The 144,179-nt window shown below is 38.8% G+C and overlaps 4 protein-coding genes and 1 pseudogene across 5 annotated transcripts in view; 3 read left to right on the plus strand and 2 right to left on the minus strand.

The window, feature by feature from the left end:
* Positions 1-5,950, plus strand: part of LOC114370240 (polyamine oxidase 1-like) — an 8,991-nt gene extending 3,041 nt beyond the window's left edge. The window contains exons 6-10 of the mRNA XM_028327536.1: positions 1,032-1,175; positions 3,399-3,548; positions 4,708-4,962; positions 5,093-5,174; positions 5,266-5,950. Of these exons, the coding sequence (XP_028183337.1) occupies positions 1,032-1,175; positions 3,399-3,548; positions 4,708-4,962; positions 5,093-5,174; positions 5,266-5,456 (822 nt within the window). The 3' untranslated portion in view covers positions 5,457-5,950. The remainder of the gene's footprint in view (positions 1-1,031; positions 1,176-3,398; positions 3,549-4,707; positions 4,963-5,092; positions 5,175-5,265) is intronic.
* A 2,920-nt stretch (positions 5,951-8,870) lies between these two features.
* Positions 8,871-18,212, plus strand: LOC114371414 (annotated as a pseudogene).
* A 4,092-nt stretch (positions 18,213-22,304) lies between these two features.
* Positions 22,305-63,632, plus strand: LOC114370961 (alpha-N-acetylglucosaminidase). Of its 2 annotated transcripts, none has more exons than XR_003657973.1 (19): positions 22,305-22,619; positions 23,376-23,449; positions 23,776-23,987; positions 24,603-24,724; positions 25,823-25,908; positions 26,552-26,646; positions 27,105-27,186; positions 32,516-32,622; positions 33,822-33,852; positions 33,990-34,107; positions 35,503-35,553; positions 43,657-43,766; positions 43,859-43,961; positions 45,614-45,712; positions 46,979-47,089; positions 48,370-48,611; positions 49,417-49,665; positions 62,966-63,044; positions 63,130-63,270. XR_003657973.1 is itself a non-coding variant. In XM_028328360.1 (19 exons), the coding sequence occupies exons 1-19, from the start codon at positions 22,410-22,412 to the stop codon at positions 63,381-63,383; spliced, it is 2,424 nt and encodes an 807-aa protein (XP_028184161.1). In that variant the 5' UTR covers positions 22,305-22,409; the 3' UTR covers positions 63,384-63,632. The 2 variants fall into 2 exon arrangements, 1 of the variants encoding a protein (XP_028184161.1); XM_028328360.1 differs by having other exon boundaries at positions 49,417-49,654; positions 63,130-63,632.
* On the minus strand, positions 57,584-58,243 carry LOC114370962. Its single transcript, XM_028328362.1, has 2 exons — positions 57,869-58,243; positions 57,584-57,776 (listed from the first exon to the last, which is right to left on the minus strand). Exons 1-2 carry the CDS (start codon positions 58,221-58,223, stop codon positions 57,637-57,639), a joined length of 495 nt encoding a protein of 164 aa, XP_028184163.1. The 5' UTR covers positions 58,224-58,243; the 3' UTR covers positions 57,584-57,636.
* Positions 63,633-67,322: 3,690 nt separating the features above from the next.
* On the minus strand, positions 67,323-101,418 carry LOC114371415 (protein MAIN-LIKE 1-like). Its single transcript, XM_028328870.1, has 3 exons — positions 100,861-101,418; positions 67,759-67,923; positions 67,323-67,655 (listed from the first exon to the last, which is right to left on the minus strand). Exons 1-3 carry the CDS (start codon positions 101,416-101,418, stop codon positions 67,323-67,325), a joined length of 1,056 nt encoding a protein of 351 aa, XP_028184671.1.
* Between the last annotated feature and the right edge of the window lie 42,761 nt (positions 101,419-144,179).

Below are 144,179 nucleotides of genomic sequence, written 5' to 3' on the forward strand. Positions count from 1 at the left end.
AAAAAAATCATACTAAATTGAAGAGACTAAAATTTGCATTTAAACTAAGAAAAAAAATATAAATCATTGCAGAAGTTCTGTTCTGTAACATCTTTCACGTATGTATCGTTCAGTTAGGGTATGAACACTCGATGGACAAGCACACGGGTTGTTCTACAAGTGAAAATTTTCAAGTCATCATTTGAGTGTTCGAATTGACACTAAGCAGGTCGGTCTCGGGTGTATTTGACCATTGTTGCATATTTTCAAATTGTTACCATACATCAATATATGTCGAAACCTTTTGATAGCTCCACTAACCGGCAAAGTTTGACCCACAAATAATGGCACCTTATATATCAATCCCTTGTACACATCTCATAAATCAGTTGGCCCGGAGTTCCAATTTCTGCTTCCAGTCACACTATTTGAATTAGCCCAATCGCAATAACATGAGGTGATGTGTTATTTCATACTAGTAAACAATAGTAACACAAAGGAGTCTCGTCGATAGGCATTTATTAGGCAATACCTCAATTGCTCAAAATAAAAAACTATTCACTCCGTTTTATATATAGAATCTTTTTTAAAAAAAATTAATACCTTATAACTTAACTCATCAAGAATAATAATTTAGTTAATAACAATAAATTTATCTTAAATTTATAATTTTTTTAAAAAGTATCATCATTATTAATATTTTTATCTTATAATTATTTATCAATACATTATTCTTTTATTTTAACGAAAAATATTTCTAATTTAAAAATAATTAATATAACAAATATTATAAATTAATTCTTATAAAAAAATTATTTTAAACTTTAATGTTATAAATATCATATAAAACTCCAATTACTCATCATCAGCAAATGGGGTTCGTGCTCCAAGTCTGCCTAGATTCCTTTGTAATAAATATTCCTTTAATTCGAGGCGTTACTGCTCAGATTCTCATGGGATTTTATTGCTTTAGACTTCAATTTTACTTTTTAACTGCGTATGATTTATATTATTATTTTTTTTTTTTTTTTTTTTTGCGTGGATTTGTGCAGGTCGTCCGGGAATTGCAATATTCAAAAAGTGGTGTTACGGTGAAAACGGAGGATGGTTTCGTTTACGAAGCCAATTACGTGATTCTGTCTGTTAGCATTGGAGTTCTCCAAAGTGACCTACTCGCCTTCAATCCAACCTTACCCGTACGTCTTCTATTTTTTTCCTCAACTCTCTATAGCATAACATATAAAAGGATTGGATTTGTTAACCAATTTCCTTGGTTAAGAATATTTTTTTAAAAAAATATTTATTATGAAGGTCATATGAAAAAATAAAAAATGTCATAGGTATTAGATAACATAATTTTATATATCTTAATAAAAAATTCTTTTTAATTATATTTTTAAAATATTAACATTCGCCAAAAGAATTTGGTTGTGCTTAAAACAGTGATTAAAGAATAGAAGAGATTTTTTTATTGAAATTATGTAAGAACACATTAAAAACTGGGGTCTCGCTGATCCGGTCTAAGGACATAAGATTGGTTAAAGAATTAAAAGAAAAATATTTATTTTTAAAATTATTGGAGGACACAAAAAGTCATAATCAATATAATTTTATGCATCTTAGTAAAATTATTTTTCTTTTTTTTTAACAGGTGGAAAAAAAAACACTTATTTAACATTTGTCTTAAAAATGATAGGTCATATTTTGATGCGTTCTAATAAATAAAAAAGTCCCTTTTACTTTTGTAGCACTTCAAAGAAAAGATATTTTATTGAAATGGGTAAATTTATATTTTTCTATATTTTTAAATGCATCATCATATCATATGATTTTTATTAAAATCTTTTTTTATTTCTTAATTAATGTCGTCTCTACTTTTTTTTTTCTTAACTAGTGTGCTAGGAATACTTAGTATTTATGAATATAAAATGAAGTGGAACTTACTAATTGGTCCTAAAATATGTGGACATCTCCTGCTTCTCTTTCTAAGTGCATTATTTTGAGAATCAAGGCCATTATTAAATGCACATCATATCATATGATTTTCATTAATTAAAATCTTTTTTTTAAATTTCTTAATTAATGTCTTCTCTACTTTTTTTTCTTAACTTATGTGCTGGGAATACTTAGTATTTGTGAATATAAAATGATGTGGAACTTACTAGTTGGTCCTAAAATATGTGGACATCTCGTGCTTCTCTTTCTAAGTGCATTATTTTGAGAATCAAGGCTATTATATTGCATAATAACGCATTTACTGTACTTGCTACCATCATGGTGGAAATGGAATCTTTAGGGTGTGGTTCTGTCTATACGGATCCCTACGGTAGTAGTTTCCCTTCTGTTCATTGGTTGGGAATGTAAAGAAATATAGAGATAGCTAGGTTTCGTATTAAATTGAGCTCTCTGGTTGATGACGCCAGAAGAAGTTTTTCGAGGTGTCTTCATATGTAGAAATCAGGGATCGCATGATCCACGGTATCAATGATCCACAGTCTCATCGTTGGTAATCCATCAACCCTCTTGGTTAGGTTAACACATGGAAAGAGGACGCCAACTTACATATTTAGTTTTGTGAGTTCCAATAGCAGCCTCGTGTTGTCTTTAGAAAGATGCTACTAGCGCTACTTATCTTACAATGGTTGATAATTGATGCTACTAGCACTACTTATCTTACAATGGTTGATAAATGATTGCATTCAAGTTAAATATAAAAACTTTAAGGAATTATAAGGTTATCTCGATGTTAAAAAGAGAAGAGAGGCTGTAAGTTTAAATTCTTTATTAACAAAAATTAACAATTAACAATAGTTAATTAGCATGAATAAATGTGAGTATGCGGAACACTTAGCTGTAACCTGAACAGAGCTTTACTTTTTAAAATGGAAAGGAAAGGTTTAAAGTTAACAGAGTGGGGTAGGGGACACCATAGAAAACGTTGGTGGATTTTTACTTTGTTGCATATTCATATGAATTTTAGAAACCTATTCTAATGCACTGTGTAATAAAAAATTGTAGTCTAACTTAAACCTTTCTAGTTAAGAGCAACCTGTGTGTTATAGCTAGGCCAACTCATGGTTTATATGGCCGATTCTGTATTAAATAATCTTTTACGGCTTCAACTCAAGACGAAATTGTGAAAACATATGTATATAGCCATCATATTAATGTCATATATGATGTCTGAAGGACTTCAATATTTAGTAAATGTAAATAGAAATTCTGAAGAGATATGCATGTGAACACTTAATGTATTTGATCAAACTGTGAACATCAAATTAATAATTATTAAGGGATACTATCGTTGAGGTACTTTGCCTTTTCCGTATACTACTAGTACTCAATGATGTTTTGATTAGTTAATAAATTTTGTCTTGTTGAACAAAATCTTCTCTGATTCATATAAAATAATGAAACAGAGATGGAAATTGGATGCCATCGAGAAATGTGATGTGATGGTGTACACTAAAATCTTTCTCAAGTTTCCGTATAAGTTCTGGCCGAGTGGACCCGATAAGGAATTCTTCATCTATGCTCACGAGCGGAGAGGCTACTACACATTTTGGCAGGTCTGTTATTTTTTTATTAAGCTGCTTCTTTTGCTTTCTGTTTCTGTTTTGTTTCTATTCATCTTAACAACTCAAGTTCTGTGGGAAATTATTTATTATCTGCAGTCAATTTATTTCCAATGAACGTACTAGTCACTTACCTAACCTTAGGGACCAACCCGATTGAGCATACGTATCTTGCTTTTAGATGATTTAAAGTATAAACCAAAGATAATGGTTGGCATTCTGAGGATTTAAATAATACCTTGTTATAATTTTTGTGTTGTGCATGTGGGTCACATGGTTCATCTTAATCTCTAGCTATCAATTAACTTGTGGTTTATCTTGATTTACAATAAAATAGCTTAAATTATGTCTTTTGTTTTTACCCCCTTCCTGTGGTTAAACACTACTCTGGTCAAACATTAAATATTTGTAAAATAACAATCCCTGTAAAATGTACTAGAATCCTAATGCGGATCCCATTAGTAATCTCCAGATTTGAGTCAATTATCGGCTGAACTTCATAATGGATTTATTTAAAACTAGCTTTCAATATCATCTATTATTCTTGTCGTAATTCAACATACTAGACTTAATTGATAATAACGAATCTTTTGTTTGATATGGAAAAATAGCTTTGCTATTATCCCTCCCCTCCCCTGATTTACGCAAGGTGGATTAGGTGTATAAATACTTTTGCTTCAATTATTTCCATTTGTCTTATTATGATCATATTAATTGTAGCAATGGTTTTTCTTTGTTACGGTTAATTAATATTAAATGGTTCATTATCTTTCTACGATGTTGGTATTCCCTTGGAGTCATTTGTTTGAGTTTGGTAATGGGAACTACTGTCTACACTAGCTATGATTGGTTTCTTATTCATATAGAATATTAGGTAACATAACATATGTCAAACTATAGAAGAGTATTCTACGATGGAGGATTAAAAATCTAATTCCTTGGACTATTGAATTTTTGTACAGGATATTAGTTCTATTCTTGTCAATACTAAAAACCTATGCAACGATGCATTGATTTTGGATCTGAACTTGTATGATAAGTGAAAATGATTGAAATCCAAATCTTTATTCAGAATCAGAAAAGTTGTCTAGTTTCTTGGGTCATTCATCAAAATCTTTTTAGTTTATCTACTGATTTGTTGATTTGTTGACAGCACATGGAGAACGCGTATCCTGGGTCCAATATGTTAGTGGTGACATTGACTAATGAGGAATCGAAACGTGTGGAAGCTCAAGCTGATGAAGAGACCTTGAGAGAAGCTATGGCAGTGCTCAGGGATATGTTTGGACCCAACATCCCCAATGCCATTGATATACTTGTTCCTCGCTGGTGGAATAACAGATTTCAGCGTGGCAGCTACAGCAACTACCCCATTATTTCCAATCATAAACTTTTTCATAATATTAAGGTTGGTTTATTTACGCATTTTATAATTGTGTGACAGTTTCCTTTTTAATCTGTTCTGTTCTTAAATATATCAATCCATGCTACATTTTGTCTCTTATGCTATTCGTCTCTCTTGATATGATATACTGCAGGCCCCTGTAGGTCGCATTTTTTTCACTGGAGAGCACACTAGTGAAAGATTTAATGGCTACGTACACGGTGGATACCTGGCAGGTGAGGCACTAATATTTCAAGTTTGTATTGCTAATGGTTGATAATAGCAATAATAACTTGAAGACCTGACACGGGCTGCTTTAACTAACAGGTATTGACACCAGCAAAGCGTTACTAGAAGAAATGAGGAAGGAAAAAGAGAGTCAAACTCTGTTGTTAGAGCCATTGCTAGCATCATTAACAATGTCGAAACCAGAAACAGTCTCCAATATCCACAAGTGCGATATTCCTACACAATTATATCTCAGTGGCAAGCTTGGGGTACCAGAGGCCATATTATGACGACTATATGGGACTGTACCTTCTAGTCTAGATGATGCATATATAATACTTATGCTGAAGTGGGGGGCCTGCCTCATCCTTAACTCTCATTCAAGTCCTTGGCGCTGCCATTGCCCATTGGTGATGGAAATTAACAAGTCACTGAAGTAAGATGTGGTGAGGGGAAGAAGTGTTGGAACACTGCGATGTCTCCTCACTTTAGTCCCTTTCACTGGTAATTAATGAAGCTTAATTATAACTACTAGGTTTTAATTTTTGAAGAGAATTAATTAATTGGGATACACTTACGATTACTTTGTTCTTTATAGTCAGAAGCAAGATTACATTTTATGGATAATGGCTGATATGTATGTGGATCCTAAATTTTTTACTGGTCAACGATATCCATTTAAATTTTCTTGCAATGAACTCGATTTCCCAGGCTGAAAATATTTGTGTATACTTGAAAAAAAAAAAAGGAAATTACAAAAATGAGAAAGACATAATCCTCTTAAGGTGTAATGCCTTTCATTTGGCACCGAATTTTTCTTTTTAAATTTAAGATGAGGAAGTTTGATAGGTTTTAAGGTAAAGAGAAGATTAAATGTCTCAATTTTATAAGAAAGGAAAGATGATATAGAAGAAATCTGTGTGGTACGCATTCATGTTGACCTGCATTGAGGGTGGTTAGTAGTTGTGGAGGATTCAAGAGTTTGAACTGTTTTTGAGGACGTTGTCGTTTTTTCTAGCGGGAATTTCGTTGTTTTTGTTGTGGTTGGCGTCAATGGAGATGGAGATTGCAGGGGAATAACTGTTTGTGACGAAGAAAGGGGGTTGGATTTAGAACCGGTTAGACCGTCGAAGTCGCCTTCTACCTCATCGAGTCATAGTGTCAATGGGTGGGCAAATAAGAAAGTGTGGTGGTATAAAATCAGGGTAAATTTGAAAATAGCCCAAATTTTAAAATGTTAAATTATATAATAAAATACTCAAATTGATAGACAAATGTCAAGTTTTTATTTATTCGAAGTATTATTTGCCTTTTGAATTCGGACTCTTTAGCGTTACTCAGCAAGTCTTGTTTTTTATCCCAAAAAGTTGAGTTCATGTTATTTATATTTTGTTTGGCAAAGGAGAAATATAAGAGAAAAAGTGAGAAATAAATTTGAGTGTGTTTAATAAAAGAGAATAATAAAAGGTGTAGGCTTTGTTAGTTTTTTTTATTTTTTTTTATTTTTTTTTATCATTTTTATTCATTTACTAAACTTTTCCATCATTAGAATTTCAAAGCTTAAATAATACATTTTCTCAAATATACAATTATTTATACCCATTACTGGTGGTATATGCATCAAAGGTCAAAGTATTAAATAAAGATATTTTAATCAAAATATAACAATGTTTTAGTTTCATCAAATGTTTCTTAATTTATATATAATAACCTTAAACATAAAAAATATGAAAAGAAAGTAGTATTTTTTTTAAAATCAAATACGGTTATTTTATTCCTTTATTCACTTAATTTAATTCACTTCCCTATTTTCATCCACCTTATTTTTTTCTATTTCTTTTCTTCAATCCAAACGAACTTTTAAATTCATTTGGGGTGATTGTGAGTTTTTATTTTTTATTTTTAATTGTAATTTCTACTAAAATGAGATTGAAGTGATTTTAATTTAGCTTTCAAAACACTTTTACATTTATTTTTTTAAAAGAAAGAAAGATTTATGAATTTTGGTTTCTAGTTTTAAAAAAATTCACACTTGCTATATTGATTATGACTTTCTCGTTGTCATCATCGTCATCATTATCATTGTCTTTGTCTTTATTATTATTATTGTCATCATTATTGGCATTGTGGCTACTACCTTAATTGCCATCATCACAATTATCATCATTGTCATCGTCAGAGTTACTATTAATGTCTTTGATTGTTGTCATTTGTAACTCTTACCATTGTGCACAAAACCCAAAAATAGGAAAATGAATAAAATTTATAACTAGCAAAACTTCTTACCACGTGAAATTTGTTGGATTGCTTTAATGCTTATGAAATTACGATTGAAAAACCATAACCCTGATGCTCCACTAAAAAACAATAAAATTTAGCTCAACAAGAATATAACTATGCACCTGATGTTTTATAATGGTAATGCTCTCACTAACTTCTAAATAGGGGTGGGAATAGGTTAGGCCGGCCTACAAGGGTCTACAACCTGGCCTACATAAAATCTGGTCTGGACTGGCCTATTTAATAAAAAAGATTATGCTCGGACTTTTTTAAAAACTTATTAAATTAAATAGATCAGGCTTAGGATTATTAAAAAGTCTTATAGGCATGATAGGTCGGTCTATATATATGTATATATACTTATATTATTTTTTGGGTACCAATATATATTATATATGTGTCCTTGCATTGAACAGAACACACAGTATAATTAATAATATTTTTTTTGAAACTAGCAGACTTTGATTACACACGGTATAATCAAGTAAGATTTTAATTACAATTTAAGTGGTGTGAGTCACGTGCTGATTGCCATTTCATTATTTTTACTAGTTTTAAGAGATTCAGTTCATTCCCTTTATATTCCTCATTATTTTTATGGGCTTATTTTCCTATTCCTTTTAATGTTTCCTTTTCCTATCACGTTTCTCTCTGTTGAAGTAAAATAGAGAACACAATTAACAAAAATTGCAGAGCAAACAAAAATCGTATCATTTTCACTTCAAGCTTTGATAGAGGTAAAACTTCAAAACCTTGCCATTTTTTTCTTTCATCTTTTTGTTCCTTTAACAAGTTTCATTATGAGTCTTGATTTAGGCATGTTCAAGTTGGTTTTGTTACTTGGTGATATATGATTTCTATCAATACTTTTTTGCATGTCATTATAACTATTATATTTAGATAGCTTTTTCATTAGAGGCAATGTAGTTTTGGGACATCAATTTTAATGGTTCCTCTTGTTGTTGTCCTATGTTGTGTCATGTTTTAATTCATATTTTTACTATGTTTAGCATATGTCTTTTCCCTTGGAAATTAGTGCACCAATAGCATCCACTCATACAAATGATAATGAGGTGAATGTAAGTTCCTGCAGATTCAAGTCAAGTAGAAGCTAACAATCAAGAAAATGAACATGAAGAACCAGTTGTTGGGAGAAAGAGGAAAAAAACTTTAGTTGTTTGGAATGATTTTGATGAAATGGAAATCTCCCCTGGGTGAAGAAAGCTGTTTGCAGATACTGCAAAAGTAAATTTGCTACTGGTGGAACTGGGTCAAGTACTACCCATTTGAAAAGACATTCCAAAAGTTGCATTCAAAAGAAGGCTAAAACAACTGCTGAAAGTAGACAACCCACCATTCCATTCTAGCCTTCAAATTCAAATAACCCTTTTATGATTCCCAGTGTTAGATACTCTAACGAAAAGATGAGGGAAATAATTGCAACTGCTATCATGGTTCATGAATATCCTTTTAGTGTTGATGAAGATTCTATTTGGATGTGGGCCTTCCAATATGCAAACCCTGATTTTCATAAGGTTACTCATAAAACTGCAGGAAATGATTGTTTGGCACTGTTTGAGATGGAGAAGAAAACATTGAAGAAATTGTTAGAAAGTGTGAGCAAGATCGGTTTAACTACATATATGTGGAAATCTAGCCATCAAGTAGTTGAGTATATGGTTATTACTGGACATTTCATTGACGCGGGATGGAATCTTCAAAAAAGAGTTTTAAGTTTTGTGAAAGTGCCTGCTCCAAGGCGTGGTATTGATGTTGTTGATGCTATTTTTAAGTGTTTGAAAACTTGGGGGATTGAAAATAAAGTTTTTTCAATATCTGTCAATAATGCTTCTTACAATGACTCATGCATAAGATGTCTCAAAGAGAATATATCTCTAAGTTGTAAGTTATTCCTTGGTGGCTCTTTGTTTCATGTTAGATGTTGTGCTCACATATTGAATTTGTTAGTGCAAGATGACCTTAGTACAATTAAGGATATCATTTTCAATATTCGTGAAAGTGTCAAATATATTAACCACAACGATGCAAGACTAAAGGCATTTTGTGATGTTGTTGAGCAAAAACACTTGAAAGAAAGGAAACTTGTTATTGATTGTCCAACAAGATGGAATTCAACCTTTAATATGTTGTCAACTGCTTTGAAATTTAAGACTGCATTTGCTTCTTACAAAGAAAGAGAGCCTCACTATAATTATGCACCTTACAACTGCTTTGAAATAATGCTTCTTACAATGACTCATGCATAAGATGTCTCAAAGAGAATATATCTCTAAGTTGTAAGTTATTCCTTGGTGGCTCTTTGTTTCATGTTAGATGTTGTGCTCACATATTGAATTTGTTAGTGCAAGATGACCTTAGTACAATTAAGGATATCATTTTCAATATTCGTGAAAGTGTCAAATATATTAACCACAACGATGCAAGACTAAAGGCATTTTGTGATGTTGTTGAGCAAAAACACTTGAAAGAAAGGAAACTTGTTATTGATTGTCCAACAAGATGGAATTCAACCTTTAATATGTTGTCAACTGCTTTGAAATTTAAGACTGCATTTGCTTCTTACAAAGAAAGAGAGCCTCACTATAATTATGCACCTTTACTTGAGGAGTGGAATCAAGTTGAGAAAGTTTGTAAGCTGCTGGAAGTTTTTAATCTTGCTACTCATGTCATCTCAGGTACAATAACAAATATTTTTTTTTTATTTTATTAGATCACTTTGGTATCCCTAAAAGTCTTTAATATAACTATTATTTAAACGTAGGTAGTGAGTATCCGACTGCAAATTTGTATTTCGCAGAAGTTTGGAAGGTTAAAAAAATACTTGACAAGGAGATTGAAGATGAAGATCTCTTCATGAGAGAAATGATAGGTCCAATGAAGAAAAAGTTTGACAAATATTGGGGGGAACGTAATATGTTGATGGCTATCGCAAGTGTTTTGGATCCTAGCAAATTTCATATGGTGAGTACATGTTTTCCCTTGATATATTCTAAAGAAGATGTTGATGAGAATATAAAGAAGGTGAAAAGTTCATTTGAAGAATTGTATGATGAGTATGTAGGTCTATGTTTACAAGAGTCTACGTCTAGTGTTGTTAATTTAGATGATAATATTTCATCATCCTCCCAATTGAATACTTCAGTTGTCACTGGTTTTGACGATATGAGCATGCTACGTGAAAAGGAAGTTGTTTCTCCTATAAAATCAGAATTGCAAGATTATCTTGATGAAGGTATTTATGTTCCTAACACTAATTCCTTTAGTGCTTTGGACTGGTGGAGGAACAATAACATGAAATATAAGATGTTGTCTAAGATGGCTGCTGATATACTAGCTATTTCAATTTCAACTGTGGCATCGGAATCCACATTTAGTGCTGGAGGTAGAGTAATTGATGAATTTCGCTCTAAATTAAACGAAGAATCTGTTGAAGCTCTAATTTGTGATGGAGATTGGTTTCGTCAGAAATATAATGTGAAGAAAAAATCAAAGGTTAATATTACTTATTATAATTTTTATAAGTAATATTTAATCATTTTTTAACAACTTGTTCATTTATTTATGTAGTGTTTTTCAGTTTAGTAACTAACATATATGTATTTTTCTTCTTATTTTGAAGGCTAAAAAAGAAGAGATACAAATCACACTGAAGTTTTGATTGTCTGTCTTGTCTGGTTAGAAAGCTTGCATGCTGCATTGAAATTCTTATGGTGATTATGTATGATTTGGAGGAGCTAATGATGAAATGACGTTACTATTAATTTTATTGGTAGATATTTTATGTACCAGTTCTGTTCAAATGGAATGGAGATGTAGGCCAAGTATGAGGTTCTCTTTTGTTTTGGATTATTTTATATCATCTGGTAATTTCAGTTTATATTATTAATATATTTGTAGGATTACCAACTAAATTAACGTTAGATTAAAAATTAAGCCAAATTATATATTAAGGCCTTGTTTAGCCTATTATAGAAGGTGTATTATTTTTTTTTGGTAAAAACAACTATCAAAGAAATATTAAAGGTTTAATGTGAAGAAGTCTTTTAAAAAGGCTATCAAGCCAGACTAGGTTTTTAAAAAGGCCAAGCCGAGCCAAAATAAAAGTCTTTGATAGGCTATAGGTCAGGCTCTAAAAAATTCATTGTAGGCTAAGCTTAGGCCTTTTAAAGCCTGGCCTATTGCCACCCCTACTTCTGAAGAACTATCTTTTAAAAAATAAAAAATATATATCTTTTATATCCTTCAACCCTAAAAATAGAGATTGTCAATGAACTTCCATTCATGATATTAATCAAGTATTCAAGAAGCATAATTGTAAGATTGACAAAATGGACTTGGCTAGATAGGTTGGCTCGGGCGGCCTGCAAGTAGGGTCAGACTGGGCTCAAAAGAAATCAACTTGAATAGAAACAAGCATTTTTTGCTCAGCTTATTTAGCCCAACGAGCCAAATGGACTTGGACCAGACTAGCCCGATTTGTAATATATAATAAATATTAAATAAAATATAATATCTTAATACAATTTATAGTTTCAAATTACAATTTATACTTTTTTAAAGACAAAACATAGTCATTAAACATAAGATAAGTGTACACAAGAAGTGACAACTCCAAAACAACATTATTAATTTGAGTATTCATTAAACATAATTTAAATGGCTTTATCAATACTTGTTAGGCAGAACAAATGCATAATAAATATTTTTTTGCCATCGTTTAGCATGATTTGTTAATTTAGATAGCATTTTTTGCTTGATTTTGCTTTCGCAAATGCAGAATCGGATATTTGATAAATTTACTCCATCTTTCATCATATGTCTCAATATGATGTACAATTAATAAAACAAGTAAAAAAACAATTTCTCTTTAGCTTGACATCCTAATTCTGACATGCATAACATTTTCGATATCATATTTCTTATCGATGGCGCCAAAGCATAGGTATAATAATGGTCCATTTAACAAAGTATGATCAAAGTATGATCCATTTAACCAGGTGTCAACATTGATAATTTTAGTCAACAAGTCAAGTTATGTCTTGGTTCGAGTGGAATAGCATTCCTTTTGTGCATGTCCATGGACTTTTGTAATTTTAATTTTGCATGTATTGTGATATATTAAAACAAGAAGTCAGTGAAAATTTTATAACTCGGTCAAGATTAACAACAACTATCAAGAACATAGATAACCATGAGCATGCAAATCATCATGATACGGCACAAGCCAGGATAAAGAATAAAGATATCAGGCAGCACAAAGTTAATGATCAGGCTCAGAATATTGATTGTAAGCAATTCAAAATATTATGTTCCAAATTACAGTTAATAATTTTAATTAGTTTGTTGATTTAGTAATACAATATCCATAATTTTTTTCACACAAGGACAAGCAAACTATAAGGTACATTCAATATTATGTGAATCCATTCCACATTAAATAAATTCCACTGAACTTAGATTCAATTCACTTTTTTAGTCAATATTCGTGATTCATCAGAGGATGAGAGTTCTGAATCAACACAAGGTACCAATTAAAATAGACTTTATCAAATTAATTTTCAACATTATAATGCTATAATCTAATCTAAATGCAATTTTCATGGGCTGTGTTTCAGTTTCTTCACCTGAGAACCAAAATTATATGTCCTCAGCTAATGAGCCCGCAATTAATAGAGAAGGTAACGATTAATATTGATAAACACTATGTTATTAGCTCACTGTCGAATATCTTTCACTCTACAAAACTACTTTTGTTTATCGTGTTTCAATTTACATGTTTTCCTAAAACATTTTCAATGACCAACTTCACTTTGCCATATATCATTAAATTATTTCAGGATATTCTGATCTTGGTGATCAACTCATGCAGTGTAGTCACTGTAATGCAAATATGTGGTATGATGAAAGAGTCTCAAAAGATAAAAGAACTACAGATCCAAGATTTAGTTTATGTTGTGGAAATGGCAAGGTTGAACTTCCATTGTTACAGAATCCACCTAAATATCTCTACCAACTTTTGTATGATCATGGTACATCTGATAGTAAAAATTACCAACAGAACATAAGGACATATAACATGATGTTTGCCTTTACTTCTGCTGGTATTAAGTTTGACAAATCAATTAATCATTCAAGAGGACCTCCTACAATAAGAATTCAAGGTCAACCATGTCATAGAATAGGTAGTATGTTACCGATGCCTGGGAAAGAACCAAAATTTGCACAATTGTATATCTTTGACACAGAAAATGAAGTGCAGAATAGGATTAATGCAATAAGGTAGTTAGTATTTCATTATTATTATTATAAATGCACAACATTGATCAACAATCTTACATTTAAACAGGATTCAATTGTTTATTCTGCATTACTAATCTTCCAACCATCGTATATATAATTGTTTATTTTGGTCAGCAGTTCACATAATCAAATTCAAGAACACATTGTTTCACAACTTAGTGAGATGCTAGATGAATACAACGTGCATGCAAAAACTTTCAGGATGGCCAGAGATAGATTACAAGATGTTCAAGTGAATAATATCAAGTTGAAATTGATTGCTAATCGTGATAAAGATGGTCGTACATATAATGTACCAACTGTTCCTGAAGTTGCAGCACTAATAGTAGGCGATTTTGATGCAAATTCAAAAAGAGATATTATTATTGAAACTCAGCATGGACAACTACAAAGGATCCATGAATTACATTCTAGCTATCTAGCTCTACAATACCCTCTCTTATTTCCTTACGGAGAAGATGGATATAGACCTGATATTCTACATAGCAGTCGATCAGATGGTAAGAAAAGGAAAAGAAATCGTCTTACAATGAGGGAGCGGTTTTCTTATAGGCTAAAAATGCAGATCAAATGAATCTATGACTTTGTTGAATTCTAGGAGACTATTCCAACAATTTGTTGTTGATGGCTATACTATGGTTGAGTCAAAAAGGCTTTCTTACATCAGAAACAACAAAAAAAAACTTCGAGATGACAAGTTTTGTAGCTTACAACAGTCATTGGATGATGGAAGTAGGAGAGGCCTAAATAAAGGTAAAAGAATCATTTTGCCTTCAACTTTTGTTGGCAGTCCGCGCTATATGAATCAACTTTATTTTGATGGTATGGCCATATGTAGCCATGTGGGCTTCCCAAATATGTTTATTACTTTAACATGCAATCCAAACTGGCCTGAAATCCATAGATTGCTGAATCCGTTGAATCTGAAAGCAGCAGATAGGCCAGACATAATCTCCAGAGTCTTCAAACTAAAGTATGAACAAATGCTTATGGACCTGACAAAGAATCACATGCTAGGCAAAGTTATGGAATGTAAGTTGATTCTAAGTTTGTTGAATTTATATTATGTGTGACATTGTTATTTTACACTGCCAATATTAATCACACAATCATATCTAATAACTTTAATTATTTTCTATTAACAGACTTACTAATAAATTGCAGATATGTATACAATAGAATTTCAAAAACGAGGCCTACCTCATGTCCATTTGTTGCTTTTTTTACATCCTGATAACAAATACCCATCCTCAGATGAAATTGATCAAATTATATCATCAGAGATACCTTCACAGCAAGATGATCCAGAACTGTATTCATTAGTAAAAAACCATATGGTTCATGGTCCATGTGGAAGTCTGAATCCTCGATCTCCATGCATGAAAAAAGGCAAGTGTAGTTGTTTCTATCCTAAATGTTCCAACCACATACTGTTTTAGATGCTGATGGTTTTCCAGTCTATCGTAGAAGAAACAACGGTAATGCAATTGAGAAAAATGGTGTTATAGTTGATAACAAGTATATTGTACCTTACAATCCAAGATTGCTCAGAAAATACCAAGCGCATATCAATATTGAATGGTGTAACCAAAGCACTTCTATCAAATATTTATTTAAGTACATCAACAAGGGATATGATAGGGTGAATGCTATTTTGATTGATGAAGATAACGATCAAACTGAGAATGGTGGCACCCATAATGATGAGATCAAAGAATATCTAGATTGCATGTATTGTTAAAACTTGATCTCTAATTTATCTGATCATCATTGTTATAACAACTAATTTTATCTTCCTAACAAATACATATGTCCCTGTGAATCTACTTGGAGAATCTTTGGATTTCCAATACATGGCAGAAAACTTGTTGTTGAAAGATTACACTTCCATCTTCCAGGCCAACATATTGTTCTCTATAAAGACCATGATGATATTGATGATGTATTGTCTAAGCCAAGTATCTCTGATTCAAAGTTTATTTCATGGATGAACACCAACCAAAATTCTGTTGAAGGGAGAAATCTTACTTATGCAGAATCTGTTTCTAAGTTTGTATACAATCAGAAGAAAAGATGTTGGCACCTTAGGAAGAAAGGCTATACCATTGGCAGATTACTATGGGTTCCACCAATTACAAGGGAATTATTTTTTTTGAGAATGATGCTTACCGTTTGTAAAGGACCTACCTCATTTGAGGATTTAAGAACAATTGATAATGTTCAGTATTCTACATATAAAGAAGCATGTTTTGCTATGGGATTTTTACAAGATGATAAAGAATTTATTGAGGAAATCAAAGAAGCAAAAGATTGGGGTTCAGCACATTATATAAGAAAGTTATTTGTGTTGTTACTTTTAACTGCAACAATGAGCAAACCTGAACAAGTTTGGGACCAAACTTGGCATTGGATGGCTGATGACATTGTCTATAATTATAAAAAATCATCAACAAGTCCAGGTTTATGCTAATTTCCCATCAGACAAATCAATATTGATACGACACATAATTTGACTTTTTTCTCTTTTGTGTATTAGCATTGCAGCTTGATGATAGAACTCTTCAAAATTTGGTCTTGCTTGAAATTGAACAACTGTTGCAAGCAAATCAAAGATCGCTAAGAGACTATCCTTCAATGCCATATCCAGAGGATGCGAATTGTCCAGCTTATCTAGACAATAGCCTTATATTAGCTGAACTGAACTACAACAATGAAGAACTTAGATCAGAGTTTGAACATCTATTTTCTCACATGACAGGTACATTAAGTACAGAGCAATTTACCCCTCTGAAAATTATTATGTGCATTTCCTTCTTAGCTTTTCTCATCTATAAATTAGTATTTTAACTTCATTCATTTATCTTTAAATCTAACACCACATATGGATGATTTCATATGAACAAGCTTCAATTTACAACCAGATTGTTGAAGCTGTTAATAAAGATGAAGGTGGTATGTTTTTTCTCTATGGATATGGAGGTACAAGAAAAACATACATTTGGAAAACACTTGCAAGTTCACTGAGAGCTGACAATAAAATTGTAATAATGGTGGCCTCTAGCGGCATAGCTTCTCTGCTATTGCCTGGAGGTAGAACTGCACATTCAAAATTTAAAATTCCAGTTCCAGTTTTTGAAGACTCAACTTTCAATATCCATCAAGGAACTCAATTAGCTGAGCTATTAAATCAGACAAGTCTAATCATTTGGGATGAAGCACCCATGGCTCACAAATTCTGTTTTGAGGCACTTGATCATAGTCTTAGAGATATCATCAAACACAACTCAAAGGACAATACAATCTTTGGAGGTAAAGTCATGGTCTTTGGTGGAGATTTCCGGCAGATCCTGCCAGTCATTCCAAGAGGCAGCCACTCTGATATTGTTAACGCAACAATTAATTCATCTTATCTATGGGATCACTGTCAGATCTTGAGACTGACAAAAAACATGCGTTTACAAAACAACATGCAAGCAACAGATCAAGAAGAAACTGCAGCTTTTGCACAGTGGATTATAGATGTTGGTGATGGTATTATTGGAGATGAAAATGATGATTATGCTACTATCGAAATTCCACAGGAACTATTAATCACAAAATATAATGATCCTATTCATAGTATAATTAGCTCTACATTTCCGGATCTATCTCATCATCACAATGATCCTGAATACTTCCAAACCAGAGCAATATTAGCTTCCACAAATGAAACAGTGCAACAAGTTAATGATTATATGCTTACAATGATACTGGGTAATCATATAGTAAATTATCTTATTTTGTTTTTCATCTTTTAATCAATTTTCCTGGATTTAACATTTTTGGTTGATGAATTTGCTTTTTTATGTCTAAAATATTGATAGGTGAACAAATGGAATATCTAAGCTCTGATTCAGTTGACAAATCCGAAACCATTGAAAGTTGTCATTTCGGCTCACTGACAACTGAATTTCTGAATTCATTGACAACATCTGGCTTACCCAATCACTGTCTCAAACTCAAGATTGGAACACCAATAATGCTATTAAGGAACTTAGACCAAACTCAAGGGTTGTGTAACGATACTAGGTTAATTATCACAAGACTAGCAAAGCATGTTATTGCAGCTGACATAATTTCTGGGACAAATATCGGAGATCATGTTTATATCCTACGAATGTCTATGTCGCCTTCACAGTCACCATGGCCTTTTAAGCTATTGAGGAGACAATTTCCGATAATGCTTTCTTATGCTATGACAATTAATAAATTCCAAGGACAATCACTATCTTCAGTTGGACTTTACTTGCCAAAACCAATTTTTTCACATGGCCAACTATATGTTGCATTATCAAGAGTTAAGTCAAAGAAAGGACTTCGAATTTTAATACATGATCAGGACAAAAAAAATGACTTCAACCACGAATGTGGTTTTCAAAGAGGTCTTTACAAATATTAGAAGGTAAATCCAATTTATTTCCGATTACAAATTTAATTCTAACCATAACTGAATTTGCTTCTTACTCATATGATCTCTGATATACAGTTAAAACATCATCAAATGAGCCAATCTATAATTCATTAATTTTAACAAACCCGTCTTCCTTTGTGGAGTGCATTTTCTTATTTGCTGCATTTTAAATTTTCATCCTTTTTCATGAACTCCAAATTAACCATTTCTTTCATGAATTGCACGAAAGAAAATAAAATGCTTATCTCAATTTAAATGCTACCATTCAGAAAATGAATTATATATGTTACTCTGCCTGTTTTCCTAACTTGATACACTTATTATTATTCTTTTAGTAGAACCATTTATCTTTTCTTAGATAATCAATTGGCCTTGCAAAATATTATCTATGCCAAATCATTATCGACTTCAGCATTAGACAGGTCATTCATCTAATGATGCAAATTGTATTTATAACAATACAAAAAGTTAACTTACTCTTTGTTATATTCAGCAATAAAAATACCTTTTCACCTGCCTCCACCACCACAGTCTTTCATACTTATCATTCTGCCAATTCATGTCCAATCTTTCAACCCAACATTCAATGCTCCACGGTTCCCAAACCACTTAACTTGCTGTCACTTACACCCCCCCGAAAAGCAATGACCCTTCCATCACCCACTACTTTACATTATCAGACCACGGCTCATTTCTCTGCCACCTTCATTTCAACTCTAATGAAATTTTTCTCTCAAAGCGACTACCACCATGTCTACCGCTTCAAGCAAGGTAAGCCTAAACCCAAACCTGACTGCATGTTCATTCATTTCCTGATTTTTCTCTTGCATTTGGTTACATTTTTCATCCATATCCCGAACCAAAATTCAACATCTTGCCATCTATGTTTTCTTGAGTTTTTGAATTCCAATTTAGGACAGACATATTGAACAATCCTGCTTTTGAATCCATCATTGTCTCACTCAACTTTCTTTCCTGTGGCAAAGCCCTAATTCAATTTTCCCTGCTTCTGCTTCATTTATTTGTGCCCATTGTGTTAGGTTTCTTGCATACTACGTTATCATCTATCTTACTCTTTAGATATTAGTAACATTTAAATGTTATTTTTGTCCCTCACACTTTTTGCATTCATGTTGTGCTTTTATCGCAATCCATGTTGAAATTGGACATTTTGTTGATACTAATTCAAAAACCTGTTCCACTCATTCTGATGTTCTATTATTAAATACATAGTCAGAAATTTATATATTAATTTACTTTTGTTCATTGGTAACGAATCCAGAAAATTATTCAATAATTTTGAATGATGCTACTATATTGTCATTGCCAATGAACCCTAGGTAGCATGTCATCTAGAATAACATTTAATTCATGCATGTAGGAAAAAACAACCTATGCATATCCTGTGTGATTATACCCTATCCAAAACAAAACATATACAATATTAAGTTAAATCTTTTTAAATGTCTATTAAATTTCGTAGCATTCTATTACCATTATTTCGAACTATTGTATTAAGATTCTAATTAGTTCAGTTATCTGCACCATCTATTACATTGTTTTTATGATGCTGACTCTGCCCTTTCAAACTTTCTTGCTTTTGGTCCTTCATTACCATTATGAAGTGTATTTTCTTATTTGTTCGATCATATTATCTCTGATATACATCATCTATTATATTCTCTTTATAATCCTGATTCTGCTCTTTCAAAGTTTGTTGATTTAGGCCTTTAATTCGAATCATGAAATGCATTTTCTTATCTGTTCGATCATATGATATTTGTATTTGCTTTTACTGCATTTTCTGATCTCTGCAATGTTTTGTATTCCTTATTTTCATGCTTTGCATCTAGTTTCCTGCGTCTTATATTATATGCATCTTCTCTTATCTTATTTTAATTATCCTAAATTAGAACTATTAAATCCAATTACTACCACATTGCAACAAAACAACAATTTAGACCTGCAGACAATTGAATTAGTCAATATGCATGTTTTTTAAATGCTAAGCCCATTTTTTTCCTCATTGAACTGCAGTTGAGATTGCCTGCTATCAGACAACCATTGATATTGCAGTTTAAAGCTACCTTCCATTGTGACAAGGTTAAATCAAAGCCTTCCTTTCCATATTTTATCCTTTGTCCTTTTGATATTGTTTTCCTTTTTTAAACACTTTTTCCCCATTGCAGGACGCCATAGAAATACCAGGCTTTTATCAGCGCCAATGGCTATCAAATTATCCTGAAATTGTTGAATTTAAGTATGATGGGGAAACCTACGAAATTCTAGTCAGACAACAGAAAGACAAACTTTACTTTGCTGATGGCCTAACAAGATTCAGGACAGAATTGCAGATTTATGAATCTGTCACGATAAATTTCCTGGCCTGCGACCACCCTGCAAAATTTGACCTCCACTTCACTCCACCATTAGACCAGCAGAAATGCAAAAGGTGCCGTCCAACAAGAAAACACATCTGGACATATGAAATCACCCAATCAATGCTAGGCGCACCATATCCACTGGTAAAATATTCATATCCATATATATCTTCCATACAAATATTAATTTCAATGCCTAACTCCTTTTTTTTCCCCTGCAGCAACTTCCAACCTCTGTCACACAATGCCTAATCCACTGTGGTGATCATATGACAATTCTCAGAAGATTCGGACCTCCACTGCAATGGAATGTAGTTGTGCTCGACAAAGGCATCGGTGACAAGTATGTCACTCTCCCTTGGTACAAATTCCTTCAAGAAGGTGATTTTAGCCATTGAGACAAACTCTCATTCTATTACAGGCGTGCTGAGAAGATCTGGGAGGTTGTCATCAGGCGTGCAATTGATTGGGATGATAGTGATATAGATTAGGAAAATCTATGGTGTCATTTTGCAAAACAATGTTTGTTTATGTTTATTTCAGACATCTTTATATTTATCTTCAAACAATTTGAGATTACAACAATTTAATATGAATGTTGCTTCTTTTATCTTTTTATAATGTCTTTTTTATTATTTTTCCATCGAAAATCATTTAGACAAAAGACCCGTGCATGCGCACGGGTTACCGACTAGTTACATATACATGTAACAACATAAATTAAAAGATGCTGGAATATATAACCTAACAGTGTTATTCTTAATTCGAGGGAGGAAGACGGATTCAATTGGATAAAATTTAAAGATAAAGAGATCCAATTACATACTCAAAAATCTAAGGAACTTAATTGAATATTTTTAATAAATTGAGGGATCAAATTTGATATTAAAGGATAGTTATTTTAGATGTGTAGGGGATTGTTTATTTTGGCAAACAATCATCGACCTTATGGCTTTGCCTTGGAGTTTGTATATATGTTTTCTTTCTTTACTTGGGCACTCCTTGTGCTTATCTATTTTAATAAATTTCAGCTTATCTAAAAAAAAAGATGCGTTTGTTTTGTTTTGAAAGGAAATGCTGAGGCTGTTTCAAGTTTAATTGGGATGGCAAGTGATTTTATGGCAGCATGAGTTTTATTCCAAAACCATTTTAAGAATTCAATATGTTATTTTTTTAAATGCGATAAAATATAAATAGGTGACGAGTCTTGGAATAAATCCAGATATAAATGCACATTCAATTAATAAGAAGATGCTAATATATGAATGGCTAAAAGAAATACTACACAGTATAGGACATGATATTAGAATCAATTAGCAAAGAAAAGATTTAAAGATTTTGTATTGATTTTCTTCTTCTATATTCAAACCTTATCATTTATCTTGCTATTTTTTTCTTCATTGAATGTTTTCTAAAATTTATTGAATGTTTTAAAATATTATAAATCTATAAACTCATTTGAAATTTTATGAATTTATATTTTTTTATAAATTTAATTAAAATCAAAACTACACAAGTTTTAGTCGTAAAAGTTTTTTAAGAAAATTCTTAAATGTCATAACATTATGTAAAGTTTTTTAAAATTTTCAGAATAATTTTTTATGTCAAAATTATTTTTAAAAATTCTAATCCAATAAATCCATTTTCTTACATTAACTTTTTGTTTGTACATGAGTATGCGTGTCGATAATACCGGTAGCCACAGTCAACGCAGTAGCAATTAGGTGTCGAAACAAAATACCACTGATAAAAACCCATGGCATCGTAGCCAACAATACTTTTTCATTTCTCTTTGTGGGAAGAAGATAACAATGTTGAAGTTGGGAATTGTGTTTCTAATATTGATTCTAACGCCTTTACTGCCGGCGGCACTGTCTAAGTATGAAGCCATAGAGCCTTTGCTGCAGCGCTTGGACTCCAAAAGGGCACCTCCATCCGTGCAAGAAGCCGCCGCCATTGGTCTTCTCAAAAGGCTGCTTCCTATCCATTTCTCCAGTTTTCAGTTCAAAATAGTTTCCAAGGTCTTTCTCCTTTTTTTTTTACTATAATGCATGATGTAAAAAGAAGGGTTTTTTTTTTTTTTTGATTTTTTTGTTGTTACGAGTCATGTATTAAAACTTTTGTAGACTTCTTATCATCAGTTTAGTCATGAGGTCACACAATTATAACCAGAGTAATGTTGAAAAGATCAATTTCTACATCATTATTAATGGTAAGAATTCAAAACAAAAATTTTAATACAATAAAAACTTAAAACAACAAAAGAATTTATTAGAAACTCAAAATAAAATTCGGTCTATGATGAACCTTGAACATATTTAAACTTTGTTTTATATTATTAGAATAGAAGTGACCGTTCTGAAAAGGAAATTTGTATAATCTTTTCCTATTCCAAATTGAAATGATACTTGTTTCTTATTAATGACAAAGATAGTTTTAAAAAAAATTATAAATTTAAGATAAATTTATTACTATAAACTAAATTAATCACTTTCTTTAAGATCAATTGGGTAATTTTAGGAATGAAGTGAGTATTTCTCAATAGAACAATAAAGAAAATCGGAAAACAGTTTGTTTCCTCTAACAGGCATTTTGTATTACTTATAGACTAAATTGCATATCATAAGTTCACAACCCATTAGATCATGTGACAGTCACTTTACATGCTAATTCTGTTGGAAGCATCAATGACGATACTGTTCAAAGTCGTTAGCATCTGCATCTGCTCTCATTTTTTTTAGGATTGAATGCAAAAATACGATTTTTACTATTTTCAGGATGTCTGTGGCGGAGACAGTTGTTTTCTAATAAACAATCACAACAAGTCAAGCCAGAATGAGCCTGAGATTATGTATGTCAGAAATTTATGCTGAAAATTATGATTAATGCTGTTTATTATTCCTTCTGAGTTCCAACTTTTCCTTAAATTTCTGAGATGATTGGATTTCTTTTATTTACAAGTTACTACTAGATTTGATCCGGCTTCTGCTTTTCGTATATTTAAATTTGATTTTCATGCATACAATGCTAATGAGCTTCTTGGTTTGTTCTGTATATCATGTGGTGAAAATTCTAGCATTGAAATCTTCTGCTCATGGATATGAACACTTGATTTGTTTGCTTTCGTCCTTTAATATTAATTTGATTCTGACACTGTCATGTATATATATTTGTCAGCATTAGAGGAACCACGGCTGTTGAGATTGCATCTGGCCTCCATTGGTATCTTAAGTATTGGTGTGGTGCTCATGTCTCATGGGATAAGACAGGTGGCATTCAGACAACTTCAATCCCTGAGCCAGGGTCACTACCCAGTTTAAAAGATGAGGGTCTGAAGATTAAACGCCCTGTTCCATGGAATTATTACCAAAATGTTGTTACCTCTAGTTGTGAGTATCAAAATCAACTTTCCATGCAACAAGACATTTCTCTCTCATTTTTCCATACTGCATCACTGACTGAGAATTTGAACTAATGTAGCTGACAAGCACCAATGCTTAAAACTTTGTTCTAATAAAGAATGATAATCTTGGGAGTCAATTGTTCCAAAGGAGTTGAACTAATCACTGTTTGTAAATGGAAAATTTTCAACTAAATAAGTCCTAGGCTTGATTTGGAAGGGGAAATAACCTACTTGCGAAACACAAAATTCAGTGCATTCTCAAGGTCAGATAGGTAGCCTAAACATATTTCTGCTATAGAGAAGATCATAGACTTACTATATCCCAAAAACTGCTGTGCAAGATCATCCTGTTGAGATTTATAAAAAACAGAAGCACGTTTCAAGGTATTGCTAACTGCCCTTAGGCATACATAATCATCCTCTTGCTAAATGTAATACTATTAAGTTGGGTGAGTTGGTCTTCCCATGTTTAGCTTACAAATCCATTCATGTCGAGGAATTATTGGATTTTCAATTAACATGATTTCCTCACAAGGGGAAGGGGGGAGGTGCCATTACAAGCAAATATCATAAGCTAAATATTCTTCTTGGTTATTTGCAGATTCATATGTTTGGTGGAACTGGGAAAGGTGGGAAAAAGAGTTAGACTGGATGGCACTTCAGGGGGTGAATCTTCCCTTGGCATTTACTGGGCAGGAAGCAATTTGGCAAAAGGTTTTTAAGGTGAAGTGCTATTCACATGCTTGTGTATGTCTGGATAAAGCTTGGTTTAAGAAAAATGAATTCTCTAGTTTGAGGATATTAATCGAGCCAAAGATTTGTTCCTAGAATCTATGAAGACCAAAATATTTTTTAGAGTGCTATATAAAGCTTTTTTCCCTATCAGATTTTTTAAACAGCTACATGTTATGATGATATTAGAAGTTCAGTATTTTATTTATGCTGTTATTAGTGATACTATTCAAAATGCGAGTTTTTTCACAATTCTTTTACTCTTTGTTTCTTTCTTTCCCAACCTCTTGGTCTAACTTTTTCTGTGTCAAATATAGTTTGTAGCTTGTTTTCATTTGGAATTTGTTATGTGATTGACTATGCTACATGCGCTTATGCTTAGATGGATTATAGAGCACAAGTATTTCTTTGGTATGTCCTTTAGCATATGTTGTTGATTATGATAACTGGACCAGAAATTGCTGAATAGTGCGGTGTTATCATTGAAATTGTGCACCTGATATAAGTACCAGAGATAAGTTTGTACAGAGAATTGTAGAGACTCTTTTCCTTGCTTCCTCTAAACTGAACATAAAAGAATATACTGATATCCCAGACTTTTTGAGAGACCTGGATAAAATAAGTTCTATTAATAATATTTGATAAAATGCTAGAAGTTTCGATGACAATGCTAACCAACATCACATATCTGGGATAAAGTGGTTCTCTTAGCTTCTTTGTGGTGCTATGCTCCTGGACTTCTTTCTTCCTCTTCTCTCTAATCAATGTTTTTCCTACTTACTACTACTACCACACTATTATTATTGTTATTAATATTATTAACAGGAGAAGTATATGTGCTATATAACATATAGGAATTATATGAAGTCAGTGTGGGCATACTAGCATATATGCTCACAATACACATGACTCTTCCACTGACTTTGAACTCTCACAATGTAGTTATGGGAATCTTTAGCTGATCGCCTACCAAATTTAGATGCATTGCATGATTCTTGTTGATATAATTTATTTTCATAAGAACAACTACAGCTATTTAATATTTTGTTCTCTTTCAATAGCTACTTGACTAATATCTTCTAATTGTAGGATTTTAACATAAGTTCAAAAGACTTGAATAATTTCTTTGGTGGACCTGCTTTCCTTGCTTGGGCTCGCATGGGAAATTTACATGGGTAGGTAAAAGCAGTATGTAAACCCTGTTGTTGGTTTTTAATCTGTATAGAAAAAGCCTAGGAAATGATCTTGCAAATTAAGTTGTTTGTGTTTCATATTCATTTTTCATTCATATTTCATATTGTATAAACTATAAAGAGTGTGTCCATGCTGAACATTTAATACATTGACAAAATAATATGAAAATCATAATGCTTAGAGGAAAACAAAAGAAGAGAGTTATAGTTTGGTACAGTTTCAAAATTATTTAAAGTTTGCAGACCTTGTTTCTGTTTTAAAACTCAAAGGGCTGGTGGGACACTATTAAGAAATGCATTCTTCTAATGTTACAAATATCCAATACCCAAATCATAAGAAATGAAATTGTATATTGGGTACTACTACTGTTTTCCCTTAATTTTAGCATTAAGTCTCCTAAAGAAGAAAAAAAAATCAGTTTAATGAAAATTTAGGAAACACCTATCATAATCTCTTTATTGAAAGAGTGACTAAACAAAAATAAGGAATCAGAGCTACATGAGAAAACTACAAAAAAATTACTAATCATGCTGATCCTTAACTCTTGGGATTGGGTTCAGATCATCTAATAACACTTTTGAACTGAATGTACTTTGGTTTCTAATGAGATTTATCATTTCACAGCTGGGGTGGGCCTTTATCTCAAAATTGGTTAGATCAACAATTGGTGTTACAAAAACAGATAATCTCTCGAATGCTGGAGCTGGGGATGACTCCTGGTATACTTGCACCATAAAACCTGTAGATTTGTTTTTTGAGTTTCATTCTGTTAAATATCAACACATGTCACACACACGTGTGTGTGCGTGTGTAAGGATTTGCTAACACACTCGTTTTTTAGTTAGGTTATCATAAAATACACCGACGGTGTAGCTTGCTGATGCACTCTAACTAAAAAACAAGTGCATGTACTTGAGCAAATGCTTGTGGAGTTTGCTAACCTACACACACTTGTTTTTAGTTGGAGTACGCTAACAAGTTATAATTAGAGGTTGTCTTAAAGTACACCAATGGTGTAGCTTGCTCCCCCCCACCCCACCCACACACCCACCCACCCTCACACACACACACACACACATATATATGCTTTGTGATTTTCAAATTCATGGAGGGTAAAATGTTGTCTACTTTTTCTAAATTTAGTGGTCTGATTTAACATTGACTCTTTATTTTCTAGTGCTGCCATCCTTCTCTGGGAATGTTCCAGCTGCTTTGACAAAGATATTCCCTTCGGCAAAAATAACTAGACTTGGTGACTGGTATTTCACTTCTCCTTTATATGATTGTTTATTTTTCAGTCATATTTTTGTGTTACTTTTTGCTGCATTCATTGCATGACTTAGTTGAAGAATTCCAAACAAGTGTGCAGATACAAAGAGAATGGATGGGTGGGGGGGGTTGCTTATGTGAAATTGATTATAGACTAAGTGAGGACAATTTCCTAGGCAAAATGTAAATGGGTGTGACTTCCTAAATAGTGGTTCCTAAGAAAACTATATGCATTTAACATTTGATGGATATGAATCACTTAACTTACCAGTGTTATCGATGGTGGACCATAGCGGATGGTGTTGTGGCATATGGCCAAAGGATGGCAAACAGAGAAAAATATTTTATATATATATATATGTGTGTGCGCTTGTATTCTTTTAATTATGTTTTTTTAATCATATTATATATAAATATATTCTATTATATATATAAGACAACATAATTAACAAAATAAAAAATATAAATTAAAAAAAATTGAAAGAATAACAGAATTAAAAACCATAATTTAAAAGACAAATAAAAAATAGTAGAATTGAAAGAATAATAGAACTAAAAAAGCATAATTAATAAAATAAAAAATAAAAACAGAATTGGAAAATATAAATAAAAAGTTCGGAATTTTCTATAATTAAAAATGTATAATATGAAAATATAATAAAAAAGAAAACAAATAATAAAATTAAAAGAATAATAGTCTTTAAAAAACAAATTAAAAGTAACATAATTAAATAATAAATAGGGTTAATTAAGTTTTTTGGTCCCTCAACTTTCTCAAATTATAATTTTTAGTCCCTCATAAATCTTGACAGCTTTTAGTCCTCTCTTAATTTTCTGTCAACATTTGTAGTCCCTATATTAAAATTAGTCCGTTAAGGGATGATGTGGTAAATAGATGTTCACATTAACAAAACACATGCATCACATTGGGGCACCATGTGGAACTATATGGAAGTGCCATGTGGCACTATATGGAAGTGCCATGTGGCACCCAAAGTAAGTGGCACAATGTTTTCGCTGCCTTTTTAGTCCTTTCAAAATTTTGAAATTCAGTTTAGTCCCAATAAAAAATTCAATCTTAACGTTTAGTCCCTCAAAAATTTGAATTCTAGTTTTTAGTTGTTAATTAAGTTGTTTTCTTAATTTAGCCATTTTTTATAGCAAAGTACCTATCAAACTCAAAGACAAGTTTTATCGTACAACTATACGTCCAACTATACTATATGGTAGTGAATGCTGAACTTTAAAGGGGCAACATGAGAAAAAGTAGGAATAACAGAAATGAAAATGTTAAGATGGACGTTTGGTTATAGTGTTATACAAGAAAGGATAGAATACATAAAGGATTTAGAGAAGAGAGAGAGTACAGTGATTTCTTATTGAGGAAATTCAACTCAACTGAAAACTGATTACAATTCAGTTTATATAGCAGTTACACAACTGTAACTGCCAACTAACCTGAGTTAGTTAGTGACAGCTATAACACAAATGTCCTAACTATCAGGCTAACTATTAACTGTCTAACTACTAACTATAGTTAGACTTACAGCTTTAGTTAAAAAGAAAACATTACAACGAGTAAGTGTACTCCTATAACCCCCCCGCAAGCTCCAGAGTGGTTGGCAGAAGGCTTTTCAACCACTCTGAGCTTGGTCCCGTATGTAGTGAAGTTAGAAAGGGTGAGAGCCTCAGTGAGAATATCTGCTCTTTGATCAGCAGCTGGAACATGAACAACCTGAAGATGTTTCCCAATAACCTTTTCACGAACAAAGAACAAGTCAAGCTCTATGTGCTTTGTGCTTGAGTACAAAACTGGATTATGAGCCAAGGCTACTGTGCTTAAGTTGTCACAGAAGATAACAGGTGGAGCATGAGGGACTTTTAGTTCAGCTAGGAGAGACTAAATCCAAGTAACTTCAGCTGTGGCCAAGGCTAGACTTCGATATTCTGCTTCTGTACTGGATCTGGCCACCACTGTCTGCTTTTTGGACCACCAGGAGACCAAATTAGGTCCTAGAAAGATGGCAGCACCAGAAGAAGATCTTCTGTCATCCGGATCAGATGCCCAGTCAGCATCACAATAAGCATGAACAGAGAAATGGGAAACTGAGAAGTTAGGCCGAGGCTGCATATGCAAACCAAAGTTTATAGTCCCTTTGAGATACCTAAGTATCCTTTTAACAGCCATCCAGTGTTGTTCAGTAGGTTTACCCATAAACTGGCACACTTTGTTGACTGAAAAACTTATCTCTGGCCTCGTAACTGTAGCATATTGGAGAGCACCCACAACAGATCTATAGAGAGAGGGATCTGAAAAGGATTCATATCCTGTACTAGTTGACTTACGGCCACCAACCATAGGATAAGAAAATGAATTGGCTTCATCCATAGTAGTCTTTTCCAATAGGTCTCTAATGTACTTTGATTGAGTAAGTATAAGAAATTCATTAGTTTGAGAGCTGACCTCAATTCCCAGAAATAGTCAAGATCTCCTAAATCCTTGAGAGGACTCAGAATTGAGTTTATATACGAGAGATTGATGAAAGTGGGATTATTTCCTGTGACAATAATGTCATCCACATAGACCAGCATGTAGACCACAGTAGTAGAGCCTGAATACACAAATGGAGGGATCACACTTACTGGATTTAAAATTGAAGGTAAGAAGAGTAGTTCTAAGTTTGTCAAACCAAGCTCTTGGGGCTTGCTTAAGTCCATAGATTACTTTGTTGAGCTTGCAAACAAGCTGTTTGTTGGAGTCCTCAAAGCTAGGGGTTGAGTCTTGTAGACTTCCTCCTGAACAATGCCATTGAGAAAGGCATCGCTGACATCTAGCGACTGAAGTTTCCATTTGTGAGTGATAGCAAGTGTCAGAAAGATTTTTACAGTGACTGGTTTGATTACAGGTGAAAAGGTCTCATTGTAATCATAACCAAGCCTCTAATGAAAGCCTTTGTCAACAAGCCTGGCTTTATACTTGCTGACTGTCCCATCAGGGTTCTTTTTGACCCTAAACACCCATTTTCAACCAATGGGAGACCTTGAGGAAGGTATGTCTACAAGTGTCCAAGTGCCATTGTGAATAAGAGCATCATATTCTGCCTTCATAGCTGCATGTCAAGTAGGATTGTAAAGAGGGATGACTTAGTTGACTTGGGTTCAGCATGAGTGAGAAGCAAAGTTGGTTGGATCCTAGGTTTTACAATGCCAGCTTTTGCCCTTGTACACATGGAGTGAGTATTGTCAGGTCTGGCCAGCAAGGGAAGTGATTCTGCAGTGGGTGCTGAAGCAGATATCACAGGGGAGGATGAGGGAGCTGGTGCTGCAGTGGAAGAGACCTCTGGTTGAGAAGATGGTAAAGGACCAGCAGCTGCTGGTATAGGGATTTGTTCATTATTACTCAGATTAGATTGATGTTTCCACGTTCCAGTGCTCCGGGGACCCTTCTCTCCTTCTTTGAAGATCTGTTTTTGAATTTTCGGAAGCTTTTTCAGTGACCTTGCCGAAGAACACCATGCCGTCCACGTGCACAGCCAACTCAAAACACCACTGCACGGGGCCCCACGTAGGGCCCTATCGCGTGAATTGACGCGTGACACATCTCTGGCGAGCGTCATACTGGTCTCCATCATCACTGCAGGCCTTCATTGGCTGCTGTGGAACCATGTTTATCCGGCACAACCACATGACTCGAACCACCTTTAGTTTCTATTTGGTTGACCATATTTGTAACAAGCTCGATTTGTGACATTCATGCTTGAGCTTGAGGGGGAGTGTTAGAATTATATATGTAGATGATTGTGGAAATTAGACAGAATCATACGATTCTGATTGTACAGCTATAATTAGGATTTGCTATTATTTATTTCCTTTCTTAGTTGCAACAATCATAGGGATTTTGGTTCCTGATTTTTATGGAAGCAATTAATGATATACAAATTCAGCCTCATATGCAGGATATTAGGGTCTGGAAAGCTGATCCTAGTGGTATATATTCTACTAAGTCAGCCTACAGATTATTGATGACCAGCAATCAAATTCCAGAGGCTAACATCTTAAAGACTATTTGGAAGCTGAATATACCCCCAAGGGCTGCGATTTTCTCTTGGAGACTTATTTTAAATAGATTACCCACTAGAGGAAATCTCCTTAGAAGAAATGTGCTGATTCAGGATAATTCATTCCCTCTATGTGGGAATGCTCAAGAGGAGGTGGATCACTTGTTCTTCAATTGTAAATTGACCACAGGGCTTTGGTGGGAATCCATGAGATGGAACCAGATGGTTGGCCCCATTACACCTTCTCCAGCATCTCATTTTGCTCAATTTTGTGAGGGCTTTTTTGCAGGGCAAAACCAATCTCATCGATATGGATGGTGGGTAGCATTGACTAGCTCTATATGGCAGCATAGGAACCAATTGGTATTCGAGGGCAATCACTTTCAACCTTCTAAAGTGATGGATGATGCCTTATTCCTCATATGGTCTTGGTTACAGACCAGAGAGAAAAACTTTAGTATTTCTTTCAATCAATGGTCTTCTAACCTGGTGGAATATTTTAGTTAATATGGGCTGCGTATATTTATCCTATGTAGTGGGCTGGATATATTTATCCTATGTAGTGAGATTACTGTTGGGTAGTTATTTATGTTGGAAGGCGACACACTAAGTGTCTTGTATCCATGTACTTCAACAGTACCTCTGGTACTGCTATGATTCATATCAATAATATATATTTTTGCCTTCCAAAAAAAAAAAGTCTTGTAACCCTATTTATACACACCATAGTACCTTTTTTCAAATATAGAAAAATACAGTTCATTTTTCTATAATATATTATTCTCTTAATTATCATTAGAGAACAATTAGGGATTTGTTCATTATTACTTAGATTAGATTGAGTCTATGTAATTAATGTAGATCCTATTTGCTCATTATAAATAAAGGATTAGTGGGTCATCCAAGACACACAACATTACACAATAAGCAGAATAAAGGAGAATAAAATAAAACCAGATTTGAAAAGGGAGAATAAAATAAAACCAGATTTGAATAATCTGATCTCAATCTTAACTACTTAAATCTTCTAGAATAAAGGAGAATAAAATAAAACCAGATTTGAATAATCTGATCTCAATCTTAACTACTTAAATCTTCTGTAATCGTTATTTTAGGATAAAAGCACATACTATCAACAATACGATAATGAACTGCACACTGGCTTGTTTTGGATTGTTGCTGATAAGACCTTTTTAAGTTTTAAAGCTTCATCTCTACCATGTATTTACCATCTGAGGTATTTCATTATTCTTGCTTCTAGGAACACTGTTGACGGTGATCCTCGTTGGTGCTGTACATACCTTCTTGATCCATCTGATCCTTTATTTGTTGAAATAGGGGAGGCTTTTATAAGGAAGCAAATCAAAGGTGTGCTTGATTTCTCTTTTTTTTCCTTCCCTTTTTTAAATGATGTATATAAGTGGAGGGACAATTTTCACCTTACAAGTTGGTTTGATATGGTTGAGTTAAACCCAAACTCATATTTTAAGATGGTATCAGTGCCTATTCTAGTTTCATTGTGGACCACCTGCATTTGCCATGCTCCAAGCTGGAAGCCTTGGATGTGAGGGGGAGTGTTGGAAAGCTGCCTTAATTGAGATCCCCCTTAGTTGCAGCCTCTTTAGGAGCTGCCTTGCGGTCCTCTATTGGGTTGCCTTAATTGCAACATCAAGAGTGGTGGTTTAGTCCTACATCAACTAGAGATATGACCAAGTTAAAGTATATAAGTGGGAGGCAACCCTCACCTTAAAAGCCGGTTTTGTAGGGTTAACTTAGGTCTAAACCCCACATTCTAAGATATGGTATTAGAGCCTATCCTAGAGCCACTGCTGGGCCACCTGAATTTGCCACGCTCTAGGCTAGAAGTCCTAGGTATGAGGAGGAGTGTTGGAAAGTCATAGTAATTGTGACCCCCCTTAGTTGTGGTCTCTTTAGGGGCCATATCACTACCACTCTTGAGGCAGCTGCAATTAAGGCAACTTCGAAGAAGTCGCAACTACAGTGGGTTAGGGGAGACAGCAATTAAGGCGGCTTTCCAATACTTGTTCATGTGGATATTAATGGGCACCACATTGCTGGGATTGCTGAGCATGGTGAGCCTTTGGTTCATGTTGACCAGAGAAAGGAGAGACAGGAATGGAAGGGGCAGTCATTGAATTGTGTTGAAACCTGTTAAGGGGAAAGGGAGGAGTCTAACACAATTCATAGGTGGCTATGGGAAGCATGAGGTGTGAGTATGGTGGAGGGAGGGATGAAGGGGGAGTATTGAATATGTAGATGGATTTCTCAGAGGCTTAGATCTTGAGGCAGAGTATAGGTTCTCTGTGTTTTTCTTTTGTTTTGTGTCTTACCTCTGCTACTCTCTACTTCCATTACTATAATGACTTAATTAGAGCATTGCTCTATACTGTTTCCTATTATACCAGAGTGAATACTTGGATCTATCACTTTCTTTTATTTTTAAGGTGAATACTTGAGTGATGATTATAATCTTCTGTGCTTTTTCCCCCTTTTCCCCTTCACACTATCTACCTCAATTGTGACTTTTTTTTAAAATTTTTTTACAGAATATGGGGATGTAACGGACATTTACAACTGGTAGACTCACTTATGCTCCACACTTTACATTATTTATTTTCTCTTGGACAATTTGGTTGCAATGTTGTAACTGGACTGGAGTGTTTTTTTTTTAATATCTTTGTTCCTGACATACAGAGTATATTTTTTTACTTCAGTGACACGTTCAATGAAAACTCCCCACCTACCAATGATCCAGAATATATATCAAATCTTGGAGCTGCAGTATATAAAGGGATTTCCAAAGGTGACAAGGATGCTGTCTGGTTAATGCAAGTATGTTTCAGTTGACTTGGGATCTTCTGGTTTCCTTTTTGATTCCTTGTATACCATGTGTTCTCTAATTCAAATTTTATAAGAATCTCAATTCCAGAAACAGCTGCTCTAAAGTGTGCCTATAAAGTATAAAGTACACAAGGACATCCATCTTTTAATTTTGTAGGTTAAAAGATCATATTGTACTTTAAATTGAACCAAGGAGGGTGGATACACTCTTTCTTTGTACACTTTATAAACAGGCTCAATTTAGAGGAGCCTTATTCCTCAACTCCCAAAGATAGAGAGATAGACTAGTTTGATGCCTCCATTATCTTCAGGAGTACCTTTCTTATATTCTCCTGTTCCAGATATCTTACAATAAATATTATTTGTTATTTTTATGTAAATTTCTTGTAGGTTTTTCTTGACATTTTTTATCGAATCATTTTCATTTTATAAGATCCCAACTTGGAAAATCATGGACAAAACTATAAGAGGATAAATAAATACATCATAGGTACTAGGCAATCATGGCCGAAACCGATGATTGAGCAGGTGAAGACACTGGTTCAAGGTTCAATGGTCTAACCTAGTTGAAACGATTTCTATTTTTAATGTTATATAATATTTTTAATACTAGGTTAAGCATATAAAATCACTTGGACCAAGCCTGTATATATACTAAAACCCTTTTATTCTAAATAGCTCTAACATAAACGACTAACAAACTCATAACCATGCTGTATTCAAACACACGGTTTCAGTCTAAATATGCCTTTGTTCTTTCTCTTCAACAGATCTTATGTAATCAATAGTGATTCTATTTGCTTATTATTAATAAAGACTTAAGTGTTGTCATCCAATGCATACAACATACAACACATTACAGTAAATCCTTTCAACAGTAATATATATATATATATATATATATATATATATATATATATATATATATATATATATATATATATATATATATATATGGGAGGAGATCCATTTATGCCAAGAGAACTATTTTAGAGTTGCCTCTCATCCTTACCATTTATTTTCTTAAGATCTAATGGTTGTAATAAGTAACTAATTTTAACCATTAAATCTCAAGAAAATGAATGGTGAGGATGATGAGTTACTCTTGGAGTAAGTGGATCCCTCCTCTCTCTCTATATATAATGCAAAGAACATAAATACTCTCTGTACCCTAATCACAGGCATGATACACTTAATTTTCAACACAATCAAATGATTGAATCTCTTTTCGTTTCTTCTGCTGTGGATGTTTTTATGCTGTACTGTTGAAGTTGCTTTAAATAGCTGAAGAGTTACAATTATCCTCTTTTTCCATTTCTTTTCATGAATATTTTGGTGCCTTTATACAGTGACTTGTAGCTGACAAATATATAAATGAATTTGCAGGGCTGGCTCTTCTACTCTGACTCATCATTTTGGAAGCCACCTCAAATGAAAGTATGGAATTCAGAAACTGACCAGATATCTTTTGTTTTCTTGAGTAGATGGGCCCTACAAAGCTTAATCCACTTTACATGTCATATATGCAATTCATTTGTGCAGCCCACAAATGGTCGAAATATCATTTCCTGATTAACAGAATTGTAACAGAATGTAATAAAAGATATTTTGAGAGAGAAAAACTTCAGAAATGAGAAGTGAAAATATCATTTGGCACTGAACTTTGTGTTACAACTTGATATATAGGCCGAGATAGTTAGTTATGACAGCTGCCAATAACTAACCTACTAACTAACCTAATTAACACACTTAGCTGAGAATGCAGTTGAATACTGCTACTCTCTGTACAATACTCTAATACCCCCCTCAAACTCAAGGTGGGTGAGACTTTGAGGAAGTCTCAAGCACATTGAGTTTGGCTCTTAGAAACATGAATCTGTTTGGCAAGAGTGGCCTGGTGAGTGCATCTGCCCACTGATCAAGAGCAGGGATATGATGAACAACTAGCTGCCTTGTCAAAACTTTTTTCCTAACAAAGAAGACATCAATTTTCATATGCTTGGTTTGTGAATGAAGGACTGGATTATGAGCTATAGCCACTGCATTTTGATTTTCATAGAAGACAATAGGGGTGCTGAAGGAAACTTTCAATTCAGTCAAGAGGGTCTGAATGCAAGATATCTCTGCAGCAGTCTGGGATAAACTTCGATATTCTGCCTCTATACTGGACCTTGCAACAACTTGCTGCTTGTGGGACCACCATGATATGAGACTAGGACGAAAGTAGATAGCTACCCCAGAAGTAGACCTTCTGTCATCAATATCAGATGCCCAATCTGCATCACAGAGGGCTCCAAGAGTGTATGGTTGCCCCAAAACAGCAGGTTTAAGGTGAAGACCATGCTGCTCTGTACCCTTCAATTATCTTAGGATTCTTTTCACTGCAATCCAGTGAGAATCTAAAGGGTTGACCATAAGTTTGCAGACTTTGTTTACTGTGTAGCTTATCTCAGGCCTAGTGATAGTCAAATACTGTAAAGCACCCACAACAGATTTGTATAAAGTAGGGTCAGAAAAGAGATCTGAGCCTGTTTTAGTGAGCTTGCAGCTGGAAGCCATAGGTGAAGAAATAGGCTGAGCCTCTGCCATATTTATTTTCTGCAACAAATCTCGGATATATTACTCTGAGTGAGGAGTAATGACTTGTCAGGAAGTGTCTTAACATCAATTCCCAGAAAGTAGTCTAGCAGACCAAGTTGTTTTAAGAGAAAATTTAGAATTAAGCTGAGATTTTAGGTGCTAAATCAGCTTAGTGGAACTGCCAGTAAGGGTGATATCATCCACATAGACTAGAACATACACTGTGAGATGCGGTCTTGTACACAAAAAAGAGAGGGGCACACTTACTAGCAACAAAACCAAAGTGAATTGGAGTAGATTGCAGCCTCTCAAACCACTGTCTTGGGGCTTGTTTAAGCCCATACAAAGCTTTATTCAGCTTGCAGACCATAGAGGAATTTGATTGGTGGAAACCAGGGGTTTGAGACATGTAGACAATCTCCTTTATTCATCTTTGGAGATGTAGATTCTGCCATCTGCTGCAAGACACTTATAGCCTTTATGAGAAAGTGAGTAACCTTCCTGAGATCTTGGTTGTAGCTTGTGCTGATTATAGGGTCTGAGGAGGGGAAAGCAAGCACAACAAAAAATCTTGAGAAATTTGTAATCTGGGAGTCTTTTGTACAGCCTTTGGAAAGGTACTTCATTCTGAATAGCTGTTGAAGGAAGCCTCTTGATTAAGTAAACACTGGAAATGACAGCATGATCCCAATATTCCAAGGTCTAAGCTTGAGATAACATAGTCAAGGCTGTTTCCACTATATGTCCGTGCTTCCTTTCTACCAGACCATTTTGGTGGTGTGTATGAGGGCATATGAGTCTATGAATAATACCAAGCTCTGCAAGATACTTAGTAAAAGGTCTGTATTCCCCTCCCCAATCAGACTAGACAGCTTTAATAGGCAAATTAAATTGAGTTTTCACCATAGTTTGAAACTGTTTAAAGATAGGTAGTGTCTCTGATTTATTTTTCAACAAGTACAACCAAGTGAAACAAGTGTGAGCATCAACAGAAGTTACATAGTATTTATAAACAGTGTAAATGAGTTCAAAAGGAGTTGAATACACAGTAAGAGAGGGAGAGGAGGGAAGTTATGAGATTTGCCAATGCAACAATGGGAACAAAAGTCAGAACTTGTTTTATTGATAAGAGGTAGATTACAAAGTTTGAATACAAGTTTCATAACATCAGCATTAGGATGACCTAATCTGGAATGCCAAGTGGCAAAAGAAACAGTACTATAGAAACTGTATTTACAGCAGAGACATTATTGATTCTGTTTACAGAAGGTGAAACAGAGTCGGAAGAAGATGCTCTTGACATGGTATTGACAGTGAAAGAAGACTGAAGTTGCTGTTTAGTTAATTGAAGCAAAGCTGGGAATTGGTAAAGGCCATCTTAACCAACCAATCCCTTAAGAAGAACTTCCTTAGAGACCTGAGATTTAACAAACAAAATTCAGGATGAAACTCAAAAAACACAGAATTATCTTTTTGCAAAATTGACTCACTCATCAAATTTTTGGTTATGGAAGGGACTGTAAGTGTATATGAGTAACTAACTCAGTTGAGTTTACTACTGTAGTTAATTAACAGTTAGCTTTAGTTACTTTTCAGTTACAACTAATTCTCAACTGAATCTCAACAGTATAAGTACTGTTCTTGTAAGAGATCTCAGTGGCTTTTGCATATTCTAAAATGAGATATACAAATCTCTTTTTCTCTCTCTAGAGTTTCTACAGGGACAAACAAAAGATTATTATAAATAAGAGGAAATTTAGGATTAAAAGGAGACTGGAAAGATGATTCACCTGAGGAATTGATGCTCAATCCCTGACCATTACCAATGGTGATTTGGTCTAGTCCTTCAAAGGGTGTAGTCTGGTGAATATTTTGAGGGAGATTTGTGACATGATGGGAAGCAGGTGGGTGGGTTTGTGAATGGGCTTGTGGAGCAGGTGCTTGAGGGTGATTGTAATGAGGCTGGCTAGGGTACTGGTTATGATACTGGTTAGGGTACTGATTGGGATAATGGCTAGGAGGGGGTAACATCTGATATTGAGACTGGTTAGGGTACTGATTGGGGTACTGGTGAGGGTATTAGGGTAGTGATTTGGCTGAATTGGATAGTTCATGGGTTGTGTAGGGACATAATTGTCATTATGTCTGTAGTAACAATAAGAGGCATCATGATTGTATTTGTAACGACCTCTACCTCCTTGGCCATCACCATTTCTATAGCCGTGACCACCACCACGGCCACCACGAGAAAAATTTCGTCCACCACCACGATCATTGTTGAGAAAGCGATTACTCCCATTATAGGAATATGTTGAATCACTGCTCTAAGTAACACTATTCTGAGCCTGAGCAACATTTGCTTGTGGGTCTGGAGTACCAGTGGTGTTAGGAAACATTTACTGAGAGGAATTGGGGGTATAATTAGGTTTAACAGCTTCTGTGAGATTGATAGAAGCAAGCAATTGCTTGCGAGTCTTATCAATACGTGTTTCATGAGGGAGAAGGAGAGTCTCTACGTCATCAATGGTAAGAGCCTCAAACCTGCAACTAATAAGAGTAGCCAGCGACTCAAATTCATTAGTAAGCCATCAAGAACTATATCAACATGCTCACTGACTGGAACTACTTCTCCAATAGGCGACAGAGAATTGATCTAGGTCTGAACTTGTTGAACATGTATCAGCAGTTGCCTATTAGTTTGTTATTTTCTACTAATTGTTTGACCAAGTCTTTAGAATTAGTTATTTTATTTTCTGTTACTTAGTAGCTGTTATGTTAGTGGTTTGTTATTGTTTAGGAAGTCAGTTATTGTTGTTTCTTTCAGTTACTACAAATCTGTATTTAAACAGATGATCATTCAATAAAAAAATGTGCATTCATCTCCCTTTATTTTGTGAGTTATGCTTATTTTACAACAAAACTTGAAGAAGGTATTCAGAACTTGAGCGATTGTCAAGATAAATATTTCAAAGATCGCCGCAAAGCTGTTTCTTCTTTCCACGAATGATAGACTGAAAATGTGAATGAAGCTTGTCCCAGAGATGCGCGAAAGCAAGAGCTAATCCTGTTGTTCTCAAAGCAGAAACTCAGGTGAAGTTTTTCCAGCATCACGATCGGCAAGCGTCGCATAGCGCAGTGGAATCTGTGGATTGGTGAGAAGATAATGAAGACGATGTCTTTTAATCGCAGGTTCAACCTGTTGACACCGTAACAGATAATTGGACTTCTTGAGTTTCTCCAATATCGAATGTGAAAAATCCTTTGTAGTTGCGGTGGAAGATGCGACGGCGACTGGTGTTTCTGCGGAAATTGGTGTCAGAATTTCTTCAGAAGCAGAAGCCATGAAGAGGAATAAATGGGGATCGAAAAACTAGCTCAATGATACCATAAAGGAAACAGAGAGAGAAAAAGGAAAGATGCACTGAGGTGAAAAGTTGTTACTATTCAACCCAAACAGAAAACAGTTTACACTTTGGTTTATATAGTGGGTACAGTAGGGTAACTGCCAACTAACTAGAGTTAGTTAGTGACAGCTGTTACACAACTGTCCTAACTACTAAACTAACTATTACTAACTGAAAAATAACAGTAGTTAGGCTAAGAAAGAAAAATAACAAGTACACAGTAAGAATACTCCTATAATAAGAAAACCTTCAAGATGATGACTTCAGATAACAGGTTCAACATGTTGAATCCAGAGAAGATTATTCTTCGCATGCAGCTTCTGAGAGATAGAGTGTGTGAAGGTCTTTGAAGTGCTTGCCGGCAGAGGAGGCGGTGGAGGAGGAGGGGAGGAAGGAGGAGAATTAGGAATTGATGTGGAAGCCATGAACAAAAGCTAGGTTTTTGACCTAAGCTCTGATACCATAATAGAGGTTGAGGGAATTTGAGAGAAGAGAAGAGTTGCAATTGAGAAAGAAGATATTATTCAACCCAATCTGTAATGTAGTTACAAGACTATTTATATATGATGAGATCATGGATTCTGACGAAGAAGTGCTAGAGAAGTCCATTTCTCCAATTGGCCCAATAACACGCGTAAGAACAAAAACAATGGAGTCCTTAGTTTCTTTGAAGGAGAAAACAATAATGGGTTGGGTTACATTGCTAAGTTATGAATAAATGTAAAGAAAAAGGTGCTGAAGTGTCCATACTTGGGCCCATTGGCCCAATAGCTATTTTGGGCTGGAATTGAAGCATTTTGGAAGAAGACCAAAGGACAAATCTGATGGGGTGCATGGAGCACTTTTTTATCATTAATAAACATTATTAGAAACTAAACAGTATCATAAAAGAAGATTAGAGAGAGTTTGAGAGAGAGGAAAACTCAAGAATCAAGAAAGGAAAAATATATTTGGCCAGTGAATATTGTGTTACAAAGATATATATATATATATATAAAACAGTTACTGAAACTGTTTGTAGCTAACTTTGAACTAACTAGGAAGACTAACAAGCTTCCAAACTATCTTTTAACTAACTCCCTTTAACTAAGAGTGCAGTTGAATACTGCAACTCTTTTGTACATACTCTAATAAACGTGAAGCTTTAATAATTTTTAGCAGAGCACTTTGTTTTTATTGCCATTTAATGTATTTTGCTGTTTTACTAGCCCACTAAGTTTGCCCATTAACTCATTCAATCTATCATTGCTGGGTAAGTGGAAATGGAACCTGTTTCATAGCCAAGGAGAGCTGTGGGCTAGGGTACTAGAATCGAAGTATGTGGGCTGGAGGGGTTTAAGCGAAATAACTAGAGGGAAGGGTGAATCGGTATGGTGGAGGGATCTAAAGCTCGTGCTTAATCACTCGCATCATGGAGCGATAATGAAGAATACAACAGCATGGAGGGTTGGTTGTGGGGATAAGTTTAAATTTTGGGAGGACGTATGGATGGGGGGAGAGGAGTCGTTACTTGCAAGATTCCCTAGGTTGTATAGCATTTCTACTCAGCAACACCAAAGTATACAGCATATGGGGGTCTTCAAAGATGCAGGTTGGGAATGGAACTTTAGGTGGAGAAGACCACTGTTTGATAGCGAAGTACATTTGGGGGTGTCATTCTTATTAGATGTTGCACGCCACCCAATTCAGCCTCACAAAGGTGATCAGTGGGTGTGGAATGCAGACCCGAGTGGGCAATACACGGCCAAATTTGCCTATTATGTGTTTCGGGGGAAATAGCTGAACAACAACAAGATGGAGCATTTGAGGAGCTGTGGGATCAAGCTTCCATCTAAAATTGTTATATTTGCATGGAGACTAATCAGAGATAGACTACCAACTAGAGTAAACTTGCGGAGGCGACAAATTCAGCTTGGAGATTCAGGATGTCCATTCTGCGGAGTTAAGGAGGAGAGCGCAGGTCACCTATTCTTCTTGTGCAGCAAGATCATTCCAATATGGTGGGAATCTTTATCTTGGGTGAACTTGTTGGGTGCCTTCCCAAACCATCCAAGGCACCACTTTTTCCAACACATTTATGGAGTGACAGAGGGAATGAGGTCTAGTAGATGGAAATGGTGGTGGATGGCACTGACATGGAACATTTGGAAGCACAAGAACACTATTATCTTCTCAAATGGCTCATACAATGCCAACGGAATCCTAGATGATGCAATTTTCTTACTATGGACGTGGCTCACAAATTTGGAGAAGGATTTTAATACTCACTATAATTACTGGTCTTCCAACATTAGAGCAGGGTTCCTAAATAGAATAGGATAGAATATTAGTGCAGATTTCTGTATAACCTAAATGATATTTCAGATTGGTTCAAAGAAAACTAATTGTCTTGGGACCAAATCTGGACTGCTATTTGTATTTTCAGTACCTCTGGTACTCAATTAATATATAATATTATGTTTGCTGAAAAAGAAAAAGTCTGCCCACTACTTTAGTGGATATTTATGATTACTTAGTGAATCTTTTCTACAAAAGGCACCATGTACTCAGATTCCAAATCAATTGAGTGTAATTTATTTACATTGCTTATTACAATTGTTTCCAATTCTTATCTAAGTAAGTTTTTAACTTAGTGGCAAATTATCCGAATTCTTATCACTCTCAATTTCTTCTTTTCTAGAGTGTGGCGAATTCAATTGGGTTACTTTAGGTTGTGGCGTTTCTACTTATCAACCTAGAGTTGGCCAGATTCTACTCTTTTTCTTATTTCCATTTTCTGGGCGCATCAATATAGCTGAACTAACTGTCAACTAACCTAAGTTAGTTGGCACAACAGTCACATAGCTGTCATACACTAACACTCTAAACTACTAACTGAAACCAGACTAACTACTAGTGGTTAGTCTATCAGTTAACTATTAGAAGTAAAATATACACTGTGAGTAATGTGATACTCTTATAATTACAAATAAATAGAGGATATTCTGTTTATTCTAAATCAAAGGTTATGTTCCTATAAACCACTATTACTAATAGAATCAGAATATTATATTATTATTCTCTGTCAATAGAATTGATAGGCAGATTATTTGGCATTATTTGTGCAGATTTGTTGGTCCTTTTAAACCAGTATATCTTGCATGATTGTATCACTGTAATTGTGTAATTATATCCTTAATTAGTTACCCCAGCTGTAGGTTACCATTTATAGTTTTTTAGCAAACTTCAAGGCTAGAAATCAAATTGTATCATACTATTTAAATGAGAATTCTCCAAAGGAGAACACACAGTTTTCACCCCAATTTCTGAGTTTGACATTTTCAACATTTTCTGCAGTTACTAAAGCATTTTGGCAAAATGATCATTGACTTCTAATTCCAATGTGGTGGTAGTATTAGGATCCCATTCTAGATACTCATGTAGCATACTCTGCATTATAAATCTTTGTTTTCCATATTCTGCCCTGTAGCAGTCTACATGGTAATGCTTTTTAATGCCAAATTGCCAATGCTGCTTCAAATTGATATTTTTTTACTATGCGTGATAATATTTGCAGGCACTTTTACATTCTGTTCCATTTGGGAAGATGATTGTTCTTGATCTATTTGCTGATGTAAAACCAATATGGAAAAATTCCTTTCAGTTTTATGGTACTCCTTATATCTGGTAATTAACACTTTGTTAGCTCTTGTTACTAAATTCTATAAAGAAACACAATATTCTAAAGAATTATGCATTCTCAATCTTACTTGCTTCAGGTGCATGCTACATAACTTTGGTGGCAATATTGAAATGTATGGCACTCTGGATTCAATTTCTTCAGGGCCTGTTGATGCTCGTGTCAGTGCAAACTCAACAATGGTACTTTCAATATTTCCTGTATCACAAATACACAGATATCAACAATAGTTTGAGTTTTTATTTGTTAGAACTTAGAAGCCTAAATGGCACAAGCAATGCTGATAAAACCTATCTCTTTCTCGCGCATATTACATGACTCCTTAGAATTTGGGCTTAGGGCCTAATTCAACCCTACAAACCCTGTTTGTAAGGTGAGGACTGCCCAAACTTTATAAGCTCTAAGTCATATCTCTAGTTGACGTGGGACTAAACCACTACTCTTGAGGCTGAGGCTATGTACCATCTTTGAATTTGAGCTTAGGGCCTAACTCAATCCCACAAAATCGGCTTGTAAGGTGCTAATGATGCAGAGAGACAACTAGAAAAGATAAAACTGTTGTTTTATTGATGAATGAATAGCCGGTTACAAGACATACAGAGAACTGTTTATAGAGGTAAAAGGTACAATTGTCATAGTGATAGTTGCATAACTAACTAAACAGAGTGCTAAGCACCTAAGCAACTGCCTGAGTCGGAGAACTGGTCTCTTATACAATACTCACACATGCAGTGAGGACTCACCAAGTTTTATAAGTTGTAGTTAAGCCATATCTCCTAGCGATGTGGGACTAAACCACTACACTTGAGGCTACAAATAAGGCAATCCCTAATGGATTTAGAGAGTAAAGTGATTTCTTATTGAGGAAATTCAACACAACTGAAAACTGATTACAGTTCAGTTTATATAGCAGTTACACAACTGTAATTGCCAACTAACCTGAGTTAGTTAGTGAGATTTGCAACACAGCTGTCCTAACTATCAGACTAACCATTAACTGTCTAACTACTAACTATAATCAGACTTACAGCTTTAGCTAAAAAGAAAACATTACAATGAGTAAGTATACTCCTATACCCTCTGCAAGCTGAGGAGTGGTTGGCAGACTGCTTTTCAACCACTCTGAGCTTGGTCCTGTATGTAGTGAAATTAGAAGAGGTGAGAGCCTTGGTAAAAATATCTGCTCTTTGATCAGCAACTGGAATATGAACCACCTGAAGATGTTTCCCAATAACCTTTTCACAAACAAAGAACAAGTCAAGCTCTACGTGCTTTTGCCCTTGAGTGCAAAACTGGATTATAAGCCAAGGCTACTGTGCTTAAGTTGTCACAGAAGATAACAGGTGGAGCATGAGGGACTTTTAGTTCAGCTAGGAGAGACTGAATCTAAGTAACTTCACGTCTTCACCTGTGGCCAAGGCTAGACTTTGATATTCTGCTTCTGTACTGGATCTGGCCACAACTGTCTGCTTTTTTGACCACCAGGAGACCAAATTAGGTTCTGTCATCCGGATCAGATACCTAGTCAGCATCACAGTAAGCATCAACGGAGAAATGGGAAACTGAGAAGTTAGACTTACAGCTTTAGCTAAAAAGAAAATATTACAACGATTAAGTATACTCCTATAATCCCAAAAGAGGTCGCAACTAAGATGGACTAGTGGTGACTGCAAATATGGCGACTATCCAACAATGAATATCTATTCTTCATTTTGTTGTCTTAACATAAAATATCTTCAGATGTTAGCTGGAAAAAAGAAAAGAAAACATTGAGCGATTATGTTTCTTGATTAATGACATTTTGATTTTTAAAATTTTGTTAATTATTTTGCAGGTAGGTGTTGGTATGTGCATGGAAGGAATAGAACAGAACCCTATTGTTTATGAGTTGATGTCTGAAATGGCATTTCGTGATAAGAAAGTTAAAGTTTCGGTATTGTTCGTATGCTCTGTACTTGTACTGTTACAGTTGATTTATTTGAATTAGCTTGAGAAAATCTCAGCCTCATGAATTGATATATTGTCAAATTACAAATTAGAATCCCTCAATATTAGGTATTGACAAAGTTATTTATAGAAATACAAATGCTATTGTGGACCACCTTTATAGGTGGTCTACCATGCACCATCTTTAAGAACTATTAGATTCATCTAAACCCCTTTCCCTCCAACGACCACCGTTCACTTCCGGCAGTAGTGACATCTTGGTTTTTTTCCCCTTTTTTCCTCTCCATCTCTACCTCCGGCAGAACCCTCTCCACCCGGTCTGCTAGAAACATTGTCATCGTGGACTCTGCCAACAATCTCCCACTCCCATCCAATTAACACAAAAAATACCCATTGAAGAAAGCATCGTCTCTTCCGATTTCAATCTCCTCCACGGTTGCGTCCAGATTGGAAAAGAAAGCACCCATTGTGTGTATGCTTCAATTTGCAGGCACATGAGGAGGTCCATTGTGTGTATGCTTCAATTTGCAGGCACATGAGGAGGTTCCAGTATCTCATCTGTGACCACACTGGCAACGGAATCGGTCCTCAGATCCAGGCATTTCCAATTCCAGATAAAAAATGGCTGAACAACACTCAGCCTTCTAACCCTCTCACACCACCATTCTCTGATTCACCCTCCACCCTCAACCCACAAAAAAAAAAAAACATGAATCTTTATTCTTTGGTGCCATCATATCAAACCCATTTCAGATTCCTTAAAGGGGTGTTGATACAGTTTAGATTTGTTTTTGGAGTTATAAGGTTGGCTTGGTGGTTAAAGGAGAATGGAGGGAGGGAAAAGTCATGGGTTCGATTTTCCCCCTAACAAAATACTAACAATTAATAACTAGCATTTGCCGATAAAAAAAGGAAAGTTTAGATTCTTTTTCTTTCAAATTTGAATAATTTTCTAGGAGGTTGGATAGAATAAACTCATATCTGATTCTGATTTGATCCTTAATTTTCTTCTATCTTCAATTTAATTTAACTTATTTTGTAATCAAATTGGCTAGAGAATCTCTCTAACCAATTTTGTCTATTTATACCCTCATTGCAACTTTCTATTAATCAATAAATAAGAAAATCATTCTTTTCTCCTGAACTACACTAAGTTTATGCACATTTGTAAACATACTTGAGATCATGTGTTGAAATTTTCTCTCTATCATTCAAACCTTTATGAGTGGGTTGAACTTTATTTCCCGTGCAGGAATGGATCAAGAGTTATTGCCATAGACGATATGGTAAAGTTATTCATCAAGTCGAGTCTGCTTGGGAGATTCTTTATCATACAATTTACAATTGTACCGATGGAATTGCTGTATGTATTTCATGTATTGATTTCTGTTTTACAATTATCTAGTGATATCTTTATTGTATTTCTATCTTAGAGTATTTCAGAGTACCTTACATGGTTTGTTTCCTTATTTAATTACAATAAAGTCTTCTTATTGTGTTAGTAGTCTTGCTCTAGTATTATAATTAACTAGTACTTGACCTAGTATTTTAGTTTAAATAATGTAGTTGAAAATCAGGAAAAAATAATTACATTTAATGTGTAGAAGTTCTTAGCTAGAAATTAGGGATTATTTGATTCATTGTATCCTTAATTACTTCCTATATTTCCAAAGGAGATAGTTCTTGCTCGTTAACTTCTGAGAAATCGAGTGCGAGAGCCTCTTCAGAGAGGAAGACGATGAAGAAGCCACCGGTGGAAGGGAGGAAGGAGGAGAATTCATTGCGGAAGCGGAAGACATGAATGAAATCAGGATCAGAACTGAGCTCTGTATACCAAAACAGAGTTTGAGAAAGAGACAGAGACAGAGAGATTGAGAGTGAGAAGATATTATTATTCAACCCAAGTCTTGAATCATTACATGCTCAGTTAATATAGAGCTTAACTATCATAACAGATCTAACTGAGTAACTAACTGTAGTTAGTTAATACAGTTGTCTACAGCTGTTATGACGGCTGTCAACAGTTGTACTAATGAGAGAAAAATAAGCCCAATAGATATACTCTAATACATATATGATATATTATTGTCTTTTTTTGTTTCACTTATTTTTATTTTAAAAATTTTGTATTTTATTGATCATATATCTTACGATTCATAAAACGATTCGATTCACGATTAGTAAAATAGCTCTTCCAATTCACAATTCGAACCTTGATTCGATAACCATGCTTCATAGTACCATAGTTTTTAGTGTTCTTGACCTTTTGGTGTTGACCCACTCCATTGGAAGCTCGATCCTTCTAATTATGGATACAAAACATGGCATGTCTCGATGTTGGTATCACAAACTTTTTCTGCTAATTATGGATACAAAACATGGCATGTCTCGATGTTAGTATCTCAAACTTTTTCTGCTTCATGTTCTATTGACGAGATATTAGGTCTTGCTTGTGAAGGACATTCTTGGGCAAGCCAATATTACCTTTTGTGCGAGTGTCTGTGTTTTGACTGTCAGTGTGCATGTGTGGGTGGTGGGAGATCTTAGGACCATCATGGTGAAGGAGTTGTATTGTAGTTCCTTTTGTTGACATCAGTGTCTGGTATGGAAATTCTGATTGGGACAATTTTCCAATTATGTCAGGACCATAATCATGATTTCATTGTAATGTTTCCTGACTGGAATCCATCCACAAATTCTGTAACTGGCACATCCAACAACCAGAAGATATACCTGTTGCCACCTGGAAATAGAAGGTACTTATTTCAGGAAACACTATCTGATATGCCACAGGCACATTTGTGGTACCCCTCTGACGATGTAATTAAGGCATTACAACTATTCCTAGCTGGTGGGAAGAATCTTGCTGGAAGTCTCACATATAGGTAATCTATGAATTTACTGTGCTAAATTTAATTCTATGTTAATCACTTGTTAATTATTAACATGAACCATAATCCATGTTAAATTGTTCTTTGTAATAATTCACTTGTAAACATCCATCTTCCATATTTGATTGAGGTAGACCAGTTTCTCTGCATGGCATGATACCAGATCGATCCTTTTTAATTACTTTTGTCAATGGCAAGTCACTCCAGGCCATCTGTGGATAGTAGTAATCAGGACAATAATTTAAGAGAAATAGTTGGTAAAGCACTACTTCAGGCATCAAAGGTAAACCAACCTTCAAAAGTAGCATTGGTATATATATGTTGTGTGATGAGAATGGCATATCAATCTGAATGTAATGAAAATTTCTCAATATTAGTCCAACGAATAAATATTTTATAATAATATGGTCTTGTCTTGAGGTATATATATATGTGATGCTACCCAAAGGAACCAAACTTGTGCATTTCAATTGATTTATTTAGAAAATAGAAGTCCATATATAGTTAAGCAGGTCAATCACTTCTGATGTATGGAATGGTTATAAGTTTGGTGGTGTTGTATATTCACCAAAGGAAAGAATAAAGTGGAACTAGTTCTGGTCTCAAGATCAATTTGTTGAATTCCTAGTGTGCTCCAGTATGCTCCAGACTGGGAAGAAGTCAAACTTTGCTTTGCACGAAGCTATACACATGCACACCCAATGAACATGTGAAATAGAAAGAGCAAATGATTGGGTCAACAAAATGGATTAATAAATTGAAAAGCTGAATATCATTAGTGCTGTCATCTTTCTGACAGGTATGACCTGGTTGACTTGACACGGCAAGTATTATCAAAATTGGCAAACCAGGTATACCACAAGGCAGTTACTTCTTATCAGAAGAAGAATATTGAAGCTTTGCAATTTCACAGCAATAAGTTTCTTCAACTGATAAAAGATATTGATGTACTGCTTGCTTCGGATGATAACTTTCTTCTTGGAACTTGGCTTGAGAGTGCTAAGAAACTGGCAGTGAATCCAAGTGAGATAAAGCAGGTAAGGGACAGGTATTTACCTTACAAATAATCCTTCTCAGTTACATACTTACACCTGTTTTCATGAAGTCATTTAGATTTACTAAAAAGAATGATTTAAATTTGCATGTTCCACTCACTACTGCTAGAATTAAAAACGCTGATAAAAAAAACTGTTTTAGAATTAAAAATATAGCATATTCCATTTGGCAGCTTGAGGAGTGTTAGAATTAGCACGTTTCATATTGGCTCATTGCTGATTGTATGTAATTATAGCTGTTTGTATTTCATTATGCTGTACATATTATATATGTTAGATTTATACGTTATCTTGTTTCTATTAGTTGATAGAAATCAGTGATTGTATTTCCTAATTGTGAAATATGCGTATTTAATATGATTGATTGTATATTTGAAATTAGGGATTTCACTTGCTATTAATCATTATTAGGATTCCCTAATTTATGTATCAATTCAAATTATAAATAAAGGCATTGTGTGTGGTGAAGAACACACAACACAATAAATTCCTTTCTTACACTAACAATCAGTAATTGATTATGTAATTAATTACTGATTCTATTTCTCTATTATAAATAAGTTCATATGTGTGGTCTCAAGACACACAATTACACATATTGTAATATGGTATCAGATTAGGGTTCGATCCCTCTTTTTCTGTTTTCCTTTTTTTTTTCTCCCGTGTAGTTTTCCTTCGCGGTGAACAGTACTGCACTGTGCCACTGCCCTTGTTTGGCAGCCTTCCTGACACCCTTTTGTCGGCAATGTTGTTAATGGCGGATGGCGGTTCATGGCGGAAAGTCAAAAATCCGCCATAAAAATATAGTGGATGGCGTAGCGGAAAATGGCGGATGTCATGGCGGAAAAAAAAAAAGAAAAACATATATATAAACTCATTGAAATTGAAAAAAAAAAAGGATTGCATTCAAATAAACTAAAAAAGTTTCATGAGTTCATACAATAATCAAGTACCAACACCAAATAAACTCATTAAAGAGTTCAAAATAAGAAAATGATAAAAATTTGCAGAGAGAGATGAGAGAGGAGAGAGGAGAGAGAGACAGTGGGTGAGTGAGTGTTAGGAAAAGATGGAAGAGGAGAGAGAAGGGTCCTCGTCTGAGCACTGATCGGAACAGGAACGAAGACTATCAACGCTACCAGCGAGTTAATTGGCGAGAACGCAATGACATAACATCCTTTTACTTCACTAGATTCCCTGAAGAGACTACGGAAAAAGACTTATGGCGGCACTTCAAGCAGGTGGGAGATGTGAGGGAGATTTTCATATCTCCAAAACGAAACAAAATGGGAAAGAGATACGCCTTCGTTAGGTTTAAAGGGGTGCAGAATGTTCATCAGGTGGAGAAGAAGCTTGACAGCATGGTGTTTGGAGGGTTAAAAATGTTCGTAAACACTCCCAAGTTTGGGAGATTAAAACATGAAATCTCACAAATAGAGGGGAAAGGAAGAACAGGGGGTAAGTATCATCTGGAGGGGTCTAGAGTCTTAGACTCGACAATGAAACCAGAAAAAAAGGCTCACTCTCAGCAAGGGTCGTACGCGGAGGTTGTGAGGAGACACACTTCAAGAACAGCACAAAGGGGAACTCTGTATAAAGGGGAGGTTAATTGCCATAGCTCGAGGTCATCAGTGAACCTCGAGATACATGGGATTGGGCAGCAATGGCTTAAAGGAGCCTGGATAGGGAGACTAAAAAATATGGCAATGTTTGATAGGGTAGAGGAGTACCTATGGTGGGATATTGGAGAGAACATATACCCGAAGTACATCGGAGATGACATGGTGCTTCTCCAAGGTCTCTCAGAACAAAAAGCTAAGCGAATATTAGAGGAAGACAAAGAAGGGTGGGGAGACGTTTTCAATTCCTTAGAGCCATGGAATTCACAACTTCGAGTTGGCTCTAGACTGACGTGGGTTCATTGCTGGGGAATACCACTGATTGCGTGGGATATGAAGTACATTAAACAAATAGTGGCCTCTATAGGTGAAATGGTGGACGCTGACGATGATGTAGAAGAACTCAAGAAGTTGGACATGGAAAGGATCCTAATCAGGACACCATGGAAGCCTCTCATACAGCACACCGTGAATGTCTACATACAAGGAGAGCCATACGAGGTGCACATAGTGGAGGAAAGCGGGAAGTCGTGCGCCAACTGTCAACGCAGACAATGGAGTGACCATAGTTCATCGGAAGAGATACAGTCGGACGAAGGTGAAGATGGAACAACATGGGGAGACATCCCGTCATCGTGCTGGACTCGCATGCAACACCAAGACAAAGAGGAGTTTCACGGGGAGTTGACAGGAGAAGCTACGATGTTGGGGCCAAAGGAGACAGCGAGGAGATCGCCGGAAGGAAACACACCTCGCGACGGCAACTCAAGCAAGGTCGGGCCGTTACCCAAACAAGGAAGTGCGAAGGGGGAGGAGAGCGCGAAGGAGACGAACCCACATGTCGGAGAGACGCAGGTGATGGCGGCAATCCCAGTCGCGGACGGTCTGTCCGACGGTACTAGGGAAACGTTGCAGACGACGGAGGAGCAGGAGAAGTCGTCGTGGTCGGAAAACCTGGACCAGAGTCAGAATTTCGGCGCCGAGAGGGTCGAACCGGTACGGCTAACTCCAGGTTGGCATGCTGGATCAGAACCGAGGGACAAAGCTAGTGACCAACAGGTTATAGCGCAATTTGTCATAGTGCAGACAGAGGACGTATTGGTGCAGATGCATGGTAGGGAGGCACAGGGGACAGAACAGCTAGCTTGGATACATGAGGAAAGTCTTCGGCAAAAGGAAACCCATGCTCCAGGGGAAAGTGAGGAGAATAATCACAAAAGAGGAAACAGGGGGCCAGACATGAACGTTGAAGAGAGGATGAGGGATTTTAAATATGCAGAACCACGTGACCAGCACATGGGACGGGAAGTGGATGGGCCTTTTAATATTCACACCCCGTATAAGCTATGTCACCCCCAATTAACATACACAAACAGTCCCAGTCAAGCCCAATGCAGTTCTTGGAAGGTCTACTCCCGAAAAGGAAGGGGCAAAAAGAATCAAGCCCAAACGCGTGAAGCTAGTAGCCCGCGGGAAGTCATAGCTTATGAAATAGGGGCATCTCCACCACACCACCAAAATACGTCTGCAAACCCAGCAGAGAGACAAATAAGTGATTCCCTGCAGCAACATAAGGCACAACCACAACTGATACATGACGGGGATCTCCAACAAAGACAAGATGGGGATTCCCAAGCAGCAACTAATTATCAAGAGGCAGAAATTATTTGGAGTATGGTTACAGATCTAGGACTGAATACAAGCAACTCTCAAAAAAACTGTGTTCAGCAGCTGGTGGAATTGGAGAGCAGAGATGTTGAAGAGGTTGAAAGGTTGGGAAGCAGGAGGCAGAATCAATGGACATTATATCATATAATGTGAGAGGTTTGGGGAGGGGGATAAAGTGGCCCACAATCCGTAGGATGGTCAGGGAGAATCATATAGACATGTTATGCTTACAGGAGACAAAAAAGGAGAGTGTTGACAAGTGCATGTGCACTGCTTTGTGGGGGGATCCAGATATCAGTTGGGAAACACAACCATCGGTCAATTCGGCTGGTGGCATTCTATGTATATGGAATGAGAATAGCTTCAAGGTAGAAAGCAGAAATTTAGGAGCTGGATTTATAATGTTGATAGGCAAATGGAGGCAGGAATCACAGTTAGTACATATAGTTAATATATACTCACCATGTAATCTTCAAGATAAAAGGGCGTTGTGGGAAAACATTAAACAGCTGAAAAGTCAAAATCCTGAAGGCTACTGGTGTATATTGGGGGACTTTAATAATATAAGAACAGCTGCAGAGAGAGTGGGATCAAGTCAGAGGGGGCTGGACGAGGGAAATATCCGGGAATTCAATGATTGGATAGCGGAGTTGGAAGTACAAGAAGCACCTTGGGTGGGGAAGCGTTTTACTTGGTTTAGACCAAATGGTAGAGCGAAGAGCAAGCTGGATAGGTTTTTCATTTCTCCAGAATGGTTATCCAAGTGGTCTGCCTCATCACAATACACACTCAAGCGGAACTTTTCAGATCATTGCCCTGTCTTGCTCAAATCTCAGAATATTGATTGGGGTCCTAAGCCTTTTCGCATACTAGATTGCTGGCTTAAAGATCAGTCCTTCAAGAAGCTGGTTAAGCAAACCTGGTCCCATAATAATCAAAGAGGGTGGGGTGGGTATGTGCTAAAGCAGAAAATTAAAGCTCTCAAAGCCAGAATCAAGGAGTGGAACAAGACACACTTTGGAGACACTTTCAGTAAATACAAGAAAATAGAAGAAGATCTAAATAAGCTGGAAGAGGAGTCAGCTGATAGGGCGCTAAGCCAGCAAGAGGTGGAAGTTAGAAGACAGTTGCAGCAGCAGTTATGGGAGGCAGCCCAGGCACATGAATCATTGTTGAGACAAAAGGCACAATCAAAGTGGATTAAACAGGGTGATTGCAATACCAGATTTTTTCACTTGATGATAAATGCTAGGAGGAGAAACAATTGTTTGAATGGGGTGTTGATTGATGGTGTGTGGAGAGATGAGCCTTCAATAGTCAAAGAGGAGGTGCGGTCTTTTTTCAGGCAGTGTTTTCAAGAAGCTGATCAGGCAAGACCAAAACTTGATGGTATTCAGTTGCAGTCCATTGATTTCCAGCAAAACCAAATGCTGGTGGAGCGTTTTAATGAGGAGGAGGTCAGGAGGGTGGTGTGGAGCTGCGGTAGTGATAAAAGTCCGGGACCGGATGGACTCAATTTTAAATTCATCAAGCTTTTTTGGGATATCATCAAACCTGATTTCCTAAGATTCCTAGATGAATTTCATGTAAATGGAGTGGTGCCTAGGGGACTTAATGCATCTTTCATAGCTTTAATCCCAAAGGTACTAGATCCTCAAGTGTTGAACGAGTACAGGCCTATCTCACTGATAGGATGTGCTTACAAGATTTTGGCAAAGATTTTGGCAAATAGATTGAAGAAAGTTATGCATTCCATCATAAGCGAGCGTCAATCAGCGTTCATAGAAGGCAGACACATGCTTCATAGTGTGCTAATAGCAAATGAAGTAGTGGAAGAAGCCAAAAGAGGTCGAAAGCCATGTGTTATCTTCAAAGTTGATTATGAGAAGGCGTATGACTCGGTGTCGTGGGATTTCCTGAAGTACATGTTGTCTAGAATGGGTTTTTGTGATAAGTGGATTCATTGGATTGATGGCTGTCTAAAATCAGCATCGATATCAGTCCTTGTTAACGGCAGCCCTTCATCTGAGTTTACGCCTCAAAGAGGACTTAGGCAGGGAGATCCTTTATCACCTTTGTTATTTAACATCGTTGCCGAAGGTCTTAATGGCCTTATGACCAATGCTTTGGAGAAAAGGCTATTCAAGGGATTTTTATCAGGCTCAAATAAGGTGGAAATTAGCCTCCTTCAGTATGCAGATGATACCATATTCTTCGGGGAGGCCACTATGGACAATGTTAGAGTTATTAAAGCTATTTTGAGGGCTTTCGAGCTTGCATCGGGATTAAAGATTAATTTTGCAAAAAGTAGTTGCGGGGCGTTCGGAGTGTCAGAGGAATGGATTTGCGAGGCAGCCAATTACTTGCATTGTAGTTTGATGGTATTTCCTTTCACATATCTTGGTATCCCTATTGGGGCCAATCCGAGAAGATGCCAAACGTGGGACCCTATCATCACTAAATGCGAGAGAAAACTAGAGAGATGGAAACAAAGACATCTGTCTTTTGGGGGGAGAGTGACCCTTATAAATTCCGTGCTAACGTCCTTGCCTATTTTCTTTTTCTCTTTTTTCAGGGCACCCAAAAAGGTGGTGGACAAGCTAGTGAGACTTCAAAGAAACTTTTTATGGGGTGGTACAATCGAGCAAAATAAAATTGCTTGGATCAAGTGGGAAGTGGTGTGCTTGCCAAAGGAGGAAGGAGGTTTAGGGGTTAAAGACATCACATCTTTTAACGTGGCACTTATGGGCAAATGGAAGTGGGAGTTATTTCAAAGCCCGGGGGAATTGTGGGTAAGGTTCCTTAATTCAAAGTATGGAGGATGGAGAGGATTAAATGAGGACCCGAGAGTTGCTAGAGAATCTATATGGTGGAGGGATTTGAAGAAATTGTGTCAACACACATAGCAGAGGCAGCTTTTGAACAATTCAATAAGATGGCAGGTTGGGTGTGGAAACCAAGCAAAATTCTGGGAGGATTCATGGATAGGAGGTGAGACTAATTTATTAGAGAAGTACCCCCGGCTATACACCATATCGGAACAGCAAAACCAATTAATACAGAACTTGGGAAATCACAAAGATGATGGCTGGGAGTGGGAATTTAAATGGCGAAGATCATTTTTTGACAATGAGATGGACATGGCAGTCGCATTTATCCAAGAGCTGGAGGGAATCAGAATCAGACCATTAATTGGTGATCAGTGGGTGTGGGAATTTGACCCAACTGGTCAGTACTCAACTAAGAGCGCCTACAAGGTGATTAGACAGCATGCTAATTCGGAGGTTCAGGGGGAAGAGTATAAGGAATTGTGGAAGCTTAAGGTTCCATCTAAAGTGGCTGTATTTGCTTGGAGACTACTCATGGATAGGCTACCGACTAGAGAAAACCTGAGGAATAAACAAATTGAATTGCAGGACTTCACATGTCCCTTTTGTGGAAGTGTGGAAGAGAGCGCGTCACATCTGTTTTTTCACTGCAGGAAAATAATTCCACTTTGGTGGGAATCATTGTCTTGGGTGAGATTGGTGAATGTCTTCCCTATACACCCAAGAAATCATTTTATTCAGCATGTGTCGTATATTGTGGAAGGAATGGCTGCATCTAGATGGAAAGGATGGTGGATAGCACTGACTTGGACAATTTGGAAGCATAGAAATGATATAGTTTTTTCCAATAGTAGTTTCAATGCAAACAGAGTGATGGAGGATGCACTGTTTTTGGTTTGGACGCGGATGAAAAACTTAGAGAAGGATTTCACCACTCACTACAATCAGTGGTCTTCAAATCTGACTCAAGGTTTTTTATGTAGTAAGCATTAGGAGTGCAGGGCAATCACTAGTATTAGGACCTGTTTTGTACCCCATCATGGGGTGGTATGATAAGTGGGCTGATCACAGAAATGTAACACTTGTAATCTTTTTCATGTACCTTTTCAGTACCCCTGGTACTCACTTAATATAAATATATATTATTTTGGCTGATCAAAAAAAAGAAAATGATAAAAACATAATGCAAAGTGCAAAGTGAAGGTTGAGGCTCTAATCATCTTCTCCAATCCCAACATAATCATCTTCGTTGTTATCATATGGTAATGGAGCATCTCCCTCTCCCTCTTCCCCATCAGACGCCTCAAAATTGACCATGATTTCTTCTTCTTCAGATTCAACATCAATATTCTCCTCAACATCTAGATCCTCATTATTTTCTTGGACTGCTTTTTGCTTCCTTGATGAAGATCCAACAACCATTGCCTGTTTTTTAGAAGTTTGGGCAGCAGCAACACTTGTTTTTTGCTTTTTCCGCCTAGTATACATCCTACACTCTCCAACCCCCGAAGCCTGATACACAGTTGCCCAATTTAGAGCATCATCATCTTCAAATACCAAATCATTTCCAGCATCATTATCATCATCTTGATCCATCTCTCCCACGAGCCATTCATTGCATACATCAATATTATTAAGAGAAATTGGATCAATTTCATCTCTTGCATTATATCTTTGCTTCAATTGTTGGTTGTATTTGACAAACACCAAATCATGCAACCTCTTGTGTTCAAGCCTATTTCTTTTTTTGGAATGAATCTACAACATAACAAATAAATGTTGATTTTAATCTCAAATATACTCCAAATAAAACTTGATCATCAAAATTAAATAAAATTAAAAAGTATAGTTAGAGTTTTGTCACAATTACTTGCTCAAACACACTCCAATTTCTTTCACATCCTGAAGCACTGCAAGTCAAACTCAAAATCTTAATAGCTAGCTTCTGCAAATTTGGAGTTTGTGACCCAAACATTCGCCACCAATATGCTGCAATACCAATTACCAACCAAGAGCATAACTTAGAATTCTGAATTATAACACTAATACATAAAAAAAATAGTATGATAAAAGTTTCTTACTAGGAGAATGGGTTTTCCTTTGAGCCATTGCAAAGTCGGAACCAAAGTGGTCAGCACCAATCTTGTAAAGATGCAACTCGGTTAGAATTTTCTGTTGCACATCAAATTGTGGAATCAACTTCTTAATGCACTCAAACAAACCATTGGTGGCCTCAAAATCAAACTCCAAGTCAGTGTTGTCATAAAAGAACTCTGGATTTAAGAAGTGGGCAGTTGCATGCAATGGCCTATGAAGCTGACAATTCCATCTTTTATCAATGATTGCAAACACATCTTTGTACTTGCTTTCATTGTTGTTGAAAGACTTGATAATTGTTTCTTTTGCCTTGTCCATTGCTTCATAAATATAGCCCATGGCTGGTTTCCTTTCACCATCCACAAGATGAAGCACTTTCACAAGTGGAGCCATGACTTTAAGAGTGTAAACCACACTATTCCAAAAAGAAGGCATGAACACTACCTTTGCAGCTTCTTTTCCCTTAGGCTCCTTAGATAGCTTTTTCAAGGTCCATTCATTAGAAGTAAACATTTTTCTAATATTGGCTTTCTCTTTGTGAAGCCTTTCCAAGGTTAGATAAGAAGTGGCAAATCTAGTAATAACATGTCTCACCAATTCCCTCTTGTTTGTAAAATTTCTCAACAAACTTAAGGTACTAGAATGGGCATAGATAAACCCAACTAGATTAATTGTCCTTCTAATTGTCTTCCTTATCAAGGGAAGCTTCCCAATATCTTCAAGCATCAAATCAATACAATGAGCTGCACAAGGAGTCCAATAAATATGTTTCCTTTTCTCCTCCAACAACTTACCCGCTAAAACATAGTTGCTCCCATTATCGGTTACAACTTGAACAACATTCTCTTCTCCAACTTCCTCCACAATGGCATCAAGCAACTCAAAAAGCTTTTCACCTGTCTTTACAAAATCAGAGCCATCAACAGACTTCAAAAACATGGTACCAGCTTGAGAGTTAATAAAAAAATTAATGATGCATCTTTGTTTCCGATCAGTCCATGCATCGGACATAATAGTACAACCATACTTGACCCATTGCTCCCTATGGCCTTTCATCAAATTTTTAGTATATTCAACTTCCTTCTTCAAGAGTGGAACTCTGATGTCATGATAGCTAGGAATGGGCAAATGTGGCCCATATTGACCAATGGCTGCAACCATTTTCTCAAAGCTTTTCAATTTAATGAGGTTGAATGACAAACTTGCTTGGTACCAAAAGCGAGCAATATGTTAATGCACCTTTCAATACTTCATTCTTATCCATTGACTCTCTTATGTTCATTTGCCTCAGCATCTCCATTTTTCTCCGATTGATTGCATTTTCTGGATTCTTACAAAATTTGTCCATTGGTCCTTTTTTAGTCCCACACTTTGTCTTTGCACTTGCAGCAGCATTACAAGAGTTCGCAAACTCATCTTCTTCACTTCCATCACATCCAATCGGTTCACCAAATTCAAAATCTCTTATATTTGCCATATTACCACTGCCAGAAGTACTGTAAGTGGTTCCACTTTTTTTGTAGCCATATATTCCTTCAACTCTTCGACTACATTTGGGGGAGTTTTCTTGCAAGCTGCAACGTTGCCCGACTTCCCAATCAGGTGTTATTTGGCTCGAGTTATTCCTCCCTTAGTGATTTTTCCACAGAAATTACAAACAATGGTGTTTGTATCTCCTTCCACTAGTGAATGGCAATATTTCCAGCCCGGGTCTGCCTTATTTTTCCTCGTTGCACTTGCAGTAGCAGCATCGGATGATGGTTCAGCCATTTAAAAGAGGATTGAACAGAAAAAAAAATTGTGGTGTCAAATAGGAAAAAAAAAGGGACTGTTAACAGTAAAAAGGGGTGTCAAATAGAAAAAGGAAAAAAAAAGCTGTAGACAGAAAAATAGGGTGTCAAATAGCAAAAAACACAAAACAAAATAAAAAAAAAAAGATCAGGTCTGACCCGCGTCTTCTTCGTCTTCTTCCTTCGCGCATCTTCGTCTTGTTCGTGCGTTGTCGGAGCTCGTCGCCGCCGTTCGTGCGTTGCCGGGGCTCGTCGCGATGCGTGCATGTGCGAACTGCGGGTAAGGGGTGGTGTCGCGGCGGCGGCTGGGTGCGGCGGGGTGCGGGAGTTACGCAGGCAGTGGAGGTTCTGAAGGTAAGCTTTTGGAGGGACGCAGGCAGGCTGTTCTGAAGGCAAGCTTTTGGAGTCTTTTAGTTTAATGAATAACCGGGTAGGGTTGGGTCGGGTCGGCCCAACTCCTACTGCGAACAAAAACCAAACAAATTTTCGCCATTTCCGCCACCCCGCCACGACCGCCATGGCGCCGCCATCCCAAACCCGCAATGCCACCGCTATTCGGTGGCGTTTTTTCGAAAATCCGCCACGGAAAACCGCCATGGCGCCGCCATTTAACAACACTGTTTGTCGGTGACTACCTACGACCACCGTCGCCTATCTTCGGTGACCCTGATACTATAAATGCGCTGACGTCCATGACGCGCGACATCTTCTTGGCTATGTACACGCATGCGCAACAGAACGACAAGTGGAGTAGTGTTAGGAAGTCCCACATTATCTGCCTCAGTTCTTGGGGTGCTGCTTATATATCTGTTGGGCAACTTCACTTAGTGTCAATTGGTTTTAAGTTAAAATCTAACAAGTAGTTTCCGACGCCAGCCCCCCTGTTTGGCTCCTATTTGGTGCTTGTTTGGCTCGTTTAGCTCCTGTTTGAACCCAGTTGCCTCCTATTTGGCTCTTTTTGTTTCTTGTTTGGTCTCATTTGACCTCGTTTTGGGTTTGAATTTTACTACATGTTTCTTATGGGGTGATGCACTTTTTACTGCATTTTACTTGATTAATCGCATGCCCTTGTTCGTCCTCAACAATCACACCCCATACTCTATTTTGTACCCGCAACAGAACCTCTACTTTGTTCCTCTTCGTGTCTTTGGCTGTACTTGTTTTGTCCATGATCTTTCCCCAGGTAAAGATAAACTCATTGCTAAGTCTCTTAAGTGTGTTTTTCTCGGTCACTCTCATCTATAGAAAGGATATCATTGCTACTATCCACAACTTCAACGGTATCTTGTTTCTGTTGATGTCATTTTCTTGGAGTCTACTCCATTCATTTTTGAGACCGTTGTCAGTCTTGCACCGTTGACTGATCAACCTGTTGTTCCTGCTCTGGTCGTTGTCACTGATCCACCACTATTAATTGTTTATTGGTGAAGGCCGCTACATCCACCGGTGATTCCACATACTGATCCCCCAGCATCATCTCCTGCTCCAACCGGCCCTCCAACGATTCCTCCTGCACCTGAATTTACCATTGCCCTAAGCAAAGGTATTTGGGACACTCCCAATTCTAACCCTTTATATGCTTGTACTCTTAATTGTCATCGATTATGTCTTTCCTATTTCTCTTTTATCTCATCTTTGGATTTTGTGTCTATTCCTAAGTCTATAGGTGAAGCTATGGCTGATCTGCGTTGGCGGCAGGCGATGTTGGATGAAATGGCTGCTTTACAGACTAGTGGCACATGGGAGTTGGTTCCTTTGCCTCTAGAAAAGACTATTTTTGGTTGTCACTGGGTTATATAGTGAAGGTTGCCCCAGATGGTATTGATCGGTTCAAAGCCCATTTGGTGACTAAGGGCTATACTCAAATCTTTGGCCTTGACTATGGGAATACCTTTTCCCCTGTAGCCAAGATTACTTATGTTCGTATGTTTCTTGCTATGGCTGTTATTCGTCATTAGCCGCCTATGAAGCACGGGGACGCCTGCTAGGTGGCATTCCTCATTTTCGGTACTGCACAGGGACGGGACGGGTACGGCTAGGGGACGTAATTGACTTATTGGGTACGGCTGACCAAGACGGGGGAGAACGACTTTAATTTGTGGGGACCTATTGGGGACGGTGGTGACCTACACGTGCGTCCCCGTAGTCCAAAATTTTAAAAAAAGGAAAAACATAAAAAAGAGGAAAGAAGACTAAAGAAGAATCGGTTGTCCAAGCAACTTGAAAGCCAAAGATTGAAGGAAAGGAGTCTTGGCACCAAAGTTAGCCCACCAATTCCTAGGATCCAAAGAGTATCTCTTTGTAAGAGAAGTTGGACTTTCAAATGGACCCGTCATAAGTGAGAATTGAGCATACTCATCATAGACTTTATCAAAATCATCATTATTTGGAAATAGTCTCCGAAAGCACTTCATTTTTTCACGAGAGATTTCCTCATCTCTATGAGGAGCAACTCTAGAGTGATCCTCATAAAGCCATCCATCACTATAATACCTTCATTAAGTATAAAACAAAAATAAACATTACACATTTATCAAAAGGAATTATTTTTATTAACATAGAAAGCTAACTTTAAAGAATATATACCTTGGATTCAGTGTTTGTATGATAACAGTAAACACTTCTATAATATGGAAAATAGATTAGGCTTCCTAACTACAGGTTTTGTTGATGGATCCTTGTCCATGGATTTTGGTATAGTCCCCTCATGTTTTTTGTTATTTTCTCTTTAATCAATATATCTGTGGCTTGCTGAGGGTTGTTTAGAGGTGGATGTCAACATTGTTGGGATGCATCCTATTTTCCATGACTACAGCTTGCCATTTTCTATAAACAATGAGATGCTTCATATTTTACTCTCATTGCTCACTATATCTCTGAGAATTGCTATTACTTTTTTAGATTTATTAAATTTAACTCTTAAATGTGCCTCAAAATATAATAAAAGTGAATTGTTATTATCTATAACTATGCATTATTACTTGTAAAATGTTATCGAACAAAGGAAGTTTAGCAACACTTTTGTGGGGGAAAGTGGATCTCCTCCCTTATTCTATACAGCAGAATTCTTTTTATTATTTAAAAAACCTATGCACCCATATTAGTGATATTTTTTTTTGTGTGTGAGAAGGGTATCCTTAATGCCTACTGTTTTCATTCGATAGCAAGTTTCATTTCTCTCTCTCTTTTATTGACTGTACATGAATTAACTAATTCTCATCTTGCTTACCAGTTAGATGACAGTCAATTAAGCAATTGAGATGGTTTAATGCATTTATCTTTTCTCCACAGTATGAATGGAATGCTAGGACGCAAGTGACAATGTGGTTTGATACCAATGAAACTACTCAGAGCAAGCTCCATGATTATGGTAAAACTTCACTTTAAAACTTTGCTATGCTATTCCATTCTTAATTCATGTTTGACGTTTTCTGTTTTGTCTGGTTCCTGATTAGCTAACAAGTTTTGGAGTGGGCTTCTGGAAAGCTACTATCTCCCTCGAGCTTCAACCTATTTTAGTCATTTGACAGAAAGCTTGAGACAAAATGACAAGTTCAAGCTGATTGAGTGGAGAAAACAATGGATTTCACAGTCAAACAAATGGCAGGAAGGTAATGAGCTCTACCCGGTAAAGGCCAAAGGAGATGCTCTGACCATCTCTCAAGCTCTCTATGAAAAGTATTTTCAAAATAAGTTGATAAACCATTAAACTGGAGAATATGAGTGCACAGAACTATTTACATTGTTCCATATTCTTCATACAAAAGTAATATTGAGCCCCCTACCATATTGGGCTGGTTGTGTTGTGTTCTTGTGATACTTGCAATTATTTTCCCAATGCTTGACAGTAGTTGACATTATCTCAGCAATTGAGCTTTCAGATAAATGTGCGTTTCGAATGAATTGTTAGCTAATTATTTTACATGCGTTTATTAAAGATTTAAATATATTTTTGGTACCTAGAATATACTCAATTTTTTCAGATCACTACCCAAGTTATTTATTTATTTTGGTACTTGACATTTCTAAACTTTTACATTTAACACCTGTTATTAGTCTTTCATTAAGTGATGATGTGACCTATCACGCTATCTTTGCCACATCTTGTTGCAATAGTGAGTTGTTGTCTTATGATTTTCCACATAATTATACTTTTTTATTTTTAAAACTTTAAGAAAAAAATCTCCATTAAACACTTCTCGATCTCCCTCTCACTTCGAGCACTGGGACCTCTGTCTTCAGTTGCATTGCAAACACCTCCGTGACAGTTGCCTTATTCCTCGCATCACACTCCCACCCGTTGTCGTCAGCCTCGTCAATGATCTCCTCTCCTTTGCGAAATGAAGAACAACAGATATGATAACTCCACATTTTCTTTCCTCCTAACTTTTTATTTTTCAGGAAAATTATATCCTTATTTTTTGTGCTTGTTAATGGATAAATGATCGGAGGTAAAATTCACAAGTTTCTTAAAGTTATGAGTAAAATATGCTAAATTAATTTGTTGGGTAAAATTCACCAAAAGTTAAAAAGTTGGAGATAAAAAAAATGCAATTAAGTCTAATAAAAATGTCTTCCTAAATTTTTATAGAATGAGAAATAAACTAACTTGTCAAAAGTAGCATGTGTAGTAGTCTTTTGAGTTAATTAAGTTTTTAACCTTTAAACTTTTCAAATTGCGGGTTTTAGTCCTTAAAAAGAATTTTGACTGATCAAAGTTCCTAAAGTTTTTTTTTCATTACAACTTTTAGTCTCTATCGCTAAATGATGACATCATGATCTCTGAAACTGTCACTTTTTATTTTTATTATTTAATGCGGTTCATTTTCTATATGTTAAAAGTCACCCAAAATTGCTTTGGAACTTTATTGAAAGGTATTAAACATTTTCTAGCACCTAAAAGGCATAAAAAAATTGCTTCTCTAATACTCCAACCTTTGTATCCGAGATTAATCTCTCTGTTCCACCCACAAAATACAATCACATGGTAATAATAATGGGATATCAACAACAAGAAGGAAAATGCAGCAAAATATTTTTTAATGGAATCAAACATTTTATTTAAAAATCTAAACCCAAAAATCCTATTCATATTCCCATTGCAAATGCTTGACTTGGCCCTCCACATTCTCACCCTCTTCAACCTATATTGCACTTCCCACTACGCTCGTCGTATACCTCGCCACCACCCTTTCTAACTCCACTGACGCCACCTTCACTGCAACTGCATTGCCCTCTACTCAAAGCCACGCTAAGCCCCAAAGAAGACCTAAACACGATGCTAGTGTTAAATCAATGCTTGATAGTCTCCTAGTTGAAAATCATTACTTGTTTAAGCACAACAACCACATGTGCTACGACAAAGCTAGAAGAAGTCAAAACAACCAGATTCAAGGTTTGGCAATTGGGTTTTAGGCTTATTTAATTAGGATGTGAGTGTTGAAGAGATATGTAAGGCACAAAGAAGGTCCTACTTCAGTCATGGCTATTGGCACTGCCACTCCTCCTAACTGTGTGATAGGGGTGTACACGGCTGGAGTTGGGCTGGGTTTGACTTAAACCATCACCCAACCCAATCAAAAAATTTCAACTTAGATTGTGTTGAGTTTGAATTTTTTTTACCAAATCTAACCCAAATCAATTTGATCATGAATGAGTTGAATTGAGTTTGGTCAATTGGGTCACAACATTTTAAAAATAATTTTATTTTGCAAAATTTATATTTGAATAAATTGCGCAAAAATTAAAACAAATTGAATAATAAATATGTACTAGTCTCAAATGGACTTTTTTAAAAAATTTGAATTGTTTCGTGGCTTATAACCAACATCCTTCATGTCCACAGTCCATTTTTTCAAGACATGATATATCTCACCACTTTGAGGATGTTTCTCATCTGAAGTACTTCACACACCCATCAATAGTGATATAAAATAAAACTGAAAATAATATACAGTTTGTTTGGATAGCAAAATAAAATTGAATTTTGATTTTGTGTATATTATTATTATTATTATTATTATTATTATTATTATTATTATTATTATTATTATTATGTTCAGGTTGGGTTGGGTCATGGGCCTAAAATACAAAGAGTGTTGCTAGGTGCAACCAGCATTCTTAAAAAATGGCAAAATTGCCCTTGCTTGGTTTTCCTCATACGGATCAACTTGATCCGTAAGTTGATCTGTAAGAGACTTTCGGATCAACTTGATCCGTAATTTCCGGATCAAGTTGATCCGAAAGTCTCTTACGGATCAAGTTGATTCGAAAGTCTCTTACGGATCAAGTTGATTCGGAAGTCTCTTACAGATCAACTTACGGATCAAGTTGATCCGGAAGTCTCTTACGGATCAAGTTGATCCGTAAGAGGAAAAATAATTATAATATACTTTAAAGATACAACATATTTATTTATAATATAATTAAATCTATTTTTTTATTTTATTAATTATAATATATTTATAAATATTGATTTATTATAAATAATTAATTTTTTAATATTTTTTTTAGAATAAATTTGTTTAGAAGATGATATTAAAAACTTACTCAGTCCCATTATAATTATTGTTTAAGGTTATTTTATACATATTAATAAAAATCAATAAATACATAAAAGATAATATTATAAAGAATTAATCATACCATTATTAATGTTATAAAGAATATAAAAAAATAATTAGTATTATATTAAAAATTAAAATATTAACTACTTTATAATACATTTTTTTACATGATCATTAGTATAAGTGGGAAAATAGTAATTATAAGAGAATTTAAAAATATTAGTACGTTATATAAAATCTTAGATAACGAATGATGTCCATTTTTTGTTTAATTTTTATTTACACCCTTTTCAACTTCTTTATTTCAATTATATTTAAAGTTATATTTTAAATTATTTTTTATTAGTTGGTAAACTAAGTTAACTAGATCATTTTAATAACACGAGCGTATATAAACACAAATGGAATACACAATCAATGAAAATAAATAAAACTAACATTAGTAATGAAAATAAATAAAATCAACAATACTCATGAAATGAGTTCATGTACAATATCTGTATATACAAGGAATATCAATGTAAAATATGTACATAAACTACGCCTGATCAGTGCGCCGCCTGCGTCTACACCTAACGTATACTAGATGGTCCTGTGTCACACTCCTGGCCAATCTGAGGCATTCTTCGATTACCTCATGTGTCGATGAGCCAGGCGTGACCACCCCTAGACTCAGATGGCGCTCCAACCTCTCAGCAATGTCATCACAAACTTCCTGTTACATACAAAACAAACTGATTACACAAATTATTATGCAAATATTGAGGTAAATGGTGTAAATTATTAGTATTACTTACCATTGCATGTCTGGGCTCCTCCACAGATGTCAACGATGCTCCTGGCTCCGGCACGTGAGGGATATCCGTCTGCGGGGCCTGAGGGGCGACTCGGGGCTGCGGGGCGTGACCATGAGGTAGATGATCTAATGCGTGGCCTGGTGTCATGAAAGGATGAGAGATGCGGAAGAACCAGTCGATGTAGTCACTGGAACACGCCCCTGGCATAACGCACACCTCACCTGCAGGTACGATATGATCCTCGTAGTGCATCCATCTATCGTGTATATCATCATATGAGACCCATTAATCGATAGGAGGAGCAGGAATGGTCTGCGTGTAGCCAAACTGCCGCACGACCCTCTCCGGTCGGTAATAAACAGCAACAGGCCCCCAACGCAAGAGACCGGAATAGCATGATCTGACGTGGAAGTCCCGGACTTCCTGATGCTCCCCATAAGGGATCCAACAGACATCCGGAATCCGGAGTCGGTCCAGGCACTCCCTGTACGACGGCGTGCGAAAGCTCTTCACGGTCTTCTTCGTTGCAGTCCACCTGCACGCACGCGGAGAAGCCTCGTCGTAGTCCTGATCAGCGGTGGACTCCGCGACCGAGGGAAAGTGCTCGTAAATCCAGCACTACAGATGTAACATTCAAATTATAAACATTAATAATGAAAGTGTAACAAAATTTAAAGTTGAACATTTTTTAGCCTGAATGAATGAAAAAAATATTTATTACCTGCAGCAGTGTGATGTAATCACCAAGCTGTCGACTGTGGCTCATAGATGCATCGTTCAGCTGGTCGTACATATGAACCAAAGCAGCCACTCCCCAGGCGTACCTCTCTGTCATACTGAGGTCACGAAGGGCCTCCAAGTAGACAACATGGACATTGGTTGCACTCTTGTTAGCAAACAGAGTGCAACCCAGTAGGTGAAGAAGATATGCGTGAGCCGCAGCTGTCCAATGACCTGCCTGGCATCGGTGCTGATATATATCACTGTCGCAACGTGCCCTTCACGGGCGAGCGAGGGCGAGGCTCACGGGTGTGCTTTCCAAAGGAGGAAAGGTGCGCGGAGTCGCCACCAACGTTTATTTGTGGGAAACGTCGGAAAAACCGAAGGAAACCGGTCAAAATGAAAATTCTAAGTTCGGGAGTTGTATTTACGCTTGAGGAAGGTATTAGCACCTCTCACGTTTGTCCCAAAGGACAACAGCCTATTTTTTAGAATGGTGAAATTGTGTTATCTTAACTTTTATTTCTTTTTATTTTTTGAGGTCGACAAAAGCGGGGCTCTTGCTCCTACGTACCCTCCATCAAAGAGGAAATCAGACCTACGTAGTTCTTCCTTATGCGTGAATCAAGTGATTCTTTTTACTTGAGGGGTGATCATTTTAAGGCGTTGGACCTTAAAAATGATCCTTTTTACTTAGTAAGACACTGACATGATGAACTTTCAAAAACCTATTTTTGTGGACGAGCTTGACTAGGCGAGTTTGGTTTTAGCCTTAGTTTCACTTTAGTTATTAGTCAATTCGATTAAGAATGAGAAATCCCAAAGAGAAAACGTCCGATTGATTTTTCGCTTTACTTTACTAAAAGGTATTTTTTTGATTATTATATTATTATTTTACCTCCTTTTTTTGATTTCCAACGTGGTTACGGCACGACCGAACGGTCGAAATTCATTTTAACCAAAATTAACGGATGATACAATTCAAACGATCGGTGGAAATTTATTTTATTTTTAGATTAAGCGAGAAATGACTTAAATAAATGGCTTAAGCACGTCAAAAGGGGGTATAAAAAGCAAATGAAAACGAGAATAAAAATACATGAAACAAAATGTGGACCACCACAGGTACATAGAATGAATTGAAAAGCTTGGTTTGAGGTACTTACCCGTTGAAGACTGAAGAAAACGAAGAACGAACGATGAATCTTGAAGAACGGTCGAGAATCTTCGCGTAATTACTCACGGAAACGTTACGGAAGCGTCTCGGCTTGGATTTTCTTCACGGAAATAATTTTCCTCAGCAATTTCGAGAGAGAGAGAAGTGCCTAAGGGGCTGACCCTTTTCTTCTTCACTTCTCCCCCTATTTATAGCAAAATAGGGGAGAAGCTTGCCACCCAGCTCGCCCAGGAGAGCAAGGTTGCTTCCTCCAGAAGCAACGGCCTTCTGGAGGAATCTTCTGCCCAAGTGGGTCTGGTTGCTATTTGCACCCCTCTTCTATTTTTTTGTAATTCTTTTTCCGTAACGTTACGAAACTTTACGAATTTCGTAACGATACTTATTTTCCTTCCACAAGGTTACGAATCCTTATGGATTAGGTATTTACTCTTTTTTTTTAGCTTTCGAAGAAGTTACGGAAACTCACAGATTGCGCAAAAACACCTCTTTTCGATTTCCGCCACATTACGGAATTTCACGGATCGCGCAAGCCTGCTTCCTTTTGATTTCTGAGACGTCTCGGGACTTCATTTATTGCGTGTCATCAAGTAATAATCCCCGGAAAAAATTAGGGTATGACAGTTGCCCCTCTTTACTTACCTCTCATCGGAGATAAGAGGAAAGCAAAGATAGGACACTGATTTCGTCCGCCCTGCCCTTTCCGTGATGATGACTCTCGTCTCTACTCCTTCTTTTTTCTTCTGCACAAAACAAAATACAAACAACAACAAGAACAACAAATATAATATACATATACACATATACACATATTTGGTGAAGGAACCGATCCGGAAAATAACAGAATAACGTGCTTCCCAGAGACTTTGCGCTTGATAAAGGAGGACAAATGAACAACGCTAGGAAATGACATTCATGGGGCTCCGAAAAAGGGTGAGAATGGAGGATTGCCTTGAGGGTCCTCACTTAGGCAATCATGAAACACAGTTCCAAACTCGAAAGTGGAGGACACATGAACAGCGCTAGGCAATAACATTCATGGGGCTCCGAAAAACGGTGAGAATGGAGGATTGCCTTGAGGGTCCTCACTTAGGCAATCACGAAACAAAACTCCAAACTCGAAGATGGAGGACACATGAACAACCCTAAGCAATAACATTCATGTGGCTCCGAAAAAGAGTGAGAATGGAGGATTGCCTTGAGGGTCCTCACTTAGGCAAACATGAAACTCAGCTCTAAACTCGAAAATGGAGGACACATGAACAGCCCTAAGCAATAACATTCATGTGACTCCGAAAAAGGGGTGAGAATGGAGGATTGCCTTGAGGGTCCTCACTTAGGCAATCATGAAACTCAGCTCCAAACTCGAAAATGGAGGACACATGAACAGCCCTAGGCAATAACATTCATGTGGCTCCGAAAAAAGGTGAGAATGGAGGATTGCCTTGAGGGTCCTCACTTAGGCAATCATGAAACACAGCTCCAAACTCGAAAGTGGAGGACACATGAACAGCGCTAGGCAATAACATTCATGGGGCTCCGAAAAAGGGTGAGAATGGAGGATTGCCTTGAGGGTCCTCACTTAGGCAATCATGAAACTCAGCTCCAAACTCGAAAGTGGAGGACACATGAACAACCCTAAGCAATAACATGCCTGTGGCTCCGAAAAAGAGTGAGAATGGAGGATTGCCTTGAGGGTCCTCACTTAGGCAATCATGAAACTCAACTCCAAACTCGAAAATGGAGGACACATGAACAGCCCTAAGCAATAACATTCATGTGGCTCCGAAAAAGGGTGAGAATGGAGGATTGCCTTGAGGGTCCTCACTTAGGCAATCATGAAACTCAGCTCCAAACTCGAAAATGGAGGACACATGAACAGCCCTAGGCAATAACATTCATGTGGCTCCGAAAAAAGGTGAGAATGGAGGATTGCCTTGAGGGTCCTCACTTAGGAAATCATGAAACACAGCTCCAAACTCGAAAGTGGAGGACACATGAACAGCGCTAGGAAATAACATTCATGGGGCTCCGAAAGAGGGTGAGAATGGAGGATTGCCTTGAGGGTCCTCACTTAGGCAATCATGAAACGCAACTCCAAACTCGAAGATGGAGGACACATGAACAGCCCTAAGCAATAACATTCATGTGGCTCCGAAAAAGGGTGAGAATGGAGGATTGCCTTGAGGGTCCTCACTTAGGCAATCATGAAACTCAGCTCCAAACTCAAAAATGGAGGACACACGAACAACCCTAGGCAATAACATTCATGTGGCTCCGAAAAAGGGTGAGAATGGAGGATTGCCTTGAGGGTCCTCACTTAGGCAATCATGAAACACAGCTCCAAACTCGAAAGTGGAGGACACATGAACAACCCTAAGAAATAACATTCATGTGACTCCGAAAAAGGTGAGAATGGAGGATTGCCTTGAGGGTCCTCACTTAGGCAATTATGAAACTCAGCTCCAAACTCGAAAATGGAGGACACATGAACAACCCTAAGCAATAACATTCATATGGCTCCGAAAAAGGGTGAGAATGGAGGATTGCGTTGAGTGTCCTCACTTAGGCAATCATGAAACACAGCTTCAAACTCGAAAGTGGAGGACACATGAACAGCCCTAAGCAATAACATTCATGTGACTCCGGAAAAGGGTGAGAATGGAGGATTGCCTTGAGGGTCCTCACTTAGGCAATCATGAAACTCAGCTCCAAACTCGAAAATGGAGGACACATGAACAGCCCTAGGCAATAACATTCATGTGGCTCCGAAAAAGGGTGAGAATGGAGGATTGCCTTGAGGGTCCTCACTTAGGCAATCATGAAACACAGCTCCAAACTCGAAAGTGGAGGACACATGAACAGCCCTAGGCAATAACATTCATGTGGCTTCGAAAAAGCGTGAGAATGGAGGATTGCCTTGAGGGTCCTCACTTAGGCAATCATGAAACACAGCTCCAAACTCGAAAGTGGAGGACACATGAACAGCCCTAAGCAATAACATTCATGTGACTCCGGAAAAGGGTGAGAATGGAGGATTGCCTTGAGGGTCCTCACTTAGACAATCATGAAACTCAGCTCCGTACTCGAAAGTGGAGGACACATGAACAGCCCTAGGCAATAACATTCATGTGGCTCCGAAAATGGGTTAGAATGGAGGATTGCCTTGAGGGTCATCACTTAGGCAATCATGAAACTCAGCTCCAAACTCAAAAGTGGAGGACACATGAACAGCCCTAAGCAATAACATTCATGTGGCTCCGAAAAAGGGTGAGAATGGAGGATTGCCTCTAGGGTCCTCACTTAGGCAATCATGAAACTCAGCTCCAAATTCGAAAGTGGAGGACACATGAACAACCCTAAGCAAAAACATTCATGTGGCTCCGAAAAAGGGTGAGAATGGAGGATTGCCTTGAGGGTCCTCACTTAGGCAATCATGAAACTCAGCTCCAAACTCGAAAATGGAGGACACATGAACAGCCCTAGGCAATAACATTCATGTGGCTCCGAAAAAAGGTGAGAATGGACGATTGCCTTGAGGGTCCTCACTTAGGCAATCGTGAAACACAGCTCCAAATTCGAAAGTGGAGGACACATGAACAGCGCTGGGCAATAACATTCATGGGGCTCCGAAAGAGGGTGAGAATGGAGGATTGCCTTGAGGGTCCTCACTTAGGCAATCATGAAACACAGCTCCAAACTCGAAAGTGGAGGACACATGAACAACCCTAAGAAATAACATTCATGTGACTCCGAAAAAGGTGAGAATGGAGGATTGCCTTGAGGGTCCTCACTTAGGCAATCATGAAACTCAGCTCCAAACTCGAAAATGGAGGACACATGAACAACCCTAAGCAATAACATTCATATGGCTCCGAAAAAGGGTGAGAATGGAGGATTGCGTTGAGTGTCCTCACTTAGGCAATCATGAAACACAGCTTCAAACTCGAAAGTGGAGGACACATGAACAGCCCTAAGCAATAACATTCATGTGACTCCGGAAAAGGGTGAGAATGGAGGATTGCCTTGAGGGTCCTCACTTAGGCAATCATGAAACTCAGCTCCAAACTCGAAAATGGAGGACACATGAACAGCCCTAGGCAATAACATTCATGTGGCTCCGAAAAAGGGTGAGAATGGAGGATTGCCTTGAGGGTCCTCACTTAGGCAATCATGAAACACAGCTCCAAACTCGAAAGTGGAGGACACATGAACAGCCCTAGGCAATAACATTCATGTGGCTTCGAAAAAGCGTGAGAATGGAGGATTGCCTTGAGGGTCCTCACTTAGGCAATCATGAAACACAGCTCCAAACTCGAAAGTGGAGGACACATGAACAGCCCTAAGCAATAACATTCATGTGACTCCGGAAAAGGGTGAGAATGGAGGATTGCCTTGAGGGTCCTCACTTAGACAATCATGAAACTCAGCTCCGTACTCGAAAGTGGAGGACACATGAACAGCCCTAGGCAATAACATTCATGTGGCTCCGAAAATGGGTTAGAATGGAGGATTGCCTTGAGGGTCATCACTTAGGCAATCATGAAACTCAGCTCCAAACTCAAAAGTGGAGGACACATGAACAGCCCTAGGCAATAACATTCATGTGGCTCCGAAAAAAGGTGAGAATGGACGATTGCCTTGAGGGTCCTCACTTAGGCAATCGTGAAACACAGCTCCAAATTCGAAAGTGGAGGACACATGAACAGCCCTAGGCAATAACATTCCTGTGGCTTCGAAAAAGCGTGAGAATGGAGGATTGCCTTGAGGGTCCTCACTTAGGCAATCATGAAACACAGCTCCAAACTCGAAAGTGGAGGACACATGAACAGCCCTAAGCAATAACATTCATGTGACTCCGGAAAAGGGTGAGAATGGAGGATTGCCTTGAGGGTCATCACTTAGGCAATCATGAAACTCAGCTCCAAACTCAAAAGTGGAGGACACATGAACAGCCCTAGGCAATAACATTCATGTGGCTCCGAAAAAAGGTGAGAATGGACGATTGCCTTGAGGGTCCTCACTTAGGCAATCGTGAAACACAGCTCCAAATTCGAAAGTGGAGGACACATGAACAGCCCTAGGCAATAACATTCATGTGGCTCCGAAAAAAGGTGAGAATGGACGATTGCCTTGAGGGTCCTCACTTAGGCAATCGTGAAACACAGCTCCAAATTCGAAAGTGGAGGACACATGAACAGCCCTAGGCAATAACATTCCTGTGGCTTCGAAAAAGCGTGAGAATGGAGGATTGCCTTGAGGGTCCTCACTTAGGCAATCATGAAACACAGCTCCAAACTCGAAAGTGGAGGACACATGAACAGCCCTAGGCAATAACATTCATGTGGCTCCGAAAATGGGTTAGAATGGAGGATTGCCTTGAGGGTCATCACTTAGGCAATCATGAAACTCAGCTCCAAACTCAAAAGTGGAGGACACATGAACAGCCCTAGGCAATAACATTCATGTGGCTCCGAAAAAAGGTGAGAATGGACGATTGCCTTGAGGGTCCTCACTTAGGCAATCGTGAAACACAGCTCCAAATTCGAAAGTGGAGGACACATGAACAGCCCTAGGCAATAACATTCCTGTGGCTTCGAAAAAGCGTGAGAATGGAGGATTGCCTTGAGGGTCCTCACTTAGGCAATCATGAAACACAGCTCCAAACTCGAAAGTGGATGACACATGAACAGCCCTAAGCAATAACATTCATGTGACTCCGGAAAAGGGTGAGAATGGAGGATTGCCTTGAGGGTCCTCACTTAGACAATCATGAAACTCAGCTCCGTACTCGAAAGTGGAGGACACATGAACAGCCCTAGGCAATAACATTCATGTGGCTCCGAAAATGGGTTAGAATGGAGGATTGCCTTGAGGGTCATCACTTAGGCAATCATGAAACTCAGCTCCAAACTCAAAAGTGGAGGACACATGAACAGCCCTAAGCAATAACATTCATGTGGCTCCGAAAAAGGGTGAGAATGGAGGATTGCCTCTAGGGTCCTTACTTAGGCAATCATGAAACTCAGCTCCAAATTCGAAAGTGGAGGACACATGAACAACCCTAAGCAAAAACATTCATGTGGCTCCGAAAAAGAGTGAGAATGGAGGATTTCCTTGAGGGTCCTCACTTAGGCAATCATGAAACTCAGCTCCAAACTCGAAATGGAGGACACATGAACAAACCTAAGCAATAACATTCATGTGGCTCCGAAAAAGGGTGAGAATGGAGGATTGCCTTGAGGGTCCTCACTTAGGCAATCATGAAACTCAGCTCCAAACTCGAAAATGGAGGACACATGAACAGCCCTAGGCAATAACATTCATGTGGCTCCGAAAAAAGGTGAGAATGGACGATTGCCTTGAGGGTCCTCACTTAGGCAATCGTGAAACACAGCTCCAAATTCGAAAGTGGAGGACACATGAACAGCGCTAGGCAATAACATTCATGGGGCTCCGAAAGAGGGTGAGAATGGAGGATTGCCTTGAGGGTCCTCACTTAGGCAATCATGAAACACAGCTCCAAACTCGAAAGTGGAGGACACATGAACAACCCTAAGAAATAACATTCATGTGACTCCGAAAAAGGTGAGAATGGAGGATTGCCTTGAGGGTCCTCACTTAGGCAATCATGAAACTCAGCTCCAAACTCGAAAATGGAGGACACATGAACAACCCTAAGCAATAACATTCATATGGCTCCGAAAAAGGGTGAGAATGGAGGATTGCGTTGAGTGTCCTCACTTAGGCAATCATGAAACACAGCTTCAAACTCGAAAGTGGAGGACACATGAACAGCCCTAAGCAATAACATTCATGTGACTCCGGAAAAGGGTGAGAATGGAGGATTGCCTTGAGGGTCCTCACTTAGGCAATCATGAAACTCAGCTCCAAACTCGAAAATGGAGGACACATGAACAGCCCTAGGCAATAACATTCATGTGGCTCCGAAAAAGGGTGAGAATGGAGGATTGCCTTGAGGGTCCTCACTTAGGCAATCATGAAACACAGCTCCAAACTCGAAAGTGGAGGACACATGAACAGCCCTAGCAATAACATTCATGTGGCTTCGAAAAAGCGTGAGAATGGAGGATTGCCTTGAGGGTCCTCACTTAGGCAATCATGAAACACAGCTCCAAACTCGAAAGTGGAGGACACATGAACAGCCCTAAGCAATAACATTCATGTGACTCCGGAAAAGGGTGAGAATGGAGGATTGCCTTGAGGGTCCTCACTTAGACAATCATGAAACTCAGCTCCGTAACTCGAAAGTGGAGGAAACATGAACAGCCCTAGGCAATAACATTCATGTGGCTCCGAAAATGGGTTAGAATGGAGGATTGCCTTGAGGGTCATCACTTAGGCAATCATGAAACTCAGCTCCAAACTCAAAAGTGGAGGACACATGAACAGCCCTAAGCAATAACATTCATGTGGCTCCGAAAAAGGGTGAGAATGGAGGATTGCCTCTAGGGTCCTCACTTAGGCAATCATGAAACTCAGCTCCAAATTCGAAAGTGGAGGACACATGAACAACCCTAAGCAAAACATTCATGTGGCTCCGAAAAAGAGTGAGAATGGAGGATTTCCTTGAGGGTCCTCACTTAGGCAATCATGAAACTCAGCTCCAAACTCGAAATGGAGGACACATGAACAAACCTAAGCAATAACATTCATGTGGCTCCGAAAAAGGGTGAGAATGGAGGATTGCCTTGAGGGTCCTCACTTAGGCAATCATGAAACTCAGCTCCAAACTCGAAAATGGAGGACACATGAACAGCCCTAACAATAACATTCATGTGGCTCCGAAAAAAGGTGAGAATGGAGGATTGCCTTGAGGGTCCTCACTTAGGCAATCATGAAACACAGCTCCAAACTCGAAAATGGAGGACACATGAACAGCGCTAGGCAATAACATTCATGTGGCTCCGAAAAAGGGTGAGAATGGAGGATTGCCTTGAGGGTCCTCACTTAGGAAATCATGAAATACAACTCCAAACTCGAAGATGGAGGACACATGAACAGCCCTAAGCAATAACATTCATATGGCTCCGAAAAAGGGTGGGAATGGAGGATTGCCTTGAGGGTCCTCACTTAGGCAATCATGAAACTCAGCTCCAAACTCGAAAATGGAGGACACATGAACAGCCCTAAGCAATAACATTCATGTGGCTCCGAAAAAGGGTGAGAATGGAGGATTGCCTTGAGGGTCCTCACTTAGGCAATCATGAAACACAGCTCCAAATTCGAAAGTGGAGGACACATGAACAGCCTAAGCAATAACATTCATGTGGCTCCGAAAAGGGTGAGAATGGAGGATTGCCTTGAGGGTCCTCACTTAGGCAATCATGAAACACAGCTCCAAACTCGAAATGGAGGACACATGAACAGCCCTAAGCAATAACATTCATGTGGCTCCGAAAAAGGGTGAGAATGGAGGATTGCCTTGAGGGTCCTCACTTAGGCAATCATGAAACTCAGCTCCAAACTCGAAAATGGAGGACACATGAACAGCCCTAAGCAATAACATTCATGTGGCTCCGAAAAAGGGTGAGAATGGAGGATTGCCTTGAGGGTCCTCACTTAGGCAATCATGAAACCAGCTCCAAACTCGAAAATGGAGGACACATGAACAGCCCTAAGCAATAACATTCATGTGGCTCCGAAAAAGGGTGAGAATGGAGGATTGCCTTGAGGGTCCTCACTTAGGCAATCATGAAACACAGCTCCAAACTCGAAATGGAGGACACATGAACAGCCCTAAGCAATAACATTCATGTGGCTCCGAAAAAGGGTGAGAATGGAGGATTGCCTTGAGGGTCCTCACTTAGGCAATCATGAAACTCAGCTCCAAACTCGAAAATGGAGGACACATGAACAGCCCTAAGCAATAACATTCATGTGGCTCCGAAAAAGGGTGAGAATGGAGGATTGCCTTGAGGGTCCTCACTTAGGCAATCATGAAACACAGCTCCAAACTCGAAAGTGGAGGACACATGAACAGCCCTAGCAATAACATTCATGTGGCTCCGAAAAAGGGTGAGAATGGAGGATTGCCTTGAGGGTCCTCACTTAGGCAATCATGAAACCAGCTCCAAACTCGAAATGGAGGACACATGAACAGCCCTAAGCAATAACATTCATGTGGCTCCGAAAAAGGGTGAGAATGGAGGATTGCCTTGAGGGTCCTCACTTAGGCAATCATGAAACTCAGCTCCAAACTCGAAAATGGAGGACACATGAACAGCCCTAGCAATAACATTCATGTGGCTCCGAAAAAGGGTGAGAATGGAGGATTGCCTTGAGGGTCCTCACTTAGGCAATCATGAAACACAGCTCCAAACTCGAAAATGGAGGACACATGAACAGCCCTAAGCAATAACATTCATGTGGCTCCGAAAAAGGGTGAGAATGGAGGATTGCCTTGAGGGTCCTCACTTAGGCAATCATGAAACACAGCTCCAAACTCGAAATGGAGGACACATGAACAGCCCTAAGCAATAACATTCATGTGGCTCCGAAAAAGGGTGAGAATGGAGGATTGCCTTGAGGGTCCTCACTTAGGCAATCATGAAACCAGCTCCAAACTCGAAATGGAGGACACATGAACAGCCCTAAGCAATAACATTCATGTGGCTCCGAAAAAGGGTGAGAATGGAGGATTGCCTTGAGGGTCCTCACTTAGGCAATCATGAAACCAGCTCCAAACTCGAAATGGAGGACACATGAACAGCCCTAAGCAATAACATTCATGTGGCTCCGAAAAAGGGTGAGAATGGAGGATTGCCTTGAGGGTCCTCACTTAGGCAATCATGAAACCAGCTCCAAACTCGAAAATGGAGGACACATGAACAGCCCTAAGCAATAACATTCATGTGGCTCCGAAAAAGGGTGAGAATGGAGGATTGCCTTGAGGGTCCTCACTTAGGCAATCATGAAACCAGCTCCAAACTCGAAAATGGAGGACACATGAACAGCCCTAAGCAATAACATTCATGTGGCTCCGAAAAAGGGTGAGAATGGAGGATTGCCTTGAGGGTCCTCACTTAGGCAATCATGAAACACAGCTCCAAACTCGAAAATGGAGGACACATGAACAGCCCTAAGCAATAACATTCATGTGGCTCCGAAAAAGGGTGAGAATGGAGGATTGCCTTGAGGGTCCTCACTTAGGCAATCATGAAACCAGCTCCAAACTCGAAAATGGAGGACACATGAACAGCCCTAAGCAATAACATTCATGTGGCTCCGAAAAAGGGTGAGAATGGAGGATTGCCTTGAGGGTCCTCACTTAGGCAATCATGAAACACAGCTCCAAACTCGAAATGGAGGACACATGAACAGCCCTAAGCAATAACATTCATGGGGCTCCGAAAAGGGTGAGAATGGAGGATTGCCGTCAGGGTCCTCACTTAGGCAATCATGAAACACAGCTCCAAACTCGAAAATGGAGGACACATGAACAGCCCTAAGCAATAACATTCATGTGGCTCCGAAAAAGGGTGAGAATGGAGGATTGCCTTGAGGGTCCTCACTTAGGCAATCATGAAACCAGCTCCAAACTCGAAATGGAGGACACATGAACAGCCCTAAGCAATAACATTCATGTGGCTCCGAAAAAGGGTGAGAATGGAGGATTGCCTTGAGGGTCCTCACTTAGGCAATCATGAAACCAGCTCCAAACTCGAAAATGGAGGACACATGAACAGCCCTAAGCAATAACATTCATGTGGCTCCGAAAAAGGGTGAGAATGGAGGATTGCCTTGAGGGTCCTCACTTAGGCAATCATGAAACCAGCTCCAAACTCGAAAATGGAGGACACATGAACAGCCCTAAGCAATAACATTCATGTGGCTCCGAAAAAGGGTGAGAATGGAGGATTGCCTTGAGGGTCCTCACTTAGGCAATCATGAAACCAGCTCCAAACTCGAAAATGGAGGACACATGAACAGCCCTAAGCAATAACATTCATGTGGCTCCGAAAAAGGGTGAGAATGGAGGATTGCCTTGAGGGTCCTCACTTAGGCAATCATGAAACACAGCTCCAAACTCGAAATGGAGGACACATGAACAGCCCTAAGCAATAACATTCATGTGGCTCCGAAAAAGGGTGAGAATGGAGGATTGCCTTGAGGGTCCTCACTTAGGCAATCATGAAACCAGCTCCAAACTCGAAAATGGAGGACACATGAACAGCCCTAAGCAATAACATTCATGTGGCTCCGAAAAAGGGTGAGAATGGAGGATTGCCTTGAGGGTCCTCACTTAGGCAATCATGAAACACAGCTCCAAACTCGAAAATGGAGGACACATGAACAGCCCTAAGCAATAACATTCATGTGGCTCCGAAAAAGGGTGAGAATGGAGGATTGCCTTGAGGGTCCTCACTTAGGCAATCATGAAACCAGCTCCAAACTCGAAAATGGAGGACACATGAACAGCCCTAAGCAATAACATTCATGTGGCTCCGAAAAAGGGTGAGAATGGAGGATTGCCTTGAGGGTCCTCACTTAGGCAATCATGAAACCAGCTCCAAACTCGAAATGGAGGACACATGAACAGCCCTAAGCAATAACATTCATGTGGCTCCGAAAAAGGGTGAGAATGGAGGATTGCCTTGAGGGTCCTCACTTAGGCAATCATGAAACCAGCTCCAAACTCGAAAATGGAGGACACATGAACAGCCCTAAGCAATAACATTCATGTGGCTCCGAAAAAGGGTGAGAATGGAGGATTGCCTTGAGGGTCCTCACTTAGGCAATCATGAAACACAGCTCCAAACTCGAAAATGGAGGACACATGAACAGCCCTAGCAATAACATTCATGTGGCTCCGAAAAAGGGTGAGAATGGAGGATTGCCTTGAGGGTCCTCACTTAGGCAATCATGAAACACAGCTCCAAACTCGAAATGGAGGACACATGAACAGCCCTAAGCAATAACATTCATGTGGCTCCGAAAAGGGTGAGAATGGAGGATTGCCTTGAGGGTCCTCACTTAGGCAATCATGAAACCAGCTCCAAACTCGAAAATGGAGGACACATGAACAGCCCTAAGCAATAACATTCATGTGGCTCCGAAAAAGGGTGAGAATGGAGGATTGCCTTGAGGGTCCTCACTTAGGCAATCATGAAACACAGCTCCAAACTCGAAAATGGAGGACACATGAACAGCCCTAAGCAATAACATTCATGTGGCTCCGAAAAGGGTGAGAATGGAGGATTGCCTTGAGGGTCCTCACTTAGGCAATCATGAAACACAGCTCCAAACTCGAAATGGAGGACACATGAACAGCCCTAAGCAATAACATTCATGTGGCTCCGAAAAAGGGTGAGAATGGAGGATTGCCTTGAGGGTCCTCACTTAGGCAATCATGAAACTCAGCTCCAAACTCGAAAATGGAGGACACATGAACAGCCCTAGCAATAACATTCATGTGGCTCCGAAAAAGGGTGAGAATGGAGGATTGCCTTGAGGGTCCTCACTTAGGCAATCATGAAACACAGCTCCAAACTCGAAAGTGGAGGACACATGAACAGCCCTAAGCAATAACATTCATGTGGCTCCGAAAAAGGGTGAGAATGGAGGATTGCCTTGAGGGTCCTCACTTAGGCAATCATGAAACACAGCTCCAAACTCGAAATGGAGGACACATGAACAGCCCTAAGCAATAACATTCATGTGGCTCCGAAAAAGGGTGAGAATGGAGGATTGCCTTGAGGGTCCTCACTTAGGCAATCATGAAACTCAGCTCCAAACTCGAAAATGGAGGACACATGAACAGCCCTAGCAATAACATTCATGTGGCTCCGAAAAAGGGTGAGAATGGAGGATTGCCTTGAGGGTCCTCACTTAGGCAATCATGAAACACAGCTCCAAACTCGAAAGTGGAGGACACATGAACAGCCCTAAGCAATAACATTCATGTGGCTCCGAAAAAGGGTGAGAATGGAGGATTGCCTTGAGGGTCCTCACTTAGGCAATCATGAAACACAGCTCCAAACTCGAAATGGAGGACACATGAACAGCCCTAAGCAATAACATTCATGTGGCTCCGAAAAAGGGTGAGAATGGAGGATTGCCTTGAGGGTCCTCACTTAGGCAATCATGAAACTCAGCTCCAAACTCGAAAATGGAGGACACATGAACAGCCCTAAGCAATAACATTCATGTGGCTCCGAAAAAGGGTGAGAATGGAGGATTGCCTTGAGGGTCCTCACTTAGGCAATCATGAAACACAGCTCCAAACTCGAAAGTGGAGGACACATGAACAGCGCTAGGCAATAACATTCATGTGGCTCCGAAAAAGGGTGAGAATGGAGGATTGCCTTGAGGGTCCTCACTTAGGCAATCATGAAACTCAGCTCCAAACTCGAAAATGGAGGACACATGAACAGCCCTAAGCAATAACATTCATGTGGCTCCGAAAAGGGTGAGAATGGAGGATTGCCTTGAGGGTCCTCACTTAGGCAATCATGAAACTCAGCTCCAAACTCGAAAATGGAGGACACATGAACAGCCCTAGCAATAACATTCATGTGGCTCCGAAAAAGGGTGAGAATGGAGGATTGCCTTGAGGGTCCTCACTTAGGCAATCATGAAACACAGCTCCAAACTCGAAAGTGGAGGACACATGAACAGCCCTAGCAATAACATTCATGTGGCTCCGAAAAAGGGTGAGAATGGAGGATTGCCTTGAGGGTCCTCACTTAGGCAATCATGAAACACACTCCAAACTCGAAAATGGAGGACACATGAACAGCCCTAAGCAATAACATTCATGTGGCTCCGGAAAAGGGTGAGAATGGAGGATTGCCTTGAGGGTCCTCACTTAGGCAATCATGAAACACAGCTCCAAACTCGAAATGGAGGACACATGAACAGCCCTAAGCAATAACATTCATGTGGCTCCGAAAAAGGGTGAGAATGGAGGATTGCCTTGAGGGTCCTCACTTAGGCAATCATGAAACACAGCTCCAAACTCGAAATGGAGGACACATGAACAGCCCTAAGCAATAACATTCATGTGGCTCCGAAAAAGGGTGAGAATGGAGGATTGCCTTGAGGGTCCTCACTTAGGCAATCATGAAACTCAGCTCCAAACTCGAAAATGGAGGACACATGAACAGCCCTAAGCAATAACATTCATGTGGCTCCGAAAAAGGGTGAGAATGGAGGATTGCCTTGAGGGTCCTCACTTAGGCAATCATGAAACACAGCTCCAAACTCGAAAGTGGAGGACACATGAACAGCCCTAAGCAATAACATTCATGTGGCTCCGAAAAGGGGTGAGAATGGAGGATTGCCTTGAGGGTCCTCACTTAGGCAATCATGAAACACAGCTCCAAACTCGAAAGTGGAGGACACATGAACAGCCCTAAGCAATAACATTCATGTGCTCCGAAAAGGGTGAGAATGGAGGATTGCCTTGAGGGTCCTCACTTAGGCAATCATGAAACTCAGCTCCAAACTCGAAAATGGAGGACACATGAACAGCCCTAGCAATAACATTCATGTGGCTCCGAAAAAGGGTGAGAATGGAGGATTGCCTTGAGGGTCCTCACTTAGGCAATCATGAAACACAGCTCCAAACTCGAAAGTGGAGGACACATGAACAACCCTAGCAATAACATTCAGGTGGCTCCGAAAAAGGGTGAGAATGGAGGATTGCCTTGAGGGTCCTCACTTAGGCAATCATGAAACACAGCTCCAAACTCGAAAGTGGAGGACACATGAACAGCCCTAAGCAATAACATTCATGTGACTCCAGAAAAGGGTGAGAATGGAGGATTGCCTTGAGGGTCCTCACTTAGGCAATCATGAAACTCAGCTCCAAACTCGAAAATGGAGGACACATGAACACCCTAGCAATAACATTCATGTGGCTCCGAAAAAGGGTGAGAATGGAGGATTGCCTTGAGGGTCCTCACTTAGGCAATCATGAAACACAGCTCCAAACTCGAAAGTGGAGGACACATGAACAGCCCTAGGCAATAACATTCATGTGGCTCTGAAAAAGGGTGAGAATGGAGGATTTCCTTGAGGGTCCTCACTTAGGTAATCATGAAACACAGCTCCAAACTCAAAAGTGGAGGACACATGAACAGCCCTAAGCAATAACATTCATGTGACTTCGGAAAAGGGTGAGAATGAAGGATTGCCTTGAGGGTCCTCACTTAGGCAATCATGAAACTCAGCTCCAAACTCGAAAATGGAGGACACATGAACAGCCCTAGGCAATAACATTCATGTGGCTCCGAAAAAGGGTGGGAATGGAGGATTGCCTTGAGGGTCCTCACTTAGGCAATCATGAAACACAGCTCCAAACTCGAAAGTGGAGGACACACGAACAACCCTAGGCAATAACATTCATGTGGCTCTGAAAAAGGGTGAGAATGGAGGATTACCTTGAGGGTCCTCACTTAGGTAATCATGAAACACAGCTCCAAACTCAAAAGTGGAGGACACATGAACAACCCTAAGCAATAATATTCATGTGACTCCGGAAAAGGGTGAGAATGGAGGATTGCCTTGAGGGTCCTCACTTAGGCAATCATGAAACTCAGCTCCAAACTCGAAAATGGAGGACACATGAACAGCCCTAGGCAATAACATTCATGTGGCTCCGAAAAAGGGTGAGAATGGAGGATTGCCTTGAGGGTCCTCACTTAGGCAATCATGAAACACAGCTCCAAACTCGAAATTGGAGGACACATGAACAGCGCTAGGCAATAACATTCATGGGGCTCCGAAAAAGGGTGAGAATGGAGGATTGCCTTGAGGTTCCTCACTTAGGCAATCATGAAACACAACTCCAAACTCGAAGATGGAGGACACATTAACAGCCCTAAGCAATAACATTCATGTGGCTCCGAAAAAGGGTGAGAATGGAGGATTGCCTTGAGGGTCCTCACTTAGGCAATCATGAAACTCAGCTCCAAACTCGAAAATGGAGGACACATGAACAGCCCTAGGCAATAACATTCATGTGGCTCCGAAAAATGGTGAGAATGGAGGATTGCCTTGAGGGTCCTCACTTAGGCAATCATGAAACACGGCTCCAAACTCGAAAGTGGAGGACACATGAACAGCCCTAAGCAATAACATTCATGTGACTCCGGAAAAGGGTGAGAATGGAGGATTGCCTTGAGGGTCATCACTTAGGCAATCATGAAACACGGCTCCAAACTCGAAAGTGAAGGACACATGAACAGCGCTAGGCAATAACATTCATGTGGCTCCGAAAAAGGGTGTTGGCGGGACCGAACGGGCCACCGGGTTTTTCCACCTAAAAGGATAACATGCTTTTTGCAAAGAAAAATAAATCATTCGCGAGAGCACCACATCTTAGAGAAACAATATACTTGTGCCAAGGGTAATCTTCCTTGTAACCGAGAATGAAGGGTAGGATGTCAACTTCTAGCTTTCAAATGAACACGCAGGGGAAACATCGGGCTAAGCTGAAAATAAATCACTCATAGTGTATAAAACTCACAAGGCATGTGTTTTATCCTATTCCCAAACCATAACTGCACCATGACTCTATTTTGCACGCGACTTCCTATCGAATCAAAGATCAAACGTACGATCACGGACCAATAGGATTTTCTTGAGGTCAGCGTTTTTGGAGAGGAAGCTGGGTGTTTCGGTCTTTTCCTCTTTGTTAATGTGGGGTGGGATATTGCCAGTCAAGAATGATTCTGAGTGGCAATCTGGCTTTGAAGAATTTCTGTCTTCTTTCTTTCATTGATCGAGAATTGCTTCTTTTCCCTTTTCACTTCTTTTTGATCTTTGATCGGGAATCCTTCTTTCCTTTCTTCTGTTCTTTTCTTTATTTTTTTCTTTTTTCTTTTTTCTTTCTTTCCATTTCTTCCTTCTCTTTCTTTTCACTTTTCCTTCCCCCATCCCTTTCTTTGGGAAATTGGGTTTTAGCATTCTATTCGCTCTCCCTTGAGGAGATTCCGCTGTCCTTTGCTTCGGGGGAAAGTATGAGGATTCCTTTTTAATAGGCCAAGGTTCAGAAAGGTCTAAGATTGTGTTTCAATGGGGTCTTTTATCGTGGGAACCCAATCTTGATATTTGGGGCGAAACAAATCTGGGTGTCAAGGTGTCGGTTTCGGGCCGAACTTCCATATTATTCCATAAGGCACGCGTGACAATGATGATTTGAAAATAACGTGCAAAATTAGTCATGGCTACAACCAGGTGGGCACTCAAGCATCCCGTTTATGGCATTGTGATACTACGGTTGGGAATTTACACAAACAGACCCAATGTTTCCAAGTTATGTTCTTTCATCAGTTCAATGAATTCATCCATCCTTATCTCGGTTCATTCCGGAAAATAAACTCTTAGCATCAGTCCCTTGTTTCCAGAAGATGCGTTTGCTCTTTACGAATGATTTATACTTCTTAACTATAACATGTCGACCTTCGCGGTCTTTCTTTCTCTTTAATTTTTGTTTTATTTTTATATATGTTCACTAAAACTATACACTACGGTCCTTTATGAGGAAAACCTTTCTTTGTACATCTATATTTTTATACATGACAAACTTTTTCTGTACACGCATTAGAACTCTTCTCTTTACGTCACACGGTCTATATACAAACCCTATTTACATTCAAAGATTTTTCATTTTTCCCAACACACACTTATGGTTCACACAAAAGTTTCTTCATATACACTCGTTGCTCACACACACAAGAATTCCTTTCCACGCATCATTTACACACAAAAACCTTCTATACACATTTTCCCTTTTACATACATGTATAAATAAAAACCTTTTTCTTTTCTTTATGAACATGACTTTTATTCACAGCGCTTCTTTCTTTTTATTAGGATTTTTGGTTCATTTTATTTTATTTTTTAGGACGACGTTCCTAAATGAAAAACTCTACACGGTTCTGGAATTTCAACAACACTATTGACAACAACGAAACAAGTACCGACGTAACAACTCAAATGACATGTATGTACAAAACAAAAGTCAAAACATGAAACAAACGTCAGTCCTTTAGTCAAATGCAAAATAAGATGATATGTAACAGAAAAAACAAATGGAAACAAAAAGAAATATGGATCAAGAGATCTCCCAATCATGTGGCCCCGCTCCCTCCTAAGAAATCAAGTAAATCGGTCATCTCTTCGTCCTCGCGGGCCTCATCTGCCTCGTCGGGAGCCTCTGCTGGTGCCTCTCCTGCCTGGGCCTCAGGCCAATCTCCAGGCCATGCGACCTCTGCCCTGAACTGGTCCGGAGTAGGGCACGAAAAAGAAGCAAAGCTCTGGCTATGCAGGCTGAGACTCATCTGATAAAGACAATCATGGGTCTGTACATGTGCCCGGTGGTTGGCCGCCTGCTGGCGAACCAAATGCCGTAAATACTGCTCCGTATCAAACAATCCGGCTGGACCAGCCTGATGAGGTGGCGGCGCGTCCGCGGCCTGTGGTGCATCACCCTGGACCTGTCTCTGCGTGCAGTACTTCTCAATAAAAGCTCGGGTGATGGGCGGCCGAATCACCTTGCTAGGTGCGACGGGGACGCCGAACGACTGGCAGAGTCCTGTGATCATGGCGGGAAATCCCAGGGCCCTGTTGGACTTATCTGGGTCCAGAGGGTGCCTGGTAGGCGCCATACCTGCAAATATATAGATGGCATCAGCGATTAACTGAGCCACATGGATGCTCATCCGCGTCAGGATGGCGTACACCAACTGACACTTCGACAGGGGGAGGTCGGAATTATGATCGCTGGGCAGGATGTTGCTGAGCAGCAAAGTCATCCATATCTGAGTCAGGGTGGTCATGTTGGTGCGCATGATCCGCACCCGTCTCCCGGCAGCAGTCCGGGCAAAATCCTGCCCCGGTATACATAGCAACTGGGCGATGGCCTCCTCATCGAACCCATCGGAACGGTTCCTCCTCTGGCCATACTCGCACTCCTGGCCCTCTTCCAACACTAAAGGATATCCCAGGAGCTGGCCGATAGCATCTGCATCGAACGGGATCCACTGACCCCTCACCCAGGACCTCATATCATGCACGCCCTCCTCTGTTGGCCAAGCGTTGGCATAAAATTCGAGGACTATGTCTGGATCAAACTTGGCCATGGGGGTAACCAGTGATGCCCACCGCCGGCGAACTATCTCCTCCTGGAAATCGGTATACTCATCGTCCCTGAGCTGGACGCGTCGCTCCCGGAGAAATGACCATCCCTTGATGGCCTCGAAGCGCTGCTGGTGTTCAGCGCTCCTAAAACGGTGACTATCATACTCGGGAGCGGAACTAGTTCCTTCGGCCGCCTTATCCTTCTTGGATCTCTTTGAGGCGAGTTTCCTCAGGGCCATTTCCTGCGAAAACAAACATTCAGAAGTTAGTTTTACAAGATAACGCTTATCTTAACGCAAAAAGGTCGTGCTAATCCCTCTGATGGAGAACAGACTCATGTAATCCATTTATGCACACGTGTATGTGTAGAAACTATCCTATTATTTACATCAACATACAAGGATATTCAAAACATTCTAATTACCACACATATATTTTTTGGAAAGAATACTTACACGTATACTCAAGGTATTGTGCCAAAATTACATATGTTCATATCCTAACTATTTTGCTACCACAAACTACCCACACACATTTGAAGTATTTTATTAACATACAAATTTTTGTTGTTCCATTCATATTTATTAATGCATATATGCACACTGGAGAGCCAATCTCACGTCGCGCACACACTTGCATTTGAAAAGGAACTTTCATGCCGTCTATCCACACTTGAGGGGCAATTCCACATCATATATTCATTTGGGAAGCATTCTTGTGCCATTTTTTGGCATGGATACATTTTTTTTTTGAAAGGCTTCTTATGCTACTTGTGGGGAATGAATTAAAGCGTGAAAAGGGAAGCAACAACTCAACAATGGAAGCTTGGGGGCTGCTGTTCTCGTAGTTCCCGTGAGCTTGGGGGTTTTTGAAGTGAGGGGGAAGAGTTTTGGGTGAAGAAAACGTTCCCCCTCCACCCCTTTAATATTTTCGTACAGGGGTTGCTCGCCCAAGCGAGCTCAGCTCGCCCAGGCGAGCTAACCTGTACCCCTTTTTTTTTTTTTTAGGGGTGCATTAACCAGGCCTCCCCCCTCTTATGGGTTAGCGTTTTGCCTAACTTGAACCTACTTAAGTTAGAATTAGGTGTTGATTACTTATTTAAAAACAAACAGTAGTAAAAGAAACCGCGAATGTAAAGGATACTGGGCTGCCTTGCAGCGATGTTCTCTACTTGTTTAGCGCTGGGAAAGGGCAACGATCGGTCGGTCGTGACCCTATCCCCACTTGCATCCGTCCCCATGTACCTGCAAGTAGGAAACAAAATCTGTGGCCAATCGTGTCCGGTCATCGTCTTACCTTGGTTGATTTCCACAGTCAACTTGTCTTGACTTCTAACTGTGACTTGAGACGATTCTGCTCCTTGCTATCACAAGATATGCATGCGCATGTGCATGTATGAATGTTTCTAATGCGATGATTTTATTTTAGTGAAGGCTGGTTAGGTTCAATTTTAAATAAGCGTTTGGGGCACCCCATACACCGAGCGAAGAGGGCTCAAGCTATAACAAATCTAAAACACAAGGTTTGAAACCAAAGGGAGGACAAAAAAAAACCTCGCCCATCTTTTCTTCTTTTTAAAAGATCAAGAACAAATACAAAGGAAGGGAATTCCTGGAGGAAACCAGGAAGAACAAAAACTCAGGATTAAAAGAACATGCAAAGGTCCCCTCGATTGCCCCAGATTTCAAGCGTAATATCGTTTAACTACATCGGAGTTCACGGGCGAGGGCAACTCCTCGCCATCCATGTGGGTGAGTATCAGAGCACCCCCAGAAAAAGCTCTTTTCACCACGAAAGGTCCTTCATAATTCGGGGCCCACTTGCCTCGATTATCTTTAACAGCGTGGGACATCTTCTTCAGCACGAGGTCCCCCTCGTTGAACTTGCGCGGGCGTACCTTCTTGTCGAATGCGTTCTTTATCCTTCGTTGATACAAACGCCCATGGCTCATGGCGGCCAAACGCTTACCTTCAATAAGGTTAAGTTGGTCGTAGCGTGCTTGAGCCCATTCTGACTCTTCTAGGCCTGACTCTGCCATTATCCTCTGAGAAGGAACCTCTACCTCAAATGGGAGTACCGCCTCCATCCCATAAACCAAGGAATACGGCGTTGCCCCAGTAGAAGTTCTCACCGAGGTTCTGTATCCGTGTAGGGCGAAAGGCAACATCTCATGCCAATCTTTGTACGACACTGTCATCTTTTGGACAATCTTCTTGATATTCTTATTCGCAGCCTCTACAGCCCCATTCATCTTTGGCCGATAAGGGGTAGAGTTATGATGTTGGATCTTGAAGTCCTCGCACATCTCCTGCATCATCTTATTGTTCAGATTGGTGCCATTGTCAGTGATGATCTTCCTGGGGAGTCCGTATCGACAAATCAACTCCTTCTTTATGAATCTAACTACCACATTCCTTGTGACATTAGTATAAGAAGCTGCTTCGACCCATTTGGTGAAGTAATCTATCGCCACAAGAATGAAGCGGTGACCATTCGATGCTTTGGGTTCGATGGCCCCAATGACATCTATTCCCCACATAGAAAAAGGCCAAGGGGCGGACATAACATTGAGAGGATGTGGCGGAACATTGACATTGTCCGCGTATGCCTGACATTTATGACACTTCCTTACATGAGCGCAGCAATCACTTTCCATGGTGAGCCAATAATAACCGGCCCTAAGGATTTTTCTGGCCATAGCATGCCCATTGGCATGTGTCCCAAAGGAACCCTCGTGGATCTCCTCAATCATGAAGTTCGCCTCTTTGGCATCTACGCATCGTAGGAGGGTCATGTCGTGGTTTCGTTTGTACAGGATGGTACCACTTACAAAGAAACCAGTAGCCAATCTCCTCAACGTCCTTTTGTCATTGTCAGAAATCCCTGGTGGGTATTCCTTGTTCTCGACATACTGTTGGATGTCGAAATACCACGGTTTCCCATCCCGCTCTTCCTCTATTGCATAACAATATGCCGGCCTGCCTTGAGATTTGAATTTGATGTATGGCAGATCCCCGTGTGGGGCAAGTTGAAACATGGATGCCAGGGTGGCTAGTGCATCAGCCATTTGATTCTCTTCCCGAGGTATGTGGTGGAAGGAAATGTCGTCAAAGTACTTGGCTAACCTCAAGATGTGAGTTTGATAGGGTATCAACTTCGAATCCTAAGTTTCCCATTCTCCTTTCAACTGGCGTATCACCAAAGCTGAGTCTCCATACACCTTGAGTAGTTTTACATCAAAATCAATGGCCGCCTGAACCCCGAGGGCGCACGCTTCGTACTCGGCCATATTGTTGGTACAATCAAAACCTAGCCTAGCCGTGAAAGGAATACACTGATCATCCGGGGATACAAGGACTGCCCCTACTCCGTGGCCCAAAGCATTTGATGCCCCATCGAAGCAAACAATCCATTTGTCTAGGTCCTCATGCGACCGCTTCTCTTCAAACAGGGCCATGATATCCTCATCTGGGAACTCGGGGTGCATCGGCCGATAATCCTGGAGGGGTTGCTGGGCCAAATAAACTGCTAAGGCACTTCCCTTTACCGCCTTTTGGGTGACGTAAACGATATCGAATTCAGACAAAAGTACCTACCACCTAGCGATTCGTCCCGTGAGGGCCGGTTTCTCAAAGATGTATTTCACGGGATCCATTTTGGAAATAAGCCACGTGGTATGGCTGAGCATGTACTGCCTAAGCCGATGTGATGCCCATACCAGCGCACAACATGTCCTTTCCAGCATTGAGTAATTCATCTCACATGCGGTAAACTTCTTGCTCAGATAGTAGATGGCTTGTTCCTTTTTCCCAGAATCATCATGCTGACCCAATATGCACCCCATAGATTCGTCCAACACGGTCATGTACAGGAAAATGGGTCTTCCCGTTACAGGTCTTTCCGCAACCTTCCAAACAGCTTACACAGATTGACAAGGTGTTCGTCCTCAGTCTGAGACTTGGCAATCATGTCATCTACGTAGACCTCTATTTCCTTATGCATCATGTCATGGAACAACGCCACCATGGCACGTTGATAGGTTGCCCCAACGTTTTTCAGCCCGAAGGCCATCACTTTATAGCAGAATGTCCCCCATAGGGTGACGAAAGTGGTCTTCTCTACATCTTCGGGGGCCATCTTTATTTGATTATACCCCGAGAAACCATCCATAAATGAGAAAAGGGCGAATTTGGCTGTATTATCTAGCAATATATCAATGTGTGGTAGGGGAAAATTGTCTTTAGGACTGGCTCGGTTCAAGTCCCGGTAGTCTACACACATTCGAACCTTGCCGTCCTTTTTCGGGACTGGGACAATATTGGCCACCCACTCCGGGTACCGTGCCACAGCTAAGAAACCTGCATCAAACTGCTTCCTTACTTCTTCTTTAATTTTTAAGGACATCTCGGGTTTCATTCTTCGTAACTTTTGCTTAACCGGGGAAGACCCAGGATTCAACGGCAACTTATGCTGCACAATGTCGGAATCCAGACCGGGCATGTCTTGATACGACCACGCAAAGAAATCTTGATACTCTTCGAGAAGGGTTATGAAGCCTTGGCGGATAGGCACGGTCATACCGGTTCCTACCTTTACCTCTTTCTTTTCCTCCGGGGTCCCCAAGTTTACCAATTCCGTTTCTTCTTGGTGAGGCTTCATTTCACGTTCTTCCTGAGCGACCAACCTCTCCAATTCTGGTGACAGGACGTCCTCTTCCTCTTCCTCGTTTACCGTTTGGCTTATATCACGATCGAAATCGATTGTCAAACCCTCATTGTTAGGTTCCTCAAAGAATCAACCCTCACATCTATACCAAACAAGACAAAAGAAACAAAAACATGCAAAATGATATGAGAAAAGGTGGAACCGCAAGAACAGATGAAACAAGATCTCTTTGATTATTTAATAAGGTAGGTTTCACAAAACAAAAGAGAAAGGAAATCTATAGGCTCTAATTACATTGAATCAGCGGTATAGACTTCTGACTGGCTTTTCACACGCCAGTTCCCCATTTGGGAATCGGGGTGGCATGGTTGCACAAAACTTGGTGGGTCTTGAGGGAACTCCTCTTCTATTGCGGCCACCTCCTCCTCGGACACCATTCCAACGCTGGTGAAACACTGGCTAATACGGCCGAGCCATACCCTATCCGCCCGAAATCTTGACGGCACGTTCCTCCTCCCCGGCATCCCGGGTTCGTACCCTAATCCATACTTGTATGGATTTCCCTTGATATCGACCACGTCGGCATTCCCGAGGCAGTCCTTGCCTAGACCCATTCCGGGCTCAAATCCGTTCCTGAGCATAACACGCGCCACCATTATGGCCGCTTTGGAGAGAGAAGGTAGCGACGGACTTGATTCCACAGAGGCGCAGCTCACCACCTCAAAGGATTGGAAAGCCGTTTCCAATGATTCTTCCGCCATTTCTACGTACGGTGCGGAGGAGGGGCAGCTCACTAACATATCCTCTTCACCCGACACTATCACTAAAAGTCCACCCACTACGAACTTCAATTTCTGGTGAAGCATTGAAGGGACCACTCCCAGGGCATGAATCCACGGTCTTCCCAAGAGGCAGCTATAGGCAGGATTTATATCCATTACTTGAAACACCACATTGCAAGTGTGGGGGCCTATCTGAATGGGAATGTCGATTTCCCCCATTACTTCCCGCCGAGTACCATCAAAGGCCCGCACCACCATCGAGCTCGGTTTTAAACGTGACGCACTAAAAGGAAGCTTTTCCAAAGTGGTCTTCAGCATTACATTTAAACTCGATCCGTTGTCGATAAGTACCTTTGCGACAACATGGTCCATACATCTCACCGACACATGTAGAGCCTTCTTGTGTCCTCTCCCCTCAACGGGAATCTCTTCTTCCGCAAACGCGATATAATTGTTGGTGGTTATATGATTAACGATGCCTTCGAAACCCTCCACTGAGATATCATGTGCTACATGGGCATCGTTAAGGACCTTCATCAACAGCGCACGATGAGGCTCGGAGTTTATGAGTAGTTCAAGCAAGGAGATCCTTGCTGGAGTTTTATTCAGTTGCTCAACTACCTTAAACTCGCTTTGTTGGATGAGGCGGAGGAACTCATGGGCCTCTTCCAAAGTCACTGTTTTTCCTTGAAGTCCCTCTCTCTTTTCGGCTCCTCTTGCCACGAGAGGATCTACTTCTTTCGAGGGGGTGGCTATGTCTGTGGGCTCTTGGACCATGGGCGCCTTCCCTTTAGAGGGCAATTCCGCCGGGTGAGGGGAAGCGAACACCCGACCACTGCGGGTTACGCCACTGAGGCCGGTGATGTTGGTTACCTTAGCTGATAGGGAGTCAACTTCGGTTACAACTCTTTCGCTGGACGCGGGAGGGGTATACTTCCACGGAACGGCCTTATTACTTTGATATGCAAATGGCGTTGGCTTGGGCGCCGCCCGAGGGTATATGGGTGTGGAGCCGATCCCTTTTCTAGTAAAACATATCACTAGGGCCTTTGGGGTTAAAGGAACCTTCTTATCTTCCGACTGCATGCAAATTTGTGGTTCTTCCCTCCCCCCTATGGATACTTCAAGCTGCCCGCAATCCATGAGCCGCTGAAGCAATTCTTCTACTGCGGGACAGGTTTCCATGTCGTGCGACTCCCCGAGGTGAAATAAACATTCGTCCCTTTCGCCTCCACCTCGGGAGACCATGCATGCCGCTTGCAGTGATTGATAGATGAAGCGTCTAGAAGTAGCCACGTCTCCTAACCTCTTTGTCCGTGATGGCCCGTCCTCTTCGATGACGTTCACGCTAGCCCCTCCATGACTAGCTAGCGGGTTGGTTTTAACATTTGGGCCTTCCTCCTGAAACGCTAGCCAGCCGGCACTAATCAGGTGCTGCACTTTATACTTGAATGGGATGCAGGAGTCAATATTGTGTCCGGGAACTCCACTATGGTACACACACTTGGCACCCGGATCATACCACTTGGGGTAGGGTGGCTGGAGAACCTTCCCGGGTATGGCCACCACCAAGTGATTCTCCAATAATGAAGGCCATAACTCGGAATATGCCATGGGAATAGGAGGGAAGTTGTCTTTCGGGTGCTGTGCGTATTTATAAGTCGCGCCGGGGGCTGTATTATTACCTGGCCGGGGTGCGGCTGGAGCTGTGCGTTGGGTCGGCGCTCTTTCTGCTGCGGGTGGTCCTTTTACTTGAGTCGGGAGGGAATTCTCGGCTCGGATTAAAAAATTTGGGGGATTGGGCTGGTATGAGCTTTGGATGTTTTGGGGTGCTTTCATCCATGTTGGGGCGGTGGTGACCGCATGGGCGTCTCCTTCCTTTTTCCTCGCGCCCACTACTGGGGCTCTTCTATTGTTGTTGGGGGCCATATTGGCAGCATATTCGAACTTGCCTTTTCGTAGCCCGGATTCAATCCTTTCTCCGGCGAAGACGAGATCCGCAAAGTTAGCTGGCATGTAGCCTATCAGCTTTTCATAGTAGAACGTGGGTAACGTATCTACCATAATTGTGATCATCTCCCTTTCCGTCATGGGCGGTACGACTTGGGCTGCGAGATCTCTCCATCTCTGGGCATATTCCTTAATGGACTCATGCTCTCGTTTAGTCATACCCTGAAGTTGGTTCCGATCGGGAGCCATGTCCGTATTGTACTGGTATTGCCTAATGAAGGCAATTGCCAAGTCCTTCCATGATCGGATCTGGGAAGCTTCCAGATTGGTATACCATGCTACAGCTGCCCCGGCCAAGCTGTCTTGAAAGAAATGGACCAACAACTTTTCGTCCGCAGAATACGCCCCCATCTTCCGGCAATACATCCGGAGATGCCCCTTTGGACATGTCGTCCCTTTGTACTTATCAAAGTCTGGTACTTTGAACTTGGGAGGGATGACGATGTTGGGCACAAGACATAAATCTGCCAAATCCGAGAATGGGTAATTGCCGAGGCCCTCGACTGCCCTCAACCTCTCTTCAAGCGCCTCAATCTTTCCCCTATCTTCCGCAAAGGGAACAGATTCTTTTACGGGTGTGGGTGAGGCCGGGATATGGCGGACTATGTTCGGCTGGGGTAGTTCATGCGGGGATGGATCTTTGAGGTGGAGCAGGGGGCCAAGATGGGTATCTCCTTCCCCATCGTCTTGTCCGGGATAGTCTTCATAAGGTGGGAGTTGCCCCTCAAAAGTAGGGGCTTGGCTTAAATCTTCCGGAGTGGCACGGGGGGTGAAGTCCGGAGGCAGGCCATAAGGATAAGCTTGCGGACTATACCTTCGACCGAACACGACCGTGTTTCTGTCTAGGCCCGGATTCAAGGCGGGCTGCAGCATCGGCTCCGCTTCCCTAACTGTACTGGAGGCGGTTGCGGTGGCTTTATCCTCTATGGTTTTCTGGAGTTTTAACATGACCTCCGAGATGGAAGCCATTTGATCTTTTAAGGCCGATAGATCGGCCTTCATCTGTTCCTGCACGCCCTCTTCATTATCCATTTTTTTGGATCGAGTGTTATAGGGGTGCCTTGGTGTTTTCTTAGTTATGATGAAATTCCTAAAGAAATAAACAACGGTGAGTATGCCACCAAAACATGAGTATGCAAATGGATGATCGGAGCACTTGGATCCACCCCAAGATTTTTAGATAACGTAATGAGTCCAGAACTTCTCATTTTATAAAAAGAACAAAGCTTTCATCTAGCCAAGATTATACAAAGGTTTTACAAAAGAACCTAACGATTCCTAATTATATGGGCCATCAAATCTATCATGTGTTGACAGTAATTGATTAGCCCATGAATTTCCTCGGGGGCAGTACACACTTCGGCCATGGCTTTTGCTTTGGCTAATAGACGCGGGAGGTCTTGACTTCCATTCAAGGTCAAGGCGAATCTATCCATCCACATAGTCGCTTCTTGATGCAGCGCATCAATCACCCTCCCCCTTGCTTCTTTTTCGGCATACACTTGTGCAAAATCCTCCACTAGCTTTTGTTCATGGGCCATGGACTGGTCCAATTCTTCCTTGTATTGCCCTATGATAGCTAGCATGCTTTGCTCCGTGGCTTCCACGTGTTGAGCCAAACTCCTTTTGGACCTCGCGCAAGCAACTAACTCTTCTTTTAAGATCATGCCATGCACCCGTGACCGATCTCTCTCCTCTCTTCGGAGCTTGAGCTCATTGTTGCTTTCTCTCGGCCATATTCCTCCTTGCGGGCCCTTTTGGTTTCTTGTTCAAGGGCTCTTGCAGTGGCCGCGTTTTCCTCTTGTAACTCGGTGCACTCCTTCCGAATGTGTGTAGCAGCTGATTTGAACTTCTCCTTGGCGAGTCTCGCCTTCCCTAGCTCTAATTTTAGAGCTCGAACTTCTTCATCTTCCTTCGGAGCTTCGAAGTTCTCCTCATCGATAACTTTCAATTTGGAGAGCCAATCTAAGCCCCGCGTGTGAATTCTTATCCATCCATGATAACCTCCGATGACGCAGTTTTGGATGCCTCTAAGCTCCTTGTCTTTCCTCAACGGACTCCTCCACGCCTTGTGGATTCTTTGTATAACCTTGAGACCTTGCGCGCCTAGATCCCTCACAAGGAAAGGCGAGAGACTTTCTTCGGTTGGCGCTCCCCTCATGGGATACCCTAGTTGTCTTATGGCGAGTGCGGGATTATAATTAATACAACCCCTAGTCCCTATCAGTGGAACATTAGGATAGTCCCCACACGAGAAAAGAACTCCTTCCTTGCCTTCCTTCCACCGAGGAAACCAATTGATCGTGCTGCCCCCTATCCCAGCCAAATGTTGGTCCCAATCGACTCTTCCTTTTTCGGCGCATGAGCGATAGCTTTAAAGCGAACACGGGTGTCTCGTGTCTTGTCGGAATAGGTGTGAAATCAACCACACACAGAGAGCAGGTAAACAACAGACAATCCGTGCACTGTTTTTCTCACACCTCCGGTCAAAGGTGTCGAACAAATCTGCCAAGATAGCTACCACTGGACTTTCCTTGCTATGGTGATATGCGAGGAAAGCATCAATGGCGGCTAAGTCTACCAAGCCGTCAACGTTCGGAAAGAGGACAACCCCAAAAATCAGCAAAGCTAAAACATCCGCAAACGGGCCCCACTTCTCTTGGCTCGCCATATCCCTTGCCTTGCCTTCCAAGTATTTCCGAGGCAGGCCCACTACGCCGTTCCGAATTTGCTTCATGCGATCCAACTCTTTTGCTGAATCTCCAATCACAGCTGCAACCTTACTCAAGGAAGGAAGAAAGCCGGAGAAAAGATACGGTTTTCTCCCCCCGAGAGGGCATCCTAATATCTCTTCAAACTCTTCAATAGTTGGTACCATTTGGAAGTCCCCAAACGTGAAACACCTCAACGGCTGGTCATAGTATTGGGCGAGGGATACGATAGCTTCCGTAAATACCTCCGCTACGGTCAAATCTAGAATCTTCCCGTAAACTTTGCGGAAGGCTTGCCTTTGGAAGGGTCCCATCAATCGTCCCAATTCCTTGAGGCTAGTGACATCTAGACCTTTAACCTTGACTTGATAAAACCTTTTGCCGTTTTGATTTGTCCCCATCATTTTACCTTAAAAAGGGGTGGATCAAGACTCCGACATGAATGATGCAATGCGTATGCATGAAACAGAAAGAAAACAACACAAAGGGGTAATTCACACATACGAGACCACAAAGATCCAATTTTAATGCTACGTTTTGGGCATGACGGCGCCTCAACGTAGCATTAAAAAGGTTACGTATTACTCCAAAGAAACCAAACATCACTAGCAAAACTATAAACTAGTGCTATTTACCAAAAATGCATGAGAACGAATGGCACGGAGCGTGTTTGCTCTTTGCCCCTATTTGGGAACCTAGGACAATATCTAGGGGTCTCTAATAACTACTCCCTAACAATTCATAACTCACACGGCTGTTTTCTAGAGGTATCATCACTCAAGATAATAATATTGTGGCGGTATGGAATACCAGCGACAACACATTATAAAGAGAGAAAGCTCTAGACGAAGTTTCACTATTATCAAGCAAGTCGGAGACTTAGCATGATGATAGATTCACCTCCACTCCTTAAATTCCCATGAACCCGGGTATAGGGCCCCTTTTTTACTCAAACCCGTGGGTGCTTAGAATGCAGTGTAAAGAATGCGAAATAGACAACAATTATTTACATTTTACACAGTTCAACAAATGCACACACGAAGTTTCACAAATCCACAATTCCTTAAAATAGGCCTAACTCACAAAAATAGTCCCCAATGGAGTCGCCAACTGTCGCAACGTGCCCTTCGCGGGCGAGCGAGGGCGAGGCTCACGGGTGCGCTTTCCAAAGGAGGAAAGGTGCGCAGAGTCTCCACCAACGTTTATTTGTGGGAAACGTCGGAAAAACCGAAGGAAACCGGTCAAAATGAAAATTCTAAGTTCGAGAGTTGTATTTACGCTTGAGGAAGGTATTAGCACCTCTCACGTTTGTCCCAAAGGACAACAGCCTATTTTTTAGAATGGTGAAATTGTGTTATCTTAACTTTTATTTCTTTTTATTTTTTGAGGTCGACAAAAGCGGGGCTCTTGCTCCTACGTACCCTCCATCAAAGAGGAAATCAGACCTACGTAGTTCTTCCTTATGCGTGAATCAAGTGATTCTTTTTACTTGAGGGGTGATCATTTTAAGGCGTTGGACCTTAAAAATGATCCTTTTTACTTAGTAAGACACTGACATGATGAACTTTCAAAAACCTATTTTTGTGGACGAGCTTGACTAGGCGAGTTTGGTTTTAGCCTTAGTTTCACTTTAGTTATTAGTCAATTCGATTAAGAATGAGAAATCCCAAAGAGAAAACGTCCGATTGATTTTTCGCTTTACTTTACTAAAAGGTATTTTTTTGATTATTATATTATTATTTTACCTCCTTTTTTTGATTTCCAACGTGGTTACGGCACGACCGAACGGTCGAAATTCATTTTAACCAAAATTAACGGATGATACAATTCAAACGATCGGTGGAAATTTATTTTATTTTTAGATTAAGCGAGAAATGACTTAAATAAATGGCTTAAGCACGTCAAAAGGGGGTATAAAAAGCAAATGAAAACGAGAATAAAAATACATGAAACAAAATGTGGACCACCACAGGTACATAGAATGAATTGAAAAGCTTGGTTTGAGGTACTTACCCGTTGAAGACTGAAGAAAACGAAGAACGAACGATGAATCTTGAAGAACGGTCGAGAATCTTCGCGTAATTACTCACGGAAACGTTACGGAAGCGTCTCGGCTTGGATTTTCTTCACGGAAATAATTTTCCTCAGCAATTTCGAGAGAGAGAGAAGTGCCTAAGGGGCTGACCCTTTTCTTCTTCACTTCTCCCCCTATTTATAGCAAAATAGGGGAGAAGCTTGCCACCCAGCTCGCCCAGGAGAGCAAGGTTGCTTCCTCCAGAAGCAACGGCCTTCTGGAGGAATCTTCTGCCCAAGTGGGTCTGGTTGCTATTTGCACCCCTCTTCTATTTTTTTGTAATTCTTTTTCCGTAACGTTACGAAACTTTATGAATTTCGTAACGATACTTATTTTCCTTCCACAAGGTTACGAATCCTTATGGATTAGGTATTTACTCTTTTTTTAGCTTTCAAAGGAGTTACGGAAACTCACGGATTGCGCAAAAACACCTCTTTTCGATTTCCGCCACATTACAAAATTTCACGGATCGCGCAAGCCTGCTTCCTTTTGATTTCTGAGACGTCTCGGGACTTCATTTATTGCGTGTCATCAAGTAATAATCCCCGGATGAAATTAGGGTATGACAATCACGTACCCATTGCAGACATATGTACAGTCCGTGACACTGGACTGTCTCAGCCCTAGCAGACTCTGGAGAGACCATCAACAAGTCCACCAGCATCTGAACCGCATCGTCCACGTGCAAGGGCTCAAATGCGTGTAAGTCGCCAATAACGGGAAGATGGAGAAGAGAGGAGACGTCGTCTAATGTGATGGTGAGCTCTCCCACCGGGAGATGGAAACTAGACGTCTCCCGATGCCACCCCTCCACAAACGCGGACAAAAGTCCTCGATTGCCGGTGTCTACCGAACACGCGATCAGAGGACTTAGTCCTGTACCAGCAATAAGTCCCTCAATGGCAGGGACATGCCTACCTAAATTGTGGACCTTCCTCCCATCGACGTGATCCGCAGTCACAGCGACTCGCTGCCTCCGTGTGGATGCAGTAGGCCGTCGACGCTGCGGAGCATCATCGGAATCATCACGATCTCCTCTGCCCACACCTCTGCCAGTGACTTGACCTAAGGCACGACCTAATCCTCTAGTCCTAACCATGATCTGCAAATGAGTACCGCAAAATCCATCACTCATTTCATTCTCTCAAATTTTATGCGTGAGTCTCACAAAGCCACCAAAGCCAGATGACAAATGAAAATGATTAAAATCATTGAAAGCATTGACTAAATCAATAAGCACACACACTTGTGTGTTCGAAATCATTGAACGAAGATGGAATATCCAACTTCATCACCTATTACATGTGGTTGTCAAGTTTTCGAATGCAGAGTTCAATCACAATTGAATTTATCTTATTATTTTCAGTAGTTAGTATCTGTGATAGACCTGATATTTTGTATCTGATGTTGCTTCACATTGAATTTATCTTATTATTTTCACTAGTTAGTAAGAAATTGGAAACATGTGTCTATGATAATTGTGAAAACATCCAAATTTGATATCAATCTCTATCACAATCGTAGTTACATTGTTAACCATAAACAATAGGAGATGGAACTAGTGCTAAGAAATAAGAGAGTGAGATACATATATATATAGTTAAGGAAGATATTCACAGATGATAACCTTCTTAGGTACCTGATAGTAAGCTTGCTTGATCATTAGGTACCTTTTTTTAACCAAGGAAGATATTCTTAGCCTTCCCTGCTTCCAGCTGATTTTTTGTGTAAATATTTAAAATTTTATAAGGCTATAGTCTGTTTATCAATTATGACTTCTTACCTTTATCTACTATTTTCACAGAATCAAGAAATTATTGCAATCAAGGCTCCAAAAGCTAGTTGCATCGAGGTCCCTGATCCTGATGAGGTGGGATCTACCTTCTGCTAATATGAATGTTGCAACTTGTTTGGTATAACAAGCTTTTAATCGATTTCTCACTCAAATAAGCTGGAATTAGGTTTTCGGCAAAGGCAGTACAAAATGATTGTTCGAAGTGCCATTGGACCAATAAATTTGTATCTCTTGAGGTACTTATTTGCTGTAACATTGAAGCCAAAAGTTTCCTTATTACTATGTTATCTGTGTTTGCTTTTGTTAAAATCTTTGCTCTTTGTTAACTTAAGGTCATTTTTTTCCTTCTTTCTCTTGGGTCTTCAATAACTGATAATTTTTAATCTTTGAAGCAAGGACGACCGCAAGTTTGAGGATGATAGTGCCAAACGGATGAAATTAATGGATCCATCATGGAATAGTGATCCCATCAGAAAGAGGGGTGTGGGATTATTAGAAAGCCAACATGATGAAAAAAAATCCTTCTGAGCGTTTCAGTTTGCAGGGTTCACAAGCATTTGGAATTCAAGAAATTACTCCCACGGGTTTTGAAGTATGTATTACTTGAAGCTCTAAATGATAAAACCATAAGCTGGGAAGACAATGTTTAGTCATTGTGTTTATTTGCAGATGGAAGATGACTATTGGTTTCAATCAGATCCTGGAGTGAGCCAAACAGAATTGTGGGGTAGCAATATCTTCTAAGCAATCTTTATTATATGAATTTGATTCTTGGATTTCACCACTACACAAGAATACAAGGTGACCAATTTAAAGCTCATAATAATGAATGATCTTTTTTGTCTCTTTCTTTTCTGTTCAGGAAATGAGTAGTTGGTTCAGATAGATGTGCTTCAAGACGATTAATCCAATAAGAAGTGTGGGATTTGCTTGAACACAAGCTTCACTTAAAAGCTAAGTCTTTACCTTTGTTCCAAATGCAAATTAGATTTAAGTCTCTTGTTTTTATTTTTCTGCCATAACTTAAGCCTATACATAATTCTTTACCCCATGTGTGGTTCCTAAAGATTAGTATAATCATCACATACTAGGTATCTTTTGGAATTTTTTAAATGAAGAAGAGGATACTATTTCGATAATCAATATATAATCATAATTCATGCTAATCAATCTAATCAATATAATCAATATAATCATAATTCATGCTAATTAATATATACTATTTCAATAATTCCCTGAAAGAGGATACATCTATATATAATCATAATTCATACTAATCAATCTAATTCATCTTGAAAGAGGATACAATTTGTAAAATGAAGTTGTGGCTATTTACAGATCAGGTGATCCGTAAGCATTTTCCTCTTACGGATCAAGTTGATTCGGAAAATGCTTACGGATCACCTGATCCGTAAACTATGTCTGAGTTGTTTACGGATCAAGTGATCCGTAAGCATTTTCCGGATCAACTTGATCCGTAAGAGGAAAATGCTTACGGATCACCTGATCCGTAAACAACTCCAAGCTTCCCTACTCCGACATCAATGGCGGAAAGGACAGTGGTGCTTACCTCGACGGCCGACGCTGACGATGCGCGACGGTGGACGCTGGTTCGTGGTTCATGGCTCCTCTTCATGGCAACACGGCTCCCTTCACGGTGGTTCGTGGTTTGTGGCCGAGGAAGAAGAAGAAGATGGTAGCGCGAGGAAGAAGAATGGCTAATGCCTTTGTGCGAGGAAGAAGAAGAAGAATGCGAGGAAGAAGAGGCTTTGTGCGAGGAAGAAGAAAAGAAAAGAAACTGCTGGGTGCGCGAGGAGAGAGAGAGTAGCGGGAGAGAGAGAGTCATACGTTTTTTTTAAAAAATAACCCAGGAGCATAAAAGACTTTTCATATAAAGTCCTGGGTTCACCAGCAAAAATGCTGGGTGCACCTAGCAACACTCAAATACAAAACCCATTACCCAACAGTTTAATATTGGATTTAATTGGGTTGGGTCGGATTTAACCCAAACACAAAAAAACTCAACCCAATATGTTTGGGTCGGGTTGGGTTCTCGGGTCACACAGACCCGTAAACACCCCTACTACGTCAATTAGATTAAACACCTATTCTGACTAATATTTTCTCATAACCAATAGGGAGCACACGACCAAACTCAATAATTTTAATGAAATTTAATTTATTATTTCACACACACACACACATATATATATATATATATATATTAAAAATATTTATAATTTAAAAACATTTAAACTTAATTAAGTTTTTTGTCCTTATAACAGGTGAATTTGTTTAGGTAAAATAAGCGATTATAAAAAAGTGATTTATTTATAATTGATTATTATAAAAGCAGAAACAGTTTTGTATTTGGTTACTATTATAAAAAAACACTTTTTTAATTACAAGTGATTTTTACATTATTTGGGTATGTCAATTGTATAAGTGTTTTTTTTTTTTTTTTGTTACAAAATTAGTTGAGAAGACCGACTTCCTAGCTTTCAAAAAAGAGCATATCATTGAGAAGTTTGGAATAAATTGATAATTAGTTATATTGATGTGGAAAAGAAATTACTAAAATTATATTAAAGCTTTTTCATTATTTGATTAAATACGTTGTATCAAAATTTGGATAATTTATGTAAGGAAACTTACCTCAGTTAATTGAGTAATATAAAATATTGTACATCCATGTAATGGAGTTGGACTGCTCTTTATGAATCAAAGGAAAACCCGGATAATGTAAAATTGTAAATTCTAGAATGGGGCTACTCATCAGGGAAACGGTCCACATATTCCCAACACAATCATATATGCAAAGGATAATTAAAATAGAAAAAGAAGAAGAAAATTAAAAAAAAAACAAAAAGTGTCACATGAGAGTCACATTAGTCTGGCGAATAATCTTATATTAATTAACAAGATAGCTTCTGGAATTCCATTTTTCTTTTCACTATTAAAAAAAAAAAAAACCAATCTTCTTCACCTCTTGCAAATTGCACTGAACCCATAACCTTGTTCATGACCTCTTGCAAATTGCACTTAACCCATAACCTTCTTCACCTCTTGCAAATTGCACTTGAACTATTTTTTTTTGAAAGGCAACTTAAACTATATATTTGACACTAAAACACGGCCACTACCAAACCCCTTCTAAGATTATTTTCGTACTTTCGAACGTGAAATAATTAAATCAGGCACTAAAGTATATTATTAAAATAAAATAAGACATTGTGAAAATTGATAAAAGGATAGACTTTCGTATCATTACTAGTCCTTTGTAATAGTTTTTAAATGCTTTCCACTTTTGTTTTTTCAAATTTATCCAACTAATTTTTTCACATTCCATTTACTTCGGGCATCAGTCCTAATGCAATTTCAGGTCGCTTATACGTGGATATATCAATATTCAATCAATCTTACTATTTTTATATCCTTAATCTCATACAACATGAAAAATCCACTTCTTATTATTACAATAGAAACACATGTTAGCATTGATTAAAAGACAACACTAAATTTAAAAAGACCAGAATGACATAAAACAGAAATGAGCTAAAGCATATATTAAAAAATCATTCTATGTCACAAGTAGTGACCAGAATGACATAAAACAGAAATACAAGAAAGTTTATCAGAAACAAATGTTAGCATTGATTAAAAGACAACACTAAATTTAAAAAGACAAAGCTAAATGCTGCAATCAATTATCGATCTTGATGTTAATGGATTTCGGTTTCTTTCATTTAATTTTTTTTTTATAGAATTTTTATTTTGAAATGAAAGAAAAATGTGGGGATAAATATAAATGAAAAAAAGATATTAAAACATTGATGATCTAGATTTTTCAACTTGTTTTAAATGTTTTATTTTAATTTAATTGTTAATTTAGGTCTTGTTTGAGGTGATTTTTAGTCATGAGTTTCAAAAAAATAAATTAAAACAACAATTTGTTTTTAGTTTTTAAAATTTAGTTTTATTTTTTCTTTTAATTTTTAACATTGGCAGAACGATATTGCTTTTTTTAAATTTTTTTCTTTTATTATACAACATCGGTTTTGGTTAAAATTGATATTATTTTTGCATTTTTTTTAGTATTTTATCTATTTTGTTAATATTACCCAAATTAAACCTACAAATTGAAAACAAAACCAATCTAGGCAGTACAATATATTATATTTAAATTATTATTGAATAATTACTCTCAAATAAAAGAAATACTGAAAGTAATGATACAACAATCTCAATACATGAAATCATCTATAACCTAAGCTAAACATAACTCTACAATTGTAAAATTCCTTAAACGTGTTTCATCTTTAACTCTTAGAAAACATCTTGTCCAGTGAATGGAAATTGCCTTTATTCTCTTTGGTTCCAATGATCTTGGATCAGTAAAATACTGTATGATATAATAAAATATAATTTTATCAGTGTAAATAATAACAATTATAACAAATGAAATTAATTTTCAAGTAAACAATTATCATTGAAACCTCCTAGGACTATGGTTGACATCCAATGCATGACGTAATAGCCGTAGTCAGTGCTTCCTCTTTTTTTATTACACTAAATTCAATAAGATATTAGAAGTTGTCCTAAAATTAGTGTACAGAGTAATAAAATCTCATTTTGAAGAGATCAAGCATTGTTTAAATGACTTTAACTAGAATTCATTTAGAAGTTGCCTTGGATTTACTCCCTTGATTATCATTCAATCCCTTAAAAGCACTGATTAAGAGACATATGCATGCATGTGTATTGTACAATTAAAATATTTATGTCAAATACTAATGATAAAGTAAATGTGTTACAAATTAGAATTAACCTGTTAATAATTCATTTCAAGTAATTGTTGGGCTTATTGTGCAAGGAACAGAACCAAGCGACAACATTATCCTTAGGACATATAACCACCAATTGCCAATGTCCATTGAATTGGAGAACATTAAGTTATTATAATGCACACATTATTCAAAATTGATTTGTTTAGTTTTACTTACCCATTCAAGTACGCTCGTAGGTAGACATCTCTCTGTGAGTTCTGTATCCATTTCTTAATATAATTCTTAGATTCAAACTGCAATTGCCTAGATCTCTGTATGGACTGTGGCTCAAGGAATCCATACATGAAGGCATTCCTTGATTGCATACTTAACTCATTCATATGCCTATTGTTGTTAAAATAAAATAAATTATGCATCAATTTAAAGCAATCAATTAGGTAATGGACTATAATTTAAATTTACTTACATAATCCACAATTTTATAAAATCGATGTTCAGACATTGATCACTGTGTGTTATTTCCCCAAGATCTTCATGCTTTATGTATAAGCAGACATTATCATTGTACACCCCAAACATAGTTGTATCCCATGACACTTGTATAGGCTTAAGCAAAAGTTGCAGCATCATCAATGTCATCTGGTATATGGGATCGTCATCAGGTTCTAACCTATCAATAGGCTTCATTGGTCCCTTTGGTACCTGTTTATCCTACACAGTTAATAAACATAAGTCAATGACAATCAACACTTTATTTGTAACAAATCCTTTTTTAATAATAATACACACAACAAAAAAGAAATACATTTTTTGAAAAAGTTTGTACAAGATGTGTCAGCCAAGCAAGGAAAGTGTTAAGGGTCTGTCCCACTAACTGAACCTCTTCAGTGGGTACAGGGATGCGAACATCAGCATCTTAAACTTCCTCAACACCCACCTTCACCTAATCATTACCCAAAGGGATGTGGTGCACAGTTGTTGATCCCTCATAAACTCTTCCAAGGCCAACTAAGTAGGGAGGATTGTCATCAACATACAACCCACGCCTGTATGATGCAGTCGTATCTAGGTTCTGCCCCGAGGGATCGACATAACTTCCTTTTATGCTCACACGGGCAACAAAATGAGCTACCTTAAGCTCATTAGGAGGTACGATTTCCTAGAATTTCATTTGGGACAACATCTGACTAAAGAACAACATTAGTTGTCTCATCACTTTTCAATGGTCGACTGCTCTAACTTATCCTTGATATTTTGTGTCAGCTCTTTCTTAAGATTTTGTTTGATTCATTCTAGCTCTTCTGGGCTGATCGATGTAGATGTGTGGGAGCCTACTGAAGTCGGTCCAAAGTATTGCCTGATTGTCACATTTGCTCTAGCAGCACAGACACAATCAAGATGCTCTGGTCGCCCAATGGCAACAGTCAATACATCCTAACGTCCATAGGTTACAAAGCTATCATGTGCGGACTGCTCTTCCAGGAAACCCTACAATCAACAAAATATGAAATTGTTTATGGACTATCATTGAAACTAAAAATTAACTTACATCCTATCAGCAATTTGTCGTGCCATCTTCCACTTCACGTGTCATCTAATAGGAGATAGAGGATCAACAATTGTTTCAGTGCTCCCTGATTAGGCTACTTGCTCCAATCGTTTCTTTTTTTTTTCTTCCATTAACTTTTCTTCAAGATAGTCATAGCCCCCATGAGACAACACATGAGGGGTAGTGTTTTGTTTCTAGATGGACTGCGCCTTCTTTCTAACATCCCATGACAAATACACAGTATATAAAAAAAGCGCTTAAATAAAATTGTAAATGTCAATTTCAAAAAGTGGAATGACCACAACTAACCTCCCATGAAGGGTTTCTACGACTTTGACAAAATTGCATCTCTTCTCTTTGCTGATACCGTACTTCTCATAGACTTTTTCATCATCATCCTCCTTGCCTTGTGCTAGAGCCTATTTGGAAGTCAAATCTGACTTAAATTGCCTCCATCGCTCTCCTATGATCTGAAGGATTTTCTTCTTTGTCATTTTATCGGATGTTTCCGGAATATGAAATTCAGCTTGAGATACAAAAAGACACGTAATAGTTAGTGAATAACAACAATGTATGCAATTTAATCCAACCAATTATAATAACATACAAGGTGTACTTCCAAAATTCAGAGTTGGGACACATCAGGGTAGACGTGGCCAAAGTTGGCTCCTGGACTTTGCACCTCGGCTTTAAGAGTGGCCTTTGTCAAGAGGACAAAAGGGGGGACCTGCAAAACAAAGGACTCCGATAGTCAAGTAAGTATATGAGTTAGCAGATAAAGCAAGTATATATGTATGAGAGCAAGTGTGTGTAAGCTCAAGGTGTGAGCGAATGCATTGTGTGTTGAGGGTTCCATGGAACCTGGTATTTATAGGAGTGGAGTGGAGCTGCGAGTCCTTATCTATAAGGGTTGTTATAGCCTTTGCAGATAATTATCGGCTTGTAGATAATAGTCGGTAACCTATAGATAATGTTAGAGATAAAATGTAGCTTAAAGATAAAAGCTAGTAGATAATTGTACCTTGTAGATAATATATGGCTTTGTAGATAATTAACTACCTGCCAAGAGATAAGGAGATTCAAATATATTTAAATATTAATAGGTTAAAGATAACTAACAGTTAGGGAGCCCGAATGCTATAGGTTGAGTGTCTGCGCTCTTGTTCCAGGGCTGGCGTGGAGGGTAGACACGTGTCTCAAAGTGCCATGTAGGGTGCCACATGTATTTTATGGACTCTAGACAGTACATAAGCCCCCCAAGCTCTAAGCCAGCTTATGGGAGAAAGAGGTTATCCAATGTTGAAGATTGTTTGATGTCTACGGTATTAGCCTTGACAAGTAGGAGGGTGATGAGTTTGTCAAGCCCCCAAATATGGATGAATGTTATCTGGTGTCAGTTTTAGTAACCTCGATAGGTGATAGAATTGCAGGTCGATGTGGCTTGTCAAGCCCCTGAGCCTGGACTGGTATTATTCAGGCTACTTCTGTTAAGTTGTTCAGGGTGGACATGTTTTTGATTTTGCAGGCAAGGTCTGACATGTCAGGTGAAGGAAGTCTCTAGATTTGACAACTCTGTCATTTTCTAACCATTGGAAAGTGCATTGAAGACAAACGTTACGTTTTGTTTGCTACTGCAAGCACGTGCAACGAAAGTGTAGTATTCTTGCATACGTGTCACTTGTGGAGTTGGCATGTATTGGAGTTGTGGTGCGTGGGTTAGTGAGGGTACGTTGTGATGCAAAATTTTAGGGCACTACTTTCATTCCGACCAGTTATCAAAGAGTCTATCTCCCTTTTAAATGGAGTGGACGTTTGATTTTAGGTCACCGTTACTTCAAATTTCTGCCTTCTTTCTCAAAACTTCCTTGCTTGCTTCTTGCAATTCTCCTTTTTCCTACATTCATTTTATTTACTTCTTTAAGGTATTCATTTTCTATGATCATGTCTTCATTCTTGTTTGATTACGCCACCGGCATGGGCGGTAGTGATTATGAGGGCTCGATTGAGCAACCCTTGATGGACCGAGAAGTCATTTCCATTGGCAATTCCTCCTCCTTGGATGCTCGTCGTGGCGCCGTCGATAGCAAGTCCTCCTCCTTGGAGAAGGTGAAGGCTTCATGCCATACTAGTGGAGGAAGTTCTCACCTTCGCGGGAGGGTGCGACCTTCCGTTGCTTCTGGGGAGCCTTTCCTGGTTACTATGATCCTCCCCCCTGTTGCTTTTGGGGGAGTGAGGAGAGGTAGTGGCAATGGAGATGCCAGGGCATTTGCCCACGTTCGATGTAGCCATAGTGCTGGCTCACCATCGTCCCCACTTGCTATTGTTGGCTGTCGCAACCTGCCCTTCAGCGGGGGCGCGAAAAGGCCTCTTGGATGGGCCAAGGGTGCGTTTTCCAAGGAAAGAAAACGCATGGAGTCGCCACCAATGTTTATTTGAGTAAAACATTAGAAAAACCAAAATGGAAAAGGTCAAGGGTCTATATATTTTGAAAATGAGGGTTCAGGAGTCATTTATGCAAGGGGAAGGTATTAGCACCCTAGGCGCTTGTCACAAGGGACGTCAGCCTCTAATCGAGTGTGCAAATCATGACTTCAATATTTATTTATTTTCCCTTTTATCTTTATTTTCCCATTTTAAATTTTTTTGTGTATTTTTCCTTTTTATGTTTTTTTTTTATCTTTTTGGGGTCGACAAGGGTGTTTCCCTCACTCCTACATATTCCTCAATTGCAATGAGGAAATCAGACCTAAGTAGTTCTTTAAGTCTAAAATTTTGTTGGTTAAATTGTTTTTATCTTTTTTGAAAGATTTATTTTAACCAAACAAAATTCATTTAAGGCATTGGACCTCGAAACGATCTTTTGATTTTTGAAAAGAGGAGAGAGTCGTTAAGGTGTTGGACCTTGAAACGACCTCTTGATTTTTGAAAGGAGAGAATCGTTAAGACGTTGGACCTTTGAATGATCTCTTGATTTTTTTTTTGATGAAGTGAAAAAGTTTATGAGTTGGTTTTATTTGGTTTTGGCTCATTAATCTTCAATTCTTTTTTAAAGATAACTTGCAGCGTTAATGACCGGTTAAACTTATTTTACATTGATGAAAAGAGTTTACGACATAAACAATCGGTCAAAATTTATTTTAAAAGTGATTAACTGAGATTACAACACAGATAATCGGTTGAAATTCATTTAAACAGTGATTAAGTGAGATTAAAACACAAACGATTGGTTGAATTTTATTTTAACAGTGATTAAATGAGATTATGGTATGAATTATCGGTCGAAACTCGCTTTAAACAAAGAAAAAGATCGCCGATGATCGAAGAAGGAGATGAAGATGCAAAAACAATAAAGGGGGACCCCTAAGGTTCCATAAATCAAGTTCAAAACCTTAAAGCAAGCACTAACTGTACGAAGAACAAAGAACGGATGACGAACGAACAAAGAACGACCGAAGAACAAACGACGAACGATGTAAGAATCGATCACGGTTGCAATTCGGAAAAGTTTCGGCCTATTTTTCTCTTCTTTCTTCTTCCTTTCTCTTCTTTCTTCTTTTTTCTAGATCTCTGGGAACTCAGGGACCCTTTACTTCATCCTTCCCACGCCTATTTATAGCAAAACAAGGCATTTTGGGTGAAGGTAGCTCGCCCAGGCGAGCTGATAACTTCATCCAAAAGCAACCTTGCTCGCCTAGGCAAGCTAGTTACTTCATGATGAAGTTATCTAGGTGGCTCAAGGGCTGAAAAATGTTCCAAAAGTGACCATTTTGCCCCTCTTTTGAATATTTTTCACATTTCCTTCCGAAATGTTACAAAACCCTATGGATTGCGCGACAATTGGTGTTAAGCAGCTCAATTCGGCTGGTAAGAATCAAAATGTTAGCAAATGAAGATCCCTAGACGAAATTAGGGTATGACAATTGCCCCTCTTTACTTATCTTTTATTGGAAATAAAAGGGAAGTAAAGATAAAGACACTAATTTCATTCGAGCGATCTCACCATCCAACTGGCCACTAGAGGAAGTCCAAGCAGTAAAACCCGTGAAAGCATGAAGACATTGAAGTTCTTCTTTTTTCATTTTCTTCTTTTTCTTTTCATTTTCATTTTCTATATATCTATTTTTATTTCTTTTTTTTAAAGCATAGAAACAGAGGACGTCGAGTCCTATGAAACACAAGGACAAAAGACATTGAATTCTTTGAGATGAAGACATTGTCGTCTTCAAAAGTGTAAATGAAGGTCATTGTCGGCTTTTGAAAGCATGCAATGACTGAAGACATTGTCGTCTTTGAAATGTAAATGAGGGTCATTGTCGCCTTTTGAAAGCATGCAATGACTGAAGGCATTGTCATCTTTGAAATGTAAATGAAGGTCATTGTCTCCTTTTGAAAGCATGCAATAACTGAAGACATTGTCGTCTTCGAAATGTAAATGAAGGTCATTGTTGCCTCTTGAAAGTATGCGATGACTGAAGACATTGTCGTCTTCGAAATATAAATGAAGGTCATTGTCGCCTTTTGAAAGCATGCAATGACTGAAGACATTGTCGTCTTCGAAATGTAAATGAAGGTCATTGTCGCCTTTTGAAAGCATGCAATGACTGAAGACATTGTTGTCTTCGAAATGTAAATGAGGGTCATTGTCACCTTTTGAAAGCATGCAATGACTGAAGACATTGTCCTCTAAGGAGCAGATGACCTTAATTTGTCTCTGCGTGCCAACGAACTTGATTGTTTTTGGAAGGCAAAAGGAGACTGCAATAGTCTCGATCAAAAGACATTGAAGTCTTCGAAAAGGGGCAGATGACCATAATTTGTCTTCACGTGCCATCAGACTTGATTGTCTCTGGATAGCAAAGGCGGTGCGGATGACCATAACTTGTCTCTGCATGCCATCGGACTTGATTGTCTCTGGATAGCAAAGGTGGTGTGGATGACCATGATTTCTCTCCGCGTGCCACCGGACTTGAGTGTCTCTGGATAGCAAAGGTATGGATGACCATAATTTGTCTCCGCGTGCCATCGGACTTGATTGTCTCTAGATAGCTAAGGTGGCGCAGATGACCATAATTTGTCTCTGTGTGTCATCGGACTTGATTGTCTATGGATAGCAAAGGTATGAATGACCATAATTTGTCTCTGCATGCCATCAGACGTGATTGTCTCTGGATAGCAAAGGTGGTGCGGATGACCATAATTTGTCTCTACGTGCCATCGGACTTGATTGTCTCTAGATAGCAAAGGTGGTGTGGATGACCATAATTTGTTTCCGCGTGCCATCAAACTTGATTGTCTTTGGATAGCAAAGGTGGTGCGAATGACCATAATTTGTCTCCGCGGGCCATCGGACTTGATTGTCTCTGGATAGCAAAGGTGGTGTGGATGACCATAATTTGTCTCCGCATGCCAACAAACTTAATTGTCTCTGGAAGGCAAATGAGACTTTAATAGTCTCGATCAAAAGACATTGAAGTCTTCGAAAAGAGGCAGATGACCATAATTTGTCTCTACGTGTCAACGAACTTGATTGTCTCTGGAAGGCAAAAAAGACTTTAATAGTCTTGGTCGAAAGATAAATGCGAGGACTTTGAGTCCTCTGAAGCAAGCCAATAGGTACTAGTACCAAAATGCTTAACCTTGTGAAAAAGCAAGAGGTTGACTCTATGAGAGGGTCTCTTATCCTAAACTTAAAGATTAGATTTGGGAATGCATTCATAGCCCAATATGAACATGATGTTCGGGATGTAGATGCATGCAAATCTCGAAATGCAGTAAATGCAGGCTTTGTACGCAACAATGCAATGCAATGGAAAATTTTACAATGTTCATAACATTCTTTCCTATTTTTGTGATTTTTGATTTTGATTTGATATTTTTCTTTTAGTGGAAAACACAGATTGACTGTTTTTTTAAGGATGTGATAACTCATGCAACCTTATCCTATCTTTTGCAAATCTCTTCGGGGACTCCCTCAGAGTGTATGTTCTGTTTGAATCAGTCACTTGAAAATTTTGGAGTGACGACAATGGAGTCGTTTGACATTTAATTAATCAATTGAAATATTGATCCCAGGGTTCCCCCCCCCCCTTTTTTTGTTTAGAACATCGATTACTCTGCACAGCAAGTGAAATATAAGGCCTTGGGACCAATCGCATGCACCACTGAAGGATGGCAATGGATAGTTGCACTTTGGTATATGACCAAGTGAACCCCCCCCCCCCTTTTTGGTTTAAGGTCATAGAGTGATGCCATGGTTCTGTTGATCCCACCGAAAATTGATGACACAGGTTGATCCCTAAAGAATTTATATAACAAAGCTACCCTTGGATTCGAAAGAAATCCCAAAGAGTTTGCATTAGATGTATCCTATTATCCCAATTGGTTTTGGGCATTTTCCATGAGCTCTTGGTCAAATAAGCTTTCTTCTCAAATGTGCAAGTGCGAACCTCAGGTTTTTTTTCTTTCTTTCTTATATATATATATATATATCTTATATATATATATATATATATATATATATATATATATATATATATATATTTAACAATCACAAGCGTGTGCGGGTTTTATTCTAGAATCCCAACTTAAAAGCAAATTAGTCATTCTTTGATCTACATGGGCTTTATTTGGCTTGTAACGTGGTCGGGGTAAAAGGGCTATGAAAGAAAGGATTAGACAGGGTCAAAGAGTGTTTGAGGGTTATATTGAGTAAGAACCTCAAGAGCGTCTTGCTCATACCTTTTGTTCATTTCAACTTTTGAGTTGGGCTCTACTCCTTTTGTCTTGTACATTAATCTTCCATTGTCTTTTGTGCCTTTCTTGTAGAATTTGGAGATCTTTTGTCTCTCTTTTTTTTTCTTTTTTACTCGCCTTTGGCGGATTTTATCCCTTTTCTTTTGTTTCCCAACTTCATGCATGTGTTGTTTGCATTTGCTCTTCCCGTCGGTCTAGCGGTGGTTCCCATTCAGGGTTTCTATTTTGCTTTTGCTGCTTTCTTTTTGTTGTTTTCAGAAAACAACATGCTTTGGCTCAGAGGGGGTAGCAAAGGATAAACTAGTGTTTGGAATGTTGAAACATGGTCATGTGTCATTTCAAATCCTGACTTAGATCTTTTTGTAGTTTGGATTTTGGGACAAAACCTTAATAACACGCCCCTGATTGATCTTTTTTTGTTTGTTTTTCTCTTTTTTTTATATTATTTTATTATTTTTTTCAACCCTAATTTTTTCTTAGGCCTCCTTTCCGGGTTTTCAACCTACTGGGTGAGAACTTTGATTTCCCCCTAGGTTCACTTAAGGCTCACGCACGGTGCCCCTTATTGCCCCAGTGTAGGGCTCTGAGGTATCTATTCATGCCTTTTGCTATGACCTTGTAGCAAGGAAGAAAAGAAAGAAAATGTGCTGGATTTTTCAAGGACGAGAAACATTTGAAGAATTTTTCAATTGATAGATTAAGTCGAATGACTCTTGTTCTTTGATAACTCATTTTTCTCTCAAAAAGACAACTTTTAAGAATGATAAAATGAGGTCACATGAATGTTTGTACTTTTTATTTGAAACATAGTCAATCAAACATTTTTGTTCTTTTTTTCTTTTTACCTTTTTTTGTTTTGAACTTTACTCGTCGTTTTATGGCATCCTCACCAAACGTGTAGAACAAGTAATTTCTGATTGAATAGTCTTGGAAGTCAAAACTCAGGAGCACAGGTCACTTGAGCAAACAAACCAACGGCTTACACTCACATTCCAGTGGAAGTTAAATAAGCAAAGATGTAATTGTGAAAGGATGAGAGACAAGGATGTCAAATTTATCCATATTATTAGCATTGTAACTGTGGTTTACAATAATGGCATAAACTTGAAAATCCTAATGAGTCATTAGAGACATCTAGCAACAACCTTCAAATTGCCCTATGTATAGTGTCGTTTGCCAACGTCAGAATTCACGAGCGATTCTTCTCAAATTTTAGCCAGCCCGCATCAATTAGACCTTGCACCTTATGTTTCAGGGTCCTACAATGCTCAATGAAATGCCTTGGAACTCCTCCATGGTAAGCACATGTTGCGTTCTAGTTGTATCCTCGGAAAAATGGAGGTTGAGGAACCTTGTCTGGGGTTATGGCTACCATTGACTTATCGAGTAGATATGAGAGCAGGTTAGCATAGGACACTAGAATTGAGGTGAATTCTACAGGTTGTTTTGCTGGAAAATTCCCTCTCTGGTTGGTGTTTTGGTTTGTGTTAAGGGCGGTGTTTGGCATTGGATGTGCGGCAGGCCGGCTTTGTGGCTGATTTGGGGATGGCCTTTGTGGATGATTGGATGGTGGGTAATGAGAAGGGCTGATATTGGCTGAGTAATGACATTGTTAAGCTGGTGGAAACTTTGGCCATGTAGGAATGACAGTCACAACATGGATTCCTTCCTCCTTCTGATCCTCTCTATTTACCCCAGGCCTTTTATTTGTCAAAGCAGGATGATCAAATTTTCCTCTTTCCAGACCCACTTCAATCCTTTCGCCAACAAAAACTAAATCGGCAAAGCCTGAAGGCGCGTAACCCACCATTTTCTCATATTAGAACATTGGTAAGGTGTCTACTATCATTGTTATCATCTTTTTCTACGTCATTGGGGGCGCCATTTAGGCTTCCAAATCCCTCCACCTTTGGGCATATCCTTTGAAGGATTCGTGCTCTTTTTTGCACATGTTCTGTAGTTGCATTCTATCCGGAGCCATATCAAAATTATACTAATACTGCCTAATGAAGGAAACCATTAGGTCCTTCCAAGAATGGACTCGGGAAGATTCCAGGTTAGTGTACCAGGTGACGGCTGCCCCAGTAAGACTTTCATGGAAGAAATGCATCAACAATTTTTCATCTTTCGCATATGCTCCCATTTTCCTGTTGTACACCTTCAGGTGATTCTTGGGGAAAGTTGTCCCCTTGTATTTATCAAAGTCCCTTACCTTGAACTTCGGAGGAATGACCACGTCAGGTACTAGGTACAACTATGCCATGTTAGCAAAAGCATGATCTCCGTTTCCTTCAATGGCCCTGAGCTTTTCCTCTATTTGATCCAATTTCCCTTTTTTCGCCATAGCAGGAGGGACTCTCCCCGTCGCAAAATGCAAGGGTTGTGGTTGTGGGCGAAATTGAGGGTCCTCCAAATTGTCTGGCAGGGGTACACCACCAACTGCTTGCCCCTCAATGGCGTATCCGAGGCGAGGCTCGAAGTTGGCTAGATTGTGGTGGGGTATTTCATGTGCCTCCCTCATGGGTTGAGAGACATGTGCATGATCAGATTTAGGTTGTTGGCTCTCAACGAGTATGGGAGTGGAGTTATTAACATTCTCATCGTGAGTATGCACCACATCGGGTGGTGTATAGTTGGGAGGCAAGCCATATGGCAGGAAGGCATGCTTGTTCTGAACTTGCACAAAATAGGGGCCTTCCTAACTTCTTGCCTCCTTGACCTACCATATTCGAGGTTGGATGATTTATTTGGTTGAGGCCAGATCGGGGAGTCGGGTTCACCTCAGCAACAGCACTGGTAGCGGCAACTGCAGCCACATTGACCACCATTATCTTCTTCATGCTCATCATGGCCTCCATCATTGTGGCCATTTGCTCTTTCAGGGCCTCTATGTCGGCCTTTATCCGCTCTTGCCCCTCATCTACTTTACCCATTACTCTAGCTCTAGCACACGTTCGGTAAGGGCGCCATAAAGTGAGTTTTTTCCTTTTGATAACAATGATTACAGTTCTAGTTTAAAGGAAAGAATGCAATGAGCAATGCAGCCAATGAAAAACATGGATGCATGTGAATGATGCATTGTTGAAGTACTATAAATTTTACACAAGACATTCAGTAGGACACAGGGTTGAATCAATTAAGACGACATTGTTTATTACATCTTGTCAGAGTCAAAGTGAAACTGGAAGTAACATGGACATCAACAATCCTTAATTTTGTAAATCATGTGTTGACAGTAGACAAATAAGCGATGTAACTCGATTCATCTTCTACCCCAATTTTTGCAAGCTGGTTACTTCCATACTTGACTTTGACTCGATGAAACCTTTTTCTTAAAAGCATGCGCTTGGTTCAACCCCATAATCCAAGGAATATCAATTTTGATCGCCAATACTTGGACGACACCTCATAGAGATGAATGACTCAGGCATACTTATGCTATGCATGGCAAATGAAATTATGGGATTGACATGAGATGCCCTAGGAACCATCATTTTCCTAGTTAACCATGCATTAGGTACATGATTTTCAATCATTTTTTTAGAGAAGCGAGCGTATAATCCCAACATGGTAGGTTTATAGCTATCATCATGGTACCCAACACATGTAACTAAGAATGTTGTGTGAACTTTCACACTTTATTGTGACTTTTTTTTGTTCTTTTTTTTGTTTTTGTTTTTTTTTTAAGAGGAAAATGCAAGGATCATGCATGAGTGGGCATAACATGCAAACGATGGAAATAGAATATATGTAGTTGGCAGAATAAAAGCATGCTAAATGAAGATGTATGACAATGCAGTGATTTATGCAAATGCAATGCACAAATATGATAAATAATGAATGTAGGAATGATATGTCCATTATGACGCCATGAAGAGATGCATGATGCAATCAAGGAACATGCCAGAGTAAATTTGCTATGTGCCCCCCTAATTGAGGAACCAAATGGAAATGATCCAAAAGTCCACTTCTAGTGATAACTCCAAAGGGTGGCTTAATGTAACTTTACTGGTCTCTAGAGATATCATCCTCTTAGGTAATACATTGTGGCGATAGGGACTATTAGCAACAATGCATCACCAAAAGAGAAAAACTCTAGATGAAGCTTCACTGTCATCAAGCGAGTCAGAGACCCAGCATGACCACAAATCGACCTCCACTCCTTATGGCTCACATAGACCCGGGTATAGGGCCTAATATCTCAATGTGTGTGCGAGGTGTAGGTGCCATGTGTGTGTAGAAAAAGTATTTCTAGCTATGAATGTAATTGATAGACAAACACACACCAAACACAACAACACAGCAAAGGTTATATACAAAACAAAAGAGAAAAAGGGAAAATAAATAAAGAAGAAGTCATGATAAAAACATTGCACACTGACTGAATGGCCAAATTCTCTAACGATCCCAGTGGAGTCACCAATTGTCGCAACCTGCCGTTCGGCGGGGGTGTGAAAAAGCCTCTTGGATAGGCCAAGGGTGCATCTTTCAAGGAAGGAAAATACGTGGAGTCGCCACCAATGTTTATTCGAGGAAAACGTCGGAAAAACCAAAATAGAAAAGGTCGAGGGTCTGCATATTTTGAAAATGAGGGTTCAGGAGTCATTTACGCATGGGGAAGGTATTAGCACCCCACGCGCCCATCACAAGGGACGACAGCCTCTAATCGAGTGTGCAAATCATGACTTCAATATTTTTTTATTTTCTCTTTTATCTTTATTTTCCATTTTTATATTTTTGTGTATTTCCCCTTTTTATGTTTTTTTTTTATCTTTTTGGGGTCTACAAGGGTGTTTCCTTCGCTCCTACGTATTCCTCAATTGCGATGAGGAAATCAGACCTACGTAGTTCTTTAAGTCTAAAATTTTGTTGGTTAAATTGTTTTTATCTTTTTTGAAAGATTGATTTTAACCGAACAAAAGTCGTTTAAGGCGTTGGACCTCGTAACGATCTTTTGATTTTTGAAAAGAGGAGAGAGTCGTTAAGGCATTTGACCTTGAAATGACCTATTGATTTTTTTTGATGAAGTGAAGAAGTTTATGAGTTGGTTTTATTTGGTTCACTCATTAATCTTCAATTCTTTTTAAAGACAACTTGCGGCGTTAATGACCGGTTAAACTTATTTTACATTGATGAAAAGAGTTTACGACACAAACAATCGGTCAAAATTTATTTTAATAGTGATTATATGAGATTACAACACAAACAATCGGTTGAAATTCATTTAAACAGTGATTAAGTGAGATTACAACACAAACGATCGATTGAATTTTATTTTAACAGTGATTAAATGAGATTACGGTATGAATGATCGGTCGAAACTCACTATAAACAAAGAAAAAGATCACCGATGATCGAAGAAGGAGATGAAGATGCACAAACAATAAAGGGGACCCTTAAGTGTCCATAAATCAAGTTCAAAACCTTAAAGCAAGCACTAACCATGAGAAGAACGAATGAAGAAAGACCGAAGAACGAACCACGAACGATGTAGGAATCAATCACGGATGTGATTCAAAAGCGTTTCGGCCTTGTGTTCTTTTCTTTCTTCTTCCTTTCTCTTCTTTCTTTTTCTTTCTAGACCTCTAGGAACTTAGGGACCCTTTACTTCAGCCTTCCCACGCCTATTTATAGCAAAACAAGGCATTTGGGATGATGGTAGCTCGCCCAGGCGAGCTGATAACTTCATCCAGAAGCAAGCCTGCTCCCCCAGGTGAGTTGGTTACTTCATGATGAAGTTATCTAGGTGGCTCAGGGGCTAAAAAATTCCCCAAAAGTGACCATTTTTCCCTTCTTTTGAATATTTTGCACATTTCCTTCCGAAACGTCCCAAAACCCTACGAATTGCGTGACAATTGGTGTTAAGCAGCTCAATTCGGTTGGCAAGAATCAAAACGTTAGCAAATGAAGGTCCCTGGACGAAATTAGGGTATGACACTGGCTATGTGTGGGTGAGGGGCAATGTTCTTAAGAATAAGTCCTCTCTTACCTCTGTGGTGAGTGTCGCTGCTCTACAATGTCAGGTGAAGCTGGTAAGCCCTGAGGACTCTTGCAAGATAGTCATTTAGGCTTGCGGGAGTGATGACTTCTCTTTCCTTAGAGTGGCGTTGGGTAGTCCACCCTTCTTCTGTATGTATAGGTGCTTGTTTGAGGTCTTGGGACTTGACCGCTTTGCCGTGTGCTCTTCTTGAGCACTTGAACGTGGCCCTTCCTCAACTTCACCCAAATAGTTGGGCCATGGTAAAGGCCTTTGAAATTTTGTGCCCCTTCTTCAATATTCGGCCTAGTGTGCTAGTTTTGTTCTTCTTTCAAATGAAGCTAACTAGAAAAATTGGTAGGGTCTCCATGAATAGCATGTCCCAGAAGCTGTTTGAGTTTGACTAAAACGTCTTTCGCCACTTTAAGAACCGTTTCTTTAAGGTCTTGGCTACTGATGTCCTGGTTGATAGTTTGTCACTGATGTTCAACAAGGATGGGGAGCCCCACTTCCGGTTCTACTGGCAGTCAGACCCTGCTAGGTTCAAGTCATTTGACAAGGATTTGTTGACCCTTGTGGAAAGGGTCGACAAAGCTATTTTGGAGCAGCTCCCGACCTTGTTGGACACACGGGACATTTTGTCTCTTCCCTCGGTGAGCGATCCTCTTGCTGCCTTGGACAATAAAGTACCTAACCTTGTCCTCCTTTGTGTCTGAGGTAGATGTCGGCCTAAACTAACACTTGGTTGCGCTGTTGTTGCTTGTTTTGCAAGCGTTATGGGTGACTTCGCCCAGGCCACTCATGAAGCAGGTCAGACCTACGGGTGGGACTGTGCCATCGTCTGCTGCTACTCTTGCTGTCGGAGAAGGGGGTTAACCTATTGGTAAGGTTGACTTTATTGTTGTTGTTGGTGGTGAGGTCACCTCTAGTGCCCCTTCCTTTGTTTTGGCAAAGAGGAAACAAGATGATGGTGTTGGGCCGTCTGGCCATAATAAGTAGAAGGCCTCTGTGAGCGTTCGTGCCCTAAGGCAAGCTATAGGGTTGATGCTCGGTGCGGGTAGCTTTTCAAGTGTGCAAGATATGCCTTCGACTCCACCGACCGTTAAGGCTCCTGTTGGCAATGTTATAGTTACCGTTACTCCTGCTCCCCCACCTCCTCTTGTGGCGCTTGTTTAGGAGGTTGTTCCTGCATGCTACCTGCTTTGGATGGTTTTATTGTGGTGCCCTCGTCTACCATTGTTGCACCTTTATTGAGTGCCAGTGTGGCGACTGCTAGTGCTCTTGTAATGTAGCCTCCTTCTTCTTTAGGTCCACTGGTTCCACCCTCTACTATACTGGCGGTGGCATCACCTTCCTCTTCATCTCACCCCTGTGTCTCATTAGATCACTTGTACACCTCTAGCGATGTTGATTCGTTGTAGGGTGCAAGTTACAGGCTGGACCATAAGACCTTTTGTCTCATTAGATCACCTGTACACCTCGACTGGGGTGCAAAATGCTATGGATTCTGCCAAAGTCTTTCTCTAGAGAATTTTGGTGATTCTGAAGGAGAATGGACAACAGAACCAAGAGACTTTTCACAAGGTGGCGTCCTTGGAGGCGGAGGTCGCCAAATGGAGGGCTACTACTCGCACTGTTTGGAGAGTAGAGCGCCTTAAGGTAGCTAACGCCACCATCCCCTTCGCTGAGGCTGTAAGGTCGAATCGCTGATTGTCTTCCAAGATTAGCGGTGTCTTGGCCAAGTTGTTATGCACAAGGTTGGACAATGATGAACTGTTCACACGCTGTAAGGGTTTGCAGGTGTTAGACATGTGGCCGCAGATATCTTAAGAAGGGGGAGGGGGTTGAATTAAGATATTACAAACTATTTCCCTAATTAAAAATTCTACTTTTATTCTAATGCAAGTTCCAAGTTCCCTTAAAGATGAATTTCTAAATGACGATTCAAATTAAATAATCTGAATGTAAATGTTAAGCAACAATAAATAAAAGAGTTTAAGGGAAGAGAAAGTGCAAACACGGTTTTTATACTGGTTCGGCAAAGTTGCCTACGTCCAATCCCCAAAAAACTCGCTTGGGAGTTCCACTATCTCGCAAATCCTTTACAACTTCTGAAACACACAAGGACATCCCTTCCTTTGTGTTCAGATGCCTTACAACAAGAGACTCTCAGTCTCTTAGCCCTTTGATTAGAAAGAGAGGGAGAAGAAGATGATCTCTCTTGAAAGAGATAGATGTTTACAATGAAGCACTCAATTCCTTATTGAATTTCACAAGTGTTTGGCCAAGGAATTATTTGAAGATAAGATGATTTGTATTTGAGAGGATAAGAACTTTGAATTCAGTGAAAAACTCTCTTAATCATTTGAGAGGATAAGACTTTTTGGGCAATCAAAAACTCTTTTAATCTTTTGAGAGGATAAGACATTTTGGGCAATGAAAAACTCTCATCATCTTTTGAAAGGATAAGATATTTTGCACAAGAAAAACTCTCATAATCTATTGAGATGATAAAATATTTTGAACAAGCAAAACTCTCAATCAATTTCATTCCCAATTCACACATATATATAGGCCTTTGATGGCCATTCAAAATTCAAATGAAAAGATGTGACTGTTGGGAATATTTTTCAAAACTACTCACTGGTAATCGATTACAATCTTGGTGTAATCAATTACACAGTTATTTTTCTTCAACATTTGTGACTCTTAATTTAAAATTTGAATTTCCAACGTTCAAAGTCACTGGTAATCGATTACAATATTTGTGTAATCGATTACAAGGTTTCAAAAATCTTTTAAAATGTTTTTAAAGCACTGGTAATCGATTACATGAACTGGTAATCGATTACATGTTTAAAAAATCTTTTGAAGGCATTTTAAATGTTTTAAGCTTCTGGTAATCGATTACAATATGTATGTAATCGATTACACATTTTGAAAACCTTTGAAAAATGTTTGAAATGATTTTAAGAAAGCTTTTGTACTTCTGGTAATCGATTATAACCAGAGAGGAAACTTTAAAATAATTTGTTTTGAAAGAAAAGTAACTTTGCCAAATCTTTGTGCTTTCAAATCTAACTTATAAATCTAACTTAAGAATATATCTAGTCAATCTTACTTGAATATCTTGGATTGCTTGATGTTTACATGAATTATCCATGAAGACAAATCTTTCTTGAAATCAAAATCTTCTTGAGTTAGTCTTGGATATGCTTGACTATTGGCATCATCAAAATCTTCTTGAAGCTTTGCTTCTACAATAGGAAGAGAAAAAAGACTTGGTTGGCAAGGTGAGAGGGACGAGCTTATGAAGGTGGTTGCTAATTTAGAGGCCTGACTTAAGGAGTCAGAGTCTAGGCTGGAGGAGTTCGAGCTGTGGGCTACTAGGGAGAAGGAGGCCAACAAGGAGCTTAAGGAGGAACTACTCGTTTACAAGAAGGAGGCCGTGGAGCAGCATGAAAAGGGCTTTAACAAGGTTTTCAGGCAGGCCGAGTTCTTCTCTGATGGTTATGAGGAGTAAGTATGACTTCCACCTGATTGAAGGTCTTGCCAAATAATCCGGTGGTAGTTTTGTTGAACTTGGACCTTTGATGGTGGTCATCGTAGTTTCCGTGAGCAAGTGGACCAAGGAGATGCCTTGGGTTTTGTGGTACCAAGGGCGGACCTTCCGATTTTGATAGACTTGTATTCTTGCACAGATAAAAATTAGGAACAGAAAAGATCGTTAAGGGCAAACCTTGCGTACTTTGGGTTCCCTTGGAGATGGAACTTAGTAACAGAAAGGGCTCACTAAGGGTGAACCTTGTGTTTATCAAGCCTTGGACTAGAGACATGTTTTGCCATGGGTTTTGACAACCCTATAGAGCTATGTTGAGGCTTACCAAGGATGGGCCTTGGATTTTGTGAACCTATGAGGATCACTAAGTGTGGAGCTTGGGTTTGATGAGTCTTATGTGCGGCGCGTGTGCTATGCTATTGCATACATGCCACTATTTGTGGGTGGCATATACTGGAGACGTAGTGCCGTGAATCAATAGGAGTCACCAACAATAGGCCTTTGGTTTTGTGAGCCATTTGGAGGATCGACTATGGAATTGTCCAACCTGGGTTTTGGGCGTCATTCTCTTCCATACATGTCACTCGCCATGGGCGACACATACTGGAGACTTAGTGGCGTGCTCTTGCATACTTGTCACTCGATGTGGGTGGCATGTACTGGAATCATAGTAGCATGCTCTTGCATACATGTCACTCATTGTGGGTGGCATGTACTGGAGACTTAGTGGTGTGCTCTTTCGTACATGTCACTCATTATGGATGACACGTACTGGAGACTTAGTGAGGTGCTCTTACGTACATGCCACTCACTATGGGTGACATGTCTGGAGTCATAGTAGCATGCTCTTGCATACATGTCATTTAGCTTTGGGTGGCATGTACTAGATACTTAGTGTTAGAAAAAGGGCTCACTAAGGGTGATCCTTAGGTTTTAAGAGTCTTAGAGCTATGACTATGGATGTTCTTGTCATGATAAGAAAATTATGAAAAGCAAGGGGTGTAGAATTTTCCCCTGGCAATTGAAGTAGAACTTACATTAGGTAAACTGAAGTAGAACTTTAGGTGGGTGGCGTTCCATGTTCTTTGAATTGCTTTGCCATCCAGTTCTTGTTGTCTGTAGGCTCCATTGTCTAGGCTTGTTGTGACCTTGAATGGGCCTTCCTAGTTGGGGCAAGGCTATCCCACTCGGGGATCTTTTTTGGCTTCACCTTGGACTCGTCATATGAGGTCACCAGGTTGAAAAGCTCATGGTTGAAACTTTGTATTGTATCTTGTTGCTGCTTGGAGTTTGGTGGCTTCTTCCCTGATCCTTGCCATTTCTTAGACTTTGTCTATTGTTTGGAGTTCTACCCTCATGTTTTCTTCATTTTGTTGTTGCTGGAACAACAGTCTTCCTTTCGATGGTTCCCCGACTTCAATGGGGATCATGGAGTCTATGCCATATGTGAGTTGGTAAGGAGTTTCATTGGTTGCTATCTGGGGTGAACAATGATAAGCCCAAAGTATACTGGGGAGTTCCTCTTTCGATAGACCCTTAGACTTGTTGAGTTTAGTACATAGGGCCTTGAGGATGATTCTGTTAGTTGCCTCTGCCTTACTGTTGGTCTGGGGATATTTGACAGAGGTGACTAGGTGTTTGATGCCTAGCCTTGTCAGGAAGTCTTCATAAGTCTGAGCTTTGAATTGAGTATTGTTGTCCAGAACAATAGCGTATGGGAGGCCATACCTGCATATGAGGTGTTTCCAGGTGAATTTTTCCACCTTGTTGGCCGTAATTTCCTGCAATGGTCTTGCTTCTATCCACTTGGTGATGTAATTGATGACGACTAGTAAGTATTTAACTACTCCTGGGGCCTTTGCCAGTGGTCCCACTATGTCCATTCCCCACATGATGAAAGGCTAAGAAGAGCTCAGGTGTGGAGACTGTGCATGACGACTAGTAAGTATTTAACTAGCTCGCACCACTTTGGTGGAAAGGGAGTGTCCTCCGGTGTGGAGACTACAAATCCCTTCATGACGTAGTTTTCCTATTGATTATTTAGGCATTTTAGCAAGGGTGCTGTTAACCCTCTTTTGAATAACTCACTATCAAGGATGATGTAGTAACTGGCCTTTTGTTTGAGGCGTTGGGCTTCGTCCTCGTTTGGTGGTAGTACCCCCTGAATTAGGAAGTTCTTGTAGGGAGTTATCCAGTTTGGTTCCTCCTCTTCTCTAGCCATAACTTCCTCAGCGTCTATGGTGGGAGTCTGGAGTGTCACATAGTCTTGAGGTTCTCGACCTTCTTGGTGCTGGCCAACTTGGAGATCAGGTTTGCTCTGGTGTTGCTCTCCCTGGGAATGTAGTACATTTCAAAGCATTCAAAATTGTTGATAAGATTTTTGGCAATGTGATAGTACTTGAGCAACACTATTTCCTTAGTCTGGTATCTGTTAGCAACCTGTCCCTGGACAAGCTGGGAGTCTATGTAGCATTGTATCTTCTTGGCCTCAACTTCTGTTGCTAGTTCTAGACCCACGATGAATGCCTCGTACTCGGCCTGGTTGTTTGAGGCTCTAAAGTTGAGCTTAAGGGCTTGCTCTAAAGTGACATTGTTATGGCCTTCAACGATGATTCCTCCCATGCTTCCTTTTACATTGGACGTATCATCCACATAGAGGTTCCACTAGTATGGGGTGGTTTTCTCATTTCTAGCGAATTCTGCTAAAAAGTCAGTCATGAATTGTGTCATCATGGGGATGCAATGTTTGTATTGGATGTTGAACTCTGAAAGTTCTACAAATCAGACCACCATCCTTCTTATGAGTTCAGGCTTTCGCAAAACCTGCTTGATGGGGTAGTTGTTTTGACTACCACTTGATGACTCCGAAAGTAGGTCCTGAGTCGTCAAGCAGAGGTAATAAGTGCTAGAGCCACCTTTTCTATCATATGGTAACGCTTTTCAGTGTCATGGAGTATGCGGCTGGTGAAATATATAGGGAGATGGTGCTTCCTTTCCTCTTGTATAAGGGTTGAGCTAACGAATTTGTAAGCTTTTGAGAGATATAGGAGTAGGGGTACTTCTGGTTTGGGTCGGCTCAAAACTGGCGGTGTGGCAATGATTTTCTTAAAAGCGAGGAAAGTTTGTTTGCAGGTCTCGTCCCATAGGAAAGGCTCAATTTTCTTGAGCAGTTTGTAAAATGGCTTCACCTTTTCGGCGAGCTTCAGGAGGAACATGGATAGGGATGCTAGCCTATCATTTAGTTTTTGGACTTGTTGGATGTTGGTCAGGTTGTGTATCTCCAGTATGGTGGTACATTTGTCAGGGTTAGCTTCAATCCGTTGGTGAGTTATGATGAAGCCGAGGAATTTGCCTCCGCCTACCTCGAAAGTACATTTTTCAGGGTTGAGGCACATGTTATATTTGCGGAGTTTCCCAAAGACTTCTTCTAGATCTGCCACATGTTGGGCTATGCTTTGAGACTTGACGATTATGTCGTCCACATATACCTCAACATTTTGTCCAATCTTTTGTTTAAAGACTCAGCCCATCAATAGCTAGTATGTAGCACCTGCATTTTTTAGGCCGAAGGGCATAACCCTGTAGCAAAAATTTTCATCTTCAATGATAAATGTCGTTTTCTCCCGGTCTGAAACATGCATCCTGATTTGGTTATATAAGGAGTAAGCGTCCAGGAAGCTTAGCACTTGAAACTTGAACGCTCTATCGACTAGCCTGTCAATGCTAGGTAAAGGGTAAGCATCTTTGGGGCATGCCTTGTTTAGATCAGTGTAGTCGATGCACATTCTCCATTTTCCGTTGGCCTTTTTTACCATGACGACGTTGACGAGCTAGGTGGAATACCTGACTTCTCTGATGAAGTTAGCATTAAGGAGTTTGTCCACTTCTTCTTTGACAGCTTTGCCAAGCTCATGGCTGGTGAGGTCCCTACTGAGCTGCATACACTGTCTAGGTTTAGGTCCGAGCTGCAGCTTGACAAGCTCTTCGATGGGTTTTGGGCCTCTGTCAGAGGTGTCATCATGCAGATCTATATCAAATTTATCATCTAGGCTTGTTTGGTAGACAGTCAGGGCTCGGATTGGAGACCTTTTGTCCATGCTCATGACTTAAGTACCTTCAGCCACTGGGGGGTGAGGCTTGGCAGGTTCCTTGGTGGGAGGATAAGGTGCTACCTTTAGGCTCTCTGTGTAGCACTGTTGTGCTTGCTTTTGGTCTTCCTTGACGGTTACAATCTTCCCAGTTAGGGTAGGGAATTTCATTTTAAAATGCAGCATGTAGACTATGGGTCCAAGCTAGTTAAGTGTCTTTTGGCCGATCAAAGCAAAATATGATGTATCCGCATCAATAAGTAGGTATCTTATGGTGAAGCTCTTGGAGAGTTGGCCTTGACTAAAAGTGGTCATTAAGTCAACCTAGCCTCTGGTCTCTGCTCTCTCGCCTATAAAGCCAATGAGTGAACCAGCGTGAGAGTGGACAATGTTAGGGGAGACCTCAAGTCTTTGGAAATTTTTCCAGTACATGATGTCAATATAACTATCCTAGTTAATGAGGACCTTGGACACCATGAAGTTTGCAATGATGATGGAGACAACCACAGGGTCATCCTGGTTGACGAGGTTGATACCCTTGAAGTCCCTATTTGTGAAAGTGATAGGTGAGAGACTTCGTTGTAATGGTGCATCGACAAAATTGATGTTGATCTCTTGAATGGCATGAAGATGGGTGTTTTCGGGGCTACTTGGATTGTCCTTCATAGGATAATCCTCTCGTAATGGTGTTGATTACACCTCTGATTTGCTGGACGGGTTCTGGTTCTTATGGAGATGGCCGCTCATGCCACTACTACTGGTGTCTCTGTCTACCTTGGTCTTCCACTTTATCTCTTCTTTTGCCTACTTCATGGTTCCAATGCTGCTTCTCTTGGTGTCATCTAGGTCTTGCTCTTCCTTGGTGGTTGTCTGGCCTTTTGACAAACTAGGCTAGGTTCCCAACTAGTATAAGCTTTTCTATCTTGTTCTTTAGTGTCGCAACCTACCCTTCGGCGGGAGGGCGACGCGTGACTCGCGGGATGCGTGTTCCACGAAAGGAATACGCGCGGAGTCGCCACCAACGTTTATTTGAGGAAAACGTCGGAAAAACCAGAAAAGACGCGATCTACAAACTTTTAAGTGAAAGGTTCGGGAGTTGTATTTACGCGCGGGGAAGGTATTAGCACCCCACACGTCCGTCACAAGGGACGGCAGCCTTTAATCGAATGTGCAAACATGACTTTGATTTTTACGTTCCCTTTTATGTCCTTATATCCTTTATACCCTTTTTATATTTTTTCTCTTTTTGTGATCGACAAGGGTGTTTCCCTTTGCTCCTACGTATTCCTCAATTGGGATGAGAAAATCAGACCTACGTAGTTCTTTCGGAACAAAGTGTTTGGTTTAAGTTTGTTTTTTGTCTTTTTTGCAAAATATGTTTTTTATTTGAACAAAAGGTCATTTAAGGTGTTGGACCATTAAACGGTCTTTTGATTTTGAAAGGAGAGAAACGTTAAGGCATTGAACCATTAACGATCTCTTGTTTTTGAAAGGAGAGAAACGTTAAGGCATTTGGACCATTAACGATCTCTTGGGGTGGTCGACAAAAGCGGGGCTTTTGCTCCTACGTATCCTCAATTGCGATGAGGAAATCAGACCTACGTAGTTCTTGCAAAAGCGGTAAAGTCACATGTTGATTTTATGCTTTTGAACGGTCCATGTTAACCGATAAAAGCAAAGATGACCGTTTAAGGCGTTGGACCTTAGAACGGTTTTTAGTGATTTTTCGGAAAAAAAACTTGATTTGTGAGTTGATTTTAGTCTTAGTTTCACTTTGGTTATTAATCAATTCATTCAAGGAAACTTCCAAAGAAAAACGTCCGATTGATTTTTTTTATTATTTTATTCAAAGATATTTTGATTATTTTATTATTATTTTTCAAGATATTTTGATTATTTTATTATTATTTTACTTTTTTTGGTTTAACCGAGGTTATAGCGTGAACGATCGGTTAGATTTCGTTTTAACAGTGATTAAACGAGATTACAACACAAATGATCGGTTGAAATTCATTTTATCATTTATTAGATGAGAAAACGACTTAAATAAATGGTTAAAGCACGTTAAAAACGGAAGAAAAGAAAACTGAAAGTAAACGAAATTAAAGTGAAAGTACACAAAACAAGAAATGAATTGAAAGTCTCGAATTCGAAAACTTACCCGTTGAAGAACGAAGAACGAACGAAGAACGGATGAAGAACGGTGAAGAACGACGAAGAACGATGAAGAATTTCCACAGAATCGCTTACGGAAGCGTTACGGAAGTACTTCGACTTGATTTTTCTTCACGAAAACGTGTTTTTGCCCAAAATAGCCGAAATGCATACCCAAAGGGGTCTTTTACATTTTGAAACAGCTCCCCCCTCCCCTATTTATAGAAAAAAAGGGAGGTGCTTGCCGCCCAAAGACTTAATGAAGAAGATTTCTAAGCGCACCCGAATTACTAAGTTCACCCCCCTTTTCGTATTTTACGGAAAAGTTACGGAAGCCTTACGGAATTGTTTTCGAATTTGATTTTCATCTTTTTTCTCTTCCCTTTCACCAATGTTAAGTGGAATATGCTTACCCAAGGTTTTCGGAAATTTTGCGGAAGTATTACGGAAGCCGCGGAAGCCCCGAAAACCATTTTTCAAAAACGTGGAGGAGCTTGCCGCCCAATTGCTTCCTCCTTAGGCAACCCAACTTCCAAATTGTTCTGGAAGGGCCTAGATTTGAATTTCTATTTACACCCCTATCTTGATAAGTTCACCCCCTTACCTTTTTTGGTGATTCTTTTTTCGTAAAGTTACGGAAACTTACGAATCTCGTAACGATACTTGTTTTCTTTCCGTAATGTTACGGAACCTTGCGGATTACATAATCATCCCCTTTTTGACTTACGGAATGTTACGGAATCTCACTTAATTATGCAACGATGCTTCCATTTGATTTCCGGTGTGTCACGGAAACTTACGGATTGTGCATCAATATTTTTTGGTTTTCCGGCATGTCCTGGAATTTCACAAATTGCCTAATGATGGGTGCCAAGCACCTCACAAGGACCAAAGAAAGGTCGCATGTCATCAAGCAATGGTCCCCGGACGAAATTAGGGTATGACATTTAAGGCCCAACAATCTTCTGTGTTATGAGCAATACCGCAATGATACCTGCAGTATTTGGTCGCGTCTAACCTTGACCTTGGAGGTTTTGTCAAGTTTATCCTGATAGGTAAATCCAAAATGAAAGCTTCCTCCAGATTGTAGTGCGATTGGCCGATAGGGGTGTGTAATGATCATACTTGGGCCCTTTTGGAAGAGGCTGGTGCTTGTCTGGCTTGTCCCTCTTGTCCAACTTGTGTAAGTCGGTCTTAGTGCTTCCTTATTGCTGGTCGCACTTCTGTTCAGCTTGTCTAACTTTGTTCCTGAATCTAGACATTTCTTCCATCTAGATGTAACCCTTGGCTTGTTCGTGCAACTCGTCCATGCTATTGAGGGGTTTTTTGCACAGTCTGTCCATGAACTTGTCGGGCCATTGGGCGAGGAGCATGTAATGAAATGCTACCTCTGGGTTAAGATTTCAGGTCTGAATGGATGTCTGCCTAAATCTGTTCATGTATTTTTTGAGAGACTCATCGTCTGCTTATCGTAGATTGGCCAAGGCAGTCAAGGTCATGCGGTGAGATCTATTGGTCGTGTACTGCACACTAAAGCGTTCGACGAGGGTGTCAAAGATGTCTATGGATCTTAGTGGGAGTCCACTATACCAGGTCAATGTCACCCTCTTCAGGGACATTGGGAAGACACACATAGGATCGGGTCGTAATTGATGTATAGATTCGCCGTGAGTCATGAAGGCGTCTAAATGCTCATCTGGATCTGTGGTCCCATCATACTGCTCAAGGTTGAGTGGTTTCCACTCCAAGGGTATGTTAACCTCCATAATGCGATCGATGAAGGGATGCTAGCGAGTAGTCCGCACTGCTGGACGGTGCATGTGGGAGAGACTTAAGTCATCTAGAGGGTTAACTGTGCGTCCGAGGTGTGATTCCCCTAGGGTGCAGTCAGGAAATGTGTGAGCGGAGTGCTCTTCGCCCTAGGGGCATCTGATATGAGCTTCCAGATGATCGTGGTCGGCCTTTAACTTTCTTAGCTCTTCCTCATGGCGTCACTCCCATTTCCACAATGCGGTTTTGGAGTTGCTGAAGAGTATCTGTGTCTATCATAACTGCCAAATGAGGATGGGAGCCTTCAAAAAGGGTCTCGCGTTTGAGGCAAGACCAGGTGCTAACCATTGATGAACAAGAGAGAGGTGATGAAAGACTGTGGGGTATGTTTTACCGCGGCCCCACGGTGGGCGCCAAATGTACTTACCAAAATCCGGAGCTGGGACATTTTGGGGTGGATGTGGTAGAACTGGGCTCCTGGACTTCGTACGTCGACTTTGAGAGTGACCTTTGTTAAGAGGACATGAGGGGGGACCGAAAAAACAAAGGACTTTGATACTCAAGTAAGTATATGAGTTAGAAGATAAAACAAGTATATGTGTATGAGAGCAAGTGTGTGTAAGCTCAAGGTGTGAGCGAATGCATTGTGTGTTGAGGGTTTGATTGAACCTGGTATTTATAGGAGTGGAGTGGAGTTGCGGGCCCTTGTTTGTAAAGGTTGTTATAGCCTTTGCAGATAATTATCGACTTGTAGATAATAGCCGGTAGCTTATAGATAATGTTAGAGATAAAATATAGCTTAGTGATAAAATCTAGTAGATAATTGTACCTTGTTGATAATGTGTGACTTTGTAGATAATTAATTACTTGCCAAGAGATAAGGAGATTGAAATATATCAAATAATAATAGGTTAAAGATAACCTGTTTGTTAGGGAGCTTGGCGGCTAAGGGCCGAGTGTTTGTGCTCCTGTTCCAGGTCTGGCGTGGAGGGTTAACACGTGTCTCGAAGTGCCATGTAGGGTGCCACGTGTATTTTATGGACCCTGGACTGTACACAAGGTTTAATTGAAATACCTGAATTTCCTCCCAAATCAAATCCTTTTTAGCTACAGGAGCCTATTTCTAGTTAACATATGTAACATCCACCTTGTCTCGAGCTATGACCCCCAAATAGGTCCTTAATTTATTTCTGTGGGGACCATCAACTTTCCCAATGATAGGATCCATATAAACTAGTGGTCTCTCCACCTCCACAAGTCTGACAAACAATGATTTGAGCCGTATGGCTTTTCTAGTCCTCTTCAATGTAGACAGTGAAGGTGCTAACTCGGGAGAATGGGAGCTCGGTGGTGTAGCCATGTGCCTGTTAAAAAACAACATTAATTAAATTCAAATAAAAAAGTATAGTAAGTTATGTAATAGTAAATAAGGAAACAAGTAAATATAAAAAAATGATTACATTATCCGATGTTAATTAATTCTTCTTCATCATGATCATTACAATTTGCATGGACATCGTTAACTTCTTCTTGTCCATTGATGTTAGGCATGTGTGTGGAGAAAGGAGTGTGATAAGTATCAAGGGTTGAATCATCATCTTCAAGATTAAGACCAATCATTTTTCTGTGTAGAACCATTGACTATTTTTCATGACAAGGATCTTGAACATAAAACACTTGTTTAGCCTGGTTTGCCATGATGAATGACTCTTCTGATAAGTTAGCTTCTTCAGATCTACCAAAGTAAATCTGAAACCATCAATTTATACACTGATATTGCTATCAACCCACTTACACATAAAAACACACACAATGAATTTAACATAATTAAGCTCCTAGATTTCTTCAATGACCCCAAAGTAAGGCATGGATGCTAGATGAGGATTGTCATCATTTACAGTAGCAAAGTGTTGGGATTCAACCCTAAGACTAACACCACTGTTTTGCATTGTACTCTTGTCATCTTGTGATTTGGTGTAGAACAAATACTTGTTTGTATTGTATCCCTGCCAACTTCTAACATTTCTTTTAGACCCTTATGCTAACTTTCTTAACATTTCAGAAGCATTATTGTCACCAAAGATTGTATCTTTAAACCAATTTAGGAAAGTCTTGTCATGCTTTTTCAACACCCTATTCTTGGTCATTTTTGGGTTACTTTCCTTGACTAAGGTTTCATGACGGATTATGTAACTTCATTATTGTTATTCAATATATATAAATGAACTTGTTTCAATTCCTCTAGACCCAAAGTTATAACATGTAGCCCTCATGAACCCTTACCTCCCACTCTTTGATCATGCCGAGACTCGGGAAGCCCAATAGATTTTGCCTTTTCAATGTACTCTGAACAAAACTCAATAGCTTCTTCTATAATGTACCTTTCAACAATGGATGCTTCAGGATGGTGTAGATTCTTTGTATACCCTTTTAAGATCTTCATGTATCGTTCAACCAGGTACATCCATCGAAAATAAACGTGACCACACAATTTAATTTCCCTCACCAGATGAACAATTAATTAAGTGAACCATGATGTCAAAAATGGAGGAAAATACATCTCCAAGTGACACAAGATAATAGTAGCCTCATTTTCCAAGTCATCTAACTTTAGAGGGTCAATGAATTTGCAACATATGACATTGAAGAAAAAGCACATACGAGTTATGGCATGCCTGACTTTGTTGGGCAAGATGTGTCGTATTGCCATGACCAAGAGTTATTTCATCAAGATGTGGCAATCATGAGACTTTAAGCCAACTAATTTCTGATCCTTCACCTGCACAAGGCTCTTAATATTTGAAGAGTATCCCTATGGCACTTTCACATGCCGTAAACACTGACAAAAATTTGTTTTCTTATTTCTTGTCAATGTATGACATGCTGGAGGCAAGTATATTTTCTTACCATCAGACCTTGGATGTAACTGGTCACGTATACCCATCTCAGCTATATCTTGACGAGTATTCAAACCATTCTTTGTCTTGCCTTGAATGTTAAGAAGCTTGCCGATGACATTATCACACATATTTTTCTCAACATGCATAACACCAATACAATGTCTAACATCTTGATCAGACCAGTATGAAAGATTAAAGAATATTGACCTCTTCTTCCATATGTAAGTTTTACTTGTCAGCCTCTTTTGGTTCTTTCCAAATATAGTATTGATGTCCTCAACCCGCTCAAGAACATACTGACCAATTAAGGGTATCGGCACAATTTCGTGCTCTTGACTTCCATTAAAATCTTTTTTTAATTGCTAGTAAGGGTGATAAGGTTTAAGAAAATGTCAATGTTGAGTGTACATTGTTTTTCTTCCATATTTTTGTTGTACGTAGCTTGTGTCTTCTTCAGAGATAGGTCATGCACGATGACCCTTAACACTGTATCCACTCAAATTCCCATATGCTAGAAAGTCATCAATGGTACAAAATATCATTGCACACAACTTGAATGTCTCATTTTGATTCCCATCAAACACTTTAACCCCCTCGTCACCCAACTTTCTGAAGTCTTCAATCAAGGGACTTAGATAAACATCGATGTCATTTCTTGGCTGTCTTGGGCCCAATATCATCATAGACAACATCATGTATTTTCGCTTCATGCACAACCAAGGAGACAAGTTGTAAATTACTAGCAAAATAGGCCACGAAGTGTGGTTAGTGCTTAAACTGCCAAAGGAATTCATTCCATTAGCGCCAAGTCTAAGCCTAAGATTTCTTGCCTCTTTCCTGAAATTTGGATAGAAATGATTAATCTTCTTCCATTGGGAAAAATCATCTGAATGGCATAGCATTCCATCGTAGTTTCTCCCATTTGCATGAAATGTAAAGTCTTTTGCATCATCTCCATTAGCAAAGAGACGCTTAAACCTTGGAATGATATGAAGATACCATAACACCTTTCCTGGGGGAGCCTTTTCTTTGCGCTTTCATCATTGCTACACTTGTCATCATTTGTCACTTTGTACCATGATATCCCACACCTGGGGCATTTATGCATTTCTTCAAATATCTATACAGTATGCAATTATTAGGGCATGCATGAATTTTCTAATACTTCATACCCATCAAACACAATATCTTCTTCACCTCATAGTAACTTTTTGGCAACGTGTTTTCTTATGGAAGCATACCTTGCACTACCTTAAACAACGAAGTGAAGCTTTTGTCACTCCACCCATATCTGGCCTTCATATTAACCATACTTAACACCGTTGACAATAGGGTCAATGACTTCTTGCACACCGGATACAAAAAATTCTTCAAATCACTTTCCAATGTATCACACATTAGAGGATGTGCTTCCTAAAAAGACTCTTGTCCAAGATCACGAATCATATCCTTTAATCGATCTCCCATTTCTACATCAATTGGTTCAGCTTGGGACCCCTTTTGCATGTCTATCAATTCATCATGCCATATCCATGTTGTATAATTCTTCTTAATCCCATCACACAAAAGATGTTCCCATATATTGCCTATTTCTTGTCATCTCTCATTCAAACAATTTATACAAGGACAAAAGATATTTTTCATCCTCATCAGGTCGAGTTCTTTTTGAGGCAAATTCCAAGAATTGTTCAACCCCTTCTTCATACGCAGGGTTCATGCGACTTGCATTCATCCAACTTCGATTCATCTAATAACTCCATGATACTCACAAAGTTATTCCTTGCATGAAAATCTCAGTTTTTTCATTAAAGATGTGGTCCTATCCCATTCAGGAAGACATTTTTTTATAATAGATTGATACGTAAAGGTTAAGTCTTTTTTCTTAGATTTGACGAAATTTTGGCAACATTTTGTATTGATCTCCAAGTACCCGACATGAAAGCGGTGACATGAATTCCATCACAATCAACTATGTACTCGGAGAACAAAGGGAAATACACTATACCGAAATTTCATCAAATTTTAAAAAACAAAGTTAACCTATACGTATGAATCTACTATAAAAATGACTTTTCCCAAACTGTCTAAACGGACAATTCAAGATTCAATACAACGATTAATCCAAACTATATATTCGAAAGAATCATTGTATTGAATCTCAAACGAGAAACTAAGGTTCACTCATGATGATCATAACTTATATATAAAACAACAATCATTAATAGAATGAAGAGATACATTAAAATAATCATACCATACACAACTTTTAAAATATAGTATTTGCAGTGAATAGTTGAAGTTAAATAGTTACAATGAACATAGTATTTGTAAGAGAATTACTATATCAATAAGTGGGCTTCTGGGTGATATGCAGTCAGTGACTTTGGGGCTAGCTAACAACAAGTAACAATTATTCTCTCTTCTTTGCTACTAATTAAGCTTCATCAAACATGAAAAAATGTATATATAGCATAGGGAGTGGAATAAAGAATGATCTTGTGTAAAGGAACGACTTATAGTAGAAATAATAACAATAATAATATACAATACAGGTAGCATTTGAAACGTCATACAGTAGAAATTACTAATACGCATGTAAGGCTGAAAGGTACTAAAATCAACTCGCATTCTATCTTTTGATATTACAAATGTAGCAAGTGTTCATAGGCGGATGGAGATGGTTTGAACGAATCAAATGGAGATGTTCTCATTTAGCAATATTTCAAATTAAGAAAATAATATTATTTTTAGAAAACAAAATAATAAACTTTTAACTTTCTCCGTTCTTTTTTCACAACATCACGGTGGCCAAGTAAATTTAGAATCTGCCTCTTAACACTTAGCCATGCTCTACATCTTCATCATCCTGTATTAGTCTCTGTCTAATGTCTATTGTCTAATAATGCTAGGATCCATCCTTCCCTTTTAATTAATGCAAATTCTAAGGATTTGTGGTAATCGGCTAATATTACCATACAATTATTATTATTATTATTATTATTATTATTATTCAATTGTTTTCCTTATTCTCTTGAAATAGGGGCCACTTACACAAGAGCCAATTATGCCATAGCTCGGTGGGATAAACAGTGAAGACAGAATGAGAAAAGAAAGAGATCTCATGCAGGAAAGATTTGTTTTGGCAAAGTTTGTAGGGTCCGGCTTTAAGTTGGAGCTGCAAAAGTAACACACCATGTGATAGAAATAGCACATAATGGCTTGTACTTAAAGTTTGATGCCTAACAAGTGTATGCAGTAACACGTAACAACTGTAGTAAATGTCTAATTTAACATGGTATTGATTCTTCATATGTCATTATATTTAATAACACCTCCATTGACTTTAAAACACCGAAACAACGGCCAAGAGCAAAGTGCAAAAGGTTGTTGAAACCAGAAAATAAAACTGGGATCTGCTAGATTTTAAGTCTGCTGTATATTATGTGTCAATGGTGCTGCTGCGTAGTCAAAGGTAAGAAATTCACAATTTTGACAAATTGCAGGTAGCCATGAGATATAATACAGATGAAGATGATCGATTGACAGGGAAAATAGGTTAAAAGAATTTAGAATTAATATTGGTGAAAGCTACAAAAACTAGATTAATTCATGGAAGGTAATATTATTTTGAAATTTTTTTATAAACCGTGGTGACAACTTCCTCATCTTTTATGAAATCTAGTGGTAATTATTTAGATATATATAAATTGGTTCCTAGGAAAGGAAGAAAAGACCCTGCGTGGGTAGTTCTACTTAGCTAGCTTTCAGAAAGTGTTTTGAGTTCATAAGCAGTTTTGTTTATATTTGTACTATCTACGGTCCACAAAATTTATGTGACATCCCACGTGACATCCGAAAACACATGTCTACTCACCTTTATCTATAATTTAAATATTTATCTCTAATATTATCTCTAAGCTCCCGACTATTATTTATAAGCTGGAAATTATCTCAAGCTACAATAGTCCCTCCCTACAAACAAGAACCAGAAATACGCTATAATTATTATAAATACAAGTTCCATTGAACCATTTTACATAACTGACTCACACACTCAGCATACGCGCCTGTGGCCCCTCTCTCTTTCGCTCATACAAATTTCATTATAGTATATACTTGTTTTACTTTCCTTATACATATATAAAGTTAGGGATTCCACTCAACCAAGTCTATCTTGACGTGTTATGATTTTGAATTTTGCTAATAATATTTTATTTTGTTTTTATTTATTTGTGAGGTGAGAAGAAGGGAAATTAAGATGTAGCTATTAACAAGGCTTTATGAAGAAATAGGTGAGATGCAGCTCCAAAATGTAGAAGAGCAATGAGGGAGGGATACTGAAACTAGGGGAGGAATAGAAAAGTTTAATTCCTTTCTTTTTGTTTTTTTTTTTTTGAACTAGTTTGTTCTCAGTTCTCTCCTCTTTATTTTATTTTCTAAAGTTTATCCCTTTTAATTAGTTGCTAATGTTAAGAGAATAATCTGCACGAAATTTTGTTTAGAAAAAATAAAATAAAATCTAGAACAGTAATCCTTCCGAGTAGGGAGTTAATTCGTAATATATCTCATGAATACAATAATTAAGTAGACAAATACTAAACCCAGGTCTCCTAAACTTTATACGTATGAGTTTTCAGGTTAATTAGGAAATAGATCTAATTGATCTTTTTAATTAGCTTGTCCAGATCCACGGTCATCACAATCCTAACTCGGGTGGAAAGCGTTGCTGCTGAGTTTCTTAGACATTTTTATTTTTGATGTTTGTATTAAGCGTAACTGACTTTGAAGAAAATTTAAAGAAAAATTCACAAACAACCTTGAGAGGGAGAGGAGCTAGAGGACTTTAAATAAAATTAATACTTAGATTAGGAAAAGGATACAAATTAAGGTCCCTATTGAATTCATGAAAATGCCTTTAATCCATGACAAGCTATTTGTTGTCTTGTTGATCTAATAATTACAAGCTAATAAACTATCAGGTGGTATGAGGTACTCATAGGTGCAGGTTCCGATACGAGCACTTCAATTTAGCACTAATTCAGTATGCTGGAGCTCAACTTTAGTGCTTAATAATGCTTTGCTCCCTACAAAGCAGTGAACGTTTTGGGCTGATTAAACTTATAATTGAGATTGCTTCTATTCCAACATAAATCTGAGAAACCACAACCAATTATGGTGGCATGTCCAGACAGAAACAATAATAATCTGCTAGGATTCCTCAACCCTGCCATTCAAGTTCTTTCAAATTTAGAACTATGATTTTGGTGTTTGGATTTAATTCAATTCTACAAAATTAGCTTGTAAGGCGAGTATTTTCCTAACTTGTACACTAATTTGATCACATCACTGATCAACGTGAAATTTCCAACAAGAATCAAGAAAACAATCAGGGTAATTGGAGAATACAGCTTTGATGATGGAATATCGACAAAGTACAAAGCGATAAACCTATAATTATTTTAATTCCAAGTGGACAACAATTTCCTATCGATGGGAAAGCTGAATACTAAAGTGAAGGGCATGAAAACTTGCCAAATGGCAGCCACTAAGAATAGGTGCAAAATGTAAATGATGCAGATATTATAAGACTACTTATAAGTTGTAACCTTCTCATACCATGATACCAATGAAGTTTTGAAAACTAAATCAGAAAGATTCAAAAGCAAACAGAAACAAAACCAAACAAGATGCAGATTGCTCAAAATACCTTAGTTGATACTTGATTTAAGTGTTTATTTTCTGTTTCTATTTTTTATTTTCATTTTTTGAAAAAAAAAATGTATAGAAAAAAAAGTACTCTAACAAGGAAGTACTCTAATGGGTCACCCCTTTTTAGAAAAATATTAAAAAAAATAATTCGTCATATTTTTGAAGTGTTCAGATAGAAAATTTGATAATACATTAAAGTTTATTAAATATAGATAAGAACTGACTCTTAGCATAATTTAAATTAAACTTGGTAAGAAATAGCATAATTTAAATGAGCTTTAAATTAAAATTCATGGTAGCTCAAAATTGTTAACATTTTATTTTCATTTTATTTGTCTTCTCTGCGTTTTTAAGGGGGAGATGAAAAGAAATTTCAAGCACTATGCTTCTAGTATATTTCTAGATGAAAATGAAAATGAACTACTTCAATATAAACTCGACATACATTACAGAGACGAGGTTAATCATGAAATAGGGAAAATGTAGATGAGCTTATATCAGGCAACGAAGAAGATGGAACAATCAAACAACTCAAGCGAAATTCACAAATGATAGAAACAATAAAATTAAGTCAAATTCATTTTCGAGACAAAAATGAAAAATCTCAGCTCCAAAATCCAAAGTCAGTTTTCTAAAAGCTAAATTTGATCACTTCCAAGGCACTAACATACCTAGGTTAAAGACATAAAACCATAAAGATCAGCATTTTCATTTAGCATAACGTAGCAATGGAAACTCAAGCGCAGAAAGTAAACTAGGGCTAATAGTAGTTCATTTTCACTTTAACAAACTAATTCCATTTGGCAAAGGACTAATACCGATGCTGCCACAGAATAAAGAAGCACAATCTTGTTTTGAATCAGCAAGTTTTAGTTAAGAGTAGGTACCTGACGGTGCCACCGCAGAGAGTGAGAGTGCTGACATTGAGGATTTGTGCTCGAGGAGTTAAAGCACCACCACGAAGAGTGAGAGTGAGAGTGGTTCAGAGTGAGCACAAGAAGAGGACGAAACAAATTCAATATAAAAAAAATACAACATCGGTCTTTTATGAAACTGACGTTAAAATCAAAACACAACATTGATTTTTGAAAAATCGATGTTAAAAAGTGTAAAATAATATCGATTTTTCAAAAATCGATGTTAACGAACTCATGTTATTTACAAATATGTCATTGCCTTTTTGTTAATATCAATTTTATAAAAATCAATGTTAAAGTGGCAATGTTAAAAGCATTCTTTCTAGTAGTGTCTTGGTTGTATTACTGAGTGTTTGCAAAGAGTTGTGTCAATGTTGTGATTTTCGTTGGTGCTAATTCATTAAAATGTTAATTTTTTGTTTTTAATAAAAATATTTGTGATATTTAAAAAAAGTTTCATGTCAGTGCGTCAGAGTTTCTTTTACTTTACGTTAGTGTGTCAATGAAATTTTGAAGTAAAAGTGATTTTTTCTTGTTTTTAGGCACTTCTCTAATGCATTTTTAGGTCGAACCAAAAGTTGTATTGTCAACTTCATTGACATGAAAACTACGGGAATGAAACATTATTTGAACCAAAATACCTGATGCAGATAACAATATAGGTTGCCCTTATGGAATGAAATTTTGAAGTAAAAGTGATTTTTTTTCATGTTATAGATATACACATGTGCATTTCTGTTAGTGAATTTTTTCTTGTTACGCATATTGTTATAAAAATGCTCATGCGCATTTTTCTTAGTCAATTTAATACAAAAATGCACATGCACATTTCTTTTTAGCTTGTCACACAACAACTAAACCCTAACCCATAAACTCTAAATGTGACACCCTCTACCCCACACATATATATTAATAATAAAAGGAATAAGAATACGAAATTAATTGAAATTTTTAAAACATATTTAAATAAAAACATTTCAAAAGGGTAAAAGGTTCACATTCGCTTAGTGAAATCATAATAGAACTTGTTCAAATAATGATAAAATCATCTTGGCTCAAAACAAGGCCGCCCATTTTGAATGGAAAAAAGTCACACTAAAGCGGAAAACATAAAACAAGTATATTATTCTTGGAATTATAACATATGAAATAAAACCCTATGCCCTGATGTCATATATATCAAAGCATTTCCCTGGCACAACCTAAACCTCTCCATCTCTAGCATGAAACTCGTCATATGTTGGCTCACCTGAAACAAAATGGCATTCAGCCTAAACACAAACACACACCAGAAATAAGTTATCACATTCTTATATAATAAAATACTAGAGCATGTGAGACATATAATACTTAAAGCTGAATTTATATAAACAACATCAGTTCAAAAAATCACACATTATTCACACTCATTCAAGTTCACACACTCTAGAAAATTTCAAACCGCAAATGTTAACTCAATGAAAGTCAAACACAAGCGTTATACAACAGATACACTAGTCTCAAGCCTAGCTACATGCAATGTTGTACCATTTTTCAGTGAAAAATCTCTTCTGACGCCTAAGAGTACATGACGAGACATGCCTCACAATGGGTAAGTCAGGTTCCTTTCATTAAGTGAAATCATAAGAAGATCAGTCAGGGTCACTCGATTGTTTTCAAAATTTCAATTATTTTCCAAAATTATTTTAACTCATCATGCCTCAAGTGATTAAACTCGTCGGGTTCCCACTATGGAGCCCATCATAAACTCGTCACGTATTAACTCGTCGCCCTTAAAGGGTCTTACAGTTGTGTGATTGCAAAGTTCATAGCTCATAACTCAATACATACAACATCTCAGTGCACAATCTCATTAAATAATAATATTCTGTAATTCCAACATAACAATAACTTTTGAGGTCATGTCATAATAACACTACAAAATCATAAACATCAATT

Source organism: Glycine soja, chromosome 10, assembly GCF_004193775.1.
Source record: "Glycine soja cultivar W05 chromosome 10, ASM419377v2, whole genome shotgun sequence".
NCBI classification, from domain to species: domain Eukaryota; kingdom Viridiplantae; phylum Streptophyta; class Magnoliopsida; order Fabales; family Fabaceae; genus Glycine; species Glycine soja.

What these genes read in the sequence shown, in the direction of transcription:
- LOC114370961 (XM_028328360.1), top strand. Translation starts at nt 22,410, where the DNA reads ATGTTGAAGTTGGGAATTGTGTTTCTAATATTGATTCTAACGCCTTTA. An exon ending in GGAAGCCACCTCAAATGAAA is followed by an intron (nt 35,554 to 43,656) that starts GTATGGAATTCA and finishes TAATATTTGCAG; the next exon opens with GCACTTTTACATTCTGTTCC. An exon ending in TCAGTGCAAACTCAACAATG is followed by an intron (nt 43,962 to 45,613) that starts GTACTTTCAATA and finishes ATTATTTTGCAG; the next exon opens with GTAGGTGTTGGTATGTGCAT.
- LOC114370962 (XM_028328362.1), bottom strand. Translation starts at nt 58,223, where the DNA reads ATGGGCTATATTTATGAAGCAATGGACAAGGCAAAAGAAACAATTATC. An exon ending in AAGGAAAACCCATTCTCCTA is followed by an intron (nt 57,777 to 57,868) that starts GTAAGAAACTTT and finishes TTGGTATTGCAG; the next exon opens with CATATTGGTGGCGAATGTTT.
- LOC114371415 (XM_028328870.1), bottom strand. Translation starts at nt 101,418, where the DNA reads ATGAGTGATGGATTTTGCGGTACTCATTTGCAGATCATGGTTAGGACT. An exon ending in TGTACATATGTCTGCAATGG is followed by an intron (nt 67,924 to 100,860) that starts GTACGTGATTGT and finishes TTTGCTAACAAG; the next exon opens with AGTGCAACCAATGTCCATGT. An exon ending in ATTACATCACACTGCTGCAG is followed by an intron (nt 67,656 to 67,758) that starts GTAATAAATATT and finishes TTACATCTGTAG; the next exon opens with TGCTGGATTTACGAGCACTT.